At 42.6% G+C, this 144,179-nt stretch overlaps 1 protein-coding gene and 1 pseudogene across 2 annotated transcripts; one reads left to right on the forward strand and one right to left on the reverse strand.

The window, feature by feature from the left end:
* Positions 1-248: 248 nt before the first annotated feature.
* On the reverse strand, positions 249-63,470 carry ARHGAP29 (Rho GTPase activating protein 29). Of its 2 annotated transcripts, XM_075558574.1 has the most exons (23): positions 63,330-63,470; positions 58,453-58,689; positions 44,584-44,718; positions 33,441-33,537; positions 32,910-32,982; positions 31,450-31,498; positions 30,705-30,842; positions 29,785-29,849; positions 29,283-29,393; positions 29,098-29,178; positions 28,722-28,907; positions 27,820-27,957; positions 18,017-18,174; positions 17,163-17,302; positions 16,866-16,970; positions 13,967-14,065; positions 12,560-12,699; positions 12,087-12,275; positions 11,678-11,815; positions 6,415-6,647; positions 4,722-5,052; positions 4,479-4,575; positions 249-1,994 (listed from the first exon to the last, which is right to left on the reverse strand). In XM_075558574.1, the coding sequence occupies exons 2-23, from the start codon at positions 58,655-58,657 to the stop codon at positions 1,111-1,113; spliced, it is 3,792 nt and encodes a 1,263-aa protein (XP_075414689.1). In that variant the 5' UTR covers positions 58,658-58,689; positions 63,330-63,470; the 3' UTR covers positions 249-1,110. The 2 variants fall into 2 exon arrangements, with proteins under 2 accessions (XP_075414689.1, XP_075414694.1); XM_075558579.1 differs by lacking the exon at positions 58,453-58,689.
* Positions 63,471-132,995: 69,525 nt separating this feature from the next.
* On the forward strand, positions 132,996-133,467 carry LOC142435670 (polycomb group RING finger protein 5 pseudogene; annotated as a pseudogene).
* The last annotated feature ends 10,712 nt before the right edge of the window (positions 133,468-144,179 follow it).

The raw sequence follows: 144,179 nt of genomic DNA on the forward strand, positions 1-144,179 counted from the left end.
AAACAATGACAGGAATGTACGAGTTCTAAAATCTGGGAATTCTATAATTGAAACAGAACCAATCGTCTAAATGTGTTCTCTAATTTCAAACAATGAGGCTTACTCAGAATCAATCTAAATAAATCTGTTGGATTCATGTAAGATAATATTGTCAATGATTGCAAGTCCAGATAGCAAAAAGTACAGAAAAGGATTTATGAGTGAAAACATTTAATACAAAAGAAAATGGTTAAAAACAAAACCATACAATATTAAGAAGAAATGTATTGAATTATAAAACTTCTGAAATAGGCATTTTTGGACCATTACATAAAATACCACAAAGTTCAGAATTGCTGAAAAACAGAAAGTTTATGTTGAACAAAACTCAAGGGGTGAAAAATAAACTAGCAAATGTTTTAAAACCATCTAAAGCCAAATAACACATAACTGAACTATACAATTTGGAAACGAGTTTAAGTGCATTTTCTTTGTAAAATTGACATGTTAAAACTGGCACTTAAATGCAATTAAATACAGACCTGGAAGCTTTCTGACCAACAAGTGAATGTTAGGAGGTGACATAGTGAACGGCCAACTGGGAAGGAGAAGCTTACGATACAACAAAGCGCCAGTAGTAACAGACGCGACACAGCAGGATGGTGTCTGGGGGTCAATCAGGACACACATTCAGAATCATTCCGCCCATAAATAAACACTCAGTTTCACCTCAAAAAATAACGTTGATTCTCCCCAAGTGCACCTAGTCGGTGAGAACTAGACTATATATTAAGGATGCATTTAAATGGACCATTTCACGGGGAACAATCAACTGACCTTCGAAATATATGAATCCACCTATTTTAGTCACATGTTCACAAATACAGAATTCAAAGGTAACTCCAGTGAGGCACAAATGTGACCCAACCCAAACGTTCTACTATTCAGTATAACAAACACAGGGTAACAAGATACAATAATAATAATTAAAAAATCCACAGTTTGGCAATCCTATACAAAAATGGCCCCGTCGAACATTCTTTCAAAAAAACAAAACACACATACGCGTGCGCACACACACTACAACAAAACAGAACCAAAAAGAAAAGAAAACCTGATTTTTGGCAAACCCTACACAAACTGCGGGATTTCGTCTTCCAGGTCTTCAAACTGTTGCATTCGTTTTAGCCTTGGCCTCTGACAGGTTGGGTTCACATCGGGCGGGGCGGGATCCACCGAGTTCGAGCAGGGCTTGCCTGCAGGTTGCTCAGCACTGGTGGCCGCACTCTCCGAGTCTGGCAGTGATTTTGACTTCACCGTGGGGCTCTGGGGAGCAGGCGACGGACCAGGAGGCAGTGCTGGGGTGGGTGGGGATGGTCTCTCTTCACTCCCCTTCAGACTGCTCCCAGGAGTCCGGGGTTTATAGAACGTTGTCCAGTGCTGGGGCTGCAGAGTCCGGGGCGCTCTGACAGGAGCAAGAGGGTTGGAATCCGAGGACCGCCTTTCCAGCACCTCTCTGGCTGACCTGCTGGGCTCCGCATATGGCTTGCTGGGCTGGGTGGAGCTGACCAAATGGTCTCCACTAGTCCTCCTGCTGGTCGCCGTGCCTTTTTCCTGCGCAGTGCTGGGCACAGTCCTTGCAGTCGGGTCAGACTGCTCATACCTTTTGGTCCAACTTTTTTGTCCAGTTTGCGAGTCACTCCCATCCATGTTGGAACACACAGGTATGTCTTTTCTATTAGCTCCTTCAAGGGCAGGATTCTTGTAAAACCGGTCTGAATGGACAATCCCCATGTATCTGCCATTCCTCTCGCTGGGAAGGCTTGTCAGGAGGAGTTTGTCTACGGGCAAGCTTACAGGCCTAACCATTACCTTGGTCCTTCGAGTGTGCCTCTCAAAATTGCTTGGTTCCCAATGAGCCTTCAGAATAAGTGGATTAGGAGATTTACGCACATTTTCCACTTTCTCGGATGCTGCCTCAAGCACATGGTCTAGTAGCAAATGAGCTTTGTCATCTGGGGAAAAAAGGAAGATCTAGTTAAAAACAACAGACTTCTTGGCATGCAGCTAACGAGCGGTCTGGAGTCATAGATGGGCATTCTCTCCAAACTCCTGGGGCCTTACACTCCTCTTTCAACACGCTGTCTACACAGAGGAATGAGATACTCTTCAAACCTAGTTACAAAATACAGTACAGGTTAGTAAAAACGCACACAAAAGAGAAAACATCCTGGCTGAAAGGACAGGCCCGCAGACAGCGGCGCACTCACTGCAGAGAAGTGAGACCGGCGCACACACCAACCAAATGGGGGTGTGCCCTGAATCCCCAGGGCTTTGCCAGCTCATTCCGTCTGCCTTTCCGTCAGTCTCAACCCACAGCGCCCGCCTCCTGCATCCAATGCTAGTGGACGGAGTACGGCAGCCACACTCAAGTGAAGGTGGACGCTCTCAGCAAACCCGCAGCTGAACACGCACATCACTGTCCTCAGTCACTGTGTGCTCTCGGTTTACTTTCTTCTCAGTGCCAGGTGTCAGGCAGACTTGACCCGGTGCCGCAAACAACTAGGTGGCCACATCTCCATCTCATCGGTCCCACGGTCCAGGTTTTCTCAAACTAGACCCCTCAGCTCCCACAAACCCCTTGCCTGATTGCTGCGTCTCCCCAGCATTTCCTCTCCCTGGAAAATTTCACCCTCGGCTCCCTCTCTCCCCTTTTCCTGCTGCAAAGCCCTCAAACAACCCTCCCCAGGGCGCAGTAGCACAACCCTTTCCCTGTCTCCTGCCCTTTCCCACCTCTCACATGGGGGCCCATCAGAGTCACTTTTCCATCACCAGCCCTTTAACCCCCTTCAGGACCCTACTCTGTTGACCCCTCCCCTCCCTGGAGTGCCAAGTCCACGGCTTCTCACTGTGCTTCCCCAGGGCCTCCCCCACAGGTACCGGCTGTTCTGAGTGGGCTCGGTGCCCTTGGGCTGTATTCTGTAAGGAGCTTCTGAGGGAAAAATTGATAGCACAATGGGGTGTAGTAGTTAGATAACTTTATGTCAATGTGAAGATGTATGAAGTGTAGCGGTGGAATCCAACCTGTCAATTCACATCACAGCCTGATGGTGCCACCTTCTCATAAGGCACATGTATCTTCCTGCTGGCTGGCCACCCGAAGAGCTGCCAGAGCCCGCCATGTTCCTACCGACCTTGGATGCACACTGACAAGGAGTGCAGCCATCTCCCTGCATTCCTCTTAGTGCACGAGGCTGCAGAATCTGAAGAGGGGCTTCGGGACTAGCATCACACTTGGGGACCCGAGTTGGACTGGGCCGGCATGCTTTCTTGATACATAATTACTTCTCGATACAAAGCATTCTTATACACGTCTGGAGTGTCAATGGATTCATTTTGCTAGTCAACCAGACCTAACACAACGGGTATGGTGGCAGACTTTGAAGTCCCACTGTCTGAAATCAAACCTTAGCTCTGCCGCCTTTGAAGCAGGTAAACAACGTCACTGGCTTTAAATTTCCTTGTTTGTTCAAAGTACACCAACAACAAAATAAACCTCATAATTCTACCGTGTTGCTAGGTGGCTTCAATGATCTAATAATTGAAAAGCTTAAATAAGTACTCAACAAACAACTGCATTAGTATCATTGTTACTCTTCCTCATGGGGATCCTTACTTCATGGGTTTAGGGGTGAGCCTGGACAGGGTTTAAATCCTGACTGGGCCACTAGAGGCTTGGGCCCGAGCATTCTTTGACCTCTCTGAGGCCTTAGTCGCCCCACACTTCAGCTCACAGAGGGTTATGAGGACCGAACCGAGCGGAATGCAAGGAGCCAGGGCTTCCCACAGAGCAAGCCCAGTTAGTGGTAAAGGCCTTCCTTCCTTAGAGCCACCAGCCTATGGTCCCTGACATGCGAGCCCACAGCAAATGTGGGCCTATTTTCAAAAACTGGAAGTTTAGTTCCGTCACCCAAAGCTCAGTGAGTCAAACCACTGGCTTCTGCGGAGAGAAAGATGTGGCAGACCCTGTGAAGCGTGGAACCCCCACAGGGCCAGCAAATGGAACCTTTTCCACCAGCTAGACTGCAACTAAGATGGTCACCCAGAGAAAAACAATGAATACACTGCTGCCGTGAGAGAAGCAAGAGAAGGCACATGTTTCCTTAACGTGTTGAAGGCAGGCTTCACGAAGAAGCATCTGTTAAAAAAAAAACACGCAAAAATGTGGGGTCTGGTTTGGTTCCTTAAGGAGTAGTTACCTCAACATACTGAAGAGATGCTAGTTATTACACTCAACATGTCTCCACCCTGGTGTCAGTCAAAGGCAAAAACGTTTTTCTTCACAAAGTGCACCCCCACTCCTCCTAGATTCCAAGAGCAGGCCGGCCAGGAAGCACTGCACTCACTCACAGCCCCACTGGCCGGGCTGTCCAGCGCGCCATTCCCGCACTGTTTGAAGTCAGCAAACGCGTGTTTCCCTGGGCGTTTTTCCCACTCACCGGCGCCTTTTTCTGATGCAGTCTGCTTGTGCTCCGATTCCTCAAGCGACGTAACTCGTTCCAAACCCTTGCTTTCACTATCTGCAGTGTGAATATCCTGTTGAAGAAAGAGAGTATTTAGATTTGAAGAAGCAAATACATAACCTCAAAATAAATAGTTCAAAGGTCCTTTTGTTTCTTTTTAACTTATTCACGTAGACATCACAAAAGTTCCAAGACAATTCCACTAAGGCCAGAACTCACTTCCTTTGAGGAGAAAAACAGTGACTTCATGGGATGTTCCGGGCCCCTTTCTTCTGGTGACAGCACAGGCTTTGGCAAACCACCTTGGTCAAGATGAGGTCTGGCCACACCTGGACTGCCCGCAACTCTATCCTGTGGCTGTAGGGACCCATCAAAGATCTTCTGTGAGTAAGAAATGAGGAACTCTACGATTCGTGCTTGATGGGAATACTCCGTAAGGGAGGAGATGGTGACAGGGGCAGTGGTGGGTCTCGGCCTAATGAGACACGGCCCAAATATCAACCCCAGGTTTTTGGAGGTCATCTTGTTCTCTTCAGCGTGGTCTACTACCCTGCAAAATAAAACACATGAGGTGGAATGAGATTTGCCTACCAAACTTTTCCCTAGATTGCCAGACATAAGGGAGACACACTTGGCTGTTGGAATGGGAAGAGGGGAGAGAGTCTACCTACTTCTTTAATGAAAATACAACCACACACACCACTGGGCTTGACAACGTTATCAGGGTACAATTGAGGTGGGTAAGAGGAACTATTAACCATTGTTGTACCAGTGAAAAAATAATATTCCTAAAAATTGTTCTCTTTAAATGTAGTGCATCCTACCAGGTCCTTATACTGAAGCAAAATACAGGTAACCTTCAAGTCTAACCAATTTTCCTTCCTGAAGATCTCACCCTGTGTGTCTATGACCACATTCAAGGAGAGCTGAATGTGTTCCCTCCTGACTTTACACTTCTTCAGTGGGCACAGGAGGAAGCAGGTCACCCCAACTACAAGATGTCTACCTGGTTATTGCTTGCTGTACTCTGGGTTCTCCCCAAACTATTTCCAGTCCCACACGCATACTGCTCGTTCATGTCTCTGTGTCCACACTGTGTACAACGTCCTTCTGCACTGTCTCTTCAAATCACAAGTAGTCTCTGCTTCACAGACCAGCTCTGTTCCTAAGCCTGTCTTTAAGCTGCATTTGTACAAAGCCAGAACGGACAGGGCTTGGCAGTAAGGTCAATAATGAAATATGTCTTAGTATTTAGGATGTGACTTTTTAGGCATAACTATCATTAGAGACACTTCCAGATATACTAAAACACCATAAACATAGTAATACAGTGATCGTAATAATGTTTGAATGCTTGTCACAAAACAGTGCCCCTCTCATTCTGAACCATGATTACGTGCCTGCTAATTTACTAACATAGGCTTTACAGGGACTGGCTCATAACTGCAGGTTGTACTGAAGTTGGAGTCCATAGCCCGGGGAGTGCTATGTGGAGTTCTGCGAGTCTTCCTCAACAGCCACCTGGCCCACCATCAGCGTGCTTCGGTAGGCTGATGAGCACAAGTGCTCCTCCTGGTTGGCTGGGTGAGTCCATGTGGGACTGCTAGTGTAAGGTCAACCAATCGCTCCCAAGGACAAAGGTGAGGCCACCTGCTCCCATAAAGATCTGTAGTCTACTCTATCGGGTTCACCAAGAATAATCATTCGTGTCAATGGCACGGGGTTGGTGCTCTTTAATGGCGTTCCTCAGCCAGAGCCTGGTACCCAGGAGCACCTGGGAAGGACGTGGTCTGAATGAACACATTCCTCTTGTGCCAGCACATATTAGAGATGGAATACTCAAGCCCAAACCACAGCCAACCAACCAAGTCTCTACCCCCAGATGGATGGTCTTCTTCTACCAAGGCCTTACCGTTTAAGATGGACAATGAGGTAATGGAGACTGTTAAAATTTGATGCTGGCAATTGTCTTAAAAGGTCCTTGCTTTTGAGCAGAATTCGGTTTATTTCTATGCATGCATTGGCGCATTTTTTGTCCTCGGGGCCATTCTTCTTGGTCTCTTGCTCTTCATTTATATGCTGCAGCTCTTTTGCAAGGTCTATACATTCTTTGTACAATCGAAATAAAATAAAGGGCTCTGGGAGCTGAAAAAATAAAATGACATTAATGACATCATCCACTACCTTCTCTTCCTATCAACAGTCAACTATAATCGCCAACTGCTGACTGGTCAGCAATGGCCCTTCAGTTCATTACGACTATGGTCAATCCATGTTTGGAGACGGATACATCTCTGCACTGTTTGTGGCCTATATGATGTGAATCTGCCATACAATACATTTATATTAAAAATGAATTATCTGAGAATCAGCAAGGCCCGAAGCCTAAAGCCACATGATGGAATTTTAAAACTCTTATCTGTTTACTATACCAATCATGACTCTATAAATCATTACTATAACCAACATCATGACCGCCCCAAGGTTAGCATGAACTTCAACCATTTTACTGAAATGAAACCAAATAATGCACATCAAAAAATCTACTGATCTTCTGAATTCTACGGGTTATCAGGGAAGACAGAACAAAATACTACAGGGTCCCTGTAGCACCTTGCAGTATAGTCTTACGCGCAGGAAAGTGCAAGCACATTATTGATCTAATTTTTAGATCAACATTTTAAATTGCCATGAACCCGTTAAAAAGACTCTATTGTCAACATATTAAAGGACATCATTAAAAATTTAATGTAATAAAATAGAAAATAGAAAATTTGCCATTTTAGCCACTTTCAATGGCTACATTTTTCAATTGTATACTTCAAATGTACAATTCAGTGACAGAAATTATATCCATTTTGATTATACACTCATCACCGCTATTTCCCAAAGTTTGTCACCACCCTAAACAGAAACCCTGAACCTATTTACATGCAGTGATCCATTTTCCTCTCCCCCATGACCCTTGTAACCACTAATGAAATTTTGACTGATTCACTCTTTCACAGAAGTGGGATCAGACAAAAGGGACAAGAGGAAAGTAAATGGAAATCGAGGAAAGAACTAGGAGGCAAAGGGCATTTAAAGAGGTCTAAATACAGGCATTTACATATGTAAATATATTTGTATATTATGATGGGGAAAGAGATCTATGTGTATATATTTATAGGTTTAATATTAAGGTAGCAGATGGACATTGGGTCTCTACTCAAGTACTCCCTCAATGCAAGAACACTTTGTTCTATTAAACTGGCATTCCATGATGCTCACCTTCCTGACAAGATCATAGAACACAAATGGGTGTATAAGCAAATGTGGCGAAGAAAGCTGATGGTGCCTGGCTATCAAAAGATACAGCATCTGGGATCTTAAAGGCTTGAAGGTAAACAAGCGGCCATCTAGCACAGAAGCAACAAAGCCCACAAGGAAGAAGCACACCAGCCTGTATGATCACGAGGTGTTGAATGGATCAGATATCAGGCATCAAACAACAAAAAATCCTATCCCTGTGAATGAGGGGGAGTGCAGATTGGGGACCCAAAGCCCATCTGTAGGCAACTGGACATCTCTTAAAGAAGGGTCGCAGGGAGGAGACGAGCCAGTCAGGGTGCAGGGTAGCAATGATGAAACATACAACTTTCCTCTAGTTCTTAAATGCTTCCTGCCCCCCACTATCGTGTTCCCAATTCTACCTTACAAATCTGGCTAGACCAGAGGATGTACACTTGTACAGATAACTGGAAACACAGGGAATCCAGGATAGATGATCCCTTCAGAGCCAGTGGTGAGACTGGCAATACTGGGAGGGTGGGGTATAAAGGGGGAACCGATTACAAGGATCTACACGTGAGCTCCTCCCTAGAAAAGTGGGTGAAGGGAGATGTCGGACAGTGTAAGATATTACAAAATAATAATTATTTTAAAATTATCAAGGGTTCATGAGGGAGGGGGTAGTGGGGAGGGAGGGGAAAATGAGGAGCTGATACCAAGGGTTCAAGTAGAAAGCAAGTGTTTTGAGAATGATGATGTATAAATGTGCTTGACACAATGGATTTATGTGTGGACTGTGATGCATTTGTGTGAGCCCCCAATGATTTTTTTTAAAAAGAAGTGGAATCAGACAAAATGAGGGGCTTCAAAAGATTCTTGGGAAAATTCCTTTATCACTTCTTTCCATTTTTCCAAGAACTTGTTGAAGCCCTTTGCTGTCATTTGTGATTTGTTTCACTTGGCATCATGTTTTCAGGGCTCATCCATGATGCAGCATGGATCTGACCTTCATTCCTCTGCCCGGCCACTCATCGGCATTATCTGCACTGCTCAGTGATGAAAGTACAGGGCGTCTGCAATCCATGGCGAGAGCAGGCTCCCCCTGCAATTCCCCTCATCACCAGTGCTCTACCCTGATGATCCGGGAGAGGGGAAGGCTTACGTCAACTTCCCCTCCTCCACTCTGCAGTCTGAAGGAAGTCAGCACCTCCAAGCTTACGCCCTAATGTTACTGCGAGAATTGCACGTGGACTCCCACACACTAATGTCTCACTCCCAGAGCACTCCTGAGTGAGAGCTGACAGTCTCAAATTCCATGAATTCCCTTTCCCTGACTGGCAAGAGGAGATAAAGAATGACTCCTTGTGAAATTTCGGGTTCTATCAAAGGCACTCTGCCTGCATCTCAGACAGCTGAAGGTGATGAAGGTCTCCTGAGCTAGCATGAAAGAGGGAACATTTGTTTCTAATTCCATTCCTCTGCAACCCCACGGACTACAAGCCCCTAAGGTCTGGGAGAGGAGGAGAGATGAAAACAACAGAGCAGCAATGCTAACATAGTGGTCCTGAAAAGCAATCTATGTCACAGAATTAAGAGAAAACTGGCAACGCCAGGTCCTCTGATCATATCAGGAGGGTGGGCTATCTGAAAGTTTCAGATTTATTGATCCTGTCCCCACTCCATGCTCCTGAGCAACCTCTTCCCTAGAAATCTAGAGAGTTCTTCTCCGGGTGGTATAAAGCCAAATCTGCTCAAGAGGCAATGGCAAGAGCCAGAAGAGGGTGGCACTGTTCAAAGGTGGAGGTTTGGTGATTGGATGGAGACCCCTGCAGCCTTTCCACGACTTGGCTCCCAGAGCACTGGCACCAGACTTAATCTCTATCCTGGGGAGAGATCAGATCAGCCTCAGAGATGAGGCCCAGGAGCACAGACCCCAGGTGTTTCCCAGAGTCCGTCCACCTAGATGGTGCGCTAGCAATGCTCAAGAGTCTTCCAGAGTTTTCAGTTCCCAGCTCTTTCATTTTGAGCACACAACTATGAAAGACCGAAATCAAAATAGGTGGAAGAAGAAGAAAACCAACAATCTGAAGATCTAGAACTTCACTGTTGCTATGGTAGCTGCTAGCCACAAACAGCTCCCAAGCACTGAAGGTGAGGCTGGCCTGAAGTGCCGAGTGTTCTAAAGAAATCATACAAACCAGCCTTCACACACTGTGCAGAGAATGAGCAACTTAGTAACATTTCCCCAGAACTGAGACTGACAGAGCTCATGCAGTGTCTAGAAAAGCGGTCAAGAACAATCCCATCTTAAGGCACTTCCCTGGGAAAGTTCAGGCCGATGGGGAGATGCGTTTGAAAAAATGGATATATGTATGGATTGTGTTAAGAGCTCCCAATAAAATTTAAATTAAAAAAAGTTTATGATCCAACTAACTAGTTTCAATTCTAACACTTAAATCACATTAGGATATTTTGTAAAATTTCAACTTATATCTAAAATGATTACTTGCATTTAAAAATAAATGCTTAGGTAATGAACAGAAAATGATTCGACAAGCTTTCAGGGAAAGGCAATAGGGCCATATACAAAGGAGCAGGCATGAGAAGAATTTCAGGCTTCAGAGGACGAAAACCAAGGCCTTCTAGATTCTGGAGAAAAATAATTGTTAGCCTAAAATGTTGTAATTTTCCATACTATCCCATTCCAATTTCAGAGAACAGAATAAAGATCTTTACAGAGTTTCAATTATTCACCTCCAAATATACCAATTCAGGATGGGCATGATCCAAACAAGAGTAAACACAAAATGGGGATGGTCCAGGTCACAGAGGGCAGGTGCTCCTCATTGATGAGGAGGAGGAGAAGGAAGAGATCCCAGGATGGCAGCTATTCACCACGGTAACCACGGACCCAGATGGGAACAACAGGGCTTCTGAGAGCAACACGTGGGGGGCCGTCATCACTATGATGATCTGCTCTCTGCAACTGCCTCTCATTTTCCACTGAGGATGAATGGCAGCTACACTTGGCCTGGGAGCTTTTCCCCTTTAACTTGGTTCATCATGGTATCGTGCTGCCATCTCAAGCTGCTGCTGAGAGCCCTAGGGCTGTGTTTCACTCCTCCTAGAAGTGGGTCTTGTTTTTAGAGTGTGGCACAGAAACAGCAAATATACAACAGCCCACTCCGCTGAGGGACTGCCAATGCTCACCCAGGGGGCAGCTCGACTGAGGCCCCAAGTCTGGTGAAGCATCTTCCCACAGTCAGTTCACAACTTTGCTCACTGGCCTCTCTTGACGGCCACTGTAAAATGTCAGCGAAGATAAAGCCAGGCTATGACCTAATTCCAAAACCCTTCAGCTGGCAGCAGTAATACAAGCTTTTCCTTCCAGAGCAAGATTTATGCTTCCTGCTCAGTTTCCAAGTCGTAAGGATGCATTATTGTTCAAAAGAACAAACAACGGGTACTGAAATTGTTCAGAAAAGAGAGGAAGTGATTTGCACAGTTAGGAAAAGCATCTGCAATGAAACTGAGCGACGGCAGCTACCGCGGGACACACCAGGCCTGCCTCGAGCTGAGCGACGGCAGCTACCGCGGGACACACCAGGCCTGCCTCGAGCTGAGCGACGGCAGCTACCGCGGGACACACCAGGCCTGCCTCGAGCTGAGCGACGGCAGCTACCGCGGGACACACCAGGCCTGCCTCGAGCTGAGTGACGGGAGAATGCATGTGCAGGACCACTCCAAGCACCGGGCAGACACTCAGCTACGCGGTACTGAACACTGCACCAGCAATAAATAAGGTCTATGCCAATTACAATGTAGGAATGGCACATTTTATCAGCAAAATAGGAATCATATTTTTGCTCATGATTTAGTCTCAAGAATAGAAAAAAAGACTTTACCTGTCGAAGGTATGCTTTCAAGACCTCACAGATATCATGTGAGCTAAATTCTGAAATGTCCACCAAGTGCATTCCATTTTCCAAAGCTTGGCACAGTTTTTCAGTTTTGATTTTATTTCCAGATACACGATAAATTCCCTTGAGTTAAAAAAAAAGTTTGCCAAATTCTGTTTTAGTATAAATGACAAAATGCAAGCATCTCAATATATTTGCTATGTACTTCAATTTTCATTAGTATTTCAGGACCAAAACAAAAATACTAACAAAGAAAAAAAGTATTTGCCAAATTAGTTTGGTTAATTTCAGTGGCTGATTAAAATTCGAGGTTTTTCTTCACCTCTTAAGGTCCCCTTTTCATTAGAACACATAGTATGGACATTTATGGTTTTAATTTTAAGTTAAAATATACCTGAAGACATAAGGCTCTATTTTCAATTTCTGAGGCACATATTTTGAGTATAAAAGGGATGCCATCTGGTTCCTTTTTTGCAGCTTGTGTGAATTCCACTCCAAATAAGTTTATTTTCCCCAGAAGTTTCTGATGACCACAAACGATGACTAAATTTTCCAAACACTTTCGGTGACAAACAAGGAGACACTGTAATAAATTAATAGTTTAGAACTGATTAATTCACCTAAAATTAGTCACACCAATTGGGTAAACTATAGATAGGAATGATAACATGACAAAAATGAGTTTACAAGGTATTATTTGTGGTTTGAAATACATTTTTAACAGTATAACAAGGTATAAAATGGAGTTACACAGTAGTGCAACTTATTAAAAGCACATTTGCCAAAGATTCTGTTCAGAAAACTCAATAACAAAACATATAGAGCAAAATGTATTAGGAGGCCATTGCGATTCTTCAGTGGTCTTACCTCTTCGCATTCCACGCCTTGGAACACAACAATGCTTTCACAATCCCTGCATTTTGTGGGGGATCTCAACTTGCGAAACTTGTGAGTGAGAGCTGCTTTCGACATCAATGTTTTTTTAAATACTCCAAGAGAACTGGGTCCTTGAAACAGAAATACGTTGTAACACATCAGAAAAATTACTCCACACGGGAGAGACTATAATTTGAATAATTGTCACAGATTTTAAAATCATTAATTCATATACTAGAAAAAAAGCTATTTGTTTGCATTTCTAGCAATATAAAAATCTAATTTATAAGTCTCTTACAAAGTACATATTTATCTACTGTTTTAGCTAGGAGGAAAATCCCCACAAAATCATTAAGATACTTCTCTGAAAGAGCAGTTGATTAAGGTGTTTTCGCCTCATGGCATTTTTAGAACTGGCAAAATCACATTGTTAATAATACAAGGAGTTGATGGGAAAAAAATCATTAACTTTTAATTCTATTTTTTCCATAACTGTTTTGAAGCCCCCTTGTATGACTTTATAGATTTTGGGAAGGGTCTAAATGGTGTTATAGTCTTAGAAAATTCTTCACAGCAAAGGAGCTGACGTTAACTTTACTTCAATATAAGGTATTCGTAATCCATCCTAAGGTTATAGTTAATACTAGTTGGATATAAGCACCAATATCCTATGTGAGGTAAGGTATCTCATTCTTTTTATGACACGATGCCAAGATTGTTGTCTAAAGTCTCCGGCATACAACACCGGCGTACGTGACATGGAGGCCTGGTGGCGGCGTGGTCACGCGTTGGGTTGTACACCTCAAGGCAGACTGGTAAGGAAGCGTCATTCAATAGCAGCGCATGAGACGGTCTACGAGTCTATTTCAAGTCATTAAGTAGCTAAATATACTTCAGCATCCACACATTTCCTGGTCCTTAAGAAACATACTTATTAACACTTCCTGCCTAAAGTCGCACCGTTTCTTAAGAAGACTCTTCGGGTACTTTCTGCATTGCAGTCCCGCTAACCCTAAGTTACTGGGTTGGCTTTAAAAAAGGAGAGAAGTACGTTAGAGCTAGTAGTTGTGCTGCTAGTAATTCTATTTGCAGCAGTTGATTGAGGTGTTTTCCACTCAGAGCAACCTCTGTGAGAGAGCAGAATTATCTCCTACTGTCTCCTTGGAGCAATCTTTACAGGAGCAGATCGCCAGGGCTCTGCCCTCCCGTGGAGCTGCTGCATGGGTTCATATTTCAACTTTTTTTATCAACCCATGCTTGTGCATAACTGTGACATTTATCTGAATTATTATGATGCCTTTTGTGTAAAACAGAGCAATGATTCTTCAAATTCTACTACTTTCCAAATATCATGCAGTGTTACTGATTCAAGCAGTTGGGTGGAAACTTGTAACATACCAGCTTCGGAAGGGGACGGTGGCTCTCTTTCATCAAGATCATCTGCAGATGACATGGTCCCGCTAGATGGAGTGCGTGGAAGTTTTCTATGAAAGTCTCCTAAGAAAATGACGGATATAATGACCTGGTCATTCAATGTCAAATGGAAAATCAGTTATGATAAAGTTTCTAGAAAAAGAGAACTCGGACTATTTTATTAGCTTCTATGTAAACACACCCTTTTATTCCCAGACTGTAGATGTAAGCAAATCTGGGTATTATTCCTGGAAATCAACAGCAATTCAAACAAATCTGATTTTGACAAGTTTAAAAAGAGGGTCATACAGCCAAATGAGACCAAACTGTTAACCCCGGCGGTCAAGTTGTAAGCTCCACGAGGGCAGGGAGTATTTCCTATTGATACCAAACAGAGAAGATGGTCCAATGACAAAAGTTGTCATGTCATGCTTGTTGAATTAAGTCACACATAAGTACATGGCACAACCTAAAGCTTTGGAAAATATTTTTGAACACAGCAACAGTGTCATCATTTGAACACAGCAACAGTGTCATATTTACGTTATTAGTGAGAGCGGAGAATTGAAACCAGCAATAACCCAGCAATCCCTGGCTGGGCCCAGACACAGGAGCAAAGCTGTGTCGGCAAAGGACACTGTGTCGGCAAAGGACACAGCCGGGGAGGAAGCAGGTTGGCCAAGCTCATGAAGCTTATTTGCTCCCTGCTGACAAGAACAAATAGCAGGTTGTCTAAGTGGAAGAATTCACTTCCCTTTAAGACATCTAGAAATGTCTTTAAACTAGCAACTGATGTCCAAAAGAAATCCTCTTCAGAATACTTATATCCATAATACGTAAGAGCTTTTGAGGTGGCCAATGAGCATGTGCTTTTGTTTCCCCAGTGACTGAGAAATATGAGGTGCAATTTCCATTTCTGGGGTATTCTCATTGTCCAGGAACTTCTGTACAGTGAGCTGAAACCGGCCTTCCTGATCAATCACAATCTTCAGGCAATTTCTCCACAAGGAAGCTCCCTAGCTCTACTTCTTTTTTATTCCAGTCTTTGAAGGTAGCAATCATATCCCTGGTCTCTTCTTTCCCAGGCTGGGAACATGCGGTCTAAACCCATTGATCATGTGACCCAGTTCCCAGACTCTGGCCCATGCCTACCCTGCCCAACCCTATCCTCACCTTACTTAGTGCTGCATTTCCAAGACAGCACTAAATTCTCAATGAAGAGTACCTAAACATTTCTTGACTTAGGGCTTCATTCTCACGGTCAAACGGTGCATGTTTACATTGTTCTTAAATTATACGTTTGAATTATTTCACATTAGACTTCAAATGCAGTCCATGATGACTTCAACATGATTACAGGGATGTCTGGCAACACTGGGGAAACCCTGAACAACTCTGGGCACACGTTCCTAGGAGGAGACTTGTCAAACAATACTTTAACCCACAGAGGACTCTGAACTTTGAAAAAAAAAAAATCCCCTTCAGTATTGAGCACTTAACTTGAGACGCAGCATGAAGAAAAGATCCCTATTCAATGCACCACCACAAAGAATTAATAATGAATATACTTCCCTCATGGTAGGACATTTTTATCTTTATCACGTGGTGCTTTACAGGATCCCAACTCAACCAGGACTTGACTGCAATTTAGTCTGAACTACTGGAGCTAACAACCACTTCATTCTCACAAAGGTATTTTCAAATGGTGAGTTAAGTGCCCTAGGCTCTCATGCCCAGCGTGTCCTCTGAACAGAACTCCCTGTCAAGGAGGTAAGCAAAGCCAGCTGTTGACAGTTAATGTAGGCACACGAGGCCTGGAAGGAAAGCTTTTACTGATTTTAAATTCAAGGGATTTTTCTCAATGAGTACAACTTCTGAAATATGTAGACAGTTAAAAGAGGTCTTGAAGGGTTTGCAGTCAGTTACATCCCGACAGTGCCAAGGAGGTTAGAACACAGCTGGGAAGCACGGGCTGGAGCCATCTTTGGCATGACAGCAGAGAAGGAAGACGCCGCAGGGAGAACAGACATGGGCTCTGGAGCCACCTTCTCCTGCTGGCTGTATAACCCATGCCAAGTCACCCTCTTATAAACCTGTGCCTCTCCACTGAGGGTGACCAGGACACCTGTCTGCCCCTCAGAGCACGATGAGGCAGTCTGCATCAGAGTTCCTTCAAGTCAATTAGCGAAAATGTAACAAGGACAAGTAATGACGACAGGCACGAGTATCTGTGTAACTGTATTGTTCACTTGGGCTCTTAAGTGTAAGGTCAGCAATTTGAAACCATAAGCTGCAACATAGGAGAAAAGACGAGGCTTTCTACTCTCGTGTCAGTCTTGGAAACCCACAGGGAGAATGCTACACTGTCCGACAGGGTCAATGGGACTCAAAATCCACTTGACGGCAGTGAGCTTAAGATTCTGAGTACTGTTCATTAAAGTACACTACTAGAAATAACTTGACTGTCTACTAAATTAAGAAAGTTTTGCTCAGAAAATGGAACACTACTCATCAATCAAAATAAAGAGTTATTCCCATCAACATGGATCCTCCTTGCCTCGCCCTCCAAGAAGCGTAACCTTCAAACACACAGAGGGCAAACTAGAGAGAGCTCTTAAGAACAAAGAAAAGCTAGTGAGGATTAAGCTAGATTGAGGATAGCGTACTTCCAAGAAACTGAGAGTGCTGGGTCATAATTAGATGAGGGTTTATTATTTTTCTTTAAAGTGTGCATGTCTATTTATGTACTTTACTATAGTTATCAAATAGTTCAAGCACAAATAAGATAGTTACAGTACAAAAGCCTAACATGTTCATCTTTCATGGAATTAAAAAAAGAGAGGGTTAACATTTTAACGTTTCACTGACTTCAATGTTTATGTACCTGGACTTATAGATTCTGAATCCAGAGACCGGGACTCGCTGCTCCCGCCGGTGCTCTCTGAGTCACTGAACATCCCCGATGTCCAGGGCCTTACAGAAGTGGGACCTTGGAGAGAAAACCACACTGCAAGTCAAAGTTGGCTGCGGATAAATTCACAAAGTAAAATAATGAAAGTATGTAAAAGACACAATTCTCTCAACAGTGACTTATTATCTTGTATAAGACAGGCACCGTGCTTACAGCTTTAAACGGTTTAATCTTTCATAAATTAGAACTCTCTTCAACATAGGAAGCTACCTGTTATATCTGCACTGTTAGAACATCTGTCCTCTTCAATTTTATTAGAACTGTCGGGAAGGCGCACGACATCTTCTAAAGAGTCCGCAGGTCCAAATCTGGAAGTCTGGGGGCTGTTTGTTAGCTGTTTGTTTATATTCCTAAAAAAGTCCAAATAAAGCTCATCACTAGGAACAATGACTAACAATTGGCCTGTTTTATTTTACTTTCAGACAAAATCTGCTAATTTAATGAATGAAGATAGATCAAATAAGCTACATATTAAGAAACTATACTGTATAGTTCAACTTCTTATAGAAAATGTAGATGTGGTCTTTTTATTCCTTATTGTAAAGGGGCCCTGGTGGTGTAGCAGGTAACACGCTGGGCTGCTAACTACCAGCCACTCTGCGGGATAAAGATGAGGCTTTTTAATCCTGAAAGATTTACAGTATTGGAAACCCACCAAAGCAGCTCTATCTACCTTGTCCCACAGAGTCGCTATGGCAGTTAGTTTGAGGTTTTGGTGTATCTGTGGCAATAGACTTAGGAGTAGCTGCAACCGAAGTATAGTCAATAACTCTAATACAAGGTTCTGTGGAAAGTAAAACATAAGTTAAATCTTAGGAATGTTTAAAGAATGTTTGGCCAACATTTGCCATGTTCTTTTAAAGAATTTTAAAGTATTTTTGTATCTTGAAGAGTTAGCTAGGTATGTATTAAAATGGAAAGCTATACTCTTTAAATGTGTGCATGTATAACCCGTGTAAAAAATCCTCTGAAAAGTCAATTCTGTCCATAGCACAAATGGCAGGAAATGAGCAATAACTCATTTGATCTCTTGTGACAATCTCAGCTATAATATTAATTCTTACCCATCGACTTTCTCTTCTTCAGTTGAGTTTGTGGCCTTCACAAATTCACTGTACTCCTGGCCAGGGTCATAGAGTTTGGCACTGTCACAGAGAGACTGTAAATTATTTGCGAGGGAAGCAGCCTGCAGGTGCTGCATCTGGAAAAGGTTAACTGTTACCTGTGGTCATAGACAGAGAGACGAAAGGCAGAGTAACTCATGCTGGACGGGTCACTATGTAAAGAGGCAGTCATTCAAGAACTAATACCTGTGAAAAGCCACACAATGAAGGAACCATACTGAGTGGGTCACATGGGGCACCAAGGAGACTGCCTGACATTATACAAGTTCTAGATCAGGGGGAATGAGTTTCAATGTAAAGTTCAGGAGAATCATTTCTAGCATACCTAAAGAGATTAAACTGAAAAATTAAAAAAAGATAACCCCTCTTCTCAATTTTTGGAGATGCGCACATTTTTAAACAGCCTCATCTATTCACTCTCATGGCCTGCCCACAACTGCCTAAATCCTCAAGTGAAAACCAAGGTGGGAAGTTCTGGTCAACCAGAGCACTTGTATTTTTACTGTCTTCACTGGCAATTCTTTAAAAGTAGAAATATTTTGTTGTTTGTGATTAACACTGTGTTTATGGACATTTCTTATATACCTGTCTCTACAGACATGCATGTATCAAATTGACATGTGAACGAAAGCTCACATTTTTTCAAAAACAACTATTTTATTTAGCAAAATAATTATACACTATTAACTTGTAAGTGAAACTGTGATACTACATAGTTCTATAAAACTTACAGTGATAACATAACACAACACTTGAAGTCTGGAGTTCATTACTGTAAAGGTCACTTGGGTCGGTCAGTATGACAAACTCCGCTGCACTGTTTGTCTTTACATTTGATGTTTATTTTCTAAGAACGTTTTGACTACATTCATATTTATGACTAAAGCAATGTTTCCATGAATGAAACCGATTTACTGGGACTAATACTCAATTTAGGTTCACGTCAAATTGATGACACCTATCTGTAGAGGTATGCACACCACACAGAGAGGTTTGAGATTAGGAGGCTGGAAGATAATGAATTGGGTTACATATCTGTCTCATTAAACGATAAACCTCAGCATAAAGGGTAGGAGCTAAGTGCAAACATTTCCTGTAATTTTTTAGAAGAACTTGAAGTGCATCAAAGTGATGCATCCCATACTCTAATGTTAATGTATCCTGCAGTGTTCAGATTTCATCATTAAGTATTTCTCTCAAGCTCTTTAAAATACATTCTTCTATTGAGTTTCTACAAGTGCTCACATATACTGTCACTGCTACTGTTTGTAACAACTGTAGTAAACATTACAGGAGCTGGCATACCGAGGACCTACAACCTAGCAGGCCCATTCTAAAGGCTTCGCATGTATTAAACAATGTTCACACAACGCTGCGTGGCAGAGGCACTACTATTTCATAAAGACAATGAAGTCCAGGGAGAGTCCAGCACGGCTGCTCGGTGGTGGAGCCTGGACGTGAACTCCATCATCAGGCTGGGTTCACAGCCCTTGCCATTATGATAGGAATCATGCAAAAGAGAAATTCCAGGGGAGTTAAAGGTCCTCATCGAAGCAATGAAAGCAAACACAATTTATAGCAAATACAGGAACATATTTTTAATAATCTTAGCATAAGAGGACCTGCTTAAGAAGGGCATTCCCTCAAAGACCTATAAAGAGAAGTAAGAACAATTCTGACTACATGAAACTCAGGAATTCCTTTAACATGCCAGTTTAAAAACAATGTCAGACTGAGAAAAAAATGCTTGCAACATACACTCAAAAAGCCAAAACTCACCTAGGGTGGTACATGAGAGTTCAACATAAAGAAGGGGAAGGGGGACAGGTGGAGGGAGAAGCAGGGCAGGGAGAAACTGAGTTGATGGCACGGGGGGAACAGGACACTAACTCACCCAGGGGGAGAGTACTGGTTGTGTCCCAACAGAACTGGAACATGCATACAGACCCCACCACGACACACCAAACCAGGAGGGAAATGTAACACCCGGAGGAATCCACAGAGACTGGACCATATGCAGGCCCTAACCAGAATTACCCTGACCCCCACCATGGAAGGGAGTACCACAGAAAATAAAAATAGATGGTCGGTGTGGGAAAGGAGCTGACCTACCACACCACACCCAGAAGGAAGCTGAAGCAAAGGAAGGAGAAGAACGGAGCGGAGCACACCTGGGCCCACCAAGCTCAGAGGACGATAGCCCGGTTCAGAGGGCCCAATATAAAGAAGGGACCGTATAGCCAGCCCCACAGCGAGATGCGACATCCTGCACTGACCCATGGCCCTACACGGGACAGCACCAGAGACAGTGTGGGATGTGCGACTGAGCTGACCCCACCACACTGAGGCAAAACACTGGGGGCATGTAATGGAGTGGTGGGGGAAGCAGAGCAAGATCACGAGGGAGTATAAGGGTTGGACTCTAGGGCCAGGAAGTGGCACCCCATCAGACTCGTCCGGAAAACACTCTTAAAAGTCAACAAACAGACCTTGAACTACTAACAGGCTTTTGTTTTTCCTTTTTATCCCCTGTCTTTTTGTTTTGTTTTTTTTTCTCTTTTAAATTTTGTATGTCAGTGGCCTTTTTGTTTGTTAGCTTCTCGGTATTGCTGCCGTCATCGCCATGTTCTTATGTGCCACTTTGGTGCTGTCAAAGCCATCCCCAATTTTAGGCACATATTATTATATCTGCAGGTCCACCTAGCTAAGATAGGCTGGACAAACAATGTGAGAAGAAAATAACGGGACCAACGGTCCCGGAGGGACATGAGAGTGTGGGAGGTAGGGGAAGAGAGGAGGTGTTGGACAACACAGGGACAAGGGAACGAGTGGTTCAAAACCAGTGGAGGGAGGGGATGGGAAGACTGGCAGGGAGTGACCAAGGGCAAGGTAACTGAATTACTGAAACCAGAATGGAGGCTGAACATGGTAGTGGGACAGGAGGAAAGCGTAAGGAAATAGAAGAAAGGAGTAGGAGGCAAAGGGCAGACATAGAAGCCTAAATACAGACATGCACATATATTTATGATTAGGGGGAAATAGACCTATGTACATATATTTATAAGTTTAGCAGTAGGGTAGCAGGTGGACACTGGGCCTCCTCACGCACATTCCCTTAATACAAGAGCACCTTGCTCAGCTAAACAGTCATTTCATGATACCCACCTTCCCAACATGATCACTAAAGACAGACGTGTGCATAAGCAAACGTGGTAAAGAAAGCTGATGGTGTCCGGCTATCAAAAGATATAGTGTCCGGGGTCTTAAAGGCTTGAAGGCAAACAAGTAGCCATCTAGCCCAGAAGCAACAAAGCCCACATGGAAGCAGCACACCAACATGTGTGATCATAAAGGGCTAAGGGGACTGGGTTTCAGCACCAAAGGTGGCAGGGGCGGGGGCGGGGGGTGAGCAGAGGAATCATATCACTGTGAATGAGGGAAGCACATGATGGGGACCCAATGCCCATCTGTAGACAACTGGACATCCCTTAAAGAGGGGTAGTGGGGAGGAGATGGGTCACTCAGGGTTCAGTATAGCAATAATAAAACTCACACGCTTCCTCTAGTTCTTAAACACTTCCTCCCTCCAACTATCATGGTCCCAATTCTACCTTGTAAACCTGGTTAGACCTGAGGGTGCACAGCGGTACAGATGGGAACTGGAAACACAGGGAATCCAGGACAGATGAACCCCTCAGGATCAGCGGTGAGAGTAGCGATGCCAGGAGGGAAGATGGGGGTAAGAAAGGGGGAACCAATCACAAGGATCTACATATAACCTCCTCTCTGGGGGATGGGCAACAGAAAGGTGGGTGAAGGGAGATGCAGGGCAGTGTAAGATAAAATAATAATTTATAAATTATTAAGAGTTCATGAGGGAGAGGGGAGCAGGGAAGGAGGGGGAAGGGAAAAAGGAAAATGAGGAGCTGATTCCAAGAACCCAAGTGGAAAGCAAAATTTGAGAATGATGAGGGCAACGAATGTATAAGGGTACTTTACTCAATTGATGTATGTATGGATTGTGATTAGAGTTGTATGAGGTCCAACAAAATTATTTTTTTTAAAAGCACCAAAACTCACCACCACTGAGTCAGCTCTAACTCAGGGACCCTACAAGAGACAGTTGAACTGCTCCGTGGGGTCTCTGTGACTTTTACATGTTTAGGGGGACACACAGCTACACCCTTCTCCTATGGCGAGGCCTTGTGGTTAGTGGCTCTATGTGTAAGCACATATTTATTACTCTAGCAGGTTGGCAGCTCCTCCAGATCACTCGTTTTAGTACAGTTATTTAAGTGCCTACTCAGACCAGCAGTTATTCTAGACTTGGAGGCTGTGGCGGGAAAAACAAACCAATGGAAAAACTCCAGGTTCATGGAGTGTATGCTTTCCTGAAGGTGGTGGTGGTGGAAAGAACAAATCAGGTACACTTAAACTTAAGATGAATTCTAGGATTAAGAACAACTTGGGATAATACAGCTACCGAGTACTACTACAGAGTGCAGTGTGCATGGTTGGGGAAGGGTATTTTGGACACCGTAGGTTAGGGAAGACCTCCCTGGCAAGGTAACATTTGAACTGGGACCAGTGCAAAACTCTGGGGTAAAGACCGATCTAGAGAGAAGGGAAAGTTAGTACAAAGGTCCAAGGGCAAAACTAACTCGGGATGAGTTTGCTCTGCTCCAGAAACATGAAAGGTCAAATTCAAAGAGGTGCTGGTGGAGATTTTAAGCAGAGGTTTGTCGAGCTTCAATTTATATATATATGTTTTAAAATTTTATTTTATTGGTGGCTCTTACAGCTCTTAATCACAATCCATACATATATCCATTGTTGTCAAACACATCTGTACATATTGTCATCATCTTTTTCAAAACATTTTCTTTCTACTTGAACCCCTGCCATCAGCTCCTCATTTGTCCCTACTCCCTCCGATGGACACTTTAGCAGGGTACTCTGCATCTCCATGGAAAGTGAGTGTGAGGGAACCAGCGAGCATGAAAGCCAGCGTGCGATCAGCTCAATGCTGTTTCAAACACTGCCACGTGTCTTCGTCTCTCTGGACACTAGATGTGGGGATTTCTGGTGAGCCTCTGAGTCACTTCCAAAGCAGACAGGCATTTCCTCAAGGAAAATGGATTCAGCAGAAAGAGTATTTGAAACGTGCTCACAACATTTTGTTTTAACACCTTGAAGAATCCGAAGAAATTCAAACCACTAATGGTTCAATTTAAATGCAGCAAGGGGCAAAATCTGTGATCAAGGAATTTGCCAGATAATGATAAAATGAAAAGTCAATTTGACTATCATTTAATAAGACTACTGAATCTAGTAAAAAATGCCAGTATTTTAAGAAGCCAAATGAACATAGTGGTATAATCTACCATCAGCTGGCTGAATGTGTGTGTGTCTGGCTATCACTAACTGTGACGTCAACAATGGTACCCCAATCTGAAAACCCATCTGTCCAACATGGCACAGCCTTCTCCCTCCCCTCTATCACCCCACTGTAGAACTGCCTTTTCACTCACACTCATCAATGCTTCTACATCTTTTCCTTCCTTAAAACTGGGACTTAATCCTTTTCTGCTAGGTCTCCAACGTGTAGCTCAGTAGCATAAACCAACAGTATCTAAAGTGCTTGGTAAATGGAAAATGACCAAGTGACTAATTGTGGAATGTGCCATCTCCCAAGGTCAAACTGCAAGTCTGCATATTTTCTGTTACTGCCCACTCAAGCGCACAGGAGACTGCCAACTGATGCAGTGTTGCATGATCTACATCTAACTTTTAGTCAGTCCATAAAATAGTCAAGCAGTTGTTGAAACAGAATTTTTCATAGCTATCATATCTATGAGTAGTTCTCCCATACAACTTAGCAATCATTGAATAAAACCATGACCCAACTATATACTAATTATAAGAAACTTACTTCAAATAAAGTTACATGACAAGTAAAATAATAGAATATCATACTAAAAAAATTCAAAAGAAAACAAGTTGCTACATGAATATGAAATAAAGGAGACCAAAAAGTTTAAAAAAACCAAACAACCCATCAGTATACAAGGGATACTTCCTAAGGTGAATGCATCAATTCACCAAGACAACATAACCATCGCTAATTTACAAGCAGCTAGCAAAGGAGCTTCAATATACAAAAGTGAAAGCTAACACAGCTAACCGCAAACGCACCGTTTCTGCGGGAGACGACTTCAATGTTATTTTTTCAGTAATTGACAGAAGAAATTAAAAAAATACATCAACAAGGATACAGAAGCCAGCAACACCACAGACTCACCGGAAGTAACTGGCGTTTAGAGAACACATAGTCAGCAACAGCGGATACACATTCTTCCTAAGCACAGACTAGGTCCTGGCTCAGGAAACGAGCCCTAGCAATTTTACAAAACTGAAACCATACAAAATATTTATTTCACCACAATGGAATTAGAAATCAATGATCATTAAGATATTCAGCAAATTCTCAAAGACTCAGAAACAAAGAACACACATGAGTATTATCCAAGGGTCAAATATGAACAAGGAAAATTAGAAAAATCTGAGTTGAACAAAAATAAGTGTCACATTTCAAAATTTATGGGATACACATCAACAGGGCTTAGAGGTTTTTGTCTGTGTTTTTAAAATCATTTTATGGAGGGCTCCTACAACTATGATCACAGTCCACACATCAACTGAATCAGGCATGTTTGCATATATGCTGCCCTCACTCTTTGCTAGACATTTACTTTCTATTGAGCCCTTGGTATCAGCTCTTTTTAATGATAAAATACTTGATAGGAGCACAGAGCTCAATGAACAATCTAAGCTTCCATCTTAAGACACGAAAAAGAGCACAAAAAGCAAGCAGAAATCAAAATGGAAAATCGCATAAAAACAATAGAACCAAAAGCTATTTCACTGAAAAGATCAATAAATAATATTGATATTATCTGTCTGACCAGATAGAGAAAAGGGAGGTCACAAATTACCAACATTAGGAATGAAAGAGAGGTGATCCAGAATAATTAAGGCGATACTGTTAATAACACTATGCACATAAACTGGATAAATAAAAGACCAACTGCATGAAAGCCAAATTTCACCCTAGAAGAAGTAATTAACTTAAATAGGCCCATGCCAAAGAAGGGGAATTTATATGGAAAAATCTGGAAAATAAAACTCTACACTCACCTGAGTTCACTGGCAATACCACAAACCATTTAAAGAAAAAACAAGTCGTTCTACACAACCACTTTCAGAAAACAGGAGTGACTACTTCCCAGCTCATTTTCTAAGGCCACCATTACCTTGATAACAAAACCACACAAACAGGATTAAAAATGAAATGGCCTACATCAATATCCTCCATAAAAAAGATCATCCTGAAAATACTAGCAAGCCGAATCCAGCAAAATAGAAATGGAGTAATACATCCATACCAAGTGAGGGCTATCCCAGAAATGCCAAGCTGGACCAACACTCAAAACACGAACCAATGTAATCTACCACATGAACAGAGGAAAGGGGAAAAAACCACGTCTCCCATCAAATGATACAGAAAATCACTGGATAAAAGTCAGCATTCACTCATGATGCTTAACAACAGGACAGGCCAAGATGTTCCCTATTATCCCTCCTATTCAACAAAGTCCCAGAAATCTAAGTACAATAAGGTAAGTAAAAGAAATAAAAGGGTACAAGCTGGAAAGACAAAGTAGAGCTGTTCTGATTTGCAGATGCTATCATTTTCTATGTAGAAAATTCCAAGGAATTTACAAAGAAGTTCCTATAATTAAAAAGTGAGTTTAGCAAAATGACAGAATGGAACAATATGCAAACATTATGTACACAGGCAAAATCCATGTTTTATAGATGTAAGAGAATATTAGCTACGAACAATTAGAATTCAAAATTATGTTTGCGTGACTACATAGCTATAGATACCTATCTCGTCATTTACAAAACCTCCAGATGTAAACAAACAGACACACAGCCATTCATACACAGTGAAGTAAAAATCTCACAAAACATGCAGTATTTTTATGTGAGAAAGTAAAAAATGCATATTTTAAAAAGCCAAAGACTTAAATAGACATACTATATAGATTAGATAGGCTCCAGGAATTCATGGGATATCAATGGAAATGTTTCAGCACGCTGAAGCATCAGAAACACTTGCTCATCTACGCCCAGAAATTTGGAAGACAGCTCCTCGGCCATCTGATTGGAAGAGATCATATTTGTACCCTTCACAAAGAAAAGTGTCCCAAACAAGGCTCAATTATAAAACAATGCCAAAGATCATGCAACAATGACTGTAGCAAGCAGTACATTGACAGAAGCTGCCAGAGGTCCAGGCCAGATTCATAAGACAACATAGAACAAAGGATTTCATTGCTGATGTCAGACAGATCTCGGCTAATGCAAAAAAGACCAGAAGTGTTGACTTGTGTTTCAGTGACTACGCAAAGGCATTCGACTGGGATCCATAACAAACTATGGATCACACTGAGAAGAATGAGAATTCCAGAACACTTCAGAGTGCTCATGCAGAACCTGTACCTGCATCGAGAACAGAGGAAGACTGCATGGTTTAAAATCAGGAAAGATGTGAGTCAGAGTTGTATCCTCTCACCAAACTTGTTCAATCAGAGATGATGGATTTGATGAAGAAGAATGTGGTTATCAGGATTGGGCCTATTAACAACCTGCGATGTGCAGATGACACACCTTGCTTGCTGAAAGTGAGAAGTACTGGAAACATTTGCTGATGAAGATCAAGGATTGCACCCTTCAGCATGGATGACAACAAAATGTAAAGAAAATAAAAGTCCTCACAATTGGTCCCATAGGTAACACCATGCTAAGTAGAGAAAAGGTAGAAGTTGTCAAAGGATTATCTTGCTCATGGAAGCAGCAGTGAAGACATCAAATCTGCATTAGGCAAATCTGCTGCACAAGACCTCCTTGAAGTACTGAAAAGCAAGGCTGTTATTTTGAAGACTAAAGTATGCCTGACCCAAGCCAAGGTATTTTCAATCGTCTTATATGCATGTGTAAGTTGGACACCAAATGAGGGGGAAAAAAAACAAAAGAACTGATGCATTTGAACTATGGTGCTGGCAAAAAGTACCAAAAGTACAACGAGCTGTCGAAAGAACAAGCAGATCTCTTTGGAGGAAGTACAGGTAGGGCTGGTGAGACTTCTTATGGACACTGGACATGTTCTCAGGAGAGAGCAGGCCCTAGAGAAAGACGTCATGCTGGGTAAAGCGGAGGGGCAACCAAAAAGAGCAAGGCCCTTGGCAAGATGGATTGACAGTGGCTACAACAACAGGCTCCAACATAAGCATGATTTTGAGGATGGCACAGGGCCAGGCAGTTTTTCCACTCTTGTAAATAGCGTCACTGCAAGTGGGAACCCATTAGGTGGCACAACAACAGCAACAATCTTTAAAGAAGCAGACTGGCACATCTTCTAATGGAGGAGGTAATGGGTTAGCTTCACTAACTTTGCAGTTGGCTGTTGAGAAATTAAGCACAAGACAATCATGGCTCCTCAGGCTGCTTTCTCTCTGATACAGAGACCTAAGTCCCATCCCAAATTTCTTCTTTTTTTTAAAAAATTGTTTTTATTTATTTATCCCCCCCTCCATTTCTTCTTTTTCAAACCAATTTCTCTCCCCTCCCCCCGCCCCATTTCTTCATATCTTCAAAACTCTGAAGAAATTACTTACGGCTTTAAGGGTAAGATCACACTGGAAAACAAGTGCACGGAGCTGTGCTAGGATTTCTCTCTTGGTGTTCTCTACATCATTTCGTCGTTCCTCAACATTTGTCACACAAACTTTGTAGAATTCATTTGCTTCTTCTACCTTTAAGAAAGGATGGAAAAATAACACCGGTCACCAGAATTTATATCTTAGAACCTTCACTGTAGTCAAGCTAAATTTAAGTCACTTAAAGTCCTTATCCCTGAAAATTCTGAAAATGTTTATATTTTAGGTAGAATATTTCTAAAGATAGAACCATCTAGTTTGCTCAAAGATTCAAGGGCACTTGACCTTAATGGAGAGGGAAGCATGATATGCAATTGGTATGTTGTTTTGACTACGAAATAAATCTCCACTTGTTTTTAAAAATAGCTATTTAAATTTACCATCTTCCATATAATCCTATAGGGTTCATTTGCTTATCAAGTTCTATTTTCATAAACAATACAAAGCTTCACACCCTATCCCTGCTCCTTGGTGCTAAAATTAGCACACATACATGCCTAAAAGTGGACTTACTGAACCACCAATTCGAAAATATTCAAGTTACCAACTTCTCTAAGATATTTCTTTTAAAAACCAACCCAAAATCCAAAATATAAGCAAGTGTCTCTGTCTTGCTTGGTGATTCTCAGTGGGGTTTCCCACCGGCAACACTGGCGCCATCTGGGAACTGTAACAAACGCAGCCTACAGGCTTCTAGTTACCATCCGAGATCTACTGAAATGGACACTCTGGGGATGGAACCCCGTAATACGTGCTTTAACAATGCTTCTGGGTAACCTTAATGCACGTGGAAGGCAGAGAACCAGACCCTCAACACATGAGTCCTAACACAACTTGCAAAGAGCAGAAGAGATCATTACTTTTTGAAGAGCCTCCTCTTCCAGCTTTCGTTTTTTTTCTAGCTGCTTGAGATTTTTCACTAATCCTCCACTGGAGCCCAGGTGCTCCTCTTCTGCCCGGAACATGGACGATTTTGCTTTTTCGTACTCATCTTGACGTTGCATGCATAACAATTTTGCCTTTTTAAGGGCAGTCTCTGTTTCCAGCTAAACACATATACACAAGAAAATTAATACAAGATAGGAGACTCTCATGCACAAGTTTCTGATTCAGCATTTGCAGCAAAACCGTTAAAGTAGCATTTCAGAAAAGCCCTGGAGGAGAAAGGCAAGTGCTTAGGTGACTCGGTGATCTCGGATGGCCGCACGTGCAGCACATGAAGCCCCATATACTGACCATTTTACTCCGCTCCTGCTTCCAAAGTTCTTTCATTTCTTTCCTTTGTGTCTCCATGTCATTTTTCCTCCCAAGTAAAGGCTGCGGGGAGTATTTTTAAAAAGACATAAATGTTTAAGATGAATTTTCTCAAGACATCCTGTGATTAAAAATAATGTACACTATGTATATGAATTATGTCTCACCTGTATAAATTTGTTAGCTTGGAGAGCTGCAATCGTCTCTTGTAAAAGCTGGCTGTGCTCTATGTCTCTATGGAGCGCACTGGTGAACAGAGACTGCAGAGGCATAAACTCCTAGATAGGACAATTGAAACGTTAACTGGGTCACAGAAACCATGCTAGTGCTGCAGGAGTTTATAAAAAAGAAAAGCTTAGATTCGGATGAGTTCTTTTTCATAAAATGACCAGTCATGTGACTATATGAGAAAAACATTGAAGAAAAATAACTAGTTAGCAAAATTAGTAGCTGTTGAGGTACTCAAAGTACATACAGGACTGTGAATTTCCTATTATTATTATTTTCACAATGGGCGACACCTACATTCAAAATTATTTTCCTGTGCAATAAAACATCAGCATTTAAGTGCTTTCCTGTACTATGTAAATTTCTAATTTTGCAAGGCAGAAGGGGTCCTCATCTGAGTAGTCTCTTGTGCTAAAACCCTAGAAGTTCACAGACTCTTACCTGTAGTCCGATATTAGTTCTAGTTGCCTCTGCCAACTTGATAATATTCCTGGTGGACTCCAGGTCTGAAAGGGTGAAAGAAAGCTATCAGAAAGGAAAACTCAACTTATTGCCCCCTCTTCAACCTCTGAAGTTACTGCTAGATGTAATGACTCAGTTTAAAGGTGATTCACAAATACTAGGCTGCATTACGTGGATTTGTAGTCCTCAGTACTCATTAGCGTTAACTGGGGCAAGTTTGCAAAATACAACTTCCAAGACCTCCCTGGAGGGAGCAAATGGGAGCTGGGCCTGTGTAGCCTCCTTGATTGGGCTCCTCACATGATTCTGATGAGCTTTTCCTACTAACAAGTAACACAGTAGGAAGGCACCGGCTTTGGGCTACGGTCTACATTCTTCCAGTTATTGAGCCACCATTGCCTTTGCTGTCCCATGTGTAAAATGGGGATACCTCTTTTCCTATCTGATTCCTATGGACTTGTGAGGACTAACTGAGAAAGCAGATCTCCAAGCATTTTGTCAACTATAATAAAGTGCAGGAAACCATTAGCTACTAAGAAGTTTCTTTCTGTCTTTTTATTGCCTTCTGTTCATACATCTATCTATTCTCGCTTTTATTTCCTTTGATGATCCTATCTGACTTCATTTCTTATGACCTCCCTAAGGAAGCGACAACAATATCCTATTTGTCTTTATGTCCCTAGATCTAGTGGCTGGTCTACAGTAAATGTTCAATAAATACGTCCAATTTAGTGAGAAGAGAAGCTTTCCTAGTTCAAGATGAGGAAATGGACAATGACTGTATTCATTCCAACAAAAGTTACTAATTTGGAATATTACTCATAAACTGGGCAAAATAAACCACAAACAATTTAGTTCTTATAATCCAACGTTAATTAGATGCTCCAAAGCGAACCCACCCAAGTTAAGCTTTTTCTCAACCCATGAGACGATGTTCTTGGTGTACTTGGACCACGTTTTGGCATATGACAGAGCCAATTCGACAGACTCTGTGTGCTTCAACAGCACGTTGTCGAGTTCTATAGGAGATAAACTTCCTGGAAAGAAAAATACAAATCTAAGTATGCAGTTTATATGAACATGCAGTAATTCTACACAAAGAAGCACTCAGATTCTAAGACTTTCTTCTATGAAAACTGATAAACAATAACAATAAAAACTTAGAATTAAAGGGTCATAGCTTAAACTAAAAATGTTTTCAAACTATAATTAGACACAAGGTTTCAAAATCATGGACAAAACGGAATTAAAAGAGACTGGAAACCTTCTATGAACTTTTGAAAGCCTCTTTGTATTTCCATTATTCATCACATTACAGACCTAACACCATTCTTGATCTGTGTCTCTCATTAAATTAGCTCATCTACTCTAGCAGGCATTTCCCTTATGTATTATATGTAAGTCCTTATTAAAATATTCCAGGAATGACGAGGGCAACAAATGTATAAGGGTGCTTTGCTCAATTGATGTATGTATGGATTGTGATAAGAGTTGTATGAGCCCCAATAAAAATATTTATTAATTAAAAAAATGAAAAAAAATATTCCAGGTTACTGAGCAACAAGAAATTACACATTCCCAAACAGTCCTCAATAGAAACTGCAAAAACTCTCTGAGAGAAGTAATAAGTAATTCAAGCATTACCTTTTTCATGGGATGAGTCCACTGATCCCTCAGAAATGTTTTCAAAGGACTTAAAACATGAAAGAAAATGCATTTAAGATTAGAGCAGAAGATAACTGAGCTTTCCCCCCAATTTGTTCGTCTGACATAATTCCTTCTAAAGAATTTCAAGTATTAAAACTCAGAGGCCTGACAGGTCTGTTTACATGCCAGAGCAGCTTCATGGGAATGGAATGGCTTCTCCAAGAGAAGGAACCACCTCACCACTATTTGTTAACAACATTCGCTAACGTGAACGAATCTAGTCAAAATTGTAAATTCTAAAGATTCCAAAATAGTAGTTAGGAAGTCAGAGAAGCAATTTCAGTGGACTGCTACCTAAGTAAAGGACAGAGCCCTCCTCCTGCCAGTACTCCTCTCAAAGTCTAGAAGGCAGTTTCGGGTAGACATTCCGGCCACCGTGGTCATGTGCTGCTGCATCTGCACACACCGTTGCTACTAGCCACACAGGCAGTGGACATCTGAAAGTGGCTGGGGTGGGTGAGAAGTGGATGTGCAACTTTAATTCATCTAAAAATAAAGAGCTACGTGTGTCCCATTCAGCACAGAACAAACCATCTACCATGACTATGACCATGAGATCTTAAAGACATCTGGTAATGTTGAGTGTGCAGGGATTCAGGGTAAAAAGGCTCAAACAGACCTAGATTTGAAGTCCAGCTCTAGCACATATTCATTCGCTGGACTACTTACTAGGTGCACTTAACGTGGTCTGATCTTCTATAAAATGGGAATGAGAACACCATCTTCATAGGGCTATGTTAAGAAATTATGGACACGTACGCTTAGTGTATGGTATAAAGCACTGTTACGTAAGTGGCAACTGATTGTAAAGGTTCTCTTATGAAACCCTTCACAAAGGGGGCAATTTTATAAAAGTCTATCATCATGTGCTTTTTGTTTTATTCCCAACCCTCCAGGGTAAATTTTTAAAATGCAAAGAAAAAAACAAGGTAATGCCAAAATAAGATAAGAATGTGATTGGAAGATGAAGTTAAAAATATCAAAGTCCGAACTCACATCACTCACTCACTCACTCACTCACTCACTCACTCACTCACTCACTCTCTCACTCACTCACTCATTCACTCACTTACTCAACTCACCCCACTCACCTCACTCACTCACTCACTCACTCACTCACTCAGTCTCTCACTCACTCACTCATTCACTCACTTACTCAACTCACCCCACTCACCTCACTCACTCACTCACTCACTCACTCACTCACTCACTCACTCTCAGAGACTCACTCACTCACTCTAACTCACCTCACTCACTCACTCTAACTCACTCACTCACTCTCTCTAACTCAGAGACTCACTCACTCTAACTCACTCTAACAACAACAACAAAAAAAATCAAAGTCCTAAAAAAACACCAAAAAAACAAAGTCTTGGCTTCACACAAACTTAACCTACCTTACTTTCCCGAGACACAGGAAGTCGCAATAATGAATCATTACCTACATCTCCCATAAGGAAGTTTGTTAGGCTATCCAAGGAGGTTGGAAAAAAGAGAAAAGAAACAAATAAAAGAGAAGTCATTACATGGCTTGTTTGTAAAGGAAAATCTAGGGGGCTGGGGATGAGGATAAACTCCTAACACTAATCGCATAAACCACAGGATAGTCAATTGCAAATGGATGGTTCTACTGAACAGCTAGAAACCAGTTACTGTCACATCTAGCCCCGTCTCAGAATAGCTCTCCATGGGGTTTCCCACGGCTGCTTTCCTAAACGTAGATCACCAGTCTTCCTTCTGCATGGACTGAAACCTCCCTCCTCTGCAACCCACAGACTCCACTCAGCTCTACAGACCCCTCCAGAGCGCAATACAGAATGCAGTGGACCAAGTGAGCCTTGACACCACTCCATCTGTTTGCCATGTTATCCTTCTGAACTTTGTGATACTCTGAGATACCTAAGCCCGAATACATTTAAATGACTTACATATTCCCAAAGGTAAATGCTAATTCTTCAATGGAAGAAAACACTTCTCGGAAGAGATCGTTTTTATTTTCTTCATTCACTTCTGTGAAGTTCACAGCTGTAGAAAAATGTCGGTTATAATAAATGAGGAAGAAAATATTTTTAACTAGATTGTTACCAAGTCATTTAGTCTTCTAAAACTTCTAAATCATTTTACCTCAAAAAGCATATAAGATTCAGACACTGAAAAGCCTAATACACAAAATGAATAACACATTCAAATTCTTTATTAAGGAAATCATACCAAAGAATCAGCTTGCATAAATTTAACTGGCATTCCAGACTAACTACTCCATGCATTACGTAATGAGACACATGGGGAGAGGGGGAGTGTGATTCAATGTGAAATCAACTGCTCTTTGAGTCACAGAGTACACGTTCTATCAAACTGCTCACATTGTAAGAGTGCCCTGTGCTACTTTCTTATTTAATGGCTTCCTGGCTTAAAAAGCAAACAAACAGCTAGGCATACTATGGCTCATATAAGTACAATATGGAGTTTATTTTTACTATGAGTTACCAGTAATTGAAATCACACATACATTTGATATCCCATAAAGAACATCAGATGCTGCACTGCAATAAAGGGAAAGGAGAGAACCCAAGTGGAAAAGAAGTTATCCTTTGGTCTAAACCAAGGTTGTGGTTGACCCTGGATGTACCTTACAACTACCCAGGGAGTTTTAAAGACAAAAATAGTCTGGGGGTCCCAATCAAATGTTCAGATTTCATAGGTCTATGAGGTAAGGCGCTGACATTTTTCAAATATTCTCCTACATGACTGCATTGTAGGCCAGCCTAGGTTTGAAAATTCTCTCCTAGAAAAAGCAAAGCTTCCTGGGAGGAGGTGATTTAAACCTCAAGTCAATATATGCCATATGATCACAACCAAACTTGGATATGCCTACGTCATCACAGACTGGGGAGACCAGGCCTACACATTTCATTGATTTTTCAAAATATCCCTTATGCAAAAAGGAAAATAAAATAAAAAGCATAAGAGCTACCACACGTGTTTGTGTGTGCACAGTTCTAGGACTTCTGCTATGGCCAAGACAGAGACAGGAAATGGGCCTACATTCCTGTATGAAACAACCTACACACACCACTATTCACAATAGTCTAAGTGTCTGAGTGAATGAATGGAAAACAAAATGTTATACTTATCTGATAAGATACTACTCGGCTATCAAGACATCATGAGATCCTTAGCCATGCTGCAACATGGATAAATCTAAAAAACCTTATGCTGACTGAACTCAGTCTCACATGTGTACACCCCCCACCACCCCCCACACACACGAAGAGCGCATGCTTTCCCGCAAATGAAATAACTAGAATAGGCAAATGTATAGGGATCAAGATTGCTAGTGGATGCTCAGGGAAGGATTGAAAGGTAAAGAGAAAGTCTGTGCTGGAAATACTGCACTGATGTTATCGGTGATGGAAAATTTGGCAATGATTATGCATGCAGCCAGCACACATCAGTGATGTCCATATGAATCATGTACACCTGAAACCTTTGAATTGGCAAATTCTGTAGCATATATATTTTACAACAATACAAAACAATTTGTAACCCTACTAACTATATGAAACCAGTTTTCAAGACACTGGTCATCAGGCAGCTGAGGACAGTGACCCTCAACAGACAAAATCCAAACAATGAGCTCCACTATTGCCCTAGCATACTGCCGAGCATCACAAGTAGATTTCAGAGAAAAATATATATATATATTATTGATAAAGGAGGCGATTTCATCAAGAGGACATAATAATCCAATCAATCTATACACACAGGCATTTCTATAGTCTAATTCAGCCTGATGACCCTACAGAACAGAGTAGAACTGTCTCCTAGGGCTTCCCAGTCAGTAGATCTTCACAGAAGCATACTGCCACTCTGGTTAGCAATGCAATGCTCAATCACTGTGCCACCAGGGCTCCACTATACCTTTGCCACCACCATAGAGTTGATTCTGACTCATAGCAACCCTATGGGACCGAGAAGAACTGCCCCTTTGTGTTTCTGAGACTGATTTCTTACAGAAGCAGGCAGGCTCCTTTTTCTCCTGGTACATTTGAACCTTGTGGTTCCTAATAAACATAGCTTCGTAATGGATGAAACAAAACCCAAACACAATTGTAGTGAGATACATTTATTACATCTGGAGATTTCAATACGCTTTTCTCAGTAATTGATTTAACAGGTAGGTAGTGCAGCAGTCAGTATATTAAAGATTTGAGCAACACTGTCAATCATCTTAACCAGCAAACAACAAAGCAATAGCAAAACACGTGTTCAAATGCATGGTGAACGTTTATCAAAAGCATAAAGCAATCTTCAATTAAATTAAAGAGATTCAAATTTCACAGGCAAAAGTATGTCTGTGACCACACAAAATTAATTAGGAATCAGTTACAGAAAGATTTCTGGAAAAGCCCCATCCACTTGGAAATGAGATAGACACTTCTGAATAGCCCATGCCTCCCAGAAGATGTCTTCCTCCAGAGGAGACATAAAAAAAAAATTAGAATTATTTTGAACCGAATGAAAACAAAAGCACAAGTTATCAAAATTTGTGAAGAGGTGGCAAAGAGGTACAGAAGGGTGAGATTATAAAAGAAAGGTCTTGATTATGCCACTGGCTTCTCAAAAATACATGTACGTCAACATTTCTCAATCTGTACACTTTTTAAGTTGAAGTTTATTCTATGTCAATTATATGGCAACGATACTGCAATGTTTTAAAAATTCTCATTGTAAAGTTAAATATAATGTTTATCATCACAGTGGCAAAACTGTTATGCCTACCCATATTTCTAACTTTAATCTACTAAGCTTAAGCTTTAGAGACAAAAATAATACTTTAACCAAACAACACTATACAAAATTCTAGAATTACTTTCTCATAAATACACTTCTTTCACAGTACTATCCATGAATGGGGAATGAAAAAATACTGTTAGTTGTAAAAACTGTGAACAGACACTTATCAAACCATCCCCTTCCTTATGCCAACTGAAGTACCACAGCACTTTCCCTGACTGCCCCTGCCCTGCCTCCAACCAGCCTTGTGTTCCGATCCCCTTCCATCAGCCTCTCCCTCCTCACCCACTCCTGCGTTCTCCAAAGCCTCACACCACCCATTACCTCTCCTTGAAAGCTGCCCAATCTTCCACGCAATTGTCATCTTATTTTTATGCTGTTAGTACATTAAGATCTCTCCCAAACCAAACCACAACTTCTCATTTTACCATATTTCTCTCATCCAATCTAAGTTAACATTTCTTTTATATCAATTTGCATAAATAGGTCATGGCATGCATTGCCCGAATTGGTAAATTAATGCTGAATTCACTAGAGTAGCTTAATGGGAAACTTCTTGAAAGGCCCGGAGTTTAGGTGGTGGGGCCCCAGTCTCTGTTAGAGCATGACAGCAGGCATAGACAACACGTAAATGGACTAGGGTGGCTGTGCTCTGACAGCTTCAGGCAGTAAGCCAAACGCTGGTCAAGAGCATGGGTTCTACAGCTAGTCTGATGTTCTTAAATCCTGGCTGGTCCATTCAATCACCAGGGCCAAGAAAACTTAGATCCCTTTATGCTTCAGTTTTCTCTTTTATAAAATACGGAGAATAAGTGCCCAAGTGAATTTAGAACATAGGAAATGCTCAATAAATGTAAGTCATTATTATTTTCACTCCACACGAATTATTGGTCAAAACTGAAGGCCTTTTCAAAGTCTTCATCCTACTTAACCTTTCTTTAACTTTCAACCACTCCAGCATTTAATATGTATGCAACCTTGGACAAACTTCTCCGTAGCCTATCAGCTTCCTTATCTGCACGAGGGGAAATGAAAGAACAAGGGCACTGGCCTTAGAAAGGTGTGGTGAAGAGCAAATGGGATAATTCACGCATAGACTAGCACATGCTCAATAGTGCCAGCTACTATTATTATAAATATTAATCACTTCCTTTTGCCTTGGCCAAGAGTTCTGGTGGCAGAGTGGCTAAGCATTCGCTACAAATGGAAAGATTGCCACTTGAAACCCACCCCTCACTCCACGGGAGAAAGATGTGGCAGTCTGCTTCCACAGAGGCCACAGCTTTTGAGTTTTACTCTGCCCACAGGGTTTCTGAGAGTTGACAATGACACCGCAGCAAGAGTTCCTGGTATTTGGTTTTGTCTTAGTCTATCTTGGAAGGAACAAACGCTTCAATGCTATTCAGAGTTCAGATCTGTCCTGTACCATTTTCTATACACATTACCTATCATGCTTCCTTCATCACTGCAAAGCTGAGGCATGAGGGAAAGCATGTGCAGGACCTAGAGCGCAGTGCTCAGTCCTGAGGGAGCACTGACTTTCGTCAGTCCTCCAGCTCTCGGAAGACAAGCTTCTTTTCATGGAGCTTTCTCACTTTGCCTGTAGGTTTGCATGGTGGCTTCTTCTCTACTCAGATTCACCACTTCCATTCCTTTACGGAATGATCCCTAACTACACGTCAGAGCTCCAAACCCTCATATTCCACAAATTGATACGTTCCTCCTCTTACTTCCCAGTCTTTTCCCACCAGCATCATAACTGCAACATGTGCTAAACGCAAACCCTACCACCTTCCCTGATACCCTGCCTTTATAAACCGGCTCTTTTCTGTATTTTTCTCAGCTCTTTACCTTCCTTGGCACAAGGTCTCTAAACTGTTTGCCCTTCCCTTTGCCACTCAGTGGGCTACTGGACTAAGTTAGTGGCAAAGGGAAGGAAAATGTTTCAGAGGCAAAGGGAAGGAAAATGTTTCAGAGGCTGAGGAAAATATAGAAAAGAGCAAGTATATCAGGGCAGGAAGCCCACATGTTATTTCTGGGCTAGTCTGAACTCTTTAATAGTCTGACAATTGGCCTGTCTCCATTCTCTCCTATCCATAGGTCATCTCTACATTTCATCAAAATTTGGGAGAGGTTTCAAGAATGGTGCCCTTTGGGTTCCCCACAAAAGTCACAGCACTGCACAAGACACATTCAGCATCTGCTTAAAAAATAATCCGAACAGCATTTATACATACAATCAATGAGAACAGCTGCTGCTTTCCATTTTCTGATTGCAATTTTCAGCAACATATATTACAGCATGACCAAGTGTGCCGCACGTCTAGACACGCAAGTTTCCCGTTTACACAGCACATAGCAGTTCTGCAGCAGGGGCTCTAACGGGCTGCCAACATGAGCTCAAGCATGACCAGTGACTGTGTAGGAAAGGAAATCTTACTCTGTGACACCCATGGTCACCGCACCAATGGCACCTGACCACAATGGAAAGTTCTTGAAACATATTTAATCTTATACAAGGATTGCTTCACTATGATTCACGTTTTTGTTGTTGTTATTGTTCTCTGCCATGTTGTTAAAATGCTGGTCACAACCCACTAAACTTGATGCCATGGCCCACTTAGCCAGTCAGGGCTCACAGCTTGAAGGCCACTGATTTCAAAGATATAATGGCAGAAAAGATAACATCTGCATGAAAAATAAAATCCCAGGGGATGTTTACAAAAACTTAAGGCTCTAAGATCTATACAAGAAAAACTTTCAAGTTTCTCCTAACAAACAGAAAAGACCACTTTAAGAAAGAAAATATATATTTGAGTAGAAATACTATATAAATTCTCCTTAACTTAATCTACAGTTTTAACTTAAATAGCCTTGAATACCAACAGATATTTTCTGAAACTACACACAAACCAGTTTAAAAATCCAGACACTGAAATTCTGCACAAAAAGAGTAATGGGATAAGGTGTTACACTTACCATATATTAAAATGTACTATGAAACTACAGAAAGTGCCCAGATGAAAATTACATGACATTCACATTATTTTAGCACAGTTATTACTCTAGTACAGTAATGCACATACATCGTGCTGCTTTCTAATATACTGTAACATACATTCTATATCATATGCATATATATACACAACAGAACATAAGATCCAGAAATAGTTATTAATACAAGTGAGGATTTAGCATATGACAAAGGTGGCATTTCAAATCAGTGGGAGGAAATGAAAGTCAATAAATTAACTAGACACCTAACTTAATAAATGATACTATTAAAACATAAAAAGGAAAACCATTACCCAACACCTACTATAATATCAGAATGGGGAAATACTTCCTAATTAACAAAGTCTAGAAGCCATAAAAGATGGTTAAATTTAAATGGAAAAATAGAAAAGAACATCATACACAAAATAAAGACAATACAACAAACTTAAGATTGTAACATATCAAATCAATGACTGAAGGCTAACTACACATGCATGTTTTTCAAAAAGTCAATAAAAAAAAAACCAGCCACCACAATAAAAATGGACAAACTGTCAATTCACATAAAAAGAATGACAAATACTCATAAATATACAAAATGCTCTCTGGCTATGGTATCAAGATGAGAGAACTACCAATCAGATCTGCACTGAGGTGCCAGTCATCACTGAGCACCGATAGCAAAGATTGGTAACCGCTCTGGTGGCAAAGGTGCAGAAGCTCCTCCTCTTCAAGCCGCCTGGCAAGGGCAGAACTTCTAGAGGGCAACTTGGCAGTATACAAAAACAAATGTGTGCACTATCTGATCCAGCAACAGCCTACCTAGGAATTTACTTCATTCCCTAAAGCTTTGTTTGTAATAGAACAGACTAGAAATAATTCTGAAGTCGATTAATATTGCACTGGGTAAATAAATTATGTTGCTGTCAAGTTGGCTCTGGCTCATGGCAACTTTACGTATAACAGAGTACAATGTTGCCCAGTCCTATCCATCTTCACACTTAGTTGTTATCCAGGAGGCTTTCACCAGTTAGTTCCAGAAATACCAGCATCCTAATAAAAATACACAAGCCCCTAAAGTACCACAAACTGACAGGTGAGTTGTGGATATATGCCAATATGATAGATTACCATGCAGTTTTTAATGTAAAAACAAGCAATAAAAAATGTTTTAAAACCCTTCTATGTACAGATAAGAAAGTTGCAATAGGCAGAACAAATTTGCCATTTGTGTTAAAGGAAGGGTAAGGAGGAGAACACAGAAACTGTTGATTTGCATGACACAGTCTGGAAAGCTGTAAGAGAAACTAGAAATAGCTGTCACTGCTTAGCTAGGTAAAGGAGCCAGGGGCTAAGACCCTTAGAAAAGCGGCTTCACTTATGCGCACCTTCTCATACCATTTGCATGTGAACCACGGGGCATTTTTACTGACTGAGGAACTAAAGTTTGCAAAGAAAACAAGCGGCTTCTACAATTTTGGTTGTACAATTAAGGTTTTCTTCTTTGTGTGGCAATTTTTAAATATAGGTTACAATTTTTTTTAAAAAGGATTTGTATAACCAAAAGGCTCTTTTCATTTATATTTTAAGATTTACCAAAGCAAGCACAAATAATTCAAACAAAAACATTCAGTACACATTAAATTACTGAGTGTTGAAGATGTCTTTATCAGCTTTTAAAATAGGCTGTATCTTTCTTAAGCATATTGCAAATATTTTGTCAGACTGAACTTCCTGCTTAGAAACAGGAGGAGACACAGGAAATACAAATCACTACTGGAATGAATGGGAAAAGGGTACGAGTGTTGCTTTAAAAGTTATTAAAAGGTAAATTCTAGTTTTAAAATAAAAAGAGTAAAATAAAATTCCTATTTTCACGTATTGTACATATAAAGTAGGTGAGTGTCAAACATCCAAACCCGTGACAGTGCCAAGATTATATGTCTCTGCATCTACACTTACTCCACGGGTTTTTTTTTCTTTCCTTCCAGTTTGGTATACTTAAGGAAAAACAAATACGCCATGTGCTCAGGCCTCCATCAATTTTTAATGTATTAAGAGGGCTAAAACTAAATGACCTTCACATTCTCGACAGCTTTCTCATCTGACCGTAGGAAGTTTTTTTAACTTTTCTTCTCTAAAACACAGATAACAATGTACCTTAACTGTGTGTGTGCAAAGTTTAATATACACGGCATATATGTAAATCACCTTGACTATTTGGAAGAGACATTCATTAATGGTTCCTACCTCGCCCTGGGCCTTTCCAAAGTCTGAATATGAAATCACCATTAAGTAAAAGATTTAGCTAATCTGATCTGACCTTCATTTTCCAGATCAATGAGTATCATCCACTTGGTCTATCCATGATAATTTTAGATAGGTTCACCAATGGCCCATTGGGGGCATATTTTAAAACATAACAATTCACCCCAAAGCACACACATTTTTTAGCTATATCAACCTATGGAGTTCTAGTAAAGCACAAGATTCTCAAACACAAGGCAATCTTCCCCTTTCAAAATTCATCCACGCACCAAGGTGAAATGAGAGCAAGCATCTCAAGGGAAGAGACACAGTGGGAAATAATATTCCAAAAGATCGCTTTACCTCAAAGATACAAAGATCTCCAAGGCAGCCTGGAGCCCGCTTTCTTCATGCTTGTCTCTGGAATGTGGACACCAGTCCCACACAGCACACTCCTTCCCCAGGACATCCTGACTACGCACAATGGCACTGACAACAATTGGCTGTGGCCCCTACTTCCAAGCATGGAAAATTTACTATCTATAGCCACAAATTTCCCTATCTGAGTTAAATGACACTTGTAAACAATCTATTTAAAAACAAATTTGGTTACTAAGCACATTTTCAAAACTCACAGTATAAGCTCTTGATGTTTTTCCATTTGAAATGAAAAAACCAACTGTATTATTTTCAGTGCTTAAAATGCAGAAGACTACAAAAAACATAAATCCATGTCAACAATGGGAGGGGGCAGGCACAGTCTATATTCTATTGACAATATTTTCATTTCCTCTTCCTGCCGCATCCTTGACATTTGCACTTTGCCCTGTCCAGATAAGAGCAAATTCACCCATCTCCAACTTCAAATGCCATTCAGATTTTTGTGCAAGCTGCCTCTGCCAAAGACCCCAATGCCTAGCACTAGCACAGTTAACACTTCACTCAGTCTTTAAGACTCAGGACCGATAACCCCTTTTCTCCAAAGGAGTCTGCCTTTCCTCCTCTGCTCCCCTGGCCCTCATGCTACATCTATCACAGATACTGCTAACTTTTAAAAAACAGTTTTATTGACATATAAGTCAGATACTGTACAATTCAATGACTTAAATATATTAAAGAGATGCAAAATTTTCTTCCTTCTTGTACACATTATTATTAGCTCTCCATTTCCCCCCAACCTTCCCTGCCAAAGCCTTAAGAAATGTAGTTACTATCTCTATAGATTCACCTATCCTGGATTTCACATAAAGAAAATTATACTCAACAAAACAAAAAACCAAAACCCTACCATGAACAAAATAAAACATGGAAAAAATGCCTAACTGAAAAGAAACCAGAAAATGAAAACTCGAAGAAACTGACAGTGGGTCAAGAGAGACAACAAATGCTAAGATGTGAAATTTTACCCTCTCTAGACTTGCAAGTAGGTAGTATAGTGGACCATCTGCTGGGATGCCAACCACAAGGTCAGCAGCTCAATCCTCCCAGCTGCTCAGCAGGAGACAGACAGGGTTCCAAACTCAAGCAGAGACTCACAGCTCAGACACCCAAAGCTCAACCCTGCCATCTGGGGCTGCTATGAGTTAGAACCAACCCTATGGCAGTGAATTTGAGTTTTATCTGCAGTACTCCACTTTAAAGTGCACTCTGTCTGAAGACAAGGCTATTCATGTCCCTGGGTCAATGGTCAAAGAAAACTCAATGGAAGACTTAATCTGCATGGGGACTCTGCAAATGGAATTTTGGACTTTCACTGTCATCCACAACTTTCTGTAAAGAGGTGCTCTAGTATAATTCCCTCCTCTGATTTTGAATTTTATTATTTACAATCATTAGATCACACGTGGGCTGATGTGGTTCTTCCATGTGGCCTTAGTTGGCACCTCACTTAGAAGGCTGTTTGTGTTAATACAAGCCTTTAAGACTCCAGGCACCATTACTTCTGATAGTCAAGGATCAGACAGATGATGCTACCTTACCTGTACCATGGCTACCCAGCAGTTACTTCATTCTAACATTGAGTTTGTATTACCTTACTGGTGCCACCTGACATTAATGACTACATAAAATTCTGTGACATCTCTCTCTCCCGATAACCTCCCTTATCTGTTAAGTGTTTCTCGGGGTCCACTGCGTGCCTGGAATCTCATACTTCTTGGGATACTCTAAGTCAGAGGCTTCCTCTTCCTCTACCACATATACACCAACAACTACCAAATCCACATTTTCAATTTAGGATTTTCCTTACCCCATCACATGCGGTCCGTATGTGCATTCTGACAATCTGGTATCCATCCTCTCATGCAGCAACCCACAATCCCCCACTGCAGCCCAGCTCCTGCCCTCCATCACATCTTTAACCATCGTCCCCCATTCTTAGCAATCACTGAATTGATTTCACTGCATCTTTTCTCAAATATTGACTCACCCTCAACCCTCCTTACTTACGTTAGCATAGAATCATTCTGTGAAATCATTTCATTGGAAAATAATATCCTACTTCTTACTTTAATTCTAAGTTTCAGCACATTTTTGCTACCTGTACAAATACACTTATGTACATAAACATACACATGAGATAAACTTTGTAAAAATAATCTTCCTTTTCACATTTTAAAAGATTCCCAACTAGACCTTGTTTTTCTCTATCGGGCTTCTTTCTTTATGTGGAATCACTAAAAGTGACCATTTTCCAGCATCACATCACTCCTTGTGAACTGGGATAGCATCCCCTATCAAGCACCTCTTGGATGTATACTGAACAGGAACACATCCCAAAAGAACATGCAACGTATCCTTTCAAAACTCACAAAGTTTAAAAGTCACTTACTTTAGCAATAATGTTTTAACTTTAGAAAGGAAGAAACTTTTAGGTTTCTTACGAGGAATATACAAATACCAAAGCATGGATAATTCCTTATTTGTACACACCATAGAAATGCCTTAAGAGAGTCAGTCTCAATATGGACCAAAATATAAAATTTGGACCCCTTTCCCCACATTATCCCACTTTGAATACCTCTTCCTTACCTTTTACTTTTGCAATAAGCATTTCGGCAGCATTTTGAAGATCAATGGAATTGAGGTTCTGATGCTTATTCATTACAGACTTTAAAACACGGAGAAGTTCATCCAGGCGTATATGAATGACTTCTTTAAAGCAGTCTTTAAAAAAAAAAAAAAAAGAAGAAGAAATTTTGTTTCCAAAGCACAATTCCAGGAATCTAATCACAAAAGACCATTCCGAAGCACATTCGCGTATGTGATATTTTGTATTGTTTTTTCAATTTTGCCTACTAAAAGTACACTTCCATGCTCAATACTGCAATTACACACAATTTATATAGCCATCATAAAAATCTTAATCACTTTAATCCATTAAGACCTTAACTATCTCTCAGAGTCACCTCAATTTAGCACTATACTTTTACACTTCACTGAAAAATGAGGCTCTCTGCTCCTGTAAAGATTTACAGCCTCTGAGGCCCAGAGATGGCCGGCAGTTCTTGGTTTGATGAGTCAGGATTGATTCTGTGGCAGTGAGTTTGTTTTTTTCTGAGTTTTACAACTTCACTACATATCCAGTTTTCTCAGTCTAAAGATGTTTTCCAGACTTCTCATTACGCAACTTTATACATTTTCCCAGTCTCTATCATTTATTTTAATATATTCTAAAAGAGTTCAAACTACAAAATCTGATATACTAATATTTTAAAATTTATGTTCTAAATTTCCACATTACAACTTATTGTTTCATTAGTTAATTATTAAATACTGGAAGCTAATAACTCAGAAGAGATACATATCCCACATATACTATATGACCTGTACATTTAAAAAATTGTGACATAATCCTCCGTGGCCTCTAGTCACTACTGCTGCATTATCTGTGTTCATTCCCAACTCCACGCATTTATTTATAAAATCCCTGGTCCCCAAAGGCAGTTTTAAAGCTTTAAACCGGTGACCATCTAATTTATCACTCAAACCAAGACGACCTGTTTGCAAGTGAAAACAGGTGCAAGTGGTAGTCATGTCAGAACAAGAGACATATCCCAGCACTGCCATCCTGGACGCTCCAGAAACCAGCCTACCTTCAAGTCCCCTGAAATACTCCTCCCAAGTCTGAAAAGGCAACCACCTTAAAGACAGTGCTTTGATGTCATTTTCTTTTCTCCCTCTTTACCCAGAATGTTTAATAAAGGTTCTGGTGACACTGCCTGGTAAGCACTGGACTGCTAACTGCAACACTGTCAGTTCAAAGCTACCAGCTGCTCAGAAAGAGGAAGCAGGGAGGTTGTCTGCGGTCATAAAAATGTACAGTCTCAGAAATCTTATACAGAGTCACCATGAGTGGGGATCCACTAGATGGCCATGGGTTTACGGTTTCATGATCGTTAACACTTACTGAGACCTTCATAGATGCCAAGCACTGCTTAAATTCTCATATCAAATGTATTAGGTACTTAACAGTGTCTCTGTTACATAGTTTAGAAAATTCACACACACTGAAATTGTTAACTTAATGAGCAGTGGAGCCAGAACTTGAGCCCACGGAATATAATTCCACCATTCATGCTCTTCCAGATTATGTTGTCATCCTAGTGAAATGGTTAAAAGTAAACAGCAGTAGCAGTACAGCAGCAACAACAAAATCCACTCTTTAAACACCATTTATACACAAGTATATAAATAGTATTTTTCAGAATACTATTTTTTACTAAATACTAATTTAGCATTTCATAATACCAAAAGACTAACCAGTTGGAAGAAAAATGTCTACCAGCTAAAGCTATTCCTACATCATCTCTTAAACAGCCCACTCATGGACAGAATGACCTCAAGAGAAATGTACAGGATGAGCGGGACAAAGGTAGGCGAGATGAGGGGGCTGTGTAATCAGGGCAGAAACAATGGAAGATAGTGCTAGAAAAGAGATACTCCTTCAAGGAGCAAAAGTGACTTCTTCCCCCAACAAACTTAAAAACTTTGGAAATTAGTAGAGTCTAACGGCAAAAGGTTGCACACATAAACAATCTTCTCTAACTGATAAAGTTGTTTTCCAAGGGTGCATGGGCTGGTCATTCCATCCGCCTGTAGGTGCACACTAGAACAGTATTTAATGGATGATGGGAACCAAATTTTTCAATGATGGAGTAGGAATTTACAGATAAGGAGGTTAAAGCAATCCGTGTGACAAAGGTCCTCAGTAGGAACTCTTGTGTAGCTTAATCTAAGTACAGGTGGCTAAGCATAAGAACACTTGTAAGGCATGTGAGAGAACTTCAAAAAGTTCATGGGGAAAGCCAACATCCTTTCATTCCAATTTCCTGTGAACTTTTTGCCAGCCCTTCATGCGGTAGTTGAAGAGACACTACTGCCCGAGTGGTCATGGCTTCCGATACCATTCTGCAGCTCAGAGAACCCAGGCTCCTTGGGAAAGGGCATCTGGGCGTGCCAGCAAGTAAGGCGGCAAGGCATATGTCTATGTAGATGTCTCAGACAGGCACAAGCAGCAAGCAAACTGGAAAAATCTGAACAAGAACAAAAAAGCAATGTTGGGTTATAAAGCAAGGAGAGTAGTATTGAATATTTATAATGAAATAGTATCTGTGAGTCCATGTTGATGATATATATGTGACTGAGTAGATTAAAAAATGGGGAGAAGAGACAAAATTCCTTTGCAAGAGAATCCCAAATGATTTATGTAGGAACGCTGCCCTGCAGAAAGTGGAACCTAATCCCTTACTCAGTATGTGCAGGATCTGTACAGTGAGTTCTTTCTGAAGTATGGAGGGCGAGATGGGGAGAAGTAAGAGAAACCGGACAAAGACTACCTCAGCCAGAGCATCTTCAACAAATTCTACTGAGCGTCTGTATCCTTGATTTGTGATGAAAATGGCACTTGACCTCTGTCATCTTCCTCTCAAAACGCTACAGCCCCCGTGTATTCAGGGGAAAATATCAGACAAATACCAAGAGAGGGGCATCGCACAAAGCAAACACCTGCCTCAACCCGGACTCGCTAACAGGGAGTTAATTCCAATGTAGAGCGACCCTCTAGCACCTGGCTGGAACTTCTCTAAACTGTTAAGCTCAACCACACCAAAAAAACATCTGAGAAACGAACGCAGCGCAGGATACCCTACAGCAGTGGTTCTTACCCTTCCTAATGGTGTGACCCTTTAGCATTGTTCTTTCTGCTGTAGTGAAGCCCCAACCATCAAGTTATTTTCATTGCTACTTCATAACTGTCATTTTGCTACTGTTACGAATCGGGCGACCCCTTTGAAAGGGTCGTTTGACCCCCCCAAAGGGGTCGCCACCCACAGGTTGAGAACCACTGCTCTATAGAGACATAAGGTAACATGACAATTCCATGTAATGTGAGGATACTGGAATGAAAAACGGACATTAAGGGAAAGCCAAAGACACCTGAATAAACATGGACTTTAGCTAATGAAATGTACCAGCATTAGTTCATTAATTTTAACAAATGTATGCCACACTTTGTGAGGTATCAATAGAGAAAACAAGGTGTGGAGGTACATGGGAATGCTCTATATTATTGTCTCATTTTTCTTTCAATATAAAATTATTCTGAAATATAGAATCTTTTTACAAATGAAATACAAAAATTTTCAGAAAATTATTATGTACTATTGGGATTTTTCTCAATAAACATATATTACATTCATAATTTAAAAACTCACGAGTTTTCTGATGAGTTTTGAGTAGAAAATATGAATGTACATCTCCAAGAACATAGTTTAATAAATTGTGTTAGATAAATGAGCACTATTTTGTCTGCACTATAATTTTAAATGCTAGTATTGTTTTACTTCACTCAGGCCATACGGAACAGTGGCTGGAATGCTACAACCAGCCCAAACCAAACCCACTGCCCTCAAGCCATAATTCCAACTCACAGTGACCTGTTCACAGGATGGGGTCAGAACCCCACAAAGCGTAAGTCTAGGAAGCAGGCTGCAAACCTTCAACTGGTGATGTTTAGGCACAGCTGTTTGTGTTATTTGTTTATGCACAACAGAAACCAGCTAGCCAAACAGCACAGGTTAAATCTGAAATGGAACCTAGTAGCTCTGAAAGAAAAGAATTTTCTTGGAGAATAATATACTTTGAGGAGCTGTCCTAAATACGAAAAATTTGCAGCATTTCTCCCCACCTCGAGTTTTGCATAGCTGAGCCTCTTAACTTTGTTTCTTTGGACCACATATAACTAAATAAAGCTAGATATGCTAGCAATTCTGCTTACTCCGCAATGCCAAAGATGAGTGATCGCCTTATCACCCAAGGGTTGAACTGTACTTTTTCAAACCTGACATATCTGATTCTTAAGAGAGAGAGAGAGAAAAGAGGAGGGCGAGAAGGAGGTGGAGAAAGAATATGAAAGGGAAGGACATTTATCATTTCTAGTCCCTAATTTGGTGTTCAAGGAGCCCTGGTAGAGACAGTTTTACTCTGCCCTACAGGGTCGCTGTGATTTGGAATTGACTCAGTGGCAGTAAGATTGAGTTCTGGTATACTGATGTTCTATGATAAAATCCACAGATATTAATATACTTAAGGAATATTGCAAGGATATTTTATTCTTAGTTTTAGGCCAAAGAAGCTTAATTTACAGTGTCAACAATAAGCACGCCCTTACTCACAAATTAGTGAGCATCAAGCAAGAACTACGAACACTAATGACCTAAATTTCTAAATAAACCTAGGTAATCAATTCTGGTCTTTTCAGTGTCATGGAAATAAGATTTCAAAATTATTAAACATCTAAGCTTTTTTCAATTTTAATTTCTAATATGGTAAACAGTGAGAATGCTTAATATTTCTAATATGATAAACAAAGAGAAAAACATTTTGAGATCCTCCATAATTCGTAAGAGTTGACAGTACTGAAAATCTGATAGCTTTCTTTTTTTTAGTCACTGCACAACATCTCAATAGCTGTCAGGATAAATCATTTACCAGCTTGAAATTCTTCTCTTCTTACAAAAATATTGATGTTGTACAAAATTAAAAACTGGAAAAACAGATTTTGAAATATTAGGAGTTTCAGAAGTGCCTCCAATTGCACTAAAATTAATTCCTCGAATATACTTCTAAGGTTTTTAACCAATGAAATGAACATGGCACTTAGTTCACCGATAAGACTCTTAAACTTTCATCAAGTTATGTGCAGCAAGGTCAACTACTGGGGCCAGAGTAAATCATAATATTTCACCTTGGACTTCATAATTAACAAGTCCTCTACAACTTGTTTCATAAATGGTAAATGTTCCATTTTTACAACCTGTTACTCTGCATAAAATAATCTCCAATATTTTTATGATGCAAAAGGCTCTTAAATGGAGAATAAAGTTTAAAACACTTTATTACTAATAGTTAATTAAGTAGCTTCAACAACAATTAATTTTGTCCTTAAAACAACAAAATAAACTCAAACAGTAGCAGCAAAAACATTAGCAGCAAGAAGTAAAGCAAAATAGGTCATAATTATCAGCCCCAAATACCAAGTGATGGTAAGTCGTTGCTTGGTGTGACAGATGTTGGTCCAGAGAGGTGGTTCCAATCCTTGATTGGTCACCTTCTTTAAAATCAAACTAAGCTCTGAGACCTTAGGTTCATCATCACAAAAACCTGTATCACTTATTTATAAGGTTGTTGTAAACAGGAAATATGTTAACAGAAATAAAAACTTTACAAAGTATGTCTTTTACCTAACTAGGCCACTGCCATCAAGTCACTTCTGACTCCTGGGGACCAGGACAGAGCAGAACGACCCCATGGGTTTCTGAAACCGTCATCTGTCCGGGAGCAGAAAGCCTCAGCTTGCGTCAAAACTGACTAGATGGCAGGGAGTTTGTGGGGTTTTCTTCCAAGTAGCAGTTGATAGGTTTAATCTGCTGACCTTGTGATCAGCAGCCCAAGTGTTTTTTTTAGTCGCTATTATTAAATCTGTAATAGTCATTTAAACCAAATATTTTGAAAATATTAAATCCACCTACAAAGATAGCCAGGCCCACAATATTTTGGCTAATGAAAAAAAGATATTAAAGATTCACTTTCATTTCATACATAAAATTGAAATTGCTGAATGATTTGTAAATAACACAGTGATGTTCACTGCCAATGACTCGAGACCCTGTGTGCAGTAGAACTACTCCATAGAGTTTGAGGCTATGACCTTTCAGAGAAGTAGATCACCAGTCCTGCCTCCCGAGTTCCTCTGGGTAAATATGAGCCACTGATCTCCCAGAACTAGTAAAAATCAAAACAAACAAACTCACTGCAGTGAGTAAATACAGACTCGTGGTGACCCTATAGGTCAGTGTAGAACTGCCCGAGACTGTAGCTCTTTACAGAAATAGGAAGCCTCATCTTTTTCCCCTAAGAGAGACTGGTGGATTTGAACTACAGACCTTGAAATTAGCAGTTCAACACATGACCCACTATGCCACCAGGGCTCCCAGAGTTAGTAGCTAGCTGGGTATTCTGCACCACGCAGGAACTGAGACAGTATTGAGCGTGTATTTTAGAAAAAGATTTCTCTAACTGTAAAGAGAAATTATAATATTAAATCGTACAATGAAATGAAATACAAGATCTACTATACTTTCAAATTTTTAGAGTGGCCACATTGTAAAGGTAATGAACTTTACACTACAAAAATATTATATAAGTGATTGTTTTAGTCAATCCAAGTGATAACACTAGTTTATCTAGAACAGTAATATTCCTTTATCACCAATATTGTAATCTGACTTTTAATGTACTATTTCACCCATTTGTTTTGTTTCATTCAGCTTATCAGGTGAAAACACATTAGGCCGATCCACACTTTGGTTCTCATGCACTAACACAATAACACAGTGTTTATGTCGAAACACTTCATGGACATGCTAAAATAAATCAAGGGGAAAGGTTTTTTTTTCATTGATTAAAAAAAAACAGCTGATAACAATTTTTGAAAATCAGTTTAGTTACTTCAGCTTGACCTCTCTCTGGAAAGCCATGATAATCCAGAGGGGGGAAAAAAACTTCAGAAGTTATCACTAGGAAACACCCTTTTTTGCTACAGTGACTTTTGGATGTGCAGGATAAACGAGAATCCCTTTTTCTAGCTCCCTGGGGATTGTAAAGATAATTAAAATTGATTTGAAAAACCTCATGGGGGGGGGGGACGACGACAAATTCACTGACATCCAGTCAAAGCTAACTCAGAGAGACCCTTACAGGACATAATATAGCTGCCCCTGTGGGTTTCCAAAACTGAAACTCTTTAAGAGAGTACAAAGCCTCATCTTTCTGCCTCAGAGCAGCTGGTGGTTTCAAACTGCCAGCCTTGGTGTGAGCAACCCACTAACTCATTTCATCTTCACAACAATCCCATAAGGTGAGTACTATTTTACAGATGTTGGATTCCACCTGTTACCCTGACTCGAGCCGACGCTCCTGGTCACCATGACAGACTGTGTGGTTAAAGGCGCTACAGCTCAACACAGGCACTCTGCCACCTGTGCGAGTCAAGCTATGAGCGACTAATCAAATATGCCAATCACTATTATCAGTGGCACCATACATACTATGTGCGTAATTCCAGACAAGGCAGAAGAGCAAAGCAATTCCTTGGAAATAGGTCCACATCTGATAAATTACTTGTATTTCGTGCCTCAAAGATTCACGCCACACCTCCTAACCACAAGCCATACAGAGCCTGTGAACCTTCCTGCCGCTCCTAAGTGACGTTTGTCAGAAATCACTTATAAAGATGTTTACTTGTAGAGAAGTCAGAGCAGGACCCAGCTGAGGCTGGCAACTTCACGTCCCTAATATTTCATAAAACTCCTGGCACACTGTAAAGGCTGAATGTTTAGGAGCAGTCGCCAAAGGTTAAATGAACATGAAATGAAATCTGTCTAAAACAAATTTCATCCAGAAAAAAAAAAAGCGGCTAATTCAAAGATAGGATATCCAGTAAGACTGCAAACATATGCAGAACTTCCTCTCACAACAGGATATACATATTATGTAATGGTAATGGCTTTTAACTTTCATTTGATCCTGTCTGTTCTATAAAATTTCTTTTAGAAAGTTAACGTATCTCTTCCTACTATTAAAACAAAACCAAATGTACTCATAGTGACCCCTAAACAAGACTTCAGACGCGGTAAATCTTTATTCGCGCAAACCACCTTATCTTGATATGCTTGAACCCCATGCCGTAACCCATAGTGCCACTAACCGGGTGGCTTACAATAGCTCTTAAATCCAAGATCTAGAAACACCGGAAACAACCACTTACAAGACATCGGAGCTAGACTTTTCGGCTTTGAACTTTGCCTTAAGATTTTAATTTGTAACTCTAAATTAGAAAGTCTTTTTTTTTTTTTAAAGTAAAGAATTTATCTGAAACTGCTGGCTTTTAAATGTTCTTTTCTAGTCTATAAGAAACAAAACTAAAAGCCATATCAAAGCCTCAACAGTTACGTTTTGCTAAATGTATTTCAAAGATAGTGTTATCTAATCAAAAAGGTTACAAGAAGTGGTAGATTGGTGGTTTTCCTTCAAATAACATTTATACTAATAATAGATATTTTCAAACAATGGATACCAGAAAAATCAGCTATTCTGCACTCTCCTTAAAACAAATCACCACCAATGTGTTGATTCCGACCCATAGCAACCCTATAGTGCAGGGCCTCTGAGTTTCTGAGATTATACGGTATATCCTCAAGTACAAGCCAACCCGAGTATCCGTCGAGGCACCTAATTTTACCACAAAAACTGCGTTAAAAATGTGCTGGAAAACTTGGCTTATATATGACCATATATGTTAACTCTTCTCAGGAGTAAAAAGCTTAGTCTTTCTCTTATGGAACAGCTGGTAGTTTCTAGCTGCTGACCTTCCGTAAGCAGCCCAACCAATGACTCTTACACCAACAGGACTCTGCACTATTCTGACAGCCCAGTTAAAAGCCTTGCACCTTTCAAAGTCCTACGTTTTGCGCTTCCTTCGATGATCCTTCCCAGTAGGAATGGGTAGGTATGCCACAGAAACAGGATTTTAACTACTGTATAAATCAGAAGAGCATATATGAATCTGTCATGTGGAATTCAGAACACGTTACTCCTTAAGGGGCAACCAAAAAACTGAATTGGTACTAACCCTGCATGTATTTTAACCTACGATGTTATAATTAAACAGACCCAAATGTGTAATTGTGTGCTTCAGTATTTTAATATCAGATGCAAAATTTACCTCATAATTATTCATAATTCACCTTAATGACACTTGATAAAGATCTAAGGCTTCAAATTCCACCACTGCCATCTATGTACAGAGGACCCCTCTCCTGGAAGTCAGTGGTGTGTACAGAGCATCGCCAAGCCCAATCGCTTGTCCCATCCAAACAAGAACGGAGGTCACAGTCCTCAGATCACCCACACTATGCTGTCCACTTCATCTGTCAGAAAAAAAACCCCAAACGAGAGGCAAACTACTTACATGCATTAACTCTATTAAAAGGCACCCAGCTCTTTGGTCCCGATTTACTTTCTTTAATCAGTGGATAGTATGAACTTCAAATTCTCACTTGGAAAATTTTCACAAGACCGCTCTCAAGTGGCTATCATAAACTTTCATTTTAAAAGAATTTAGGGAATGGATTTCAGAGTGTCCTCTACAGTGTATTACTGTATATACTCGTGTATAAGCCGAGTTTTTCTGCACATTTTAATGCAGTTTTTGTGGTAAAATTGGGTGCATCGACTGATATTCGAGTTGGCTTATACTCAAGTATATATGGTATCTTAAAAATTAGTATTTGTTGGTTTTCTTCAACATTCAACTGCAAATTACTCAAAACAATGTATAATCTCCAATGCCAATCTAATTTCAAACTACAGAATCCTGACACTGATAACACCTGGGGCAAGTGACGCAATAACTCAAGGCAGAGTTCAAAGCAGATTATTAGGAAAAAAAGGCCTTCCATTCTCTATCCAGGGCTCTCTCTGACATCCTGTGCTGCCAACTTGATTCAACTACAAATCCTGGCTGGGAGCGGAGGGACTGGTTCACATCAAAGGAGGTGTGAACGTGACTCGCTCCAAAGGAAACCAGGAGAAAGCATTCTTGCTGCTCTCTCTCAGTACAGTCTGTCCATTTGCTTGAAGAACACTTTGCCGAGGTTTCCTTTCGGCATTTTGCTGTTAGTGGGTGTGCATCGGGTAACAAAGTAAACAGCCCCATAGGGTTTTCTAGGCTGTAATCTTTACAGGACAGATCACCAGTTCTTTCTCCCACTGAGTCTCTGTATGGGTTGAAAGGGCCAACTTTTCAGTGAGCAAGTAAGTACTCAACTATTGTGCCACCGAGGCCACTTTACATTCTGTAACCCCAACCAGCACCACCTAGTCCAGTCAAGCTCCTATCAGGAGAGAACTCTCCCTGGGAGAAGACCTCATCTTCCTCCCTCAGAGTGGCTGGTGGGTTTGAACTGCTGACCTGTGGCTAGCAGCCCAAGTCATAACCACCTAAATAATTAACCACATTTGAAGACCTTATCTGTTGCCCTCAAGCTTCTATCTCTTGCGAGCCTCATAATAATTCTCTTAATATGAATTAGCCTGATATTTTAAGAAACTAAATATCACAATCAGAATTGAACACACAGTATTATGCAATATTTTCCCAAGCTTTTAAAATGGGGTTAATTTATATGCTTGGAAATACTTCTTTGCTTTAAACACAAATGGTTCTATCAACCCAAGTAAATTTCCAGATTTGGTCAAAAATAATCTGAAATACACTGCCCCCCCCCAAAGAAAACAAAGTCTTGTTAAACCCAGGGTTTATCCTTAAATGTGATTCTTATGCCCTTGTACCTACAACTGAAAGATCAATTATGCATTATAATCAACCTGAAGGCAAATACCTTGGCCATTGCACACTATTTTCTTTTTGTTTTAACTTCTTTTTGTGACGGGGCCATAGGTTTATAACTGACACATACTAATTTTCAATGAGAGGATTCAAAAATTAAGTTTTCCATTAAAAAAGAAATCCATACATGAATCACAAGCTGCAAGAGTTTTTTTTTATGATTAGCAACATAAGCTAGTCTAAGTTTTGATGTACTGGCATCCTTCTTAAAAGGCTAATGTACTTACAAATTTTCATCATTAAGTTTACTTACTAAATATATTATCATATACAAGGTAGTTTCAACAAGTTAGTGAGAAAAATGGAATTAAAAGATAATGGAATTTTTCCCCTTGAACTTGATAGTCTCCTCCTGCTAACCCATACTTAATATCATTCCCCCCCCCTTTCCTCATTTAGAACCAACTCAGTCTATTCTCTCCCATTCTCTAGACTGTGTACTCACAAAAATAACACCTTTAAAAGTTTCAGAGTTAAGAAGTAGTCCAAATTGCTTGGACTATTGCTTGGCAAACAGAAATAGGGAAGCTGGGCATTTTATACGATATGAAACCCTCTACATGGAAAATAAAGCCAAATATAAATTCTAACTTAAAACCTTATTACAACTTATTAAAATTGACATTAAATAAAAATTTGCCCTAAATTGAGGTAAATGGTTCAACACATCATTTTAAAATTCACCTTAAAAATTACCCAGTTAATGAATTGTACACCAAAAGAGAATAAATCCAATTGTATGAAAAATGTTTTAATAAGAGTGTGAAGGGTCACCGCCTTGGAAATCCTCCAGTTTCCTTACTCATCAGATGTGAACACACCAGTCTGAGCAATTGTAAAAGGAGGTAAAGTAAAATGGAAACTGACTTCAATGTTCTGATGGCATGTGAATTGGTTTCAAATAATTGAGAAAAATAATTAGCTCAATTAAGAACCAATACTGAGTAAAAAGATATGCTTCCTTGAATAAATGGCAGATGTGCTACTCGAGTAAGAAATTTAATGTCAGCATGCTCTTTGTGGCTGGTTGCCCCCTGCACATTCTAATTCATGGAGACCCCACATGTGCTGAGAACTGAGCTCTCCAGGGTCTCCCAAGCTGTGACCTTTCAGAAGCTTAGCCCAGGTTTGTCCTCTTAGGTACATCTAGGTGGGCTCACCTCAGAGCCGATATTAAATCTACCCAGAGACTCCAATGCCAGTGGAAAACTCAAGATACTTAAGACTTTCTTTTTACAGTAGCAAGGAAGTCTTCATCTATACACAGACTTCAAAACCAAGCTACTATACTGAATGTTAGCGACTTCTTTTTGAATAACATTACGTAGTCCCCAAAAAAGGACAAGTCAATCTCATTTGAGACTACAATTCTAATCCAGTAACTTTGGGCATTTTCAACCTAAAAATTATCATTAGAAGTATCTTGTTGAAAGCAGCTTTTAGCAAAAGCACACACTATATTTTTGCTTTTCTGTTTCTGAACATATACCTTTGGGGGGGGGGGGCGCAGTGGCAATATATTTGTTATATACACACACATATACGTATATATGTATGCACACACGAGGGGCTTCAAAGAATTCAAGGAAAATGGAATTAAGACAATGGGATTTCTCCATGAATGTTTTGGAGCCCCTCATAGATATATAAAAATATATAAATCTTACAATGTCTAAGAAGTCCACTAGGGACTTTTTATTATACGAAAATACTGAGTCTTCATTTTCCTGTATCCAGACACAGCATTATGACCATAGAAATGAACTGGAGCTGTACCTTAACCCATCAATTGTTATCAAGTGTGGAAATCCAAGAGGTCCTCAGTCATAGGAGGGTGCTGAGGTCAAGTCAAGGAGTGCACTTGTACCCACAGTGCTGTGCTTCAGGAGATTCGAGTCTCTTGCATCATTATCCATTTCTAACTAAATAGAATAAATGCTATGACGATCCCAGAGATCAGAAAGAAATGAAAAACAAATTGAAGCCTGAATCCACAGTCCACGAAGAGCGCCTAGATCCTAGGACAGAGCCGAACTTCTCTGCCAGGTTTAGAGGCCGTACATTTTTGGAGATATTGGTTAGCGGCCCAACAACGAAAGCTCCTTAGGAAAAGATAACACAAGGGGGCAAAAGAGAAAGCAGCTTCCTTTTTGAGAGAAAAAAAATCCCTCTAGATAAATTTTAATAACAATATGAAAAGCTGAGTGCAGGCAAAAATCATTCATGTAAATGACAAATATGACTCTTGCTTATCAACGTAGTTATTTCATGTTAATCAAAAACCCAAGCTCACTGCCATGGAGTCGATGCTAACTCATAGCGAGGTGGATTCCCGAAACTGTAACTCTTACAGAAGTAGGAGCAGAACGCTTCTCCAGTGGGTTCAAACTGGTGACCTGGTTAGCAGCCCAGTACATAACCACTACCGTCACCCAGGGTTCCTGCTAAACATTAAGAGGGAAGTTAAAATTCCAATGACAACTTTTCCTTTATCACATGGGCCCCCGATGCTAAAAACCAAAGACCAGTTTTTTTTTTTCTGCTCTTGTTCCCTCACCCAAGTTCGATTATCTAGTGCGCTTTAGCTGGTTATAAAACAGTTTACACTATAAACATCAAACATATTTGGGTTAAGGGGGGCAGATAATAATGAAAGCAAAAAAAAAATGAGGACCTGATGCCAGGGGCTTAAGTGGAGAGCAAATGTTTTGAGAAGGATGAGGGTAATGAATGTACAAATGTGCTTTACACAACTGATGTATGTGTGGATTGTGATAAAAGTTCTATGAGCCCCCAGTAAAAATTTTAAAAATAACAAAAGCAGAATATTCTGTTCCTACCACTATAAACACACATATTTACAGCAAGGCTCGCATTTTAAATTTTACACACTATCCAGTAAGAATGCTGAGATAAAATAATTGACAAACCTGAAAGAATAGCTTCTTTCAAATAGAGTAACATATGGGAGAACTTCCTGATATCATTCACCAACTCCTTGATGTAATCCGGATCAAAAATGGAGTTGGAACTTATGGACTTGAGCCCCATTTCAGAAGTTGTAACATCAGTAGAGACTTGGCCTGATGCCAAAACACGTTTTTTCTTTGTCTTTTTCTGTTTGTGAGCAAGCATCCTTTCATATAACAGTCAGAAAAACTGAAATCCTTAAGGGGGAGGAAAAACAAACAGAGGTATATGAGAAACACAAATACTACAGCAACCAAGGGAAACATTCTACTAGGTTTTCCCAATAGTTGACAGTCCACATGTTCTATTTAAAAAGCAAAACCCCTTTACTGCAATCACAGCTTTTATTTATTATTAAGTGCCAGCCATCTTGAGAACACATCATACACAAACTACCAGTCTCTTCCTTTCACAAGTGAGGCCCTTAGGCTTAGAGACTTTGTCCAAGCTCCTAGCTGGTAAATGAAGTAGGCGCTTAAACCCAGATCTGTCTCAATTCCAAAAACCAAGCTTATTGTGGCTTCCTCCCGACCCTTAGACGTGTGGATGCAATTGTCATCATAAAGCTGCCCTGAAACGGCATGTGGTGGAAGAGCATGCTCTCCCCGGTGACATCACCCGCAGAAATTAAGAAAAGGTGTGGGCTTTGGGGGAAAAACAAACACAACCAGAACACCTGTTTTCAAAATCCTCCTCCATCACAGGCTGTGTGGCCTGACAGCTGTTAATCATCATCTCTTCACTCTGGCATGCTCATTTGTAAAAATGGGCATAACATCCTGACAACACTTACATCATGAGATTATTGTAAGGATGAGACAATGGTACACAAGGCTCCAGCACACAGAATTTCAATGTCGGTGGATTTCCCCAAGTACACATATATGTGCACATGTGCGCACATGTAGGCACGGGCTCACACAACAGTCTTGGGCAATAGTGTCTTATTAAGCATATTTACATATTCTTAAATGATATATTAGTATTTACTAACGTGATATCCAAAAATAGCTGAGTAAATAAATGACTGGGCACTATTTTGGGTAAAGAAATCTTGGTGACAGTGGTTAAGGTCAGTGTTGGTCAGTTTCACCTGGGAGAAAAGTGCGGTCAGCTGACCCACACAGACCACAGCCTTGGACACCCTGTGGGCAGTTCTACTAGGTCCTATAGGGCCACTATCAGTCAGAATTGAGTCTGCAACAGGTTTTTGTTTTGTTTTTGTAATTTAAAACGGCCCTGGTGGCCCTATTGCATAAGCGTAGGCCGCTAACTGTAAAGTCTCCAGTTCAAACCCACCAGCCCCTCCTAGGGAGAATGATGAAGCTGTCTGCTTCCATAAAGATGTAGTCTTTTAAAAAAAATGCTGATTGTCATCCACTCAATTGATTTCTAACCTCTAAGGGGTCATGTCTCTACAGCTGGAAAAATAACAATTGTTCAGCCAAACTAACTACAGTTCCTTTTGCTTGGACTACTACTTCCATTCCAATAACTCATTCATTCATACCAGCTCAAAGATCACACTTCCTGGACCGTAATGGCTTCCCACCACCCCAACACACGGCCACTGAATCTCCCCTTGGATGCAATGCAACATTCTCTACTTTTCCTCACTGCACACATCACTGTTCAAATAGATGATTCATGTCTTCCCATCTAGACCATGATCTCAAGCAAATCAAGGCCATGTCTATCTGCTAACCATGTGTTCTCTGCTCACAGAACACTGCTTGCCACAGGATAAAACTGGTGGCTGAATTCACAACTTAGGAATGAGTATTCACTACAAAGTTTCAATTAATTTTTATGGAAACGAAAGTAAGCAATTCTGGACTGCTAGTGTTTGGAGGGGAAAATAGATTGTTTTTTTAAAGTCTGTCTCTAAAAACAGTCTAATTAAAACAGAACAAGCATATGAAACTGAGTGAAGCCAAGATTTACATAACATTGAAATCAAAGTTGGATTTTTATTATTTCTCCCCTTCTTTAAACAGGAATCTCTAAACCCATTACAGCAGAGTTGCTTCCGACTCATAATGACCCAATAGGACTGAGCAGAACCGCCCCACAGGTTCCCAGAGCTGTCATGTTTGGACACAGACCGGCACAGCTGTCTCCCAAAAAGTGGCTGATTTGAGTTCGAAACACTAACCTTTCAGTTAAGCAGCTGAGCTCTTAACCATTGTGTCCCAGGGCTCCTCAGGGTTTTTTTTTAATATGTCTTTAATTGTTTTTAAAAGGCACTTAGTCCATATTCTTTTGTTAATATCAAATTCTTTCTTCAAACATAGTTTCTCCATTGAAACTAGTTTCAAACCTACTTACATTCAGGTGAGCAGTAACTTCCCAATTTAAGCTAGGACCACTTCTGGGCGTTGTCATCATACCCAAAGGAAAACAAAACTCAAGGGGTTTTACTTGGGCAGTTATTTTGTAACTTATCAAGACTATGAATACAGAAATCTTACTGCTGTTGCATCGTACTTAGTAATAAGTCATCTGTTTAATTCTGACAGCAGAAAATCTGTCACACTAGAAAACTGCTCACTGACATTTCACAAACATCAAAATATTTTGCCTATCTCACAAACAAAAATTTTAGCAATTCCATGTCAAGCTTGTAACCCCAAATTATTAATGTGTAAAACATTTTTGAGTTTTTTAAATGCTTGAACATTTTTAGATAAGACTAGAAGGATCGAGGTAAGCTTGAATGGAAAGTGGAAGGGCTAAAAAGGATTATACTCTAATCCTAGTCAGTAGTATGTTGAAAAATGTATTGTTACATGAACTTTAACAACTTTTCATATTTCAAGTTGAAAAGAGGAACCATTCAAGAGAAAAAATGCTTAAATTGCATAAACAATCCAAGCTTTCATAAAATTGAACCATGATACTGGAAAATCTTGGACAATATAACATTGCCAAGAACATGACTTTCCTATGTGCCAAAACGAGTACCCTGTAGTTGGTGGTAGCATAAAATACTAATGGATTACAACTAGTGGTAATTAAATTAGGTAATAATGTGTAGACAGCAAAGCCCATCATAAGATCCAATAACCACTAGCTATTACTACAAACTGCTTTACTGTGGAAAATTATTTATAGTTAAGTTACAGCCCACATTCGGCTTCACTTCAGTATCTGTAGGCTGTGTTCAAGACATACGAGACTGAAAACAACTTCAGAAGCTTAAATGATTCCGTGGAAACTCAACAGGCTTCCAAGTGAAGTTTGAACTGCGCAAACAGAGAAGCAGGCAAAATATTTGTCCCTCTTCTAATTCTCATGAAACTCTTCTTTCTACTTCCAATCAATCAACATTAAAAACATGTATTAAAAAATGTATGATCCACTTCTCAGAAAACTCTGCACTAAACACAAAAAAATCTACTTTTTTAAGACACAAACTAACTTCCCAGTGCTGCTTCTGAGCCTTCAGTAGCCCCTGTCAATCCCCCTTCCAAAAGTGACCCTGTAGAGGCATTTTGATTTTAAGCACTGGGCTGTCTGGTGGATTATAAAACTACCCGCAAGTCTATACTTCATATTTCCCAGTTTACGAATTCCACCTCAGGAAAAATTACCAAGTATTTCTAAAATCTGCCGTTTCAGCACAATTTCTGATTTTTTTTGTCGGAACATAAAGATGTTGAAAAAAATTCACTGCGATTGTCTTTAATTAAGGGCACATCAGAAAGTTTCACGTGCGATATGCAAATCATTGTAAATTCTAAAGGCAGGCTTGAAATGCACATAGACTTCATTCCTGTGCAGTTCTGGCCCAGTATGCTTAAAACAGAGGAAGCTGCCTGGCCTCCCACGCCTCCAGCATGTCTAGCATTCCTGGCAGGCAGGGCTCTCCGGGACTGGTCTGAGCTACTCATGCCAAAGAGCACGTTTCCCATCCCAGGATTTAAACACAGAGGGGGGCGGGGGGGATCAACCAATTAGGGCCAAGGACGACGATAGCGACGGGCCCGCTAGATGGCCTCGGACACCGACCGAGGAGGGGTGGACGCTGGGCTCTCCTCTCTCCCCTTCAGCAGGTAACACTCCTGAAACCGTAAAAGTATGAGGGCAATTCCTCCTTAAAAGAGTAACAACAGATAAACGTGGCGACACAGTAATCTGCGTTACTAAGGGTCCGCCTGGACTGTCTCAAACAGAACACACACACACACACACACACGCACGGAAAAATGCCCCCAAACTGTCAGACTCGCAAGTGTACGTCCACGACAGAGTGGGGCAGTCGGAAGAGAACAATCACACCACAGAACCTGCGGCACCTCGGGAATGGGAACCCAACGGGAGGTGGCAATGGGGCAGGTGGGAGAGTGACAGGGGTTTTCTGACTCTGCAGTCAAGAACCAACCATGGTTCTTGGTTAAAACTGGCTGGGTTTAAATCCCGACCTTACAGATTACTCAACTCTGTTTAGGCAGGCTTGTTAACCTGCTTGCTCAAGTAAAAATAAAAAGCGGGGAAAATAATCCGGGACCTGTTGTGAGGATTAAAGGAGTAAGTGTAAATAAAGTTTTCAGACTACCATCTGGTCTGTAGTGAGCAGTCTTTGCTGCGATTAAAAATAATAATCTGCTCCAGACTGTCCGCTCAGGTCCCCGCGCTTCCCTCCCTGCCAGCCACGCACCGGTCTCCAGCGTTGGACCCTCCGGGACAAGCAGCCCGGATGCCGGCCCCCAGGCTCCGGCTACCAACGCCGCCGCCGCCGCCGCCGCCTCCGCGAGGGCCGCCCGGACCCTGGACGGCAACTCGCGGGCGGCCCCGGAGAGCGACCCCCCACCAGGAGCCCTCGCCTTCCACTCACCACGGCGCTCCATCCCGCGTCCCGGCCGTCACGGCCCGCCCGGAACTCACGCCCGCCGCCGCCGAGGGCTGGAGCTCGCCGCCCCCATCCCCCACGGCCCGCGGACGCCCGGCCAAGCCGCCGCCCCTACAGCTACAGCCGCCACCACCACCGCCGCCGCCGCAGCCGCTGCCGCGCCAGCCGCGACACCACGCCCCCTAGCCGGGCCCCGCCTCGCCGGGCCCAGCCCATTGGCCCGCGCTCCCGGGGGCGGGGCCGCGCGCCCTCAAGCAGGTGGGATGGCTGCAGGCGCTTGCACCCCGGTGGGTGGGTCATTCCACCCTTGCAGGTCCTGCTAGCGACTAGTGCGCTGGCAGCAAGGATAGGGGAAGGGTACCTTAGAGATCAGTCACCTGATGATTAGATTTCTCAGATAAGCAATCTACATTTGTAAACTACTTCTTTGGACTGCCTTCTCGCTACTTCTCCAACCCGCTTCTAACCACAGTGAAAAAAATAATAAGTGCACCATGGAGTCTCACCATGGAAACTAATGATGGCCTGAACTGAAGCACACTCATGAGAGAGGAACGGAATCCCCAGGCCAAAATGAAGCTGCAGCAGGGCAACTCTACCTAATGACCTAGACCCTAAGCCAGGTTCTCAGAAGGAAACTAAAGGAAGGCCCTCCAGCTCAAACACGCCCTCCAATCTATTGGAAGCTCTTACCTAGTTTGTGTTCTTTCAGCTACCAGGTCAAAGCAGAACTAGGTCAGGAACGTTCAAAGGGCCCTGAGGCACAGTAAGGAAACAGTGGGGGATGGAGACAGAGACAAAATAGAACACCTGTGGAGGGGGGAGTAAAGTGGGAAAAAAATGAGCCAAGAGGTGTTAGAAGGGGAAAGAGTAAGAGAAAACTGCCCAGAGGGGAGAAAGAGAAGAAAGGGACAAAGACTGGGGCAGATGTAGAGATACAAGGAGCCCAGCTAAAGAAACTAAGATGGAGAAGGAGATAAGGGAGATAAGGAAGACAAAAGCAAGAAAGACAGCAGTTTCCACTGAGAGATAAGGGGAAAGGGCCACCGCCATACACTAAAAGAGTTTTAGGGATGGGAAGTCAATTAGGCCTTAAGTGGTTACCTATAAAATTTAAAAGACTAGAACCTGAGGCTTCTTGTTTACCTTGACTCCAGTTATTTTTCCTAGTTAATTTTTTCACACTTACCTAATAAGCCTTCAACATCATGCGCCATGATCAAAAGCACTAAAAAGAAAGGAGATGCCTCCAAACCAAACACTGAAATCCCAGTGGAGAAGAATGACATACCATGGATACTATCATCCTGGAAACCACTGATGACTCAAGACTGAAGGGAACCAATGGGAGGAGAGGGCAGGATTCTGAGGGCCAAACAGGGTGAGGGCAGGCTGGCCCTCAGGTCACTGAAGAAGTGGCTCCTCAGACATACTCACCAGTAGATGTACATCGTCCCAGTTCTTTTTTCCTCCCAAGTGATATTTTCATCCAACTAGGTTGCACAGGACACAGCACAAAGTAGGTCTTCCCTGAATAGTAGCTGTCTAGCTCACAAAATTTTCAAAACTCGTGGCCATCGAGTTGATTCTGACTCATAGTAACCCTATAGGACAGGGAAGAACTGCCCCTATTGGTAGGTTTTGGAGACTGTAAATCTTTAAGGGAGTAAAAAGCCTCATCTTTCTTCTACAGAGGGCCTGATAGTTTTGAACTGCTTGCTGGTCTTGCAGTTAGCAGCCCAACTCATAACCACTACGCCACCAGGTCTCCAGATACAAGGTTAGGCATCTGACATTCAGTAAGGTCCTATTTTGTGCCTTACCCTGAGCCCTGGTGGCAGTGATTACATATTAAGTTGCTAATCACAAGGTCAGCAGCTCGAAACCACCAGGCACTAAGTAGGAGAAAGATGAGGCTTTCTATTCTACTTCATAAAGGTCTAGGAAGTCCACAGGGCAGTTCTACCCTGTCCTATAGAGTCAGAATCATCTCAGTGAGATTGGTTTGGGTTTTGGAACTCAAAAGGAAATCATGGAAGGAGAATCCTACAATATAAATCTCCATCCTAAGTCATTTAAAAATGTGTAAAATATACTTGTCATATCCTCTACCCCCTTTCATAGGATTATGGCATTCCTATTAATCGCAACAAAAAAACCCCAGCATTTTTTAGAAGGGTTTCTTTTAATGCAAGGAAGAATGACAGTGAAAACATCTGCTACCTGGGACACAGGAATAACCAGGCCACCCCCAAAAAGAAAGAGTGTAAAAATTTGCCAATATTACGTACCTGTATCTCAGTACATGTCCTGAACTATTCTGGTAATTTCTTCCCAATAAAGGCTCTTGGTTAAAGGTAGTCACTGACCTCACAGTGAAACATTCATAAGGCCCTGCAGAGGAGTCAGGGCAACAGGGGTGGGGATACAGAAAGGAGCACTCAGGAGGGAGAGGACAGTGAAAGAAGGGGATGGATAGAGGACAAGAGAAACAGTGAGGTGGGTGACAAAAGGATAAAAAGGTTGTTGTGTGTGAAGAGGAAAAGAAAAAAAAACAGTAAAACTAAACCCACAGCCATCAAGTCAATCCTACTCACAGCAACAGGACAGGGCAGGGCTGCTCTCTGAGTTTCCAAGACTGTAAGGGTAGAAAGCCTTGTATTTATCTTATGACAGAGAGTTAGGAGGGAGTCAAAAAGACAAAAGACAGCATGGACCACAATAAAAAACTTTAAAAAAATAACTGGGAAGAGCTGGAGAGAGATTGAGAAGCGAGAAAAGGGTGAGACTAGTATACCAACGTTCATTGCAGCAGTATTCATAATAATCAAAACAGTGGAAACAACCTAAATGCCCAGGCGAATGGATAAACAAAATGGAGTACACACGTACAGTGGAAGACAATTCATACAATAGGAGAAATGAAGTTTCCATACCCATTACAACATGGAAGGAGCTTGGAGACATTATGCTGAATGAAATAAGCTAATCACAAAATGGCAAAAATTATATACCATAACTTACATTAGAAAGATCAGACAAGACAAATGTACAGACTCAAGTTATTAGTGACTACCCGGGAAAACAGGAGGGTAGAGGTGACGGGACAAGCATAATGATTAAGGGTAGGGTCGCAGCAGATTATCGGCATTGCTGTCAAGTAGTTGCATTCCTAGAAGAATCTGAGCTGGCAGAAAGCTCTGTGATAGATACAACAACAACCAGCCCACTAGCTGAAGAGAGTCGCTCCTGAGGCTCTTTATGAACAACGGAGCAATTCATCGGATTCGATTCCACGATTTGGAGGCTTAGGGTCAAAATTTCTTGAGACATGCCAGTTAACTGATTAGAAAGCACTTAGTGCTTCTCTTCTACCTCCTACTTCACTGTGTGGTGCCTGGAGCCCAACCATCCAAAGCACAACTGGGCTCGAATCACTTGAAACAACAGAGTAAGAAGCAGAATCAGGAATATAGGAGGAGAATATGAAATGCGTACTGCACTGGGGGAATCTGTTGCCAAAGGCCTCTAAAGTGTTCAAGAGCAAAGAGGACTAAGGTGCACCCGACCCAAGCCAGGATATTCCAAATAGCCTCATACGCATGCGAAAGACAGGCAATGAAAAAGGAAGACTGAAGAAAAATGGACGCCCTGAAATGATGATGTTGGCAAAGAATACGGATAGACTATGGACTTCCAGAAGAATAAACAGATCGATCTTAGACGGGAGGATGGCAAGATTTGTCTCCCATACTTTGGACATGGTTTATCAGGCGAGACCAATCCCTAATTGGTCAAGTAGAGGGTTTGTGAAAATAAATAAATGGTTTCTCAACAAAATGGAATGACACAGTAGCTGTACTTAGGAGGATGGCAGTGTTTCCTTCTGCGGTACACAGGTCACTGTGAGCCATCACCCACTAGATGCCATCTCATGACAATGACAGCCATAGAGCAGGATGTGTGGCTAATGCTCCCTTTGCCAGGAGACCAGAGGAGCGAGATAATGCCAGGCTGCCTTCACTGAACATTTTGACTAAAGACACAGAGAAAAATTCTAATCAAAAGGGGGGAAATGAAGAAAGAACTTCATCCTCATGGACTCTAGACTGTCTAGAGCCACAGAGGATAGATAAATCACTGAAACTATTGCTCTGAGATCGTCTTTAAACCTTAAACCAAAAACATATCCTGAAGTCTTCTTAAAACCAAATCACAGTTTTGCTTAAGTAGTTGAAATAGTCTTCCTCCACTATTGACTACAGCAACTCAAAAGACCAGCCCAGATGCTTAGGGGGCAGTGAGTTTACGTTACTGGAGGAGGAACAACTCAGAAAAAGGCAGGATAGTTGTACGATTCAAAGAATGTAGTCCATGTCACTCCATTGTACCTACAGAAACTGTTGAATTAGTCTATGTTTTGCTGCGTATAGTCTCAAAAGCAAAACAAAATAAATAAAATTTGGGAGAACTAAGTCCACTAGCTCATCTGTAGAAGCCCAATATTGTTATTGAACAAGCTGCGGAGAAACATACATGGAAGTAAAATATAAGTAAAAGAAACTGCTTGTGTTTTCACTATTTTACATCATTACCGGCTCCAGCATTTTTTTTTCCAGGTGGTGTAGTGTGGCACGTGTTGGGCTGCTAACCACATGGTCAGCAGTTTGAACTCACCAGCTGCTCCATGGGAGAAAAATGAGGCTTGCTACTCCTGGAAAGAATTAAAGTCTCAGTGACCCATGGGTGCAGTTCTACTTTGTCCTATAGTGTTGGTCAGCGTTGGAATGGACTCAATGGCAACGCATTTGATTTTGATTTCTATAGAAATTCATGTTTTCTATAAGATTGCTCTAAGTCAGTCAGTCTGCACAAGCTCAGTCTGGATAGTGCTAAACCTTCCAAATTGCCTATAATTACGGACTGAACAAATAATGATCTTTCTATCTGCATTACTGTCATCATCTATCCTGCTAATTTTGGTGTCTTCGGCTTCCTGAAGTTGAATCTGTAGTGTAGGCACTCTGCTTTCCCTAACAGAACATAAAAACAAAATGAAACAAGACTCACTGCCATTGAGTAGATGCCAACTTGTAACAACCCTGTAATCAAAATAGAGCATCCCCTGTGGGTTTCTAAGACTGTAACTCTTGACGGGAGTAAAAGTCCCACCTTTCTCCCGTGGAGTGGCTGGTGGTTTCAACATGCTGACCCTGTAGATAGCAGCCCAACTTGTAACCATTGTCCCACTAAGTAAAAAACACAACAGTCCAGGTACAATATCCTGCATCTTTTGTCTCACAGAATAAGCCCACTCCTAATGGTTGAATCCAAGGAAGAAAGACCACATGTCTTCTACCTGCCCTCTTCCTCCCCTCCTTTTGTTTGCTGTGGGAAGGAGGGGCTCTCCAGCTTCTCCTCCTCCAACGACCTGGCCCTCAGGCTGGCAAGGGGGTTGGGAGAATGAGTGACCTGGCCAGCTGGGGTGTCAGGCTGACAGGGGGAGGCTGACTTACCACACGTACACACACACTAAGGGGAGGGGTGGGGAGGGGAAAGAGAAGGGAATGGTCTATCAGTCACTCTCACCACCCCCCAGTGTCCTGGCCCTTCAGTCACAAACCTCCAACTTCTTGATCTCTTTCCCACCCTCTTCTACCTTCCAACATCAAATAAATAAATAAATACCAACTCACGACAGAGGCTCCTGGTCACAACTAGGTGGAAGAGTTTCTAAAATAAAACGACAAGGTTCCCATCTATGACATCTCATTGCTTAACAAGAAACTAACAATTTTATAACAACCCTGCCCCGAATGGCACTCCTCCATGTTTTGGGCCCTGTTGCAATCTCCCTCATAATCCTGCCCTGAACAAATGCCTTCCCTTGTCATCTTTTACACGTGCAGAGCACTGTAGATTCCTTTTCTGGGGTTTTTTAATGGGATGCCCTTTGCCTTATGCCACATATAACTGGTGTGTTAGCTTTGACCTGATTGGGTGCCAGCAAGGTTTTTTTTTTAGCCCGGGGCACCTAGCACAGTCTCTGGAGCAAACAGCAGCCCTCGGGGAGCTTTTAAAATAACCTCCGTGAGGAGGGCAAGCATTCCCAGGGCTGAGAATTCTCCAAGGTGCATTGTTCTCAGACTGTTTTCTCCTCAATATGACACTAACTTGTAGGATCTAAGCTGTGGAGGCAGAAACCCGGGCACAGAGCCAGGACCATGTTGACTGTCCAGGCCCCTGAAGTGCAAGTGCTAGCGATGGAGGTGGGTGCTCCCTGGGGAAGGAGTCCAGCCCCACAGAATAGCATGGTGGCCTGGTGGCCTTCCCCTTAGCCACAGTGATCTCCCAGGGAGAGGGGAATAGTCACCACCTGGGCCTTATTCCTAAATAGAGTAGAAAGCCCTGTCTTTCTACTCTCATTTCCTTCAATTTCACTTTAACGTCTTCAGAACCATGAGAAAAATATCTGAGCGGGAAGAAACAGAAAACAGGAAATATTATGACGGGAGTCTAGCTGAATATGATCAAGCCTCTTGATCAGGGTTCTCAAGTAGGGCGATTCTGCCACGCAGAAAACACCGTATACTGTCTGGAGAGCCCTTGTGCTGCAGGTGAGGCGCTGGTGAGGCTCAAGGTACATAGGTGGTTCAACACACCCGCCCACCCAGGTGCTCCTTGGGAGAAAGATGTAGCTGTCTGCTCCCATAAAGATTTACAGCCTCAGAGACCCCACCCAGGGTCGCTATGAGTCAGAGTCACTGGATGGCAGTGGGTTTGGTCTGTGGCTGGGAGACACTTTGGGTTGTCATATCTGGGGAAGGGGCTCTACTGACATCTAGTGGGTAGTGGCCAGGGATGTTGCTAGTCGTCATCCTACAAGCACGTCACAACTAACATGGCAGTGAATTGTACCTAAATCCCGCTTTAGTCAGCTAAACCTTTAGAAGCAATACAGAGGGCAAGGAAACACTCTTAACTTACCTAGACTGTAAACAATTTCATAGGGCAAATACCATAGTTTCTTCATCAAATAAATTGCAAGAAAAAATACGGAAGGGAAATTTCTAGATTAAAAAGGAAAAAAAACGGTGTATCAAGTATAATAATAAACAGGACCAGACCTGTTATTCTATTGTAAGCAACAGTCCAAAATATATAAAACTTTGCTTGCAGATGCTGGACTGACAGATGGATCACAAGCAATTGGTGTGAACCTTACAGTTGTTCCACCTGAGACATGAACTATAAAGACCCATATGGGTTCAAAGTAAAATGGAAAAGATATATAATGCAAATACTAACCATCAGAAAGTTGTAGAAGCTCTACCAGACAAGGAATTTTACCAAGGAGAAAAAGAACATTTCATAATGATAAAATGTCAATTTCTCAGAGAGACAGAATCCTAAAAGTACATAAGCTTCAAAAAGTTCATGAAAAAGTTCTAATTTAATTTTTACACCAACTTTTTGAAACCTCCCTCATACAGACCCCAAAGCAGAGCTTTAGTACTGATGATGCAGAAACCACAGAGCTGAAAGGAAAAGCAGACAGATCCCCAAAGAGAGCGGAGATTTCAACAAGCCTCTCCCAGGAGTGGAAAGTACAATAACAGAAAATCAGTAAGAACACAGAAGACTTGGGCAACACAACCATTTGACCTAGTTGACTTTTCTACAAAGTTCCACTCAATGACAGTAAAACACATCCATTACAAATGCACATGGGATAACCACTAAAACAGCATTTACAGCATAGATTCTCAAACTTATTTGGCCTAGGGTCACTATGAGTGGCATGGTAGTGCGTGAGTGACCCCATTTTCAGAAATAAATTACTCAGCACCCCCTGGCAATGATAAACTTCTGTACTACAGCCCACGATTCAGGATAAAATGTCGGGATCTGCTTTTGTAGCACCCTGGATCCCCACCCCAAGTGCCATCCCCACCCCTAGTGCCATCCCCACCCCAAGGGCTATTAGCACCCGCTCTGGGAAACACTGGCTCATAGGACTGTAATAAAATTTCAATAAACTAAAGAGGCCTAAGATCATACAGAGTATGTTCTCTGATGAAACAATATTAAGTTTAAATAAAAATATCACTGGAAAATTTCCAAATATTTGGAAATTATGAAACAAACCACAAGGGAACCTGAAGAATATTTTTAACTAAATGAAATTAAAACAAAATATGTTAGAGAAAAAGCATACCTATATAAGAGGAAAAGATACAACTTATACTTTGTTTTAAAAAATAAAGATCTAAACTAAGATTTTAAAAGGTAGAAAACGAAGGTCAAATTAAGCCCCAAGACAAAAAATACCCTTCTAAACACACTGCCATTGAATCAACTCTGACTCATCGCGACTACAGGGCAGAGTAGAACTACCTCTGTGGGTTTCAACCACTCTCCGGAGCAGAAAGCCTCATCTTTCTCCCACGGTGCAGCTGATTTTGAACTGCTGACCTTGCAGTTAGTTAGCAGACCAAAGAGTAACCACTACACACAAAAGAATATCCACTCTGTGGTTGTATTCTTATGACATTTTAAGAAAGAAGAGCGTAACCTTCTGAGACAAGGCCGAAATAAGTAACGTAAGGGCAATGATGATGGAACAGAAATCAAAACTAAGAAACCAAAAACTCACTGCCATTGAGTTGACTGTGAAGGTAGAACTTCCCTGTGCCTTTCTGAACTACAAATTTTCACGTGAATAGAAAACTTCATTTTCTGCCTGTGGGGCAGCTGGTGGCTTCAAACTACTGAGCTTGAGGGCCAGCAGCGTAGCATCTAAGCACTATGCCACCAGAGTTCATCGTGTGGAAAGCGGTCTATAAAGAACCATCAATGCAACCAAAAGCTGGGTCTTTGAAGATAGCAATCAAATTGATAACATCTAGTTAGACTTATCAAGAAAAAATAATCCTAATTTCATGAATACCTATGTCCCCAAATTCAACAACTCAAAACCAATGAAAAATTTCTGGAGAGAAAATGAAACACTAAAGAAATTATATTCATAAATTAAACTTCCCAAAAAAAAACCCAAAAAACAAACAACTGCAGACTAGGTGGCTTTCCTGGTGAAAACTATGCTACCAGATAAAGTTCTGAGACTCCTACAAAAACTTCTTTGGAAAACTGAGGAGACACGAACACTTCCCAGCTCATTCTACGAAGCCAGCTCTATCTTCATGTCAACCCCAGACAAAGGCATTACAGCAAAAGAAAACTGCAGGCTCAAGTGTTTACCATAGAATTAGCGAATTAAATCTAACCATAGATTTAAAAGATAATACAGCATCACCAAGTGAGGGGTTTGTTTCAAGAATGCAAGCCTAGTTTAACATTCAATGAAAAAAACTGTGATCGCTGTAACAGATGTACAGAACATAGTTAAACAAAATTCCAGGCCCATTCATGACTAAAGCAGTCAGCAGGCTAGAAATAGGGAAGAATGTCTTCAGCATGATAAGCAGCATCTACCAAAAAATCTACCGCTAACATCACAGTTAGTGATGGAAGATAACGATTCCAGAACAAAGACCAGACAAGGCAAGGATGTCCACTATCACTACTTCTATTAAGTATTGTTATCAGAGGGCTTAACCAAGGATGATATGATCTGAGAAAGAGAGAAAAAGCATTCACACTGGAAAAGAAAAGGTAACATTCTTTTTTCAGAGACGACATGTTTGTATACCAAGAAAAAGGCAATCGAGGTCCTGGAAACCCACGGGGTAGCTCTAACCTGACCTATAAGGTTGCTTTGAGTTAGAATTGAGTCAATGGCAGTTGAGTACTGTAGCAACATACTCTGAATACTCAAAGTCAATGCTATCTATAATATCAGAAACAAACAAAAAAAACCCAAGAAAGTCTAAGTATCAGTTTAATCAAATATGAGGGGGCTTCAAAAAGATCATGGAAAAATGGAATTCAAAGACACAAATTTTTCTCTATTTTTAAATCATTTTATTGGCGGCTCATACAACTCATCACTATCCATACATAATATCCATTGTGTCAAGCACATTTATACATTTGTCGCCATCATCATTCTCAAAAGATTTGCTTTCTACTTGAGCCCTTGATATCAGCTCATTTTTCCCTCCCCTGATGATTTATAAATTATTATTTTGTCATGGCTTACACTGGCGTCTCATTCACCCACGTTTCAGTTGTCGGTCCTTATAATTGGTACCCCCTTTCTACCCCACCTTCCTTCCACCTTCCTGGTATTGCCACTCTCACCACTGGTCCCGAGGCATTCATTTGTCCTAGATTCCCTGTGTGTCCTTCCTGTCTGTACCAGTATACATCCTCTGGTCTAGTCAATTTGTAAGGTAGACTTGGGATCATGATAGTGGGAGTGGGTAAGCATTTAAGAGCTAGAGGAAAATTGTATGATTCATTATTGCTACACTGCAACCTGACTGGCTCTTCTCCTCCCCAAGACCCTTCTATAAGGGGATGTCCAGTTGCCTACAGATGGGCTTTGGGTCTCCACTCCGCACTCCCCGCCTCATTTCACAATGATACGATTTTTTTGTTCTTTGATACCTCAGACCTGATCCCTTCGACACCTCATGATCACACAAACTAGTTTGCTTCTCCTATGGGGACTTTGTTGCTTCTGAGCTAGATGGCCGCTTGTTTATCTTCAAGCCTTTAAGATCCCAGATGCTAAATATTTTGATAGTCGGGCACCATCAGCTTTCTTCACCTCATTTGCTTACGCACATTCTTTGTCTTCAGCGACAACACAGAATTTTTCCATGAACTTTTTGAAGGTCTTCTGGAGGTACAAGAACCTAAACTAAAAACTATAAAACTGTGCTGAAAGAAAAGAACTGAATTAATGAATTGATAAAGTTTTTTAAATGGAAGGTGCCATTTTCTCCAAACTGAAATGAAAAACCTATTGTTTTTTAGTCAATTCCCACTCATAGCTTTGCCCATAGCAACTTACAAGGCCGAGTAGAACTGCCCATAGGGTTTTCAAGGCAGTCATCTTTACAGAAGCAGACTGCCACATCTTTCTCCTGTGGAGCAGCCACTGAATTTAAACTGCCTATCCACCCTGGCCTATAGGGTCACTATGAGTCTGAATCAACCCAATGGTGGGGAGTTCTCTTTTAGTTGGCAGTTGAGCACTTAATCACTAGCTTTTGGGGGGCGGGTAGGGTGGGATTAGTGGGGGCAGAAATTGACAACCTGAATCTAAAATTTCTATGAAAATATAAATTAGGTATAATCATCAAAACAATTTTGAAAAAGAACAAAGTGGGAAGAGTTACACTATCTAACCTCAAGACAAACATAGATCAATGGAATACAATAGAGTTCAGATGTATGTATATCATAAAATGTGTGTACAAATGTGTACATGTGTGTCTCCAACTGATCTTGACAAAGGTACTGCAGCAGTTCTATAGAAAGGGAGCGTATTCTCTCCAGTAAGTAGTCTGGGAGGGGGGCATTAATCTCAACAATTAGTTTCACCGGATACCCAAAGATTAACCTGTCCTGTCTCACAGACACCAACACACAACCTGAAACTATCAATCTCTTAGATTCAGAGACCAGAGGAGGAAGCTTCCATTTTGTGTGAATCATTAAGGTTCGCTTAGAACACAATCATATCCAGTTGTTTGCATATTGTCTTTGGCTGCTTCCATGTTCTTAGGTGGCACATAGTGTGTTCAATTACTAACCAAATCCACACAAGGGAGTCACAACGAAAGGGCTGACAATCTGGTTCCATAAAGATTCCAGAAAGCCTTTAGGCACTCAGAACTATTCTGTAAGCACAAGGGGTCACATGAGTCAAAATCGACTCATCGACAACACATTTGTACTTTTGAGCTACAGTGGCAGAGATGAGTAGTGGAGATGGTATGGCTACAAATCTACAATATTTACTGTCATCCTTTAAGAAAAAGTTGGAGGCGCCCTGTTCTAAATGGAAGCAAAATCTAGGGAGGCACAGACCATGAGAGCACACACCGAAAACCTGGACGCCATCAAAATGCGAAACTTCTGCTTCTTGCAGGGCACCGCTTAAAGAGAAAATGGAGGAAAATATCTACAGGGGACTTGTACCGAGTTGATATTAAAAACTCTTACAACTCAATAATACAGGCAAACAACTCAATGCAATCATGAGTAATCTGAATAGACATTTCACAAAACAAGACGCAGGACTGAGTGAGCAACAAGCACATGAACCAGTGCTCAGCAGCACTGGCATCCAGGAAAGGTAAATTGAACCTACAGTGAGCCGCCACTCAGATTTCCATTTTAGTGAGACTGACGTGCGAAAATGTTGCTGGGAAGGAGGCACAGCTGGAGCTCGCACACACTGCTGCTACACATGGTACAAAGCCACTCTGAAAAGCAGCCTGCAGTTTTTTATAAGGAGCACATACCATACTACCCAGCAATTCTTTGTCCTACCCAAAAATAAATGAAAAAAATACAATCATCCAAATACTTATACCCAAATGTTCTAGAAACGTTTTCATGACAGCCCCAAACCAGAACCCCCCCCCCCCCGCAAATGTCTATCAACAGATGTGTTTAAACAAATTGTAACATATCCTTACAATGAAATACCACTTAGCAAGTATGCCAAACCCACTCCAGCGAGTCCAATCTTACCCACAGCGACTGGACACAGGGCTTTGGAGACAATGTAAGTTTGTGTAGGAGCAGATGGCCTCATCTATCTCCTGTGGTTGAACTGTCAACCTTGTGGGCAGGAGACTAATGCCTAGCCCATAAAGCGGGCCATCGGGCCATCATACTACAACACCAGTAATGGATGGGTCTCAAAATCATTATGCTAGATGAAAGGAACAAAGCCAAACCAAAACTCCGTGCCCTTGAGTGGACAGGGCATGGGAGAACCGGATAGGTAGGGGAGCGGGTTTCTGGAAGGCAGAAAGCCCCATCTTTCTCCCTCAGCAAGGCTAATGCTTTCAAATTACTGACCCTGTGGTGAGCAGCCAATGTGTAACCACTACTCTGCAGTTGTAGTTATATAAAATTTTAGAAAGGAAGAACCTAATTTTCCTAAACCAAAATGAGGTGGTGGTGTGGGGGTGGTGGGTATCACAAACTCCCATGAGGGGATGTTATGGAGGGATGGAACTGCCCTTATCTTGATTTGGTGATGACTACATAGGTGTACACATTAGTCAAAACTCAGTCCAAGCATATACTTACAAACAGCATGTTTTATTATATGTAAATTATACCCTCAGAAAATGGCATGTGTGATACCAATTATAATCTGAGGACGCTACAAATCCTACCTTAAAAAGAAGTTTAAAAATAAATGACCTCTATCTAAGTCAATATAATCAAACACAAGCTGGATATTTGCTAATAATGGTAATAGTATTATATATATTTAAACAACAATATTTTGGGAAACACACTGAAGTATTTATAGATGAAATTATGTCTGGGACTTGCTTCACAGTAATAGGTAGGCTAGAAGAACCCTAAGGAGCTTTGGTGGTACAACCCTTAAGTACTCACTCAACTGCTTAACCAAAAGGTCAGGGTCACACCAACCTGTTACTCCTTAAGAGAAAAGACCTGATAACCTGCTGCCATAATGATCACAGCCTAGGACACCCAATGGGGCACTTCAACTATGCCCTATAGGTTTGCCTTGAGTTGGAATCAACCGGAAGGCACACAACTTAGGTAAACCAAGACCAGTCATGAGTTGGAAATTTTTGAAAATGGGGCTGAATAAATGGAATACAGAGTCTCAGAAACCACAAGGGCAGTTCTTCTCTGTCCTATAGGGTCACTATGAGTCAAAATTGACTCAATGCCAGTGAATTTAGTCTGTTATACTTTTCAAACAATACTAAATATCTCCCACTTTGTCCATCCTCTTACTTAGGAAATGGACTATGGTGTTTGAATACTTCCTCAGAGACATACTTTCTCAGAGACATACTTGAACATTTTAAGTATGAAGCCTCCCCAAAATTCCTCATGGTACCAGAATATGATCCCAACCTTCCTTTTATACCACCTTGTTTGTTTACACAGACTCCCTGGTGGTATAAATGTTTAAATATTGGATTACTAACCAAGGTTGCTGGTTCGAATTTACCCAGCAGTCCCTTGATAGGAACCTTATGGAGCACAGTTCTCTTCTACACACATGGTTTACCACGAGTCGGTACTGATTGTTTCTTTACACATAAATGAGCCTCTGCTTGTGGGCAGGGGTGCTTCAACGCTTCTAAGTAGAAATATAAAGGCTGGATTAAAAACTAATCAGAATGGCCACCCACTTCTGTACTATCACAATCCTCGTAACTTCAAACAGAAGCAAAATACCACTTCTTCCAAAAACTTTCTTATTCTTGTCATTGAAAGTAATTACCCTCTACTTTCCCATAGAATATCCGGCATATGTTGTCGGCGGGGTACTTTAGAAGCGCATAACCATGGGAACACACACACACACACAGTTGTTTTGAGGAAACAGCTCCCACAGTTGTGGAGGCTGGCAAGTTCTAACTCCATGAGCCAGGCCTCAGGCTTCTCCTGATGCACGTGGGTGAAGGGACTGAAGAACCCAAAACAGGCAGGTAAGATGACAGGCTGCTGATTTACATCTCAAGAACCACAGGTCACAGGATGGTTAAGTCAAAAATAGGATTGCGGAAAATGATTGGCTTTCATATGTCTGGCTGCTTACATCAGATCACAAAATGAAAGATAATGGTATCATGTTATTTTATGGAAGCACATTCTGTTCAATATTTGTCAAACCATAGAAAATCAAAGCCTAGTCAAGTTAATATATAACATTAAGTATCACAGTCCATCCTTTGTCACCCTTGCATTTCACTGGTATATCATCTTGCAGTTAGCAGCCCGACATTTAAAACAGTACATCTCCAGGGCTCCATTGATACCTGTGCAAATCTCTTTAAACCATATGTAATATCTAAGGCCAGGCAATTATTTATGTCATAGTTATGTCAACTAACATAACTAACAAACATGCAACCAGAAACTCACTAGACCCATTTATATCACATATAAGTAAAGGGATGAGGAAAGGAAGAAAGCAAAAATATTTGAGAGATATATGTACACACACACATATGCATAATAAAACAAGGGAGAAATACTCATAGCAACTGGTCACAAAGTTGTAACTGGTTAGAACAACCATCTCCGTTGCCCTCAGCAAACACCTGCGCCAGTCATGGTTCTTCACCTAGTATGATGACCCAAGCCTTCATGCCCAAAGCATCCATGCCCATAGCAGTCATGTCGAATCCAAGTTGCTGCAGAGACTTTAATCACAGGATATAGTATTACTGAGAAGCCCCAAGGAATCTCCTGTATTCCAGGCATTCTCTTCTTTACCTACCTTATGCAATATCAATCTGATCTAATTTCCCTTTGGTAATCAGGATTAATCACATCAGTCAATATGGTAACTCCCTTCTTGGCCTGTTGATCCAAAGGCATGAGGTGCCCAGAGTGGCCAGGTAGCATTCCTAACTTCCAGTTCAAGGGAGCCAATGTTGTGTCTCCAGGTAGGAGTGTTCTTATCTTTGGGGCTAAGGCCTCTCTACTCAGAGTACAGGGTCACAGACACAGGAAGCAAGACTTTCACAAGTGGGGGACTAGGGGTAAGAATGAGTGGAGACACTCCTATTTCCACTCCTTGATTCCTGGACCTACAAATCATGGTTATGAGAGAAACAGTACCATATATTGGATATTTAGAACACAGGTTCCCAAACTTATATGGCCTACTACTCCCTTTGCAGAAAAAAATTACTCAGCTTTTAACAATGAAAAACTCTTGTACTGTATCTCACAACCCAGAATAAAGTTAGGTATTTGCTTTTGCAGCCTGCCTGAATTATACGAGTGCCACCCCGGAGGCTGGTATTACCTACTTTGGGGACCGCTGGCTTAGAACATACACATCCAGCTAGAGATCAATGCTCTAACTTTGCATGGTATCGCCGCCTAGGCAACATAATGGTGTCTTTGGAATGTCATTCTACTGTGCTAGCAAATACGCTGCTTCATGATGTGGTGGAACACACTAAGACCAGTGAATTTCATGAGCATGGACACATCGCCACACTTCATTTATGAAGGGAGTTCCTGGATTTCAGGTGATGTTGTGGGGGATCCCGTGATGGTGGATTAGGCACTCTTTTTTTTAAGGCATTCTTTAAGACCACAGATGGTAGCTGTGGCAAAAGCACTGTGTGCAGGGAAGGCAAATCCATATCTAGAGGACTTTATTTATCTCAGTTAGAATAAAATGTCTCCCTTTCAATGACGGAAATGACCCAATGTAAACAATCTGCCACCAGGTCGATAGATGATTGCCCCGAGGGACGGTGCCACACCAAGGACTCAGTGCTGGTTTCTGCTGCTGGCAGATTAGGGACTCAGCAATGGGTGGCACCAGGGTAACCTTGGTGAGTGGAAATCCATGTTGTTGAGTCCGTGCATAACCTCCATCCCTGCCACTACTGCCACTTTGTTCATAAGCACATTGGGCAATGACAGGCGTGGCTGGCTTCCAAAGATCATGCCATCCAATCCACTAGATTGGCAACCCACTGCTCTGCCAAGGTCACCCCTTGATGAGCATTCACATGAGACATAAATATCTGAAGTTCTTTAGCCTGTTTAGAGAGATGATTTATCTACATGCTTAGCCCATATCTCCTTGTCACTGGTTTTCTAACATGTTCCTTCCAAGGCCCTGTCCATCCAGCCAAACAAGCCACAGCCCATGAATCACACATCTGGCCATCTCTCCTTCCAAGCAACATGAGCATGTAGTAAGGGGTTTCCTTTCACCACTATCCTTCAGCGAGGTCTCAGAAAAAAGCTGTCGGGCTGATGACACCACTTTCAGCTGGTATAAGCACATCGTGCTGCACTACCGTTAAACCATGCACAAATTACCTCTTCCTCAGTCAAATGATCGTAAGAAACTTCCCAGGAGGTCATTAGGTATAGATTGTAGGAGGGAAGGTAATGAGACAGCAGGAGAGACCATAAGCATTTGGGTCACTTTCTCATGCAATTTTTCATGCCTTCTGGTCCTGCTTGAATCCAGTCCTGAATGTCCCACTTCCATTTAGTGATAGCATGCTGCTGTGTACATCTGACTTTATGACGCTGTGGGTTAGACAACACCCTGTTCCTGATCTACAGCTCAGGTCACTTGGTGACCTAGTGGCCCATGGTTTAAGCATCCAGTTTCTACTAATTCCTATTAACAAGCCAAAAGCTTTTTCTCAAAAGGTGAGTAGTTATCTGCATGAGAGGGCAGGGCTTTACTCCCAAATCCTGAGTCTGAGCTGTAATTCACCAATGCTGCCTGCCAAAGACTCCAAACAGCCAAAGACTCCAAACAGCCACTAGCACTCCAAGCCCCGTTGGGTCACTTGGCTCATGTGGTCCACGTGGTAGAGCGGCTTGCACAGCAGTTTGAACCTATTGCAGAATGTTCTCTTGTTCTGGGCCCGACTCAAAGCTAGCAGCTTTTCTAATCACTTAATAGCAGGAATAGGGCGCTCAGATGAGGGGTAAGGTGCCTCCAAAATCCAAAAAGGCCTATTTGGCTGTGTGTTTCCTTTTTTAGGTTTAGGAAAGGCCAGATACAATCATTTACCCTTCATTTTAGAAGGAATATCTCAACATGCCCACACCACTGCTCTCTCCCTAAAAATGTCACTGAGGCAGAAGAGACCTGAATTTTTGTCAAGTTAGTTTCCCACCATCTAGAACAAAGATGTCTTTCTAATGAGCCTAAAGCCATTGCTATTTCTTCTTTACTAGGTCCAATTAGCAAAATAGCATCAATGCAATAGACAAGTGTGACATCTTACGAAAGGGAACGGCCTCTATGGACTGAAGTGTGACAGTGCTGAAAAGTTGGACATACCCTTGAAGCAGGACAGTGGAGGTGTATTGATGGCCTTGCCAGCTGAAGGCAAACTGGTTCTGGTGACCTTTCAGAACTGATACTGAAACACACACTTGCTAGATGAATAACTACAAACCAGGTCCAAGAGATGTATCTATTTGCTTAAGCAATGCAACTCCAACTGGAGCAGTAACTGCACTTGGGAGTCCTATATCTTGTTAAATTTAGCATCCCACTGTTATTCTCCAAGGTACATTTGGTTTGTGTATATGTGTTTTCCCCCCACAGGCAAAACAAGTGAGTTAAATGGAGATGCACTGGGAACCACCATCCCTGCCTTCTTCAAATCTTGGATGGTGGCACCAATCTTTGCAATCCCTCTAAGAATGCAGTATGGCTTTTGGTTTACTAGTTTCCTAGGTGGGACGGCTCTGATCACTTCCTAATGTCCTTTCCTACCATAACTGCCCTTATTCCATGTGTCAGGAGTCTAGTGTAGGGGTTCTGCCAGCTGTTGAGTATGTCTACTTCAATGATGCATTCTGAACTAGGGAGGAGGTCTCTACACAGTGCATTAAAGGACCCACTGGACCCTTGTGAGAGAGAATTAATCTAAAACTCCATTAATTATTTAACCTCCAAATGTCCCTACTCTGACTGGTTGGACAGAGGGGTGTTTGGGTTTCTTAGAACTAGTGTTAGCTCAGAGGTAATGTCCAGCAATTCCTGGAATGTCTGATGGTCACTCTTGCACATGGTTGTCAATTCCTTTGGGGAAGGCTGGGCAAAGAGTAGCAGTAAAATAACAGTTGGCAGTGGGATCGAATCTTAAGGGAATCTAGTCTCTTACAAATTGGTTCAAGTCTGGAAATCAACTGAAGGGTCATGATTCTCAATTCTATCTATCTAAGACATTACCACTCATGTGAGGAACTCCTGGTGGGATAGTGTGCCTCACACTAACCTGCTAACCACATGCCAGTGGTTTGAACCCAGCAGCCACTCCACTGGAGAAAGATGAGGCTGTCTGTCCCCCTAAAGATTTAAAGTCTGGGAAACACAAAGGGACAGTTCTACTCTGTCCTATAGAGTTGCTATGAGTAGAAATTGATTTGATGGCAATGAGAACCATTTATTTGACCTGCAATTCTTCCACTTGTACAGATAAAGTAAATGCTAAGTAAATCTTACATCATGACTACACATTTTTACAAAGATAACAGCAATGCTGAAAGATGTCACATACACAATTATTCAAAGTCTTGGTTCTCACTAATACTTGATCCAATTGGTGGTTATACTTTACATATTTCTACTGTAGGCCATAGATTAACAGTACCCTCCTTCCCTAGTAGAATTAAGAGTCACCAGTGCATGTATATCTAGCTAGACTTCAGGATCTATTCAGAAAACTCATCTTTAAGACTTTGTTCCTCTCGAATCACTCTGGGCATCAAATGTTTTAGGCTGGATTTGCTAGAAGAGCAAAACTAGTAAAGCACGTATGGCATACTTCTTTTGGAGGAACCCCTCTTTTTGTCCTTTATTGCTTTGGGGCTATTGAGTCTATGTTTGGCTCATAATGACCCCATGTGACAGAGCAGAACTACCCCATAGGATTTTCTAGGCTATTATCTTTATAGAAGCAACTCACCAGGTCTCTCCCCCCAATAGCTCCTGAGCAGGTCCGAACCACAAGCTTTTTGTTAGCAGCAAAATGACACCACCAGAGTCCCTTTATTATGCCTTGAGCCTTGTCTACTCAAAATTGTCTATTTCTACTCGGTAGCTTCAAAGATTCTATGCAGGCGTCCTTCCAGGGTGCCTTCCAGGCATAAGCTGGGACCAACATGGTTCAACCAACCCCCCAGGACCAAGAGCGGTGGCTGATGAAGTCCACATTCCTAGGTCAAGGGTTGTTACAGCCACCCTGCTACATGAGGTGCTGAAGGAAAGGTGCTTAGGGGAATGTTCTATTTTAAGAAGGTGAGGAAAACAGGGAAAGAGCAACAATCAAAATCAGCTAAGCAGTACATTCGTCTTCTCTGCCAAGTAAGGGACTGATACCTTTCCTAACTGGGGTCCTACTTTCTTGGGTTGAACGGACTTTGTTCAAGTTCATTCCAAGACACTTCTCAGAACCCAGAGAACGGTCTTGTACAGCTAATGAAGCTAAAACTTCAGAGTACCTACTGCAATCAGGAAACATTTCTAAGTACATATTTCTGGCAACCTGCCTTAAAAAAAAATCTCCGAAGAAAAAAGACATAAATCTCCAAGACCCTTATAATTTATCATGATTCCTTTCCTCTAAATACTCACTTTCTTTATCTAATTTTGAATTCTTTTCCTTAAACTAGGGACACAACCTTCCAAGAAAAACTGATCAAGGAGGTAAAAATCTGTTTCCCCACAGTCTTGAGTCTTTCACAAAACACTCTCTACTACCCCCAAAGATCTACTTTTAGAAGACAGAGAATGTCAAGGATTAAAAAATATTTTTAAAACTTATGTAAAGTGGGTAGTTAAGGAATCCTGCCCTTAGCCTTTTAAAAGAAGTGGTGGTGAAAAGGCAAGATAAACTTTGGACATTTCAAAGGGGTTTCACACAAACAACAAATCAAAACCACACTCCATCCCGATGCTACAGATCCAATAGGAGTGAAGCAGAACTGCTCCTTGGGGAGCCTGAGACTGTACATTTTTATGAGGGCAGACACGAAGTGGCTGATAGGTTTGAACTGCAGGCCTTAAGACTAGCAGCCCAACAAATTTGTTTTCTCTGTTCCCACAAAAAGCAACGTCCCCTCTGCTTAAACCCCTAACCCTTGAGTGAGCCAGGGGCTCACAGATTTCTGAGACATCCAGATAAAACAACAGAGGCACCTGGTAGTAGTTGTTATCCCCTGTCTGCCATTTCTTATGTTTTCCAAATATCTGGCTGGCCTTAGGATCCAGGCTGTGAAGAGCCAGGAAAGGGTGGTGGGAGGGTGGGAGGATGGGTGTAAGGGAGAGAGAGCCAGAGACAGAGATAAAGAAATGGGGTGAGAGTGACAAGAGACGCACCAGAGATGGGCACTGGGAGAGAAAGTTCAGGAAGCTGTTTGGGGAATCTCTGTCCAAGTAAGGCGAAGGTAAGAAAAGGAAAATAAGGAACACGGCATGCCTGTTATCTTAGCTCAGCCTTCACATGTATCAGACTGGAATTTCAGAAAAAGTAACCAGTCTTTCAAAAGCCGGCCAACGGAGGCTATGGTAAAGATCCCTTCAGAGAAGCCCTGAGTTCTGCAGGAGGGCAGGTGGCTACAAAGGGGCGGGGAATAAGAAGCGAAGCCCCCAACCAGCCTCCCTGGCGGCGTCTCCGGACTCAGGAAACGACCCGTGCTCACGGCGCCCGCGCCCCCGCGCCCCGCGCCCCGCGCCCCGGCCGCGACTCCCGCTGCTGCCTGCCGCGCCCTCGTCGCCCGCGTCGGACCCCCCAGAACAGCCGCCCGGACGCTGGCGCCGCCCCGCCAGGCTCCGCACTCCGGCCACCACGGCAGCTCGCGGGCGCCCACGGAGAACGACCCCCCGCCCGGAAGCCACGCCCACACCCACTCACCACGGCGCTCCATGCCGCGGCCCGGACGCCCCCCGCTTACGGCCGCCGCCGCTGAGGACCGGCGCCCCCCGCCCCCATCCCCCACCGCCCGCGGACGCCCGGCCCGGCCACCGCTGCCGCCCCTGCAGCTAACGCCACCGCCTCAGCCGCCTCAGCCGCGCCAGCCGAGGACGCCCCGCCCCCCGGACGGGCCCCGCCCCTCCGGGCCCAGCCCATTGGCCCGCGCTCCCGGGGGCGGGGACGCGCGCCCTCCGGCAGGTGGGGCGGCCTCAGGCTCCCAGGCTCTGTTGGTCAGCTGCACCGCAGTCTGGTAGCAGGGCAGGAGACTGGACCTTGGGGATCAGCCGCCGTGTACACCCACCACCCACTGTCCCTGTTGTTGAAGTGGACAAGGCTTAGGGGCACAGTATAAAGTCCTTCCAGCCCCACACCCTTCTCCCTGAGGAAACAAAGGCGCATTTTTTGCCCAAATTTAAAACCGCTCAATTCTTTTTGATCTTCGATTGTCTGTCCATTGCAGACAACAAAATTACTCAGAACATTAATTGTGTGCAGTACCTAGCACACAGAGGTGTTTTAGTAGATGCTACGTGAATGCATCCCTATACTTCCATTCATGCTACTTTCTTCTTATCATTAAATGGTCCTTAAGTAATGCTGAGCATTACACAAGAAGAAGGGGAAACAAACAGAATTGAAGCACTTATCTATATTTTGTATCAGCAATAAATCTCTATGGGAGAAAATTGCAGCATTGCTATTGAATCGTTGGAATGCATATTAATCATTAGTAGCCACTGTACTATGAATACCTACCAGCTAGTCTGAGCAGAGGAGCCCTGGTGGCTTAGGAGGCTGCTCCTTTGGGTGCTGAATGCAAGATCACCATCCTCTCTGCAGAAGAAGATGAGACTTTCTACTCCCTAAAAAGTTACCGTCTCAGACCCCACAAGAGCAGTCCTGTCTCATCCAACAGGGTTGCTCTGAATCGCAGTTGCCTGGCTGGTAATGAGCGAGTGAGTCTGGGCTGACTGTATCAGACACTACGACCAGATGACTGACCGAGTAAAGGCATGGAAAACACATCCGGAAAAGGCTGCATCTTTTCTTCCCCTTAAATCTCTTTCAAAGTACATCAAATAGCTGCCATAGTCTCCACTCTTTTTCAATAATAAAAAGGAATGCAATATTTGAAAACATCCTCAGAGGACATTAGGTAGGCCATTTCTTACAACAAAATAAGTACGATTATTAACAGAAAAAGCATGAACATCAAAACTGTGCTACCTGGCACACGGGGCTCGTTGTGTTTGGCAGAGAAGCAAACGGAGAAGGAACAATCATCCCACCGGTCCAGGGGCCCAGAGCACACCCTTAACATCCTTATCAGCCCATTTGTTTTATACTGATACATTTTCTTGCTTAAAATGGCTTATGATCACAGCTTTGGGAGGGCTGAGGAGAATCACCAGTAAAAATTCAAAGGCACAACTGGATAATGAATTCATAAAGCAGTAAATATGGCTCAAACTTAAACTCACTGCCATCAAGTCAATTCATGGCAACCATATAGGGCAGGGTAGACCTGCCCTTGTGGCTCTCTAAGACTGTAAATTTTCTCAAGAATAGAAAGCCTCATCTTTTTCCTGAGGAGTGGCCGACGGTTTCAAACTGTTGAACCTGTGTTTAGCAGCCCAAAATGTAACCCACTGTCTACTCCCATAAAGATTTAAAATCTCAGAATCTCAAAGGGGGCAATTCTACTCTGTCCTGTGGGGTCGCTATGAGTCAGAATCAACTGTGTGATGACAGTAAGAGAGCGTGCAGCCTAACGGTGTCCTAGTGGTGTCCGAGTTAAAGTACTCAGTTACTAACCAAAAGGTTGGTGGTTTGAATCTACTTGGTAGCTCCTTGGCAAAAAGACTTGGCGATCTGCTTCCAGGAAGATTCCAGCCTAGGAACCCAATGGGGAGAGTTCTACTCTGTCATCAAAAATCAACTCAATGGCATACCAACACTGAAACCCAGTGCAGTGGCTGCAAAGCACCTGGCGAGACTGCCTCCTTCACCAGCTACCCCTGTACCCCGAGATGAGGGTGCTGGTAATGACGGTGGCAGCTCTAAATGGGTGGGAGCACAGTGTCACAGTAGAGCTCAGCGGATCGGTGCTCTTGTCTCAGCCACCCATCGATGACAAGCCTGTCTAGGAGGTGGCAAAACAGTCCACCAAGACTTAGCCTACTTTCATTCATTCCCCCAATGTGCCACGCTTCATTTTTGGCACTAGGGACATGTAAGCTTAAAATTGCCACTCAGACTCTCTTCTTCATTAAAATGCCCACGAGAGAAGAAAAAATGAGGGAAGCAGGCAGGTGGCCTAAAGGCAGGTGGCCCTGTTGCACTGCTGCTGTCCTTGACCTCGCTGCTGGAGCAGGTAGGGGAGCCGACGGGCCACAATGAACACAAAGGCTCCAGATTCCAAAGTGGACAAAACTCACCAAGCAGGTTATTAATCTTGATTCCATGATGGTTGTAATTGAGAAACAAGGAATCAATTCAGACCACAGGCTGGAAGTGAATGTGGGAGATACAGCAAACATCCAAGAGTTGTGTGTGGTTATGAGGTGAGGAAATGGAGCAAGGTTGCTAGGGAAACCGAAAAAAAAAAAAGTGAAAATCCCAAGCAAATTAGTCATACATGAGTGTGTGGATACGATGTCACAGTCATTGTGGGTCCATTTTCAGGTGTTAAATTTCTAATGTCAAACTTCAAGGTTGTTGGAAATGTTTTGTCCGCACATTTGATGACATGGCTCAAACCACGGTGTACTATGGTCTACCTAAAATTTTAACATGTATATGGACACTCTTCTAATAACTAATATTTGGTACAAAAAAGTATTGGCCTCAAAAGCACAATTATTGAACCTGAAGCGAGTAAAGAGATCATAATGATCATTTTCATGACAGAAGAACAGACCCCTCCTGATTTACTTGCTTTCAAACACTGTGCGAGCTCTTTCACACTTAGGAAGCTGTGTATCCCTTACAAGAACCCCTTTACACCAGTGGAAAACAGCGAGGCACGCAACACGTAGTTCAAGGAAGGTTTTGCATTGGGCTTCACAACAAATGGCATTAAAATTAAGATGTTAGAAGAAGATAGCAGGAGATCTTACGTCTTATTCTACTTCTGCCACTGTAATCTTATTCCTCAGAGACATCCACCCCCCACCAAGGGCCTTCTGACTTCAGGACCTTGGCCCTGTTTCCTCTGCCTGGAGTGGGTTTCTCCTACTCAAGTCTTGAATTCTTCTGTTCTCCTCTCAAATGACCCTATCATTGAGGCATCCTTGACCACTCCTGGCCACTCAGGATGCTTTGTATCTTCTTCCCTGGTATTAGTTTGTCCCACACCCCTTGTCCCTCTACTGACACAAGATATCATTGTTTATTTGTTTGTTTGTGTGTGTGTGTGTTTTAATTTCCCTCACTAGAATAAAATTAATTTCTGGATGGAAAGGTCTCTGCCTGTCTTGTTCACTACTTGAGAAAGTTCTCGGAATCAATCAATAAATGAAAGGTATTTTAAAATAATAAGAGTCTGTTTGCCCAAACGCCAGATTTGCTTTTGGGGGGAGGGGGATGAATTTAGGTCGTCTTTAACATTGTGAAACGTAAAAATCAGATAGAAGAAACATACTGCTTTGCCTGAGAAAGAGTTGACACTCGTCGCTGGTAATCAACATGCTAATGTGTGCCAAGCTTAATTGCGTCACCCAATCATTATCTGAAGGAACTATAAATAATTTTTGAGTCTGAAATTATTTCCTTCCTTTTTTTAAATGGAGAGGTAAACATCTCTGCTATTGTTTTGCTTCCATCGATCCTGCTAAATGCGGACTAGATAAGAAAGCAAAGACAGCTACACCTGCCATGTGTCTTCTGCAGGAGGGACCGGTCCGTGCCCTGTGAGAGAGCTTGTCATTTGACCTTCACGACAACCGGCAAGGTGGAGCGATGAGATCTGTTTTCCCAATGAGAATTTCCCAATTTTGAGTCAGAAGGGGTGTTTGAGTTCCCCTGCTCCTGTCTCCTTTATTTCAGAAGGAAAGCGCCGCCCGCCTTTTCCAGAGACCACGCGCTGAGTTGTGGCCTAAGTAGAGAGGGACCAAGACAGCACCTTCTTCCTCCGAGGATTTTGAAATCTCCATGGGTCTATGAAATTATATCAGAGCACCTGCCAGGTTTATTGGTGGTTTCCCAAGTAAATATTTAATAGCAGCAAATGTTTCAGTAGATTTGCTGTGAACATATACTCCCATTATTTTGGAGATTTGATTTTGCATCATTGAATTTCTAAAGAAACACTGGCCTTCCAAGGAGGTCGTTGCGTCTGGAGCCCCGCTCTTCCAGTAAAATGTTGCTCTGAGGCTTTCGAACCTCCCTCAGGCTAGTCTAGCCTTTCCACGAGGGGCAGGAGAAGAGCTCTAGGGGGAACGTGCCAATCCCTTTCTTTATCTCCCACCAAACAAATACTGCTGAACTGTCTGCGCAACAACGTACTGCTAGCCGCTTTAATGAGTTCTGACTACATATTGGTACAGTGGAAGCTCCCTGTGGCATGCTGGCCAGAGGGTTGGGAAGGAATTGCTGGTAAAAGTTAAAAATTATTTAGTGTTGAAAACCTATTTCAGTGAAATCTTCTTTTCATTTCATTCAATCAGACTTCATAACATCAGAAGGACTATTACCCAGCCAGTTAGATTTTACTCTGCAACTAATTCAATAAGTGATAAACTCACCAAGCTCAACCCACTGACTGAGTTGATGGCTACTCTTAGTGACCCCATAGAACAGGCTGGAACTACCCCTGTGGGTTTCCAAGACTGTAACTCTTTATGGGAGTAAAGAGCCCTGTCTTTCTCCTGAGGAGCAACTGATGTTTTTGAACTGCTGACCATGCAGCCCCACGCATGGTGTGGTGGTTACTACACCATCGTGGCTCCTTAATAAGTAATAATGTGGACTTCAATTATAAGAAAGAAAATTCAGGGGGGGAAACACAGGAGCCCTGGTGATCTAGTTGCTTAGGGGCCTGGCTGCTAACTGCAGGTTCAGTGATTCAAACTTACCAGTAGCTCTTCAATCTCAGAAACCTTAAGGAGCAGTTCCTTTCTGTCCTATAGAGTTTCTGTGAGTTGGAATTGACTCAATGACAGTGGGCTTGGATTTTTTTTTTTTTGGTTGGGGTTGTTTTTGTTGTGGCTGTTAATAAGTTAATAATGCTATAATATTAGTGTCTCCCTCACTACCACTGAGTCCATTCTGGCATGTCTATATAAGCACTTCCTGAGAAGACTTTAAATTATTACTTGCTTTTTAAAAAGAAAGAAATAGATTATCACTGATCTACCGTCACCCTTTGCTTCGTTGTGCTTGATGACGCAGTCAGTCCAGAATTTCATTAATGTAATTAAATGTCATACAGTCCTGATATATGGGATCACAGACATAACCATATATCCTATTAGCCCCAAAGAGGACCTGATGAAGCACTTGTTACCACATACCATCACTGAAACCATCGGCTGTGTATATTCAGGGAGGAGAGCAGATGGCAAACAATGGTAAGCAAGACAGTAGGTTACCTTGCTTAGTGGTTAGCCCAAGTTAGGCTGCGAGGTGAAAACAACTTAGACCACTCAGCATGCTGATCTACCCGCTGCAGTGGACAAGGATGACACTGACAGAGAATTCCAAGGACTCTCTTCTGGACAATGCCCGAAAACTAAGTGAAAGGAAAAGGCCATTCCAGAAAAACGACTAAAAGATAAAACAAGCTCACCAAGAAACCAGAATCTAAGAAAATGAGTAGACTAGTAGACAAGAGGTTTGTGGTTGGCACCGCATGCCACTGGGGCTACAAGAGGACTGCCCCCTTGAAGTTGCATCAAACTGAACCAAACCCACTGGCCTCCAGTTGATTGCAACTCAGAGTGACCCTATTGGACAGAGTGGAGCTGCCCCTGTGGGTGTCCCAAATGGTCAGCATTTACAGGAGTAGAAAGCCGCGTCTTTCCCGCGGAGTGCCAGTGGTCTGACACCGCTGACCTTGTCGTTAGCCGCCCACCATGTAACCCGCTATGCTGCCAGGGCCTCCCTGGTGTCGAGCAGAGACTCACAAAAGTAGAAGCATAGGGTGCGGGTCAAAGGACAGTGGATTCTAGAAGGAGCTTTCGAAGTTGTTTCATCAAGATGTGGTATTTTAACATACTTTTCTAGATCTGTGAAAAGACATTGACCTAAAACGGCTGATGCTGATACCAATGTTGTATTCATAATCAGTGCTTGAAGCACTATGAAAGCCAGGATGGTGTGGGTAGTCGGTCTATCCCAAAGGGGACAACAGTAAAGAAGATGGAAGGTCACAGCTTGAGAACAGAGCAGAGCACGAATATCTGAGAAGGAAACACCATTTCTGTTCTAGTAATGAAATAGCGCCACTGATGGTTCTACTTGGACCTCAGATCAGCCCCACCCGTCACTCAGAGAAACATGAAGCCACCTGTGCCTGAGAGATTATCCACGTGAAGCATGTCTCTCTTCCTAACAATGCTCCCAAGAAACAGTGAGTCATTATCAACTCCTACTCCAGGGTGCGGGCCAGGATGCAGTACCATGTCCATTGTAATATCATTGTCATTTAAATCAGGCAGGATGTTTACAAGCCTCTTGTTTTGTATGTATTTTAAGAGGGAGGAGGCTGATTAAGTTGTGCTGAAGGTGGAAGCCATGACCTAGTCTCTGCATTTGTATGAAACAGAGCAGAATTTAGTGTGTCCATTTAAAGAATGCTATTGCCACCACTGTGGTCGAAAATTAGTTAATAATAGTTGCTTAATAATCGTTAATAGCATTGCTTGGTTCATAGTAATTGCTTCAGTCAACATTAGTTTACTTTTCCCTTTTGATATTATTTCACGTGTACAAAGCTCGACCACATACATTTTATCTTCAAGTCTGTGAAATAGGAGTTGTCATCCTCCCTCCCTATTTAGCCGATAAGAAGAGTGTATCTTAAGGAGAGTCAGCTTAACTTGTGCAACTTTACCCAAAGTTACGTAAGGTAAAAACAGAGGTTGAACTCAAAGGTCACCTGTCCCCTCAAGTAGTACCCATTCATCCACCAGCTCTACAGAGTCCATTCTATTTCACACTAGCGGCTTCAAAGAATCTGCTGTGATCAAGGATCGACACTTTCTGTAGTCAGATATTCTAGCTCATAAAGAAAGGGCTTTGGAATGTGTTATACAGATTGTACTTGCCCTACAAACACTAAATTAATAAACTCAACACTGCCTCACAGTTTCCCTCTCCTACGGTTTCCATGGATCAGAGCTCCTCAAAGATTAGTACTTCCATAAATGCAGAGTTCCAACTTACTGATACCCAGGAATCGATTAAACAACGCTAAGCATTAGACACATTATGATCTGCCGATGAATACCAAAGACAAATGTGTACATGGGCATGGTATAGTATTTGTATATGTATATGGAGGGCAGTGGGCAACAACTCTGGCTCTGTAGGAAAATGACTTACAGGTTCTTCATGCCAGATTTGTAGGCAAACTTTTGAAAAATAATCCATTTACTGGATAGAGACTTTGAAAATTAAGAATTTTCAAGGGCTTGGTTTATATTTCTCTCAATCCAATCCTTTTAAAGTTCAGAAGTTACTTCAAGAAACTTGAATCATCTCTCATGAACACTATGACATATGCCCCATTGATGCAGATGATGGCTAGTGAAGAAGACACTGGATGATGACGGAGGGCTGGCGACACTGCATAGCTAGTGCTTTGCTAATGGAAATGCTGACATTCCACATCCCTGAAAGCACCTGAATGAAGCCCAGGAGGTGATGGATTTGATGACTCACTCACATCCCTTCCTTCTTAGAGACAGATGGTAGAAACACCCAAAGATAGGAAGGATGATAGAAGATGACAGAAACACAGCTCAGAGACAATGGATTCTGGTGATGGGGATGTCGAAATAGAGGTTGAAAATGCAAGATTGAAAAAGTTAGGACACACGGAGAGAGCCAGACCCCCTGCAGGAGGCATCTGTTCCTACTTAGCTGCAGCCCACTCGGGTGGTGGGTAGACTGACTGACCAGACATTCCCATTTGTCCCAGACGGTATCAAGTAATGCCTGTTGGTAGGGTGCAATTATTAATGGAGCCTCCGCTCACTCTCAACAAAGGCACAGCAGCTTGGACAATGCAGTGTGCGGACACTTTCGTCGGAAAAGAACCCAGGCTTAGTGTTGCCACACATTCCGTTCTACCAGCTAGAAATTTGAACTTTCAGTTGGACATCTCTGGATTTTCAAGCTTAGATATAGAGGTTAAGATTAACTTGATCCAAAGAATTTGGTCTTTGTCTTTAGTTCCTGAGAGGTACCCTTTAAAAACTTTGTAATTTCCCTAGTGATCGAAGTCTTTTTTTTTTTTAATCTGTAAAGGCGCCAGACCAAACCTACATTACTGTTTATGCTACACATGGGGGGCTGAAAGACCACTACAGGGTATGAACTGACCTAAGGGGAGGCATGTGGTACAATTGACCTTGACTATGTAAAGACCCCAATAGAGCTCCATAAGGGAGCTTCATGAGTTTTCGGGTTGGTGAAAGGCATTGATACATGTGGGAAGGAAGCATGTCTCATTGGGGGACATGGAAACTTTGAGTGGGGAACTCTCCCCGACTTCCCTCATGAATCTCATTTGCATCCTTTTTTTTTTGCTATATTAAAATTGTAATTTAAGTATAGTGCATTCTTTGAGACCTGTCAAATTATCAAGCCCTAGGAAGTGATGAGAGCCAGAAGGTCAGAAACAAGGGAACTGGAGACCCGAGCTTCCAACTGCCATCCTGGAAGCGTAGTGGGAAAGCCCCGAATTTAATACCAGCGGATCAGAAAGGAGGGTGGCCTGGGGACTTCCAAAATTGCAGCTAGTGTCTGAGGTCATGGGAGGACTTGGCCATCGGAACTCTGATCTCACGGCGGATGGTTAGGGTCAAAAGTGCTGCATGCACAGCAGGAATCAGAAAAGAGCGAGGTCAGATGGGGAAATATTTGTTTAACAGTTAACATTGACGGATGTATGTATTTGATGTCAGAAAAAAAAGAGAATTTTGATTCCTCTCTACAGTAGGCAGCAAATTGTTCAGGCCAAAGAAAATTCCTGAGAGGTAGAATTTGCAACCTTCAGGATTGAATTCTGCACTCTTTGGCTGACTTCTCTCTTACCAGACCGGGTCTTGGAATGCCTTCCCCATGTGAGTGCTCTCTGCTCTAGAAGTTGCAGTGGAGATCAGGATTAGGCTCGGGTGATAAAAATCCTGGCATGTGCAGCTCGGTCACTGTTGTGGTGGTTAGATGTCATTGAATCAGTTCTGACTCATAGAAACCCTACGTACAATGGGATAAAATACTGTCCATGTACAATGGAATAAAACACTGTCCCATCTTGCACCATCCTCACAATCGTCCTGATTGAGCCCTTTGTTGCAGCCCCTGTGTCGATCCATCTCACTGAGGTTTGTCTTTTTTTTTTTTTGCTGCCCTTCTACTTGACCACTCCTGATGTCCTTTTCCAGGAACTGGCCTCTCCAGATGGCATGTCCAAAGTACACAAGTCAAAATCTCTCCATCTTTGTTTCTTAGGAGCATAATGGTTGTACTTCTTCCAAGACAGATCTGTTTGTTCTTAGGAAGCCCGCAGTGCTTTCCATCTTCAACAATACCATGATTCAAATACATCCATTTCTCTTCATTCTTCCTTATTCAAAATCCACCTTTCACATGCAGATAAGGTGACAGAAAATGCCATGGCTTGTGTCAGGTGGACCTTAGTCCTCAAAGTAACATCCTCGCCCTTTAATACCTGCACAGCAGATTTGGATAGCAAACATTCTCACAAATGGACTCACAGGTAACATCATCATAAATGGAGAACAGGTTGACATTGTCAAGGATTTAATCTTGCTTGGATCCATAATCAATGTTCATGGAAGCAGCAGTCAAGCAATCAAGAAATCAAATGACATATTGAATTGGGAAAATCTGCTGTCCAGATCTGCTGATGCCTTTTTGTTCTTCAAATAGTCCAGCTTCTCTGATTACTTGCTCAGCATACAGATTGAATAAGTATAGTGAGAGGATACAGCCCTGACACATACTCTTCTTGACTTTAAATCACCCCCCTTGTTCTGTGTACACAATTGCCTCTTGGTCCAGGGACAGGTTCTGCATGAACACAATGAGGGGTTCTGGAATTTCCATTCTTCTCAATGTGATCCATAATTTGGTATGAGCCACGCAGTTGAATGCTTTGTGCATTGTCAATGAAACACAAGTAAACATCTTTCTGGTCTTCTCTGCTTTCAGTGGAGAGAAATCTGATGCCACCGATGGTACTTTTCTTACCACATCCTCCTCTGAATCCGGCCTGAATTTCTGCCAGCTCCTCGTCAATGATTGCTCAAACAGTTGTTCGATGATCTTTAGCAAAAATTCACCAGGCTGTGATATTGTTCAATAATTTCTGCATTCCACCTTTCATTGGGATGGGTACAAATATGGATCCCTTCCAGGCTCTTGGCCAGGCAGCTGTTCCCAAATTTCTTGGCATTGATGAGTGAGTGCTTCCAGTGTTTCATTAGCTTGTTGAAACATTGCAATTGGAACCCTGCTTTTTGCTAATATCTTCAGTGCAGCTTGGATTTTTTCCCTCCAGTATCATCAGTCCTCAATCCTATACTACCTCTTTTGCAATGATTGAATGTAGACCAGTTCTTATGATACATTTACTGTGTGGATTCTTTCCGTCTTCTTTTGATGTTTCTTGCATCACTCAATAGTTTGCGCGTGGAATCCTTTAATGTTGAAACTGGAGGACTGAATTGTTGGACTGAAGAGTTCTTTCTGCTTAAGCATCTCCTTCCCTTTTGACTTTCTAACCTCAGGTCTTAGCACATTTTATTGGAATAATTTACAATTTTGTTTTCTGTAACTGCCCTTTGACATTTTTTGTGCAACTCTTTTACTTCATCATTTCATTCATTTGCCTTAGTTACTCTATGTTCCTGAACAAGTTTCAGGGTCTCTTCAGACATTCTCTTCTTTCCCTTAGATCTTTCCTTCCTTCCTTTCATGTTTTTAATAAACTTCCTTCACATATGGAGTTCCTGATGTCATCTCACAGCTCTGCAGGTCTTCTGTCATTCATGGTCAACGAATCAAATCTCCTCTTGAGATGCTGTCTAAATTCAGGTGGGACGTACTCAATGTCATCTTTTGGCGCTCATGAATTTGTTCTCTTTTTCTTCAACTTCAACCGGAATTTGTATATGAACAATTGATGTTCTGTCCCATACCAAGCCCTTGATATTGAGCTTCTCCATTGTTTCTTTTATCTTCTTGGAAATAGAAATAGATATTCGCAATAAAAAAGTCATTGATCCTACAAAATTCTATCTTTTTATCTCCAGTTTCAGTCTTATCAACAGATCACATTTTCTAATAACTCTTCCACCCTCTTTGCTTCCAACTTTTGCATTCCAATCACCAATAATTATCAATGCATCTTGATTGAATGTTTGCTCAATTTCAGACTGAAGGACTTGGTATAATTCTTTAATTTCTTCATCACTAGGCTTAGTGGTTGTTGAATAAATTTTAGTAATAGCTGTGTTAATTTGATTTCTTTGAAAGTGTATAGATTACAGAGAGCATTGTACTTCAAAATAGATCTTGGCATTGTCTTTTTTGACAATAAATGTGATACCATTCCTCTTGACTTTGTCATCCCTGGTATACTAAACCATATGAATGTCTGATCCAACATAGTCGATGCCAGTCCATTGCAACCTACTAATGTCTAGGATGAGCCCTGGTGTCACGGTGGCCATGCAATCTCAAACAAGTTCGAAGCCACCAGTCACTCTGCAAGAGAAAGATTGGGCTTTCTACTCCTATAAGGTGTCACAGTCTCTGAAACTCACAGGGGCAGTACTACTCTGGCCGATAGGGTCACGATGAGGTGGCATCCACTCAGTGCCACTGAATGTCTACAATGCTGATCTTTTTTAAAATATCATTTTATTGGGGGCTTGTACAGCTCTTATCCCAATCATCCATCCATCCCTGTGTCAAGCACATTGTACATTTGTTGTCTCATCCTCAAAATATTTACTTTCTACTTGAGCCCTTAGAATCAGCTCCTCGTTTTTCCCCTCCCTCCCAGCCCCCTCCTCCCTCACGAACCCTTTATAACTTATAAATTATTATTATTTTGTCATGTCTTACCCTTTCTGACATCTCCTGAGATGGTTTATTGTGACAGCCTGGCCGATAAACACATGTGGGATTAATTGAAGGGTGGAGAGATAAATGGGTCGGTGAGCCTTGCCTTTCTTATCTCTTGCTCTTTGATCATGGGACCAGTGTGCGGCTGCCTTGCTTGTTCTGTGCCTCAATTTGAAAGCTACACTACCTGTGGGACACCTAACCTGTGGACTGTGTTGCTGTAATTTGAGGTCCCTTTAAGACCTGCCTCGCCACACAATTGGAATTTACATCTCTTAAGCTGGGGACTGACTCTTGGTGACCTGGCTGACTCTTGGTGACCTGCCTTGCTGTTTGCTACCTGTGCCAGGATAGCCTAAATCTCTCTAAGAGGACTACCTGGAAGCCCTCAAGACTTGAAGGACTGCCAGTGTCTCACAACTCTCTCACGGGAGTGAGTTGCACTGAGCCATTTGTACTGCTTTATAATTTAACTGTTCGTTTCTTGTGTTATATATCTATCTTTATAAACATATATACTTATTAGCAATCTGGTTTTGTCTCTCTAGAGAACCCTGTCTAACACATCCTTGTAATCAGTTCCCCCTTTTTACCCCACCTTCCCTCCACTCTCCCAGTATCGCCACTCTCACCAATGGTCCTGAAAGGATCATCTGTCCTGGATTCCCTGTGTTTCCAGTTCCTGTCTGTACCAGTGTGCATCCTCTGGTCTAGCCGGATTTGTAAGGAAGAATTTGGATCATGATAGTGAGGGGGCGGGGAGGAAGCATTTAAGAAATAGAGGAAAGTTGTATGTTTCATCATTACTACATTGCGCCCTGACTGGCTCATCTCCTCCCTGAGGCCCTTCTGTAAGGGAATGTCCAGTTACCTACAGATGGGCTTTGGATCCCCACTCTGCACTCAGTAACATGATTTTTTTGTTGTTTGATACCTGATACCTGATCAGTGACATGATTTTTTGTTGTTCACAGTGACATGGTTTTTGTTGTTTGATGCCTGATACCCGATCCCTTCGACACCTTGTGATCACACAAGCTGGTGTGCTTCTTCCATGTGGGTTTTGTTGCTTCTGAGCTAGATGACTGCTCGTTTACCTTCAAGCCTTTAAGACCCCAGATGCTATATCTTTTGATAGCTGGGCACCATCAGCTTTCTTCACCACATTTGCTTATGCACCCACTTTGGCTTCATTGATCGTGTCGGGAAGGTGAGCATCATAGAATGCCAGTTTAATAGAAAAAAGTGTTCTTGCATTAGGATGCTGATCTTTACGTATTCCATTTCATGTTTGATAAGTTCCAATTTTCCTAAATTCATACTTCACATATTCCACATCCTAGGAGTCATAGATATTTGCAGCTATTTCTTCTTATTTTGCATGGTTCCCATGAGCAAATGAAGGTCCTGAAAGCTTTACTCCACCCACATCATTGTGGTCAACTCTACTTAGAGGCGGTAGCTCTTCCTCAGTTGCGTTTTCAGTGGTTTCCAACCTGAGGGGTCCATTTCTGGCACTGCATCTATCAGTGTTCCACGGCTGTTTTTAAGATTTTCAGTGACTAGTCCCTCAGAAGTGGACAGCCAATTCTTTTAGCCTACTCTGTTCTTAGTTTGGAAGCTCCACTGAACCTATTCACCTGTGGTGGCCCTGCGCATATTTGGAAGACTGGTCACACAGCTTCTAGCATCACAGCGTTAAGCAAGCCCATAGTATGACTAAGTAACAGACAAATGATAAAGCTTCAGCATTAGTAATGGTAATCATTAGCACTCATCATGTACTAAGGGTCTCTGGGGTGGCCCAATGGTTTGCAGGAGAATACTTACCGCAAGGTTACTTATCATTGAAATCACCCAGAAGCCTTGCAAAGAGATGCCCAGTGATGTACTTCTCTAAGATTAAAGTCGTTGACAATCTGATGGGGGGCAGTTGTTCTCTGAGACACAAGTGGTCCCCATAAGTAGGGCTCAAATTGTTGATGATGGTTTTGTGGTGATGGGGGCACTTTAACCATGTATTAAGTGCAATACTTCATAGTGTCCTTATAGAGCAGAGTAGAACTGCCCCTGTGGGTTTTGGAGTCCGTAAATCTATGAAAGTGGAAAGTTTGACCTTTCTCCCAGAATGATTGGTGGTTTCAAACTGTTGACCTTGTGGTTAGCAGCCCAATGCATAAACCACTATGTCAGCAGGGCTATGAGTCAGAATCGACTTAAGGTAACGAGCATGAGTTTTAAGTTTGCTACCTGGATTGTCTCATTTATGCTGCCTTATAGCCAAATAAGGAAGATATCACTGCCTTTATTTCTCATGAGGAAACTAAAACTCAATTCGTTTGAACAAGGTTATCCATCTAGTAAGAATTGACTCATAAAGAACCAACTCACTGCCACTGAGTCAGCGCTGACTCGTATCGACCCCATGTGGGTTTCCAAGACTTTGTTTGCGGGAGTAGAAGGCCAAATCTTTCTCCCTCGAAGCTGCTGGTGGTTTCAAACTGCTGACCATGCAGATCCCAGGCCCCCACATGACTACTCCACCACCCAGATCTAAATTCATGGCAGACTGGCCTCCAACGCCCACTCCTTGATCCTCTGTGCCCTGCGGCTTCCCTCAGTAGAGGGATCAACTTTCTCTTTCCTTTAGTGTATTTTTCAATTGGATAAATCTGGTTGGACCGCTTGTCACCATGGAAAGTACGAAGGCTTACATATGGGTCTCTAAGAAGGCATTTTCTTCCTTTTATTCAAGGCTTCAGACCAGAGGTCCAGGGGCTCAATCTAAAACTCCAGGACCGCAGGACTTCATGGAACTCAAAGTCCCAGTTAGTAATAAACGATGGTCATTTACTATGTGTTCCTTAGCTTAGACCCAAAAGGAATTTGCTTGATCATGGACAGGGCATCCTAGATTCAGGGTTTCCTAGTCCCAGCCATCTTTGTGACCCATAGTCATTTTCCCCATGTTCATTTTAGAGATAAAAGTAATACACACACTTCATCTAACAGTAAGGAAGGCATTGAGTTTCCCTTCTAATATCAACTTGACCACAGATTAGGAAAGATTTAATATGTTAATGAAAAAATTAAATACTATAATGCCTTTCAGAAAGAAATAGAGATTTTGTGCTGGGTGGGGTGTAAATTTGGAGTTGCTAAGTCGAAAGTTCAAAAAGTACATTTCCTGATCCACAGTTAGCTAAAGAATAAACTCTTTGGAAAAACTTCCTCTGCATACAATGGAATTTCTCCAAAGGACCTGAGGCATCAAGCACGTTGCTTCAGGAGAGATCAATTCTAAGCCAATTCTGGCCAAGCTCACCTACTCCTTCTAAGACCGCTTGTCTTGTCATCCCGGCCTGAGATCGCAGGTGCCTGGGCTGAGCCCTGGGGCACTGGGGTGTATTACGCGGCAGTATCTGTTGTAAGTGCTGACTGCTACAGTGCCAGAAGATGAGACCCTCGGAATGGAGAGCGCTCAAACTACGACTGGGAAAGACCTGTCCTCAAATCTTGGCTGTGACGAATCAAGTCCTGAGATCTTTGTTTGCCGAGGGAGTGTCAGTCAAAATGACAAGAAACATCTGCAAACACCCACTGGTGATCAGAACGTGTAGTATACTGTCATGCGTACACAGCCCATAGGACTGACTTCGGGCTCAATTTCCCTCCTGCGATTGTGATTCTGGCCATCTCCACACTGGAAAAGAATCCTTTTTGCTTTCAATTTCTGGAATGTCCACAGTCTCTTTTGAAAAAAAATCGGACATCAATTCTGACATCTCGTTTCAGCTGATGCGACCAAACGAGAGTTTTCCGTCAAAGGGCAGCACATCTGGAGGCCCGTCTGCATTCTCAGAAGTAATCTGAAAGGAACAATGGCCCAGTGATGCTCTGGTCTCTAGGAGACACAGACAATCCGCCTGTTAGAGTACTCCCTAGCTCCCAATGCTCCTCGGATATCCCTACACCACCATCTTCCTAGTTCCCCACTCCTGCTAGCTCAGATAATAAGTCTCTGTGCTTAGAACATAAAAAGCAGGCCATCTATCACTGCCCAACTCCATCAGCATAGACTTCTGGGATACCATCACAATGGGATTCTGAGTATCCACTCCCCTCTTAGATATTGACTATGACTACAGCTTGGCACCTTTACCCTCCCAGCTCTGTGGCTTCTCCTGTCCAACTCATCTGCCGCCAGAGCTCTGGTATGAAGAAATCAAGACACATGAGCTATGATAACACAAATCCAATTTCTTGTTACTTCATCCTCATAACCAGACATCATGATAAATAAGTACTTATTTGTGTTTATTCCAGGTTGGATATCATTTGACTTTTCTGTACTAGATGTACAAGTCAAATATAGCTCTATCTCAACAGAAGTAAAGAGACTTTCATTCATTTCAGAGTTAAAAATGTTAGGTGCTGTGTGTCTGGTCTATTCTACAAACAGAAAGGGCAATTCTCTAATGATATTGCGACACTGGATGCCATTTAAACGTGCACAATTTTGTGGTGCGGTTATGAATATTCTATGAAGAGGCGGAGCCTCTCAGAGGAATGAATGTCACCATCACTCCTGGGTTTCGCTTGGTTATTACCTAATGCAGGGGAGCTCACACTTTTCAGCATGCGAGCTACTTATAAAATGATCAAGTCAAAATGATCCACCAACTACAAAAATGCAAAACATATATTTAATTTTATTTTACTACATTTATTGATAAATGCACTGAGAATTCTTTATATGTACAATGTATGTTTACGTACCTTGCATAACCGCATGAGTCCATATTGCACAACACAATTAACTATATACATTTTTGTCATTATCTGAGCTTACTCTGATGATTTGCACAGAATGGAATGAGCCAGGGATAGACAGTCCGGACAGGAGCTGCTGACAGCCAGCCTCAAGCACACTTCCTAATGATCATCAGTCATGGTGGAACTGTACTTGGACTTAACGATCTTTATGTGGGAAAAGGCTGACTCACATAAAGAAGTAGAGCCGAATAATGCGGTCAATGAGGTAGCACATTTTCTCATGTTTGGGTCCTTTCCCTCTGAGAGTAAGTTCCAGAACTGTTCATGCGCTCTGGGCTTCAGCGGAATGTTGGCTTGTAGTGTCAAAATCTCCCATTCCATATGAAAGTAATTCGTTTTTGTCTTCTTATTTGGTCCAGCTCCCCACTCATTGGGACACCCTTTCTTACATTTAAGAGAGAAAAAAACAAGGTCTAAAAATCGACAATAACTTAGGTTGTCAGTTTTGCTGCACTTAGTGCAGTTGTTTGAGCATGCGTTTGACACCTAACATTGCACCTGATTGGCTGCGCTGTGTATCAGTGAAGTGACGGGATTGGTGATAGGTTTACGTCTATTTTTTTAATGCCATGCGACCTACCCACACTACATTTGCGATCGACTATTGAGCTCCCCTGACCTACTGTCTATACTTCTATCTATAATAGCACAGGCTCATTTTAAAAGTGGTGGGAAATGTAAAGTCCTCTGTCTCACTACCCAAGATGGTGATGATTAATGTTTTAGAGTCCCATCCTTCAGTCTTTTCCTATGTGGCTAGTTTAAAAAAAATTTTTTTACAAAATCAAAATTATCCTATGTCTGATAACTTGCACTTGTTTGCTTCCTGTTGTTGTAACAGTGTCATCCAGTCAGTTCTCACCCACAGGGACCCTCTGTGCAACAGGACAAAGCACCCCAGCCCTGAACCATTCTCACAGTGATTCCTATGTGTGAGCCAATATGAATCCATCCTTCAAGGGCCTGCCTCCTTTTCACTGCCCCTCTTCTTTACTAAGCATGATGTCCTTTCCAGGAACTAGTCTTTCCTCGTAATATGTCCAATGTGTGTGAGATGAGGTCTCACCAGCCTTGCTTCCGAGACAGATGTGTTTGCTATTTTGGTCGTCCATGGTGCTTTCAATATTCTTCGTCAGCAGCATGATTCAAATGTATCGATACTTCTTCGGTCGTTCTTATTCAATGTTCACCTTTCACATGCATATGAAATGATTGAAAATACAAGGCTTGGGTCAGGCACACCTTAGTGCTCAATGTAAGATCCTTGAATTTCAAACTTGTGCAGTAGATTTTCCCAAAACAATGTGTCATTTGATCGCTTGACTGCTGCTTCCATGAGCATTGATTATGGATCCAAGCACAATGAAATTCTTGACAACTTCTATCTTTTCTCCGTTTATCATGATGTTCCCTCTTAGCCCAGTTGTGAGGATTTTTGCTTTTGTTGCACTGAGTTGTGATCCAGCAAATGCTTCAAGTCCTCACTGTCAGCAAGTAGGGTTGTGTCATCTGCACACTGCAAGTTGCCAATGATCCTTCCTCCAATCCTGATGCCACATTCTTCGTTAAATAATCCAGCTTCTCTGGTTATTTGCACAGCATAGAGGTTGAATAAGTATGGGGAGAGGGTACAACCTGATGTATCCCTTCCCTGATTTTAAACCATGAAGCATTTTATCAGATTAGATTTCTGTTCATTTTTCACTACCATTGAGTCAATGCTGACTCATCGTGGCCCTATGGGACAGAGTATCAATACTCCTAAGAGTTACTGAGATTGTAACTGTTTATGGGAGTAGAACATCCCATCGATTTGTTTGGTGGAGATTTTTCTTATTCTTTTGCCACTTAACATTTTACAACATAAGTATTTTCCCATGTCATTTAGTATTCTTCAAAAGCATGATTTAGTGTGCCCACATAATAGTTCACTTTACGGAAGTCCCTTACATTAGCCAGTTCAATTCTCTACTGTTGAATGTTTGTATTGTTTCCAATTTTCCTACCAGACAAATAATATGATGGCGGATTTCCTTATACTTAAAGGTGATTTCACATAAACTCTTATTTCTTTAGATTACATCCATAGAACTGGATGTTTGGGGTCCAAAACTGTCCTACATATTGCCCAGCTGGTCTTGGAAAGACTGTAATGACTCTCAATGTTCATGCTAGCAGGTAAGAATGACTCTCTCAATACAAGTAGCCTTCAGGTTTTTTTCTTCCATGGTCTAGCACATGACCCTTCGAGCCTTAGGGGCTCTTACTGCCCCCTCTCAGAGTCCTCCTATGTCGGGTTCTGTAATTAATGATCATCATCTTATCTCCACTGTTCATAATTGGTTCCAAGCCAACCAAAGCCTGGTCCGCCCCTGCCCAACGTGAGAAAACTCTGGTCGGGAAGAACACCAGTCACCTTTCCAATGGAGCTCAGGAAATGATCTTTGGCTCACAAGCTCATTCAGTGTTACTAGACAGTGGTTCTCTTTGGTTGACTTTGGATGTCCCTCTATGACTCTCTTTTACTTGCTTCTCATGGACGTCTGAGTTCAATCCAGGGGATCCCACCATGTACCCCACCATCAAAGTGACGTCTCCTATCCAGGCATCGTGCCAGCCACCTATTTCCTGGGCCTGGGCCATCCTTTGCTCTTCTTGCCCTCTTATTGGGTCGACTTCCCTCGAAGGTTTAGCCTTACATCTCACAACCCCCTCCCTCTCGTCTAGTCCCTGTATGGTGAGTTTGCTTTATTATTTTTTTTCCATTTAACATTTCATCAGAGGCTTCTGAAACCATTCCTTTGTTCTGCTCCCCTGTGTTGGTTGTCCTTTGGACCTTGACATCAGTGTACACCTTCTCTCACCCTTGGTTGGACTTGTTCTGTTGTTGCCATCCTCTCCTTTGGGTTGCCACTTCTGCCCCAACTTTATTCCTGACTGTGTCTGCGTCGCCCCACATCAGCTTGGGGCTTCTAATCTGTTCCCAGCATGCTTGGGACCGTGGGATGGCAGCCCAACGAGAAGCTAACTTTAAGGCCTTACGTTGAGATACTGAGGGATTGCATTAAACATGCCAGAAAGGTTGTGACACAAAACTCTTGGGGAGCCCCCAAAACAGACTTCAGGGTCGGAGGGGCAGTTCCTGGCACCCCCAGGACCATTGGGGAGAGAGTCATAAAGTTCAGTGGACTGACCTGGAATTATGTATGCTTTTTCTCCCCCTTCCGCCTGCTGTCTTTTCATTCAATCTTTTGTTTTCTTTTTGTTTTGTCTCTGTTATTGTTGTTTTGCCTATCTATATAAGACAGGCATGGGAAGCAAGCCTGAGGAGAAAGCAATGGGGTGGCCAGTTCTGGAGAGACCTGGGGAGAGGAGGAGGCAGGGGAAAGGAGCGGTAAGCAAACAATGCCAGGGACAGGGGAACAACTAGGAATCAAAATCAACAACCGGGAGGACGTAGAGATCCTGGGGGTGTGGGAGCAACAGCAGTCTAGCTGAGAGGCATACTAAGTGGCAGAAGAAGGGCAAGCGTGATGATGGGGCAGAGGGAAGGTCAAAGGAACCATAAGAAAGATCTAGGAAGCAAAGCTATAGATAGAGGTGTAAACATAGGTGTATGTAAATATATTAATTCATAAAAATAGAGGTATTGGGCTATGTACATATATTTATGTGGAAATACATTCAGGACGTGTATGGACTTTGGGCCTCTGCTCAAACCCTCCCTCAACTCAAGAACACTTTGTTCTAATAACCTGGCATTCTGTGATGCTCACCCTCCCAATATGATCACAGAAGACAAAATGGGTGCATAAGAAAATGTGGTGAAGAAAGCGATTAGCCTGGCTATCAAAAATATAGCATATAGGGTCTTAAAGGCTTGAAGTTAAACAAGTGGACATCTAGCTGAGAAGCAACAAGTGCACATGGAAGAAGCACACCAGCCTGTGTGATCATGAGGTGTCAATGGAATCAGGTAACAGGCACCAGAAGACCCAAAACAAACAAAACCATATTGTTGAGAACGAGGGGGGTTGGAGCATAGACCCCAAATCCATCTGTAGACAATAGGGCATCCCCTCACAGAAGGGTCACAAGGAAGAGATGAGTCACCCAGAGCCCAGTATAGCACTGATGAAACACACAATAGTCCTCTGGTTCTTTGAAGCTTCCCAACCCCCACTTTCATGACCCCAATCCTGCCTTTCTGTTCTGGCTAGACAGGAGCATGTACACTGGGCAAACAAGAGCTCAGAACACATGGAATCCAGGTCAGAGAAACCCCTCAGGAACAGAAATGGAAGTTGAGATACCAGGAGGGTAGGGGGAAGGTGAGACAGGAGGGAAGGAAGGGAGAACGAATCACAACGATCGACACATAACAGCACCCCACCTCGCCTTCCCAGGAGTATGAACAACAGAAACGTGGGTGAAGGGAGACTGCAGTCGGTGTAGGTTATGAAAATAATAATTTATAACCTATCAAGAGATCATGAGGGGGGAGTGTTGGGAGGAAAAAAGAAGAGCTGATGCCAAGGGCTCAAATAGAAAGTAAATATTTAGAAAATGATGATGTCAACAAATGTATAAATATGCTTCATACAATTGATGTATGGCCTGTTAGAAGAGCTGTAAGAGCCCCCAGTAAAATGATTTTAAAGAAAGAAAATAGAAAGGCTGTGGCAACTTGCCAGTTCATCTTCATACACCCTGCTGCCCACCCTGGACTCTCCCACCCCTGTCCCACTGCCATTTGGTCCTTCCTGCCTCCAATCTGTTTCAGCTGCACCTGTGGCTCCAGCATCCTGGTTGACCTGCCCGCTGGCCTCTTGCCCACCACACAACATCCCCGCTCTCCACTTGGCTCCCTCTTCCTGCCCTGGCATTGCGGGTTGGTCTGACTTCCCTGTGAGCTGGCAGGCATGGCCCGGCATTCCTGAGGGCTCTGCCCACTTCCTGGCTCTGGCTCTGCACCAGGATATGTAACCCTCTCGTTTCCGTTTTCTCCTTGAACAGGGCCATTCCAGGCTCAGAACCGTCCCCCTTTTCTCACTGTTTTTCCGGCAACCCTTTTTGGGGGTAATGCTGTGGGAAAGAATGTAGGAAATAGGAACTACAACTCTGACCTGAACTGAAGAAACACTAAAAAAAAACAAAAAAACAACCATTGCCAGAAGACCCCGTTCTCTCCTCTATAGGGTGTTCTCGCTCAGAGCCCTGGCATTGGTTCCCTGGAAACTGCCGAGGCATGTTCCTCACACCATTACATCTCTCCTCTTTGCCACCGCTGCTTGCTTCCCAAGCACCTGTGCATCTCTCTCAAATCTACTGCTGTTGGTCTGATTCTCCCTTCCTCTTAGTGAATTCTCCAAGATACAGGACGACCTCACCACAGTTGTGGGAGACACCAAACCAAGTAAGGGAGGAGATGTCTCCTGGTTAGTGGAAGCTGGACTTGAAATATTCAGGAGGAGGGTCTCCGGTGCTCTGCTTTACCAGCTGTTCAACATGTGCCGTGGAACCAAGAATGAAGACGCAGGGCAATTTAGGAACATCACTCCTCTTGCTCCTGGCCCATTGTATGGGGCAGCAGGGCAAGGTGCAGGCTGGTTTTCTTTCTGGCCAAACTGCTTGCTGTTGTGAGAAACAAACCCTACCCCGAGTTCAGGCTGCTGAGATGAAGGGAGAGGCTGGACAGCAGGAAAGCAGGAAGCGACAGGCCAATTGAGGGACATGTCCATGGCTGTGCGTCAGCCAGGCTCAAAGTCGGGGACAAAAGCCCTCAGGTGGATGTCAGCTTGCTCTGTTAGAAGCCCTGGGAGCACAGTGGTTATGCATCGGGCTGCGAACTACAAGGTTTCCTGTTCCGAACCAGCTGCTCCAAGGCAGAAAGAGGGGCTTTTTGATCCCATAAAACGTTAAGGCATCAAGAGTCACAATCTCAGAAACCCATAGGGACCATTCTACCCTGTCCTATAGGGTTGCTGTAGGAGACATTGACTCGATGGCAGGGAGTCGAGTTGAGAGTCTGATTATGACTAGGTTCCTGCTTGGCTACACAAAAACTATAAAATCTTGATGGCCATGCTTCAGAAATTGTTCTCAATAAAATAAACATTCTTTCATCTCCAAATTGTGTTCAGAACGTCTCAAAGCTTTGAAATGGATTTTGAGTCTCTCTCCTCCTGAGCAGGAGGCAGCCTAGGAGCTGACACAATCTCCCGGCCTTCCCTCTTCTTCCCCTCCACTCTGCTCCCCTCTCCAGAGCATCATGGATGGAGGCCTTAAGGACATGCCCTTCCATCTGTCTTCCGAGGGTTGTGGTGGAGTTCAGGGTATGGAATGCAGAGAAAGACTAAGAGAAGCAACTCATTCCCATAGTTCTGTTTTCAAAGAGTACTCTCTGGTGTAGATGGAGTACCCCAGACCAAATTCTACCAACTAAATTCAGGTAACTTACCCTTTTAAGTGTCCCAGAGACACACTGGATTAAGTATCAGGCAGTTAACTACAAGGTCTTTGACCCAAACTCACTAATGGTTCTGCTCCTGTAAAGATTTACAGTCTTTGAAATTCTAAGGAGCAATTCTACTTTATCCCGCAAGGTCACTGTGAGTCAAAATGAACTTGGGGGCAATGGGTTTGTTCTTTTCCGTTTAGAACTGGAGTTTCCCTTCCTAAGCTTCCTGATTCAAATGTTCCAGTTGCTCAAAGGCTCTGGCCACACATTTGCAAGCCAATCATATGTGACAGCTCATCATTATCTCCTAGGAAGCACACTCACAGGCATTCTTTAAGCTTTACAACTTTGGGACATCATACATATGAGGAAATCAAGGTTCATAAAAGTAGTGCCTTGTCCAAGGTCTCAGAATGAGTTAATGGCAGAACCAGGGCAAGAAACCACATCTTCTGTCTTCAGATCTGGCGTCTTTCCATTTTACTATATCTTAGGCTGAGAAGCAAAGCCAATGAATACACACACACACATACGGGCGAGGGGGGGGGGGTTAGAGAGAGAAAGGAAATGGCTCACATGGTTGTTGAGGCTGGTAAGTCCCAAGCTCAGAGGGCAGATAGCAGGATGGAGGCTTCTCCTGATTCATGTAGCTGCGGAGACTGATGAACCCACGGTTGTAGGTCAGATGGCCAGCTGCTGCCTCACAGGTTGCAGAAATAGATGAAATCCAAGATCAGCAGAAAGCACAGCAGGATGACGGCTCAAATCCCAAGACCTGGAAGTCAGATGATGACCAGCCATAAGCAGAATCCAGAAGGAGCAAAAAGTCAAAGAGCTTTGCCAGAACATCCATATATATTGCATGTAAGCCACACCCAGAAGAAGCTCCCTTTAACCTGATTGGCTGCTCATAGCAGATCTCATCATGGAAGTGATTACATTGTATAGATTCTCGTCGTGGAGGTGATTATATCCTGACATAGCTAACAAATTATATTATAACTGCCAAACTGATGAGAATTATAGGCCAGCCAAGTTGACACACAACCTTAATTATCATACATTATCATATCTTATCACTTTTGGCTTAGGTGACAGCATATCTTGAATAGAAATGACTTCTGTCGCTGGAAATAGACGAGTAGCCTGTTGTTGCTCTTGGGTGCCTGTGGGTTGCTCCTGGCTCCTGGAAACCCTGCTGCGCAGTCCTCTACTCCTATTATAATTGTCGCCACGCTTGAGTTCACGGCCTGTGCCAATCCATTTTGCCAAGGGGTTTTCCTCTTTTTCACGGCCCCTCCGCTTTACCAGGCACAGTGTCCTTCTCTAGAGACTGCTCTCTTCTAATAAAATGTCCCAAACACAGGAGGCTACGTCTCGCCATCATCATTTCTCAGGAACATTCTGACTGACCCTCTTCCGAGACAGACTGGTTTGCTCTACTGGCAGCCCGTGGTACTTTGAATGTCCTTGGTCTGCACTGTAATTCAAATGCTTCAACTCTGCTTTGATCTTCTTTATTTGTTGTCCAAATTTCACGTTCATATGATGCCATGGAGAATACCAGGGCTTGGATCGGGCACACTAATCCCCCCAAAACATCCTTGCTCTTCAGTACTTTAAGGAGTTATCCAATGCAACCCATCACTTGATATCTTGAGGTCTGCCTCCATGAGCATTCAGTGCGGACCAAGCAGGTCAAAGTCCCTGACAACTGCTATCTTTTCTCCATTTGATATGCTATTACCTACTGGCCCAGTTGTATTTTGGTTTCTTTACATTGAATTCTAATCCATATTGAAGACTATAATTCTTGATCTTTATCAGCATGTCCTTCAACTCCTCCTCACTTTCAGTAAGCAAGATTGTGTCTTCTGTGTATCACGGGTTGTGAATAAACTTCTGTCCAATCCTGATGGTACATTCTTCTTCAAATGAAGAATCCAGCTTCTCTAATGATTTGGTCAGCATACAGATTGAATAAGTATGGTGACAGGATACAACCCTGACACACACCTTTCTTAATTTTAAACCGTCATTCACTTGTTCAGTTTGCACAAGTGCCTCTTGATCCATGTCCAGTGCCCCTTAATCCTCATGAGCACAATCAAGTGTTCTGAAGTTCCCATTCTTGTCAAGGCTATCCATAGTTTGTTATGATCCACACTGTTGAATGTCTTTGTATAGTCAATAAAACACAAAGGTCTGAGCCCATTGTTCCTGACACCGTGTCAATCCATCTTGCAGAGAGCCTTCCTCCTTTTCTCAGTCTCTCCGCTTTTTCAAGCCAGTGTCCCTCTCCAGGAGCTTGTCCCTCCTGAGAGCATGTCCAAAGTAGGTGAGACAAGTCTCTCCATCTTTGCCTCTAAGGAGCACTCTGGCCTTCCTTCTGCCAATACAGAATTGTTCGTCATTTTGGCGGTCCATGGCATTTCAATAATGTACGTACTGATGTTGTTTGTTAATAATAGTGACTGTATCTTTGCTGAATGACTATATTATCATATTTAACAAAATTAGATCTACTTGAATTACCAAATGACTCTCTCTGGCAGAAGTATAACAAAATCCCTGAACCATTAACTTTTATTTTTTTCCTTGTTTGCATGTTGTCCTGCTATAAACATAACCAAACTAGACACCAGTAAGACTGTTTTTATGTGTATGCATAGACATACAACTATAACATGCATATAAATGTACATACATCCACATATGTAGATGATTGGGCTTATTTGTGGTGCAGTCCATTTTTAAGTTCTGATTAGATTATTATCTTTCTTTTTTCTATGTTGAGGCAATGTTTATTTCTAAATAAAAAGACATAGCATCACATTTCCCGCAGAGTAGTGAATGCCCTGGGGTGAGCGCCTAGAAAAAGTTTCCTTCCAAACTGGCCTAGCCCAGTCAGACAGCGAAATCATTTGCTCTACGGCTGCTTACATTTAGGACATCATTTTAGAGGGAAACTACAGCTGGCCTCTATTTTTAATCTAAATGAAATGCCTTAGTTGCTAGTTTGGTCCTGGCAGGCTGTCTGAGTTCATTTATTTATGAACTTCATTTAATTAATTTATTAATTTCTCTCCCTTTGTCAGGCATTGTGCTGGTTCTGGTTATACATGAGGAAAAGGCAAAGTTCCTTCCTTTGGGGAATCTAATCTAGAGGAAGTAATAGACAAGTAAAAAAAGACTATTACAATGGATTATAAGTGCCTCATTATAGTTGAGAACAGGATACTATATGAAGACAAGAGGTTAGAATAGTCTCTAAGTAATCCAAAGCATTGCCAACTTTACCATTAGATAATCAGATTTTGGGAATTGGACCAACCTTCTCTGCCCTGTGATGGCAATTTCCAGGATTACAGTGAGCAAAATGTACTATTACTAGTAGAAGGATGATGGTGGTAGCAAAAAAGCAGTGCACAGAGCAAGAAGGACCGTCTTAGTCATAATTCAAGTAGTGCAATTGAACGGTGCCGTCAACTCACTCACTGCCATTGACTCAATTCAACTCAAGGCAATGAATCTGTTTATTAAGCACAAAGTTGGACATTGACTATGGAATTGATGCACTTGAATTATGGTACCAGCAAAAAGTACTGAACACACCATGGCTGGCCAAAAGAACAAACAGATCTGTCTTGGAAGAGATACTCCCAGAATGCGCCTTAGAAATGAAGATGGGCACCCTCATCTCACATATTGTGGACATGTTGTCAGGCGAGACCAGTCCCTGGGGAAGGACATCAGGCTCGGTAAAGAAGAGGAGCAGCGAAAAAAGGAAGGTTTTGATGAAGGAGCTGGATGCACACAGGGGCTGCAGCAGTGGGTTCAAACATAACCATGGGAGGATAACACAGGACTGGGCAGGGTTTTGTTCTATTGGACGCGGGGTTGCTATGGATCAGAAACCATGGGATGGCACTCGACAGCAGCAACTAAAATAACCAAAGTCACCACTTTCCAAGGACCTGTAGTCTCGTTGAGTAGACAGAAAATGAACAAATCAGAGGAAGATGCATCAACTTATTACTGGAGTCCGTAGTTGAAGCCCTGCTTGTAGTGGGTTCCGTGGGCTCGAGAATCCACCTGTGGTTCTTTCCCAGATCCTCGAGTACATAACGTGCTGGATCAAGAGGCAGTTATGCGGACAGAACAAGGGACTATGAGATGGTTTAAAATCAGAAAAGAAGTGTGTCAGGGTTGCATCCTCGCAGCATACTTGTTCAATCTGCATGCTGAGCAGATCCCCAGAGAAGCTGGGTGATCTGAAGAAGAGCGCAGCATCAGGGCTGGAGGGAGGCTTGTTACCAGCCTGCAGTGCGCAGATGGCACAGCTTTGCTTGCTGAAAGTGAGGAAGATGTGAAGCCCTTGCTGATGAAGATCAAGGATTGTAGCCTTCAGTATGGATTACACTCAATGTAAGAAAGACCAACATCCTCCCAATTGGACCAAAAGGTAACAGCATGATAAATGGAGAAAAAGTTGAAGTTGCAAGGATTTTATCTTACTTGGATCCAAAATCAATGCTCATGGAAGCAGCAGTTGAGATCAAAAGGCATATTGTGTTAGGTAAATCTGCCGCACTAGATCTTTTCGCGTATTGAAGAACAAGGATGTTACTTTGAGGACTAAGGGTCGCCTGACCCAAGCCATGGTTTTCTCTGTTGCACCATGTGCATGTGAAAGTTGGACATTAAATAAGGAGACGTGTAGAGGAATCGATGCATCTGAATTGTGGCGCTGGAGAAGGATGTTGAAAGTACCATGGACTGCTGAAGGACAACCTGATTTGTGTTGGAGGAAGTAACGCAGAATGTTCCTTCGTGACAGAGATGGCAAGATTTCATCCCACGTACTTTGGATATATTGTCAGGAGAGACAGTCCCTGACGAGAGACATCATGTTTGGTAAAGTGGAAAGGCAGCAAAAAGAGGAAGACACTCAATGAGATGGATGGACACAGTGGCTGCATCAATGGGCTCAAGCATGGGAACAATAGTGAGGATGCACAGGACCAGACAGTGTTTTGTTCTGCTGTGCATCAGATCACTATGGTTGGAGCCAATTCAATGGCACCTAGAGACAAGTGTATAATTGAGATTGACACACGTGGAACATGAGATTGACACACATGGAGCAAGTCAAATAGAGGACAAAAATATTACAGTTAAGTTCCAGGGCTCTGTTTATCTACATCCATCCCTCTGCTATAATACAGTGTGAAAAATAGAGCTGGGTCATCCCAACTTCCGCCAGAACAGGAGTGGGTGAACTGAGGCTCAAGAGCCATATGCAGCTTTTTGAGGTGTACATGTGCCTCTGAAGGAAAAGTGAGGTTTTTAAAAGGATTGTTATTTAGATCATGGCGATTTCATTCGTTTATAAAAATATATTTGTGGCTTTTGAGGATTTTCTGAATTATTGTGAGGGACAGGATTGGCTTTTCTGTCTCAAACGTTTGCCGACCCCTGGTCTAGAGCACCACGACACCGATAACATCATGTCAATCAGGCAAAAAAATGAGAAGTAGCGCAAATCAGAGCCAATTTGACAGCAACTAACAATGATAGCATGCTGGAGATCTTGGAAAAATCCGTGTACTAGAGAGTGAGCAAGAAGCCCAATCCGTGCACTAGAGAGTGAGCAAGAAGCCCAAAGAATATTCACAGATCTTCCATTTCACTAAAACTCTAAGGAACTGTGATCGCAGCTGTGCTGAGGTCTGCCTCCAAAGTAGAGACAAATTGTTGCATCTTACAACCCTTCCACAAAGAAGCAGCGCAGCATTGCCACCAGGTGTAATGGAAGGCGGCCTACTTTGAGTGGGGCGCAGAGCAGAAAGGGCTCTGTAGCAGGTCCAGCCTAATGCAAGCAGACAACCTAGGAGGATGGCAGGATCATTGTTGGGAGAGTGAAGTTTGTGGATAGACTCCAGTGGATGGACCACAGTTGAGTTGTATCAGACACATCAAGTCATCACAAAGTCAGACCAACCCAGCCAGAGTCCATTAAAGGTAGAACTGGTATGTCTGAGATGGAGTCCAAGCAGGACCAGGAGGCACGAAGAAGCTTCATGAGAAGATGTCCCTGACCTCTATGGCCCCCAACACAGCGCCATCAGGGTCTCAGCCTCAGCTTGCCCCTCTGCCGTAGGGAGGGTCCTATAGTACCAGTTGGAAGAAGAGGCATGAGCCTGGGCTTGCACTGTGGATGGGTCATTTGCCACGGACAGCTGCTATATTCCAACCCTCTTCAAGCGCCCTTGAAAGTGCATGCAGAAAGAAAATGTTCCCAAAGGCCTGAACTGAGTGACCCAGGAAAATATGGATTAGTTATCTTTTACTTGTCTTAGTTATCTATTGATGTATTATAAATTAGCCTAAAACCTTATAGCCTAAAACAGTGGTTCTCAACCTTCCGAATGCCATGACCCTTTGTTGTGGTGACCCCCCCAACCATAAAATTATTTTTGTTGCTACTTCATAACTGTAAGTTTGCTACTGTTATGAATTGTGATATAAATATCTGATATGCAGGATGTATTAGGCGACCCCCATGGAAGTGTTGTTTGACCCCCCAAAGGGGTTGTGACCCACAGGTTGAGAACCACTGGTCTAAAACAACATCTACCTCATAGTTTCTGTGGTTTAGAAAATGAACATGTGTGCTCTCCCAAAAGTCCCTCATAAGGCTGCAACCCAATGGTTTGCAAGTTTGACTGGGGGAGAGCTTCTTCCAAGTTCGCTCATGTGGTCTTAGGTAGGGTTCAGTTCCTCACCGGCTGTTGGCCAGAGTCCTGCATCAGATCCCTGGCACATGGAACTCTGTAGAAGACAGCTACGACCGGTAACTGGCAACTCGCTTCCATCTGAGTATGAGAGCAAGAGAGAGCAAGGAAGGCGGAAGTCTGTCTTCTTGTAACTAATTTTTGAAGTGATTTCCTATCACTTTTGCTGCCTTTATTTGTTCAAATCAAGTCACTAAGTCCAGCCCACACTCAAGGGAAGTGTATTATACACGGGCAATAGCACGTGTAGGAGGAGATCACTAGGCCAGTCTTAGAAATTGCCTACCACATTACAGATTCCTGGGAAATGACAAATGGCCTATTAGAATATTCGATCAAGACCTCTTTAGAGTACTGAAAAAGATCTCTAAATCTGCTGCACAAGGCCCCTCTCTACAGAGTAGTGAAAGGCAAGGATGTTCCTTTGAGGACTAAGGTGCAGCTGACCCAAGCCATGGCATTTTCCATTTCTTCATATGCATGTGAAAGTTGGACATTGAATAGGGAAGACAGTGAAGAATCAATGCCTTTGAAGTGATGGCCTGGTGAAGGTCTGCTAAAAGGACAAACTGATGAGTCTTGGAAGAAGTAACCCTAGAGTGCTCCTTAGAGGCAAGGATGGTGAGAATTAGTATTACATACTTTGGAGGTGTCAAGAGAGACCAGTCACTGGAGAAGGACATTGTGCTTGGTAAAGTGAGGGGAGGGACAATGAAAAAGAGGAAGGCCCTCGGGGAGATGCATTGACACAGTGGCTGCAACAATGGGCTTGGGCATAGGAGTAATTGTGAGGAAGGTGCAGGACCAGGCAGTGCCTCGTTCTGTTGTGCTAAGGTCGCTATGGGTTGGAAAGAACTCAATGGCGCCTAACAACAACAACATTAGCATATTAGGAGGGTCTGATGAAGACCTAGATGAAGTCCCATTTTGGTGGCGATATTGTAGAAGGATGGAGAGTCCTCCTTCAGAACATAGTCTATGCACTAAATTAAACATGTCTGTGTGAGGCTGCTTCCGCTCTACGAAGAATATAAAGAATAGGTGGAGGAGCACTCTCACTTACCACTACTCTCAATGACCCATCCTGCTAACTCCGGGCTCGGCAAGGTTAGAAATCATTATTCCTAATGGGGTTGACCTTTTCCCAGGGAACACAGCAAGGGTTTGCATTGAACTGTAGCTCATAGCTCCTACCTTGACAGCTTGAAACCATTCTATTAAGGGAGCAGTAGACAAAGAGAAGAGTCGTCATTTTAGGCGGGGTCATTGACCCCAAGCAGCAAAAGAAGTAGGGCTGCTTGTATTCAGTGAGGGTAGGAGGGAACATGTGAAGGACTCGTATGATCTACTTGGGCCCTTCTTGGTGTTCTCTTGTGAATGGGCACGTGCAGCAACCCTCGCGTAGAAAGTACAAGGACTCAGACCCCTCAGTGATGAAGGTTTGTGTGAAACCACTAGCAGAACCCCAATGTCTGTCAAAGTCAAGGTGGAGGATGGGAGAGGTTTAGAATGGAGAGTGGAGGAGAAAAGGGGTGAGTACCAGTTTGATCTTCCAGTCCAAGTGTAGAGATGGGGACTATCAGAATTGTAAACTGTCCCCTTAACTTCTTTTTTCTAAGTTTCTCCTTAGGAAAAGAAGCCCAGGGGAACTGTGGAGGACTGCACATTGAACTTGTGTAGGAAATGGGTCTGTGTGGTTCAAGGAGTGGACTGTTGTGACCATAGAGGTGTTCTGCTCAGCTCTTCCCTTGAGAGAACCAGCCGCCAGAGATGTAATTAGCCGACGACTTCACTCTTTCAGGGACTGCATCATTGTCCACTCTAAGGCTTTAGTCTTTCTGGATTGGTTCCAACCAGTGAATGAAGTGGTGGGGTACTAGAACCGGGTCATTTTTTTCTCATCATGAGGCTCCCCAACCTTATGTCTGAATGTAGTAAAAAAACCAAAACAAAACATGTGAACGTGTTTACTATAGCTCAGTCAGTAAGCACAAGGAAACATGTGTTTAACTTCTTGGACAATCTATCCCTGCACAGATGTCAGATGCACCGCAGTCTGATGACTCTTTGGGTCTGCTCCTTTCCCTCTGAATTCTTTATGGACATTTTAAAAATTTATTTGCATGTGATATTAATAATATGGTTTGATAATTTCCACAACCCCCTGGGTCATCTTTCTTGAGAATGGGCACAGAAATGGATCTCTTCCAGTCCGTTGGCCTGGTAAGTGCCTTCCAAACCTCTTGGCATAGGAAAGTGTGCGCTTCCAGTGCTTCATCGGCTTGTTGAAACATTTCCATTGATGCACCTTTGAATCTCGGTGCTTTGCTCTTATGGCTTCAGGGCAACTTGGACTTCTTCCTTCAATGCCATCAGTGCTCGATCATATGCTGCCGGTTGGAATGGTCGAATGCCAGCCAGTTCTTCTTGGGGCAGTAACTCTCTGTTCCTTCCATCTTCTTCTTCTTATTATTATTATTAAAAGATCATATTATTAGGGGCTCTTGCAATCATACTGTTATAATAGGGACTCTTATAAAAATCTATACATCAATTGAATCAGGCATATTTGTACATATGTTGCCATCATTCTTTTCTAGACATTTACTTTCTATTGAGCTCTTGGTATCAGCTCCTTTATTGGCCCCGCCCCCTCATGGCCCCTTGATAAATTATACATTATTATTATTTTCTTATCTTACACTGACCGCTGTCTCCTTTCCCCCATGGTTTCTATTGCTCGTCCCCCTGGAGGAGAGGGATATGGTTGTGTGTGGATCATTGCGATCAGTTCCCCCTTCCTCCCCTCCCTAACCCACCTTCCCTCTACCCTTCTGGTATTACTATTCCTGTTCCTGGATTCTGTGTGTCGTGAGCCCTTATCTCTTATCTGTGCCTGTGTCCATGCTCCGATCTAGTCCGAAGTGAGAGGCAGCGCTGGGGTCATTATAGTGGGGATTGAGGAAGCCTCGAGGAACCAGAAGAATACTGAGTGTTTCATCGGTGCCCTGGTTGAATCATCCCTTCCGGTACCCTTCTGTGAGAGGATGTCCCATTGTCTAGAGATGGGCTTTGGGTCTCTGCTCCGACCCCCCCCTCATTCTCAACAATATAGTTTTTTGTTTGTTATGAGTCTTCTGATGCCTGTTACCTGGTCCTGATGGCACCTCATGATCGCACTGGCTGGTGTGCTTCTTTCATGTGGGCTTGTTACTTCTCTGCTAGATGGCCGCTAGTTAACTTCAATTTGGACTTTTTGTAAGATTAAAAATTTGTTTAGAGTGCTGTTTCAGAGGAACTAAGTAATTTATTATCCAAAGGTAATTGAGCCCACAGTTCTTTCAAAGGCCTATGTCTCCATGAGGGCTAGCAAATGCGCTAGCTTTATTTTTATAAAAATCTAAATGGAGGTCGAAGAGTAGCAGAAATAGAACAAGAACGAATAGAAGCAAGTTCTAATAAGTTTAACAACTTACAAAAGTAACAGCTACATTTACTGAATGCCACAATGCTTAGATTTGCTGAGATCATCCTATTAATGTAACCAAAAGTCTCATTGAATAAGATAATATTACTAATACCCACTATTCATGTAGGGGGCTGTGAGTCAGAACTAACTGATGGCAGTGCATTTTTATTCATATAGTAAAAATAAGATTTTTGAAATATTATAAAAAGTACCCAACATCAGGATGAAAGGTCTACCTGAATTGAAGCCAGGGTTTGGCAAATCCTTCCTTGTATAGGGACAAATAATAAATATTTTCAGCTGTGTGGCCACCAATTTTCCTTCTCTTTGCTGTATCTACTTAGCTGTACCCTTGGTACTCTGCTTGCCAACCCAAGACAGAGATAGCTGAGCACCTTTTACGCAGAAGCTTACCGAGGAAATGAAGTACTCCCAGGATCTTCCTGGTGGAGCTAAAGAGCTTCGTAACACTTGCTTGAGCAGGACAATGACTAGGCCAAGAGGGCAAGGGACCAAAGGCAAGTACATTGGGCATGGTTGAGGAGAGGCTGCCCTGATAGAAGAACTGTATTCTGTATCCTTTCTGTTCCTGAATTGTAACCTGTTACTTCTCTCATAAAGCACATGGTTGTGAATGCTTTCTGTGAGTCCCATGGGTTTTCACAATGAATCATCAAACCCAGCAGACAGATAGTGTGTGGTAGGAACAACTAGTGTCAGTCAGAATTGATAAAGTGGTTGGAGAAATGAGGTATGTTTGATTTATGCTTCCTAGGAGTCAGCTATGGACTCAGGACAATAACATTTCTCCTCCTCCATTGTGAAGCTAGAGTAAGGCAGGTGCCCCCTGCCATCATGGTCCTAACTAATATGAATGCTATTCCCTGCTCTCTGCTAGTCCACTGTTGTCTACAGAAACACACCAGTGAGCTTTATATCAAGACGTAATTATATATCAAGAAGGCATCCCAGCCTAGTCCACCTCAAGTCTGCAAGGCTAACATGAGTCTATAAGTCCCTTTTCAGGCTCACATAGCCACATGCGAGTGACATAGAATGATGAACGGGGAAGCAGAAGACCATAGGGTGCAGTCGAGTGAAGCCAAAGGTTGGTAGCAGCATGGACAGCTCTCACAGTAGGGTGGCTCATATTGGGCCACCCCTGGAGGCGGACATTGCATCCTCGGGAAGCCCCAGAAAAAAAAGGAAAGCAAAGTGACAGAGCGAGAGAGCGAGAGAGCGAGAGAGCGAGAGCGAGAGCAGAGCGAGAGCAAGAGCGAGAGAGAGAGCGAGAGCGAGAGAGCAGTTCCCAGAGGGAACTTATAAAAAAGACTCAGGACATCAAGGAGATGTCACCAGGCTGCGACTTGATTGGCAGGCTTAGCTCTACCACTAGCCAGGAGTGTCTACTTGACAACTACCACAGGTACGCACGCATACTTTGCTTTCTAAAATAAATGCGTTTGGAAATCTGCTGGGAAAAGTTCAAGTTGGATTAAATTCTTACTGGTGCTTATGAAGTCCCAGGCATTGCTGAGGTGTTGGATTTTCTGTCAACAGACAGATACTGTTTGAATACACTTGCCTGGTGCTGTATAATGGGGCAGTGACTGAGATATCAAGGGAACTAAGCGGGCCTAGAAGATCAGGAGGTGGCTGGCAGAATGTGCCAATGATCCTGAGCCAACTCTCTGCTCCTGCCGCTCAGCTCCCCTTTCCAGGCTATTTGAATAACAACAGCTGCGGATCCCTGTGCAGTCTCCATCTGATGCAAGCTCGTCTTTTTGACAGTGAACGCGCCTCTGACACGGAGCTTCCCAAAGCACCAATGTCCCTCTCGGGTCTTTCAAAGAAAGCATCCGTTCCTTTTTAAGGATTTCTGTTTCTCCAGCTTTGCCTTCATTCTCCCTTCGAAGTCGTTGTGCGGATTCTCAGTTACTCCACTCACCCAAAGAGTGGCGTACATTCAGCGGGTGGGGTGCTCTGGATCGCTCTACTCGTGGTTTCAACGCTGGCTGTTTATGAGATAACTTTCGTGAAATAAAGTCCTCGGACCATAATCCCAGAGATTATGAGAATCTAGTTAAGAGTCTGAGAATTCTTCTTTTGTTTTTAAAGAAGCTCTGCAAGTGGTTTTGGTGTGCATGAACCATGCTTAGAAACCTCTGGTTGGGAGGATTTCTAAGGTTGCCTTTAGCCTTTCCAGCCTGTTATTCTGTTTATTGCCGTGGCTACACTCGCAAACACCCTAGCAAGAAGAAAGGCAAAATCTAAATGGTCCGAGGGATGTTTACCACAGTTTCTACCTTCCCAGTACTACCATTTAAGGACAGTGATTTGGTTGATAAGTTGCTGTGTAGGAGTCGATTTTGTTGCCCTAATATGCTGAAGCCTGGTCAGAAGTTCCTCCTGTTATGTCACAGAGAAAAAATGTGCTAGACGTGCTGCACACAGTGAAAAAGCAGCACCTGTGTGGAAACCAAGCCGAGCCAAGCACAAGTACAGCAGGACTCGGCAGTCTCTAGCCCCACGCTCCTGTAAAGCCGTGTCCAGTAGCGTCGCCACGTACCAGCTGGGAAAACGTGAAAGCAGGAGTGGAAGGGGGCAGAGGCGAAGGAGCACAGCAGAGAGGACGGGTCTGAAGGCGCTGGATTGGAAATGCTGACGTGCTTGCTGTCGCCTTTAGCCGCAGAGCTGCGCCCTGACTCAGCCAGCCGACACCAGAGATCACTGACCCACGCGGTTTCCAATGGCAGTCTTTTAGAAGTCATGAAGTCGTTCTTCCTAGTGGGTCGTAGTCTGGAAGTGCCACTGAAACTGTTCAGTATCATTGCGACAGGCAAGCCAGCATTCTCAGACGACCTTTGAGGTTGGTCAGGAATCAAACCCAGGCCTCCTGCGGAAATCCACGAAACCCACCACTGACCCGTCACTGTGATCGAAGGGCTCATGTTTCCTAGCAAGGCGTTTGTGATAGAAACAGAACCACAGGCCAGCAGGAGCGTCTTCCACCTAAAAGAAGAGTGTGGAAGCCATCCTGAATATTTAATTATTGCATTGGTCACCCCAAGATGATATCCCCAAACCAGACTCACTGGCACCCAGTGGATTACAACACACAGCAACCGTACAGGTCAGGGTAGGACTACCCAGTGGGTTTCTGAGGCCCAGATGGTTTACAGGAGCAGACAGCCTGGTCTTTCTCCTGTGGGGCAGCAGGTGGTTCCACACTGCAGGTTTTGCACTTAGCAGCCCAACCAGGGTTCTTGTTCCAAGATGATATAAGATTAGGAAATCACTTTGCTTGACGCTGCAGGGAAGAATCACATGGCTTGTTAAGGACACACAAGTGAAGCTTTCCAGGGAACACATGCAACTAGACTTGCTGTTACAGAGGGTTGGTTTGTAGACATTTTTCAAGATATAATCCTGGAAATTCCTACGTCCTGATTCTCCCTTGGCACTACAGTTCCTATAGAGATAGATAGGGAACCAGCCCAGTCCCGTGTGTGCCTCCATCTCTCCTGTTACATCCTGAGGTGAGGTGAAGGTTGTAAAGCCCAACTAATTTCACCTAATAATTATAACTGATGACTCGTTAGCACTAACAGGCTTCCGTGTTTAACTCCCATCGCTGTGAGTCAAACTGTGTTCTGAGGCTTTATGAGTACAGAAACTGAAAACAGGCGTGCTGTCAGCTGCTTCTCTCCCCAGCAGTCAGCTCTTCAGTTTCCATGCGCTAGAGCAGAATGCACCTTTTTCTTTTCTTTTTTTCCCTTCATCTTACTTTGGAATGTGTGGCCATTCTAAGGCCCTGAATGCAGATGCTTATAAAATTCGGGGAATTCAATAGAGTTTAAATAAAATAACGTTGCCACACCAGGAAGACCCAAGCTGGAGCGCCATCCAACTTCTCCTTCTTGAAGATGAGTTAAATATGCAGGGGGAGGGAGCCGGGCACAAAGAGAGCAAAAGGCGGATTCGTCATGGGGTGGACAAGCACCATCTGCTCTGCTGGAAGAGACTGTTTAGACCTTGTCTTCCCTCGGATCGGGCGCCTGGAAATTACAGCCCAGGGTGAAAACAAGTGCCCGTTTTTGAAGAGGATTTAAAACCTATTAAACATTCGTTACTCACAAGAAAGGACTGAGGAAGCTTTTCGGTCGGTGCTGGGGGAATCGAGCTCAGCACGCTGCCAGATTTTGTGTCTCTCGGTGTGTTTTATCTGAGTGTGGAAAAGAGAAAACGAAGGAATTGGGTTCCCCAAGTTGGTCTGCGAAAGAGCGGGAGCATTCTGCCGGAGCCCTGAAACAGCGGAACTTTGATTTTCCTCTTTCAGCTTGTGTCTTTCTCTTCTCCTGCTCACCAAGGTCAAGTCCCTCACCCGGCCCTCCACCCCCCTAGGATCTGCATGATGTGGAGACAGGAGAAAAGAAAGGAAATGGACACTCACGTGGTGACTTCCTTTCCCCCAAACCTCCTAGGGGAGCCCCTGGGTGGCGCGAATGGTTCATTGGAAAGTGAAGGTTTGAGTCGGCCAGGGAAGTGCTAGTGGTCCACTTTAGACATTCCTAGAGTCCAGTGCTAGTGTGACACACACGAAGTCACTCCATGACAACTGTCTTGTTTTAATTCTCCACTGACAGAGGCTGATTGGTGAGACCTGTCCCTCTTGATGCATTGCTGACGGGACCTCCCAGAGTGCGCCTCCTGGAGGGGAACCATTTTTCACCATTAGGTACACAGAGGTTAAGTCCTTTGGAGACTGTACACACATCCTAGTTCAGGTCACTAGATGTTGGAATTGAAACAATGGCAGGAAGTGAGTTTTGAGTTGTCTACAAACTTTATCTGTCCACCAGCCAAGTAAGAAAACCATCTGAGGGCCCCGTCACACACAACATATTCCATCTTAATTCTCCGACTTGGACAAAGTTACCAGGTTGCGATTCATTTAAAACACACACACACACACACACACACACACACAAAATTTTGCATAAAGGGTAAATATAAAAATAGCCATGAAGCTGTTGCATTAATCAATGGTAAGAAGTGAGAGAATTGTAAAATTGTGTCTGACTCCACCTGCTTTTTTGGTAGAGAAGGAGCAAGGCTCCGTGGTTTTGCTCAGGTTTCCCAGTTAGTGTTTGGCGAGTCAAAGGCTGAAGCCTGGGCTTTGTTGACACGCCTGTGCATGCATGTGTGTGTGTCTCCTCACATCTGGGGAAGAAATGTCCTGAGAGACATTCTGAAACTCATTAAAAAATTAACCCAATGAAAGTTGAAATGGAAGGTTTCTTAATTACTTATTAGATTTATGAAACTCAAGCTCTTTACCAAGGACCTCGGGGCACGTTCACATTAAAACATCTTAAGCCACATAAAAGCCTCACTTTAATGACTAAGTAGGCGTGCCAGCCTGGAAAGATGGGTTTGGGACCAGCCCTGACTGTCAATACCCAGGAGGACTCCTCTTGCTTTTGACACGCTCTTTAGAGGAAGTAGAGTGTTGAGAATTGTATTCAAGTTTGTTGGCTGATGCTCCTAAGAATGCTGTCTCAGTGACCATTGGGAAGAATAATGAATTCTGATGAGCAGGAGGGAAAAACCTATCCCACCACCACTGAGGTGGGCAGAGTGGAACTGCCTCCTAAGAGTTTTGAGGTTGTGAAATTGTACTGGAACAGAAAAACTCATCTTTTTCCCCATCCAGATTCAGGTGGGTTGGAACTACTCACCCCACTACTTAACCCACTATGTCACTAGAGCTCCCCAAAGGAGATGAAGGTGGTGGATGTGCTGGTGACTTAATAGTTGTAAGGAATCAAAATTGTGACTAGCAACTTGGTTTTGTGACATAACTAACATTCATGTACATGCTGGGCAACAGCATCCTGCTTTCTGGCGGCTTTAATCCTTCTGGCTCTCTCTTTCTCCTGGTTTCCTTTTGTCCATTGACACAGTGGTTCTGAGAGAGCAGCTGTGAGAGTCCTCCAGATGGTTCATCTCCAGCAGTATTGGCATCTCTGTGCAGATTAGCGGGCAGCTGCTGGTACTAGGAAGCAATGCTTTCCCCACTAGGCAATTTCATGCTCCTTTGTCTGTACTGGGCCTGCTGCCTCCAATTCCCTTCTCCTCTTCTCTGACTTACAAGCATCTTTATTGGGCTCCAAATAGTCGGTCTAAATGTCATCTCCTCTAGGAGAATGTCCTTGACCCTCAAAGTGTAACACCAATCTCTCCTGTCACTGTGCTCCATTGCATCACACACACAGAGCACCTTTTCGACGCTATCACAATCACTAAGTTACCTTTTAATCTTTTCAAGTAGATGGGAGTTCCATGAAGACAGAGTCTGATCTAGTTCTGTGGCCACAGGGACTGGTGCTGGGTTAGTCTGGGTTGATTAGAGAAACAGATTCATAGAGACACTCATATGTGTGTAAGAAAGAACTTTATATCAAAGAGCAATTATACATTAAGGAAACATCCCAGCCAGGTTCAGATCAAGTCCATGAGCCTGATATTAGCCGATATGTTGATACTAGTCCATAAATTCCTCTTTCAATTCACGCAGTCATGTAATGATGCTGAATGCAGGAAGATCACAGACCAGTGGGTGGGAAATATTGTGGATCCAGTGGTGGTGGCATCATGTCAGTGCTGGCGTGGGTCTCCCTGTAGCTCCTCCAACTCCAGAGCTCTGGATCCATCAGCACATCTCCATGTGGCTTGTCAACAGGAATGTATAGCAGAGATTGTATGTGTCCTCTCTTCAGGGAGGAAGACAGGAGTTCCCAGAATCCTCAGCAGAAGACCATGGCCATACAGAGGCTTGATGGGCTATGACCTGACTGACGGGCTAAAATCCTCACAACTGGCCAACTCCACCCTTTCACAAGTTGGCAGAAGATTATGTAACTGCCACAGACCACCTCTTGTCAACTCGACACTTTTACACAACTCTTTAGCCATACATAATTTTTAATAAAACAATAATAAAACCATATCTTTACCTAACAGGATAAAACTAAAAAGCATACAATTCAATATATGCCATCCTAATTTAAACATAATATTCTATAACAATATTCTATGCTTAACAATTGCAGTTAAGTGAACACCTAAACCTTAATCCTATACTCCTATGAATATGCTGTTCCACCACCTATGAAAGTTTGTAGGCCAGTCACTTCATGCTCTTATCCTCCAAATTTCAAGTATCCAATTTCTATACTGCTCACTTAGATCAACCCAGAGCTCTGAGGAGACAAACATATTCTTTGATATGAAGGATCTTCATTCCAGTTGGAACCTTGTGAAGTTAGCATCCATAAGCAAAGTCAATTCAGGACAAACAAGCAGCAATATGCACCAGTTCACAGCCTCAAAACACTTCTCTTCATCTGGTCAGGTTCTGGTCAACTCAATGTGGGCTGCCTCACTTAGCCTCACCAGGGTGCCCATTGACCACCTCACCCTTACACCATGGGCACTTTCACAAATTCTCAACAACCTTAGCCCCCTTGTGCTAGGGCATGAACTTCAGACCACTCAACCTGCTCTCGTCTTCTCTAGTCCCTGTGAACCAGGTCCATGGGTGTCAGTGGTCAGACTCAACCCGTCTCTTTATTGCTGCATCTCTCTCACTTCCACTTAACAAGTGGATCTGGGTGGCTGCCTGGCAAGCATTTCAGCCTGCCCACAGGCTCCCTTTAACACAGGGGTTCTCACCCTGGGGGTGGAGTTAGAACGACCCTTTCACAGGGATTGCCCAATTCTTAACAGTAGCAAAATTACAGTTATGAAGTAGAAATTTTATGGTTGGGTGGTCACCACAACAGGAGGAACTGTGTTAAAGGGTCACAGCATTAGGAAGGCTAAGAACCATTGTTTTAACAGTTCAGCCCTCGAGAGGGGAGTTGCTTCCATTTTCCAAATTTTTCCAGCATCAGGCACTAACCACCAGTAAGAGTTTCTTTTTTCTTCAATCTGTCAACCGCCCCTTAGGCAAGTCTCTTTCCCTTTGAATGTCCAGAGCCCTCAGGACACTGGGTGGGACATTCTTTGAGGACCTACTTTGCAGGAGTGTCCTAACCCACTTAAATTCCAATTTAATGGATAAAGGCAAGTAGCCTTAAAAACTATGTTTACTTCCCAATAATCATTTCTATCTATAACAATAGACAGAAGAAAACCATATAAACCTAGTAGAGCCAGATCCTAAACTTAATCTTAAAACAATTAAATTCTATCCTTATCTATCTTATCTCAATCCTTATCTAAACTATTCCATTGATAAAAAATTGCCTTATGCCTCTGCTTCAATCCAGGGCTGGGCCTTCTGTTAGCCATTTCAACTTCCATCAGCCATTTTCACTAAGTAGCATAGTCTCAGAGAAATTCAAGGGGACATTTCGCCCTCTGGGCTTAAAATATATATCAATCACATTCATTTTTGACATTTCAATCAGGAATACCTAAAGACAGCAACCAAAGAAAAGAATCAAAACTTTAACTTCCCAGATTCTTTCCAGAAAACAACCCAGTAGACTGCATGGCCATATCTGACCTCTGGCTAGCAAAGAAGAAAAACCACCACGAGGCAGAGGTCAAACAAGCATCCACTCTCCATCTTCATGGTTTGTTTCTCTAGGACCCCACTCCTGGTACCATAATGTGTTGATCCAGGTTGACTAGAGAAACAAATTCATAGACACTCATATGTGTATAAGTAAGAGGTTTATATCAAAGAGTAATTGTATACTAAGAAAACATCCCAGCCCAGTCCAGATCAAGTCTATGATCCTGATATTAGTCCTTATATCCAATATCAGTCTATAAATTCCTCCTCAGACTCACACAACACTTGCAATGACACTCAATGCAGGAAGATCACAGGCCAGTAGATGGAAAGTATTGTGGATTCAGTGGCAGTAGAAGCATCTTAGCCCTGGCAGGGATCTCCATGTGGCTCTTCCAAGTCCAGGGCTCTGGCTACATCAGCGTAGCTCCATGTGACTTGTCAAAAGAAATGTGTATCAGAGTATTGGTCTGGTCTCCAGTGAGCTATTTTCCTCCATAGTTCCTCCAAATGAGGTCATCAAGCTGTAACCTGATTGACAGGCTAACCTCTACCTTCACTCTTAATAGTCTCAAGTTGACACCAGACTATGTAACTAGCACAGGTACTGAGTAGACCTTTCATGTTTGTTGAATGAATATTGTTGCTTCATCACTTCCATCGTTTCTGCTCTCTGGTCTCAACTTTGGGCTTCCTTATTGGGTCCCACACCCACTTTCCTTAGAGCCCATTCCCTCTGGGTCTATTTTTGGGGTCTATGCCTTTAGGGTCTTTCTTAAAGATATGTTCGTCTTGATGGAAATTTTGTGGGATTTGCTCTTTTGAGTCAATGCTTTCCCCAATCTGATTCCAAATTTATCTCTTAGCATCTCGCGTCTACCATGCATCTTGGTCTCACGTCCAGCTATGACACACCCTTTACAAAAGGCCTCTTGCACTTTCAAAGTTCCTGACCTTTGCTCAGAGTTTGGCTTCATTCGTGCATCCTGGAAATGTCATTCATTCGCTTGGTGAGTATTTATTGAGTTCCGATGATGAGCCAGGCACTGTTCTTCATTGTGTTCTATGCTTCTTCTTTGAAAGTTCTACTGATGTTTTGCTCTCCCTTACTGAGACTGAGTTCTGTCTTCTACTTCACCTCCCAGCATCTGCATCACTGCTCTGTGACTGATGTTCAGAGTTTCGGGTGGCTTTCTTCTCCAGCACCTGAAATAATAACTTGTATAGGGCAAGGAGGATCTCTACTTAAGCTGAGCCCACCCTTTGCAGGCAACCGTCTCACGGTAGAAGTCTCTTGTATTGCAAAGTGAGTGAAGGGACGCACTGAGAAACTTGTGGAGGAAATGGAAAGGGAGGTTTCCATGTACTCTTTTGTCAACCTCTCCCATGGGGCATATAAGCTAGCCACATTGGAAAGCATAGACTCATAGAATTCACCATGAAGCAGCACAGCAATGCTTTGCCTTGCAGTTCAGGAAATACGTACTGAAAGATGGTAACTTCAAAGCAGCATTCGGAAGAGAGCTGTCGTGGGAAGGAGAGAACCAACACCCAGAGCTCTTTCCCACGTAGGCTGATTCTTCCTGAGAAGACTAAATCCATCCAAGTACTGTACAGCCCGTTCCTCTCCCAAAGCTGTGGCGATGGGACGGATGTGTCCCATTACCTTCTGGTGGACTACTCATGGGCAAGTGAAGAAGCTCCTCTCTTCTGTGGTCCCACCTTCTCGCTCAAGCCGTAATTCCCAGGAGTCCCTTCCCAACAATGACTGCTACTTCCACAGCATGGAGTTAGTCCATCACTCTCACGGATGACCTTCATCTCCACGGATGGCAACTCTGGTGAGATGTTGGTATTACAGGCATACCTGTGCATATGTGGGTGAATGGACTGCGCCGTAAAGTGAGGGGACATGCATTTCACTGTACTCTAGGCTGTCAGGTGTGCAGTAGGATTATGAAATGGTCTGAAACGATGTGAGAATTACCACAATGTGACACCGAAATACACGCGAACACACGCTGTTGGAAAAATGGCGGTGGTGGCAGACTTGCTTGACTCGCGGTCGACACAAACCTGCAATCTATTAAAAATCCAGTGTCTGCAAAGTTCAGTGCAGTGAAGCACAACAAAGAGAAGTGTATCTGGTTAGAAATGGCAAGCTATATCACCTTAAAATGCTAAAAGCGGTAGAATATGTTTGCCTTCCTATACTGAGGTACATTCATTTTAATGCCACTCCTACATACTCATATGTACATGTACACATGCATCCATGCCAAAACATTCACAGAGATACATCAAAACCAAAAAACCGAACTCACTGTCATCAAGTCAAGCTACCCATAGCTACCCTATAGGACAGGGTATCCCTGCCCCTGTGAGGTTCCGAGACTGCAGCTGCTTTGGGGATAGAAATCCCTGTCTTTCTCCGGAGGAGAAACTGGAGCTTTTGACCTGCTGACCCGGGGATCAAAGTCAAATGCCTAACCACTCCGCCACCCGAGCTCCTTACAGGAACATACACATACAGGCATTTAAAACTAACTTTCTAACATAAGGATCTGCCGTTTCCTATCATTACAGTAGTTCGCTGTGTTGGCCAAACATAAGGCAGGCTAAGGAAAAAATCGGGGCCTTGCGCTATCATATCTCTCTGGGCTGGCACGAGTTGGGCGGTGTGCTAGGAGCGGCTCTCTCTGGAAACAGCCCAGCACTTAACACTCACCCTCAGATCAACACCGTCAATGGGAGGGGTTGCAGCGCATCACAGAGATTCAGGAACGTAGCAAAGCATTAGTCACTCGGGTGGCAGGAATCACACGGCAGGAATTCAGAGAATTACAACCACACAGAAGAGCTTATCACTGGGACTGTAGAATTTGAATTATGTGCTTCTCCTTTGAAATGGGTTCCTGCAGCAGGTATTGCTCACGAGCACTCAGGGAAAGAGGCTCTGGAGAAAATCAACTGGGGACCCACAGTTGGACAAATGCTGCACAGTATAAACAGGAAGATGGAGGAGGGGGGCTGGTGGGGTGGGTGGAAGGCAGCCGTGGCAGCGTTGCTGGCTTTTTCCGTTTCATCCCCTAAGCTCTCAGCTACTAACCAAAAGGTCGGAGGTTTGAGTCAAACCAGAAGCACCTCAGAAGAAAGGCCTGACAATCTGCTACTGAAAGGTCACATTGCCATTGAAAACTCTATGGAACCCGGTTCTACTCCAAAACACGTGGAATCTACATGCGTCAAGCATTACAGTCCTGTCCGACAGACAGTTGGGTCCTGCGTGTAAGAGGCACACTGGCGAAATCACACCTGAGTCCCCACCGATAAGGCAAGAATTCGACCACGCCAACAGCCTCTGTCTCAGCTGTCTGGCCCTCATACCTGATATACTTTGTGCATACCTAGCAGGTTTACCAAGCATCCAAAGTTTAGCAAAGACATGGGCTGTCAATCAGTAACCTTTGTTGTAAGTTGAAGGAAAAAATGCACAAGAGCATTACCATTATCTTAAACCCAGTTCAGCCCTGTATGGCGTCTTGTTGTCATGAGCATATTTTAACGAGATGACAAGCACGGCAGATGCTTTGTTGTTGTACCAAATGTGTGGCCATTCATTTGAACAGCAGCCCGGGTATCACTGCTTTCTATCTTCAAAGCACTGGATAATCATTAAGGACGCTCTGCGGAGATGACGCTGGGGGGCGGGTGGGGGGGGGGGACAACGAGGTTGCCAGGCAGGCCTGACTCACAGGCTGAGTGTTTCAGGGCAGGCTGGGTAGGTGCCTCCTAAGTGAGTTCCAAGCCTCATCACTCCGGTCTCTCACTGACAAGCAGATTGCTTAAGAGGTCAGGATTAGAAGATGCATAATCTACTTCAAGTTCTTATTTTGAAATGGTCCCTCTTGCGTAATTCTAAAGCACATTTGATAACTCATGGGGTTACCAAATATTTAAGAGAGCAAGAACCAGTTACCACATCGAAAGAATGCTCAACACTCTGCCTATATAGAATGCTTGTACATCCCACTAGGGACAGTCATGAAAAGCATTACATTATTATTCTACTCAATGCCCGGTGGATGGATCCAGAAGCAATAGTATGAGAATTCATTTAACTCTGAATCAATATGCCAAAACAGACAACTGATATTATTTGAGAAAAAAAGTACAAAAATTTAACAACGAATTAAAATGCATTTAAGAATGAATCTCTCCAAAATGTGACGCTAGCCCTAGAGAATGAGTGGCTGCTATAGGATGACAATATGAAGTTCCAATGACATTTTCCAACATCCTCCCGAATAGCAGGAAATTCTTTGGGTGGGAACTGTGCAAGTTTCTTGAGATAAACAGAGGTATGTGATACGGCCCCATCCTCAATTAGTTACAATCTTGTTGGAAAAACAGACCTTGAACGTGACAAAAATGAGTCATAAGTCATGAAATTTTTATACAGAGTAGTTGTTCATATATCATCTTGATTCTGGCAAAAAGTGAAAAGGCAGGGATGGAAAGAACACCAAATTCAGGTTGGAAATGCAGTTCCAGACAGTTAAAGTGGAGCCTTCAAAGAGCAAAATGCAAAGGGAAGGAGAACAAACTTAATTGACACTTAAGGGTTTAAAGCGCTTGGCTTGCAGTAATCTCTTAATCTGCACATCAGGAGTTTTTACACTTTTAAAAGCATTTAAGCTGAAATAGCTAACATTTCTTGCAGCCTACCATGCGTGTTGCATGCGTTATTTTGTATCTACCTCAGTCTAACAGTGCAAATATTATTAATATCATTTTACAAACGATAAAGAAGGAACTTGGATTACATCACACAGATTACAGTACTGTTCACCCTAACTTGGTCTTTGTACATGCATTCAAAGGAGCCCTGGTGGCACTGCCGGGTAAGTCTTGAACTATTAACCACAAGGCGGTGGTTCAAACCCACCCGCTGCTACACGGGAGACAGAGGAGGCTGTCTGCTCCCATAAAGACTCACTGCTTTAGAAACCCTATTCAGGGTTGCTATGAGTTGCTGTCAACTTGCTGACATTACATTTGCGTGAATGCAGGCACGATGACTTTCTTTGGTCAATGAAGCGTGAACAGAAATGATGCATGTCACTTTGGGGCAGAGCTTTAAAAGCTAGCACATGAATTCTAATTTTTTTAACAGAAGTAGAAAATAAATTTGTAATGAATTGTCAGGGGTCTTGGATAGCCAAATCCATTTTCAAAGAGAAGAACAAAATAGGAAGGTTCAAACTTCCCAATTTTCAAACATACTATGAAACTATAGTAATCAAGAGAGTCTGGACTTTGCTTCCCTGTGGACAGACATGCCAGCATGAGAAGAGCAGCGGTGGTGGCCTTGGAATCTGGGGAAGTAAAACCACCAGAATGAGTGATGATCAGTGCTCTCACAATAAATCTGGATGTCAATCCACATACCTCAATACATCCAATTAGAAATGACAGCCACCTACCGACAGACTTTCATCCACTAAGTACCCTCGTTTTCCAGGACTCCTGAAGCCAGTCTCAGCTAACCAGGAATGGCTACCTAAAGGAAACACCTGCAACATGTTTCAATGCTTACATCACTAGCTGTGTTTGTAACAGGTTTCTCATCAAGCCAACTACAGTGACAGAATGCCTCTGTACATTCTGGAGAACATGGACTTTGAAGATAGCAATGATTGTCCAAGGCGGGCAACCAAGTTCATGAGATAAATCCATTAGAAAGGTTCCAGTTGGATAATATAGTGGAATACATCATATTTAAGCTGGTAGCTGGACTATGAGAACAAGTACTTGCATGTGAATCTGAATTTTGGAAGAAAAATAAACCTCAAGAAAATGGGCAAGATGAGACTTCAAAGCTGAAGGAGATGAAGTTGATGGAATCAAGATGATAAAAACTGTCACAGAAGAAACCTACAAATTGTTATATGTCTACATTGCTTATGTGAGGATGGGAAATCAGGGAACAATGTAGTAAAAGGTTTCATGAAGAAACTCATATGATATTCTACCGACTTAGGCTGGTGTGTTTCCTCCATGTGAACTTAGTTGACACCTCACTTAGATGGCTGCTTGTTGGAAAATAAAGGCTTTAAGACTCCTGATGCTATTCTTTCTCATCTCTGGGCACCAACTGTTTTCTTCGCCACATTTTTCTATAGCACGCATATCTTCAGTGAGCTCCTCGTGAGGGTGAACATAAAGCAGGGCCATGTTATAAGAACTAATTGTTCTTAAATGGGGGCTACAATTAAGTGTGAACCCAAAATCCATTTCAAAATCTCTGGTTTACCCAACTCAACAAAAAATTAGGTCTATTCTGCTGGACCAGTGCAAACCAGCAGATTTCCACCACTGCTTAGAAGAGAAAAATGTACAGAAACAAAATTGATTAGCAGTTACTAGAGTCTGCAGCTGGAGAAAGATGAGGCACTCTAGTCCCATAAAGATTTACCGTCTCGGAAATCCACAGAGACAGTTCTACTCTGTCCTGTAGGGTCTCTTTGAGTTGGGATTAACTTGATGGCAGTGCCTTTGGTTTGGAGTTGATATGCAGAGGAAGGAGAAGGGGAGGGGGTTAGTCCTTAAGCATTTCTGCTTAGGGAGAGGAAATATATTTGAAAGTGAATAGATCCAGGAATGGATTTGGGGCTTGCACTTAATCCCAGGACCAATCTAAGAACAATTAGCTCTTATGACATAGCTCTGCTCAATACTCAACCTCAAGAAGGAACGAGAAGATTTGGGTGCTATAGCAAAGTGTGGTGAAGAAATTAGAAGGTGCCCGGCTATCAGACAGAATAGCATTTGGGGACTTAAAGACTTGTTCCCAAACAAGGAGCCATCTAAGTGATATGTCAACCAAGTCCATATAGAAGAAGCACACCAACATCCTTGACCCAGGATTATAAATTATATAACACAGGAGGGAATGGTATTGAAGCTTAAATTGTGAGGTTCTGGTTTGCAAAAGGCTATGGATGACAGTGGAAACCCAAAATCCATTTACAATATCTACACATGGAGTAAGCCTTCCTTGTAACCATAATTGAGGGATGAGAATAAACTGGTTACCAAACAGAGATTATGGGAGAGATGACTATAAAATTGGCAAACCAGACAGTAAAATGGTAAACCTGACTTGAACAACTAAAACCTTATCACTTCATCTCCCCTCTGATACACTTCAGGCTTGATCTGGTTTTCAGTATTTTCTGTTGTGTTTTCAAACTGGAGTTTTTCTACGATGCATTTTGTCATTGTGAGTAGCCTCCATAAATCTTTGTTATGTGCTTTTCTGTTTTCCGTATATGAAACTCAGAATTAATGAACCTATAGAGAGAACAAGTAGAATAAGGATTCCTGGGAGTACTGTGGGGGAGGTTGTGGGGGAGGGGGTGTCAGACTGGGTAGACTAGAGAAACAAAGCCAGGGAGACTAACATGTGTACAAGAGAGAGGTTTTATATAAAGAGCAATTGAATATTTTTAAAAAATCTCAGCCCAGTCCAGATCAAGTCCATAAGTCTGATATTAATCTATATGTCCAATACCAATCTATGAAGTCCTCTTCAGACTTATGAAACACATGCAATGACACAAATGCAGGAAAATCACAGGCCAGTGGGTTACAAGTCCTATGGATCCAGTGGCGGTGAAAGCATCTCAATGCTGGCATGGGTCCCACATGGCTCCTCCAGCTCCGGAACTCTGACTGCCTCAGGGTAGCTTCATGTGGCTTCTCAGAAAAATCTCAAAGAGTGAGCAGCGAGAGAGAGTGTCTCCCGCCTCCAAGAAGGAATACCAGAGTTCCCAGAATCCTCAAAAGACCATGCCCACACAGAGGCCTCATTGACTATCACCTGATTGACAGGCTAGACTCCACCCCTTCACTCTTAATCCTCTCACATTGACAAAGCTTATATAACTACCAAAGGGGAGCTGATATCAAGGAGTTCAAGAAGGAAGAAAATATTTTGAAACTGACTTTGGTAATAATTGTACAATTCTGCTTGATATGATTGAGCAGTAGAATGGAATGATGCCTGGATTAACTCCTAATAAAATGGTTTGGAAAAATAAATAAAATTTTTTTAAAAAGAAGAAAGTTACCTATACAACATAGTGAATATAATTAATGTCACTGAATTGTGTGTTTTAAAATGTTTAAAATGGCAAATGTTTTGCTAAATATATTTTATCATGCACACACACACAGAATACAGTGCGTGTGATACGCTGTGCTTGGTACAGAGTAGGCACTCCGTAAACATTTGTTGAAGGGAGGAATGTTGCCCGGCACTTAATACAATATTTCATATGTGATCTGATTCGAATAAGACTCGGTAAGAGTAAAAACACTCTTTTTTGGTAACATTTTCCATGTCACTCTGGTATCTGATACCAGATAAGCCTTGATTTCTTTTACATATAATTCATATATCATACAGTTCAATGGTTTAGTCATAGTAAAAGCATTATGCAGTCATCCCCATAACCAATTTTGGAACATTGGTACTCATTATTATTAGCTCCCCACTGCCCCCAACCTTCCCTAAGAAGCCACTAATCTAGTTCCGGACTCTATAGCGTTACCTATCATGGATTGCATGGACAGAAAAGCATACAGCAATATCAACCAAGCAAAGTAGCAAAGTAAAACAGAGAGGAGACCCCAATTAAACAGAAAGCAGAAAATATTAAAACTAGAACCAACTTTAAATGGAAAAAAGAGGGAACAATCGATAAAGTGTTACATTTAAGCCTAACTACATCAGCATCAATCCACTTTCCAATGCACTATGCTGTTTCCATTCCTGGTCAGTGGTCAGTGGGGATCCACCGGAGCTCAATTTACATAGTACAGCACTATTTTTACACTGCATATCTGTTAGTGAAGGTTTAGCGTGCATTAAGCTTTTGGTCAACCGCATTCATTTTTTATCATAAACATATTGTCTACCTAACATAAAGCACAGATTGAGGTATCATAGGGGATACAAAAATAAAATGTAAAGATAATCGTTTCCCACAGTTCCTAATTTCATTATAGAGACTCAAACATTCACAACCTGTTGAGCGAGTGCTTTGGTGACTGAGTGAGCGGTGAAGTAGCCTGCCCTAAGCTTCAGCCATTTATCCCAACGCCTACCTGCTGTCCTGCAGCGATCAGCTGGGGGCCGGGCTAACTTTGGCAGATGCAGAGGAATAAATGCAGCTCCTGCTCTCAAAGCCTCTATAAACTGGAGTGGGAGGCCGGTCAGTTCACAAAGAATGACACTGGAGTGTTGGAAGTTGTCACTTTGAGACTATGGTGGGCCTGACCCAAGCCGTATGCATGAGAAAGTGGGACCATGAATAACGAAGAATGAACACTCGATGCCTTTGAATGATGGTGTCGCTGCCTGGTGTGGAAAGTGCCATGGACTGACTAGCACAGGTACAAGAATGCTCTTGAGAAGAAAGAATGGTGAGGCTTCCTCCCATAGACTTCAGGCATGTTTTCAGTAGGACCCAACCCCTGGAGATCATCACGTTTGGTAGAGAATCGATGACAAGGAGAACGACCCTCCGTGAGACAGACTGACACAGCGGCTGCAAACGTGAGCTCAGGCACAGCAATGACTCTGAGGAGGGCACGGGACTGGGTGTTGTTTTGTGTTCTGTTGTGCATGGGGTTGCTCTGGTCAACCAACCCCACAACATCTAAGCACAACCCCAGCAGCAACACAGTATCATACGTGCTAGGATAAAGTGAATCTCAGGAAGCTGTGGATATACTGAAGAAGAATTTGTCATCAACCTAGAAGATCAAGAGAGGTTTCCTAGAAGGGCCCCTAACAGATGAATGAGTAGCTGCAAGATAAAAAGGAGAGGGGTCGTACTAGTAGAAAGAAGTCCATTCAAGCCTAATTGAACAATAGATGGAAAAGCAAGTCCATGAAGACCGTGTAACCGGGAAGAACATGACTTGCTCTCGGGAGCAGTAAGTATTACAGCATGACTGGCAGATGGGTGTCATGTGGAGAACGTCTGGGGGAAAGTGGAAAGAAAGGACGACCTCTGTGTAAAGGATATAGAGTAGCTATTCTCTCAGCTCACAGTGATTCTGTTTTCTGCGAATACCCTACAAGGAGTCCCTAGTGTTCATACCTATGCCATACACACAATGAGTCTAGAGATGAATTCATTTATAAAACATGAATCAATTGGAATGTCATTTCAGGAAATTTTGATACTGGAAGTTAGCTATGTAGAACCTGGGCATATTGAAGATGTGCTGTACTCATGACAGATCCACAGGGAGAAGGGCCACCACAAGCAGAGTATGAGCAACACGAGTGCAGGTGGCAGCCCTGAGCGTCTGCTGATGTCCTCACCCGGCACTCTCCTTCGACGTCTCGGGGAGCTGCTCCAATATCGGTAAGCTACCTTGAGCAGCTTTCTGAGTAGGGCTACTAAGTTTGCCCAAAGCCATTTTCTTGTTCTTTGAAACCAGAGACCTCACACTAATGGGGTTTATTGTGTCATGCTAATTCATGTGTCTGCACTTTATCGGGAAGGTGATGGAGAGTTACTGAAGGGTCCTGAGATGAGAAGGATGCATTACTGCTTCTGTTTTGAAATGGTCACTCGATCGGTGGCACGGAAGTTGAGTAGATTAAAGCTATAGGATGGGAGGAGGTGGAGAGGTGGGTGGACCTCGAACTGCCATATGTAGCAGGATGGAGTATAAATGAGAGAAAGTTTGAAAGGATGGTTTTTTGTTTCCCAACCACCTGGAGGATATTAGGACAAGAGAAAGTTGAGGAATTGAGACTGAGGCTAGAGTTAGAGGATCCAAGGGCCTTGGGGTTCAAAAATCAGTCTCACTGACAAGGTTAGGAGATTGTGTTCAGATGTTGGAGCTTAAGACTTCAGAGATGAAGCAATTCCAACTGATGCCAAGACTGAGGATGTGACCCAGACTGTTGGACTGGTGGGGGGAAGAAAGAAGAAGAAAGAAAACAAATAAAGATCAAGTATCTGAGAGGCTAGGCTACTTCAGCATATGTATATGTTAATGGGGGGAATTCATTTGAGAGAGGGAGTGTGTCCATTCCCAGGAAATGGATGAAGCAGTCACATGTAGATAATTCAATGATGTAATTAAACGTTAGGAGACTGGCTAGGGCTGGGGTAGAGCGCCCTAGGGCAAGAAGCATCTGAACCTATTCCCTTAGATTTCAAGGGATAAAGCGAGGGAGTCAACCCCAGAACCTGAAGGAGAGCTTTCTTGAGAGAAGAAGCGACTTTGATTAAAAGCCACAGCTGATCAAGAAGAGCTTGCAGGGAAGAAGTCAGAGAAATAAATAAACACAGCTCTTCTATCACATGGTGCTCCCTCTTTCAGCTGTCCTGCTGAGGATTCCCAGGAGCCAAACCCCCTGGAATCGGAATCCTGCTGGATTTAAGCAGAGCCCAGAGCAGGGGAGAGAAGGAGGAAAACTGGCTCTGTGCAGGCGCACAGGTATGCGCCCTCATGAGCTTGGAAATATAGGCTACTTGTGGTTGAATCGATTTCGTCTCAGGGAAAACCGTATGTGTCCGAGTAGAACTCTGCTCCCTGGGGCTTTCAAGGCCTTGCAGTAGCAAGTCACCAGGTCTTTGTGTGGCTTAAAACCACCAAGCTTTTCAGCTGGGAGTTAAGTGCCTAGCCCTTTGCTAGGAACCTTCCTGGTGTGGTGGGTTACAACAGGGTTGTAGGCTAGGTCAGCAGTTTGACTCCACTAGCTATTCCTAGGGAGAAAGATGAGGCTTTTGTTTCCCACAAAGATCTACAGCCTCAGAAATCCAAAGAGGCCATCTTATTCTGCCCTATGAGTTCACTATGGGTCGAAATCGAACTGATGGCAGTGGGTGGGTAGGATACATATGTCCCACCTAGGATATCTAGAGACACGGACTAGAGACTGGCAAATTCATCATGCAGATTTCTGATAGAGTGGGAGAAAATGAGATCCAAGGTTCAGATGGAGGGGTAGGAATTTAACAGGAGAGAGGAGAGAAATAATGGAAGACGAGTTATATTTATAGATAGTCTTATAGTTTCTGTTATATGAAGTAGTGGTGATCTACTGAGCGGGAGTAAGAGCTAGATTGGTCAATGATTTAACAATAGTGGGGAGAGTTTTATGCTATCATTGGGGAACATAATTGAGAAATGACCAGCAAAATGTAGTAGGACTGCACACGATACTGAGTCTGATGATGACCTTAGGCTGAAATCAATTTGCCTGTTGTGTGATTTCCCCCCTCCTCTGGTATTGTGTAACTGCTTATATTCGACCATGTGGAAAGGAGAATGTTGTGACCCATGGATTGAATTTTGCCAAATGGAGGCAAGGGAACTTTTGAAACAAACTGCAAATCTAAGGGGCAAAGGGAGGAGAGTGAAGGCAGGAACGGAATGGTGGATATGGAGAAAGTGGAGAAGTTGATGGCAGATTGGACACCTTGTGAAGGCACAGTTGAACAATCTAGAAAGACGATGTGTTCGTCTGTGTAGACTAGAGAAACAAATCCAGAGACACTCATTTATATGGTAGAGAGAGCTTTATATCAAAGAGTAATTGGATATTAAGAAAACATCCCAGCCCAGTCCAGACCAAGTCCATAAGTCTAATAATAGCCCATATGTCTGATCCCAGTCTATAAATTCCTCTTCAGACTCATACAACACATGCAATGATGCCAAATGTAAGATCACAGGCCAGTGGATGGAAAGGCTTGAGGATCCAGTGGTGGCAGAAGCATCTCAGCGCTGGTGTGGGTCTCCATGTGGTTCCTCCAGCTCCAGGGCTCTGGCTCCATCAGTGTAACTCCATGTGCCTTGTCAACAGGAATCAATATTTTAAATTCCCATATTATTTCCAGAAAACAACCCAGTAAGCTGCATGGCCATATCTGACCTCTGGCTAGCCAAAGAAGAAAAATTACCATGAAACAGAGGGCAAACAAACATCCACTCTCCATCTTCCTGATTTGTTTCTCTAGTCCCCCACTCCTGGTCCCAGAATGTGTTAGTCTGGGCGGACTAGAAAAACAAATCCAGAGACACTGAGATGCTTCCACTGCTGCTGGATCCACAAGACTGTCCACCCACTGGCCGTGATCTTCCTACATTTGGCATCATTGCCTGTGTTAGATGAGCCTGAAGAGGAATTTATAGACTGGTATTGGACATATGGGCTAATATTGGACTCAGACCTGATCTGGACTGGACCGGGATATTTTCTTAATATACAGTTACTATTTATTTAAAGCTCTTTCTTATACACACATGAGTGTCTCTGGATTTGTTTCTCTACTCTACTCAGACTAACACAGAAGACAAATGTGGAAAAGATCAGGTTGCTTGAATCTGTCACTTTGGAAGTTGTACTTGTCAGCATTCTTTCAGTTGCAAGGGACACCAGCTCAATCTGAAAAGGAATTCAATGCTTCTCAACTAGGTGTATTAGTCTGGGTACTTTAGATAAACAAATCCACAGAAACTCATGTATGAGAGAGAGTTTTACATAAAGGTTAAGTGCGCATCAAGAAAACATCCCAACCCAGTGCTGCCAAGCCCACAAGTCCAACATCAACCCCTTAACCCATATGTCCAACACCAGTTCACAAAGTCCTCCTCCATCTCACAAAACAGACACAATGATGCCAACTGCAGGAGGAAAGCTGAGTCAGTGAATGTGTAAGCATCTCAGTGCTGGCAGGGCTCTCCACATGGCTGCTCCAGCACCGAGCTGCATCGGGGTAGGTCCATGTGGCTTCTCCTTGGGGATGTCTTGCAGGAAGATAGTCTTGCAAGCTGATGCAGGGAGCTGGCTAAGGCAGCTGCACGCTGGTCCAACCATCAGAAAGCAAGAGACCCGAGAACTAGAAAGGCGAGGCGCATCGAGCCATTTATCCCTCCGCCCTTCAATTAAGCCCACTTGTGTTTATTGGCCAGGTTGGCACAATAAACTAACTACCTCACTGGAAGATCCATGAGCAGAGGTGGCTTCAGACAAAGTCACATCCATAAACTTAAAAGACTTTATTTTTTGGACTTTGTTCGACCTTAGAGTGTCTTAGAACTTTCTATTTTTAAAATTCTCGTGTGCTACAGACATCCTTCTTCCACATGGAAGGAAAGTTGGTTGCTGGCAGCTCCAAGCTTATCTCATCACAACACATGCTCCTTTAGCAAGAGAGAGTGCCAGTGTGCATAGATCAAAACTCACAGCTGATGGCCCCTGCTTGAGTCTCTGCCCACCCCTTCATCCCATCGCCATGAGTAGGGCAATGGTCTACATTGTTTGGTCAGGCCTGGGTGCATGACCATCCCTGGGAGAGAGAAAGTGTGGAGGGAAAAGGGCACTGACAGCTTTTCCCGTGGACGAAAGGATGAGTAGGTGGAAGTTTCTCCGGACAAAATAGAGGTGTTGAGAGGATGGTGGCAGCAGCAGATGGCACTAGAGGGGAACAGTGAGTTGAGCAAGCAGGCAGCAGGTGAAAGTCATTAGACTCTCCAGAAGACCGCTTTGCTTTATTTTCTGCTTTCTTTGGGCTTGAGATTTTTCTGTCTTACCTTGTTATTGTTATTTTTTGTTTTGTTGGTATGACTTTCTTTATGTGAAATCCCGGGTGGGTAAATCTGTAGAGACAGTAACTAGAATAATTTCTCAAAGCTGTGACAGGGGAGATTGGGAGGGCATAGTGGCAGCTAATAACAATAAGCACAAAATGAAGAAAATATTCTAAAATCGATTGTGGTGATAATTGCCCACTTCTTTTTAATATATTCAAATCATAGAATTGCATGGTAAATGGCAACGAAACTGTTAGATATATATGTATAACCAAATAAACTAAACTGAGAGCAAAAAAAAAGAAGATAACAGAGAGACCATTTGTCTCATGTACATATTCTACCAAGTTTCTCTGAAAGATTCAGAACGTTTTGATCATGCATATTATTCTGTTCTCAACGCTTTAAGCCATGGCTAACACAAGCTGTGTCCTAGGGATGCTTCCAGCAATGAGAGCTGTCACTTCGGAGCACTGTGCAAACAGCTTCATATCTACGATAGCATTTAACGTTGATGACCACACCTGGCAGTGCTGAATCGAATCACCGTAGGCTGCTTCTTCCTTAATCAGTCCTCATTCTCCTTTCCTTGTAGCGTTCACATTGTCTTTAGGGAGGTCGGGGCCCACCAGTTCTTAATAACTTTGTGATAGGATAACAAAATTGGCTATAAAATCCAGAGGCAGGCCTTGACTGGTGGAAGCTATTCAAAGTCACTCAACTCCCTGGTCTGGAAAATTTTCCTAAAACCGTACACGTGACATAACCTAACCAATCAGGGACTGGGAGGGCTTTTGCTTGGATAAGAAGTGAAAATTGAAACTGATGCAGCCATGAAGTGAGGCGGTCAGAATACACAATATACACAAAGAAAATCGCAAGGCTGGGAGAATGTTATAAACATTCAACTCAAGCCCACAGGACAGGGTGAAATTATGGAGCAAGTCATGCTGGGCCAGTTCTACCTCCAAACTTTTTGGTTATGCATGCCAATAGAATTCCTACTCCGGGAAAGGTATATATTCTCGCTGAACTTCCATTTCTTCATTTTTACGATGGCAATAATAAAAAGAATTTTAGTGGTTTATATTAAGGGCTAAATTAAATAGCAATTAAATAACAATCATGGAAGGAAGCCCTGGTGGAGTAGTGGTTACACTTAGGGTTGCGGTCCACAAGGTCAGTAGTTTAAAACCACCAGCTACTCAGCTGGAGAGCGAGGAGGAGACTATCTAGTCCCGAAAAGAGTTACAGTCTCGGAAAGTCACAGGGACAGTTTTACCCTGTCCTATAGGGTCCTTATGAGCCTACACAGAGTGTGACTCAATAAAGCTCCAAATACTTCCATGGGATTGGTCAATGAGTAGCTCTTTTTAATTTATTTACATGGACCTTAGAAAGCTTTATGCTACATCAGAATAGACGTTGTTGCTGTTGTGGTTGGGTACTACACTGTTTGAGCTGCCTCACCGTGATCCTATGCACAGCAAAGCAAAATGCTACTCACTCCTGCCCGTCCTCCCAAAGGGTGCTATGTCAAGCCTATCGCTGCAGCCACTGGGTGAATCCATGTTGTCGAGGGCCATCCTCTTTTTCGCTGTCCCTCCACTTTACCAAGCATGATGTCCTTTTCCAGGGATTGGTCTCTCCTGATAACATGTCCAGAGTAGACGAGTGAAGGTTTTACCTTGCTGGCATCTAAGGAACATTCTGACTGAGTAGATCATCAGCATGGATAAAGAAGAAAATTTAAATAATATGTACTTAACTTTTTCCTACTATAAAAATAGACTTATAATAAAACATACTCCTGTATGGTTTATATCATTTATAGTTGGATTAGGGGTTTAAGGTCATTTCGATAAAGATTGGGCATCAGGTGTTGGATCTAGGGTAAAATTCTTCAATATTTATTATTCCATGAAAAAAAATCACTCTGACCAGTTCAACTTATAATACTTTATTCAGGGGCGTGAACCATGGTAAACATTAGGGTTACTTACATTAAGTCAGTTTCTTAATCTCACTCTCATTCTACTTGCTCATATTATTTTCACACCCAAACAAACAACAACCATTGCCATTGAGCCCATGACAGCTCGCAG

Source organism: Tenrec ecaudatus, chromosome 1, assembly GCF_050624435.1.
Source record: "Tenrec ecaudatus isolate mTenEca1 chromosome 1, mTenEca1.hap1, whole genome shotgun sequence".
In the NCBI taxonomy this organism is placed as follows: domain Eukaryota; kingdom Metazoa; phylum Chordata; class Mammalia; order Afrosoricida; family Tenrecidae; genus Tenrec; species Tenrec ecaudatus.

What these genes read in the sequence shown, in the direction of transcription:
- ARHGAP29 (XM_075558574.1), bottom strand. Translation starts at nt 58,657, where the DNA reads ATGCTTGCTCACAAACAGAAAAAGACAAAGAAAAAACGTGTTTTGGCA. An exon ending in GAACTAATATCGGACTACAG is followed by an intron (nt 29,394 to 29,784) that starts GTAAGAGTCTGT and finishes TGTCCTATCTAG; the next exon opens with GAGTTTATGCCTCTGCAGTC. An exon ending in CTCATTGTCCATCTTAAACG is followed by an intron (nt 5,053 to 6,414) that starts GTAAGGCCTTGG and finishes TTTATTTTGCAG; the next exon opens with GGTAGTAGACCACGCTGAAG.